Here is a 103,769-nt window from a genome sequence, read left to right as displayed (position 1 = left end):
AGAAGGGGTCGCGTTGTGGGGCTGGGGAGCGGGCGGGGGGCCGGAGCTGGGCTCGGTAATGCCGGGGGAAGGGGAAAGGGAAGGAAACACGGGGCCGAGCCGGGGCTGCCCGATTTGAAGGTGGATGGCAGGCGGCAGGAGCCACGGGGAGGGACAGAGAGCGGCTATTTCGCCGTTCGTAATCGGGTGGGGGAGATGGATGCCGCGATAGAGGAGGGGAGGAAGGAAGCTGTAAGGTATATTTCTAATCCCAGGTTTTGTTGGTAATTGGGGTAGAAGAGAGGAGGCACAGATTGAATTAAGCGGCAGGAAGACTGCGAGGCAAATGTGGGATCCAGGTGGGCGCGGGGATTGTTCGGAAACAAACGGTCCCCCCCCGCCCCCCCCCCCCCCCAAAAAAAAAACCCGCTCTTAATGCCCGAATAATTTTAAGAAGTAGTTTAAGGCTGTTTTGGGGTTTATTCTCTGTTTTATATATATATATATGGATCTCTCCAAATGAGAATAGTATATAAGAGGGGAGAGACGTGTCTGCAGTATGGTTAAAGGAATTAGATATTTACCAGTTTGAAATAAGCCTGGTTATAAAAAAGCGAGAGAGAGAGACACTGAAAAGATGAGACGGGAGAACACTTCAAACGAATTCATCATCTGGAGTGGTGAAGAGGAGATTTAGAGACAGTATTGGGAAGTTATTTAGATATTAATAACATATTTTCCTGAGGCGTCAGGAGTGCCTCCATACGCACTTTTTTCTCGCAGCTATTTGGCTGGGTGAAATATGGGAGACCCAAATGTTGGGAAGAGATAACACAATCAGCCCTAGCCCTGGTCCTGTGACTGCATCATAGCATTAAACCCGGATTAACCTCCCCTTTCTCCCCTCCCCCCCCCCCCCCCCCCCCGAGAAGCTTTCCAAATTTTTCAGGGGAATTTACATGGCAGGATTTTAAAGCATATATAACACTAGCCTTAAAGCTGTAAGGTACTTACTCGAGCATTAGGGTAAGGCGAGGGGGAAGCATCTTTCTGAAAATTACGTCTGCTACAAAAGAAATAAGCAAATAAGGGACCCTCTTAAGACCTGAGCTTTGGAGATATTATATTTATAGAGCCTATTCTCAAAAAAAAAAAAAAAGCCCATTTCAATCAGCTGCCACATAACTCCTCTCTACCAACGGCTTTTTTTTTTTTTCTTTTCCCTTTTGTTAATCTGAACTTCACTTTGGTTTGGACTCTTTTTTTTTTTTTGGGGGGGGGGGGGGGGAAGGTGAGAAGATGCTGGGGGCTGCCGGGCCGGGCAGCAGCGGGGACTGCGAGCCGGATGGGGACAGGGACAGGGAATGGGTTTGGGGACGGAGATGGGGATGGGGACACCGCTGCCCCCGGCTGCGAGCTGCCCGGCCCGACTCTGGTGGCACCGTTTCCCCCTCGAGGGGGTGTTGAAGATGCAGGTGGAGCAAGCAGCCGGCCGGGTAGGGGGTGGGGGGGGCTGCGTATGGGGAGGGGCGGGTCCCTTGTCCTTTCTATCCCGAACAAGCCCAGAAAAAGAAATGAAGGAATAAATGGGCGCAGGTGCGGGTGGGCAGCTGACAGCGGGACGGGGATGCGGCGGGGCCGGGGGCAGCCGGTCTGCTGCACCCCCCCCCTTCCAAAAAAAAAAAAAAATCTCATCTTCATCCTCCTCCCCGGCTCATCCCTCCCCGGGGACGGAGCTCGTCGCGCACCGCATTTCGCGTGAACTGGCCCCAAAAGCGATGAGATGCCAGACGAAGCCCGGTTGGGGCGGGGGGGGTTGAGGACTGGCAGCGGGGGCTTTTCGGACGGGTTCGGGCAGAGGGCTGCGGGGGGGAACGGCAGGGACAGCGGCAGGGAGAGAGAAGAAGTAGGTGAGGAAAAGTAGAGGCAGCTTGAGGAAATTGAGAAGCTTATAGTCTTTGATCCTTGGATGCTTTTCGTTATCAGAAACATTTGTGGTGACACCGGTACAAAGGAAGTTCATCATATTACAGACTGCTCGGGCCGCTTGCAGGAATCGCTGTCTATTAATTAGCAGGCGCTCTGTCTTGTGGGACACGGGAGATCTGAGGCTGCACATTACGTGCTTGGATGGCTCCGGGGCCGGCGCTGAACTGCTGCTGCAAAGGGCCCTTCCTGCGCCCAGGTCCTGCGGGGGCAGCGGCGGGGGGGACACCCTGCTCCTGCCCTGTGCCTGCAGCTACACCCGTGCCAGGGCTGTGTATGTGCCTGCAGCTATACCCGTGCCAGGGCTGTGTATGTGCCTGCAGCTACACCCGTGCCAGGGCTGTGTATGTGCCTGCAGCTACCGGGCGACATATGGCCCGGGGCTGGGGGGGTGGCAGGGCTGCGCTGTCCGTGCTGTGGGGCCGGGGAAGGGGCTCAGCGCTCGTTTCGGGGGGATCCCCGCCGCTAACAGCGACCCGAAAAACCGCTCCGCACCCCGTCGGGTCTTCCCGGAGAGAAGGGAGCTGGAAATGGGGTGGGGGGGGGTGTCCCTCCTTTCAAGCCGCAACCCAAGGGATGTTCCCAACCCGAGGGATGTTCCAGCCCTGCCCGCGCTCCCCTTGCACCTCCAGCTGTCCGGGAAGCGCTGGCAAGGGGTGAAAAAACTTTTTTTTATTCTTTTTTTTTTTTGGGGGGGGGAATAAAATGGCATTCGAGGTCGCGCTTCTTACGGCGCTGGGGACACGGGAGGGCACTCAGGGATGCTCGGCAGTGTGCGCGTTGGGGGGGGGGAGCCGCCTCCATTTACACCCGCTGCCCCCCCCCCCAGAGCCGGCCGCCCCCTGCCCCCGGGCTCCCTCTGGAAGGCAGAGGAAGCCCTTCTTGGTTTTCACTCTTCTCTGTTTTTTTGTTGCTGTTGCTAAAATTGGAAGGAAGCACTTTGCCTGACCCTGGAGAGAGTGGGGCTGGGGGCACGGCGGCTTGCGAGGCTCCCGCTCGGGGTAGGTGCGGCAGCCGTGGGGAGAACGGGGGGGGCGGGGGGGGAGACACCCGGCAGCCTTCAGCCTTCAGTGGCTTCTTTGTCCGGAGCCCCTAAAGAGCGCGGATCAAAGTGACCTGGTGGCTTCTTGAAAGGAGGGAGAGGGGAGGGGGAAACTGCGGGCTCCGAGCCGCGCGGCTGCGTCCCCGCCGAGAGGTGGCTGTCCCCAAAGCGGGGGCGGGGGGGGGAGGAGAGGGGGTCCCCACCGGCCTGCCCAGCCCCCTGGGGGGGGGGGGCCCAGGGGGCTGCCCACTCCCCGCTCCGCCGCCTGGGTCGGGATGGGGACGAGGATGGAGACGCAGCCGCCACGGGCGGGGACGCAGCATCGCCGTGTCCCCGGCCCCCGGGGGCCGTCCCCAACCCTTGCTGGTGGGGAGGGGGGTGAAAAATTTAATTTTCCTCTTTTCGTGGGGAGCGGGGGCACGGGGACACCTGCCTCTGACCCACTGCCATCGCCATTTGCACCCGCATCTTGAGCGGAGGGAAAAGTCCGAAGCGACGGCAATTCTGTAATTTATTTATTTTCCGTTCGCATTATGGGGACGAATTGATTTGCATATTTATTGGGAATTAAAGGAGAGGGAGGAAAGTTGACTCGACAGGATTTCTCAACGAGAAGCTGGTTTCGAGCAACTTCAAGTGGAGTTCAAAACGCTCGGGTGATTTTTCGCCTCTCCCGAAGTTAGCACAAACGGCCCCAAACCCCCCGCGAAACTTCCCACGGGCAAAGAGCTCAAAAAAAAATCGGGGTTCGAGCTTCACCGATCCGAGCAGAGCCCAGGCTTGCGCTTTAATAAAGATCCCCCGGTTGCATTATTTTGCATTTTTAAATGTATAAGCGTCCTTGAAAAGAGAGGGTGAGCGTACAAAGGACACTTCGATGTCGAGGGATATTCAGGGGACAGTCATGTTTAAATTCGCTACAATTGTCCCCAGCACATTTGATTGCTGGAAAAAAGAAAGAAACACTGACATGAATAGGAATGGGGGGGTTGGGGGGAGGACGACACGGCATTAATAGCCCCCAACCTTTGTATAGTATAAATTATCCAAGAGAGGGCAGATAGCCGGAGCTGCTGGTGATTTTAGAGGGCTATATCTATATCCACGTAGTTACGTGCGGATTTGGTGAAAAGCTGGCATTTTCTGGAGGGATTCGTTATTTATGTGCAGGAACTCAGTTCTTGCAAATTCTTTCCCCACTTCTCGAGGAGATGACTGTTTGATGCTAAATAGCAGCAAATTGAGCTATTTGAAGCTGATTTTTTTTTTGAATGTGAAAATGGGAATATTTGGTTTGTACCTTGTTGCTCTGTTTCTTTTTCCTGGACTTTTCTCCTTAATCTCCTTCCAGCCACAAACCCTCCCTTGTGCGTGCGGCTGAATGTGCTCGCAGCGGGTAAGCTGCAATTTCCATTCCTGAAACTCCAGCAAAAGGAGGAGAAGAGTTTGCGGTTTTAACAAATGTGGGTTTTTTTCTTTAAAAACAAACAAACAAAATAACCCCGTTCTCGCTGCCTTCAGTTCACCGGAGGGGGGATGTGTGAAGAGGGAGAGGCGGCACAGCCCCAGATTAGGGCGCATGTAGAGGACGGGGGGATCCAAGCTGTTGAAATCTAAGCGATGTTTTGGGGGAAATTATATATAAACGTAGACACTGTCAAAACCACCGTGCTTCTCAGGGGAAAATGCGCGCAGGTGAACGGTGCAGAGGTAGGCAACCCTCTGTCAAGGGGAAAACTCGTTGGGACCAACTGCTGAAGAACGAAATAACTTCAGGGCGGAACAGAGGTCTGCGTGGGGTTCGGTTGCCAAGGGTCCCCCGGGGAGGAAAAACTCATCGCAGACCCCCCCCCCCCCCCGCACACAATCGCATATCGCGACCGGTTCCTCCCTGCGAGGCAGCCGGGGCAGGGCAGAAGCGAAGCCGAGCCCCCGCGCATCGCCGCATCCCGGCCGCTGGGGCTTCGTGACTTTTCTCGCCGGTTCTCAACTTTACCCCGGCTGAATTTGATCTTTTTCACTCCTTTTTTGCCTCCCTCCCTCCCCCCCCCCCCCTCGCCTTTTATGACGGTATTTTTTCTCACTCTGTTTTCTCCCCTTAACCTCCTCTTTTTGTTGTCCGCCTTTCATTTGAAGCGAGGCTTTACAGCTTGCTACACTTTCTAAGTGCATCAATAGCCACTTTAGAAATACAAACAACTTTTAAAGATAAAATAACCAAACCAGAATGGGACTTTCAATGGGGGAATAGTTGTTGTCCTTTACCATGGAGTGTGCAGCCGCCTCTGCCTAATCCAGCTTTCATTTTCACCGACAAATGCCAAGAATCTATATCTGTCTCCCAACCCCTCGGGAGCTTGATTACACGACAAAAGGCTGCCATTATCCGCGGGAGAAAACAGGGAGGGGACACGGGGGCTCGGGCCTCTGAGGATGAGGGCATCTCCAAACTATTGACTTAGTGGATGAAGTCAAGAGCAAACACGCTGAGATCTAAAGGGGGGAAGACGCTTGAAGGGGGGTGGGGGGCGGGTGGTCAGAGAAGGAGCGGAGGAAAAGTGGCAGCAGAAAGCCCTTGGGAAGGGGAGAGCCTGGGGGGGTGGGATGGGGGAAATCAGCCCGCCGGTGGAAGGGCTTCTCCCCCTCTCCAGAGCGCCCACCCGCCCTCCGACCCCCTGTTATCCCCCCCCCCCACCCGCACATGCCCTCGTTTCCCGGCGACTTTCCTCCCGCCGAGCTCGGGTCTTCAGCCCCCGGGGAACTTGGGGGGGTCTCTCCCCCAAGAAGGAAAAAGAAGGAAAAGATGGGGGACAGCCCAAGCTCGGCGGCGCGGCGGCCGAACCCCGCTTTCCCCCCTAAACCGGGAACGAACTGGGTCAAGGTCGAGCTCCGGGAGCTGGGAGGGGGCACGGAAATGGGAAAGGGCCGGAACCCACCCGTGGAGCCCTCGCGGGTCCGGCGGGGAGGAGCGGACACCCCACGTCGGCTCTTTTCAGGTTTAAGTCGCCGCGTTTGCATGACTGCCTCATCAGCCACCGCTGTGCGGGGATTTGCGGGCCGCGCTCATCCCGGCCCGTCGCGGACAAAAGTTATTTCAGCCCTATCTGTAATTTATCTGGGTCACCCAGGGAGAAATCCTCCGGGCACGGGGAGTCCTACGAGCAGCACCAAAGGAGTCCCACAGCCCTTAATTATTCTTTAATCAACCTAACGCTGTGGTCCCTTTAAAGAGCTTCCTTTGGTGCAAGCGCTGCATTTAAGCATCTGCTTCCCGGCCGAGTTTGGGGAGCCAAAAACCTACACCAGTTTAAGAGATTTAAAGGTGTGAACGCGTGCTTCGGGCTGGGCCCCGCGAGCGTCCCTTTTTCCGTAATCCCAGAAGTGTTAAACAAAGGAAGGGGGTGGCGGTGATAACCCGGAGGATCCGATTTAAACTACAAAAGCACACAGGGAGCCTAAATTCATCTTTTAGGCGAGTTTATCCCCCCCGGATGGAGAGCAGGCTGTTTGCAGCGGGGGCAGCGTGCGGATGCTCGCAGGGAGCAAGCCGAGCATCTCGGCTCCGGGGCCAGCTGGGCTTCTTCCTCACAATACAACCCAGTCGCGTGGTTTTATTTATTTATTTTATTTTATTTTGCGTGTGTGTGTGTTTGTTTGTTTTCATTTTTCCCCTCTGTACATATGTAAAGAAAAAGGCGGTGAACCTGCTGCTCGCAGCGGTACTCTGGCCGGGGCTACATGGGACCCTAGGGTCCCTCGCTGAGTTTTCTCTCTGGGGAAGCTGCACGGGATCCCCCGGCTTTGCAGTCCTGTGGACAGTTCAGTGTCTGGCAGGGAAAGAGCAGCTGCTGTGAGAGGGAGAATAAGTATCGGAAGAAAGAAAAATCCTCGTAATCTTGGGACGTTAATAATCTACGCTGCCCTGAATCCCAAAAGGCAGCGGGACCGTCTCTCTGATTTATTTTTATGCTAGCCTAGTTTGCATCCCAAAGAAGTAAACTGCTATTTTTAACCACTGGTTTAAAGCTTAATTAAAAGCCCCTAAACTGATTGTTTTGAAAATTGATTTAGAGGAATTGCCCCAGGGCTGAGACGCTATCTAAGCCAAGTTGCAGTCCCAGAGCTCTCAGTGGTGTCTGAATCGTTAACCCCGAAGAGCCGGGAGTCGCGGGGATGGATGACACATGGGCTGGCCGGGCTCCTCACGCCCCCTGGAAAGAAAGGTCCTTTGTTAGCCCCGGCTACTGGCTTGCTCGGGTGGATCTCCGCCGGTTTCCTGGCGTTGCGAGCTTTAATTGAATTAAGAGAAGCTCTGCGATGCTGGTGACACCGGGACGGGAGAGCTCTGCCTTTCATCTGCGGCTCGGCGGCTGAGCCCCGGCGGGGGAGGGCGGCAGGAGCGCGCCGGGGGGAGAAGAGGGGGTTCGGGCACCCCCCCCAGGGTGGCTCTGCTGCCAGGGCTGGGTGCCCGGAGCCTTCCCTCCGCCCGCTGCCCCCCCGGGGGGGGGAGGCTTTACCTGCTACCAGCGGGTGAGGTGGAAGCTGGCTTGAAGGCTTTGTGGCTGGGGAAGGGAAGTGGCGCTTCAGACCCGTAATTAGATGTAAACAAGAATAGAGACGGGGCTCCGTGGTCAGACAACTTGATTGTGAAGGGATTAACACCTAAGTAAACCAATAAAGGCTCCGCGGGGATGGCGAGAGGGCTGCGGGCCAGGCAAGCCCGGCGGGGCGTATGGGGGCACCCCCTCCCACCCCACCCCACCCGGGAACGGCGCTTTCGTCCCCGCCGAGGCACGCGTGGGGCCCCCCCGAGCCCCAGCGGCTTCAGGAGCCCGTGTTGGAAGGCTCTGAGCAAAGGTTTGGGCCGGTTTTGCTGTTAGTGCTCCCTGGGAAGCGCCCTTCGCGATGCCTCAAGGCCGCTCTCCTCTCGTCGCCCGGCGCCCATCGCCCCTAATTAACGGGGGAATAAATGAAGGGGAAGGGGCCCCCCCCGCCCACGTGCGGGACAGACCCGCTCCCCCCTGTCCTCACGTAGCCAGGGCGATCTCCTTTGCCCGGAAGGTTTCCCGAGCCCCTCTGGTCGCTCTGTCCCTTTTTGGGGATGTCTGAACGGGAAACTTTCCGAGCCGTCTCGAGCAGAACGCTCCCGGGCGTAGCTCGCCAGGTTTGCCTCCAGCTGGGCTTTTGTGCTGGTTTCTTTTCCTCCCAGTTCGCCCTCGGCCGGTATTTTCCCCTCCCTTCCTGCTCCGGCCAGGCTCGTGGTAGATGAAGGAGTTTAACCTCTGGGAAATGGGGGCTGCCCCGAGCGGTGCGGTACCTGGCAGCCCGTTTCCCCGGGCTGTCTGCCGGAGCGGTTTGGGGCTTGAGAGAGGTACCTGCAAGGCTCAGAGTCAAACTGGGCTCGGTAAATTTGATGGGTTTTGTTTTCCTCCGTCGCCTCGGCCTCCAGTGGTCTCTTTGCTCCGCTGGCAGGGCTAATATCGGAGCGCTCTAGGGTGTGGGTATTTCTTCCTCCTGATTGCAAATAACCGAAAGATTAGCACCAGCAGCTGTTTGGAATTGGAACAATGGAGAGACCTAGGAAGTGGAGAAATTGAAAAAGGAGAACCCCCCTCCTAATCACCCAGCTCAAAGTTCACGAAGTCAGCCTGCATGACTTAACGTGACCTCCACCTCGGCTTCACGGGGCTGTTTACTTATATGAAGGGTTGAGGGGGGAGAGGCAGAACAGGGGTGGGAAGGAAAATAGCGGGGCGTTTAATGCAATTTCCAACAGAAACAGGCGGCCCCGTTTGGCCTCTCAGCAGCCTGTAGCCCCTTGCCCCGTGGGGTGGGTTTAGGGGCGAGCAGCTCCTCGCCGCGACCCCCGCCCCCCAGAGGGCTCGTGGTCGGAGAGAGGTGGATGTGGAGGGGTCCGCTCTGTGCCCAGGAACCGACAGCTCCGGGCCGGGGGGGTGGGATGCTGTGGGGCCGGGGGGGGGGACGGCTGTGGGGCAGGGGTTTTGGGGGCTCTGCCGGCCATGCGCTGGCTGATGGAGTGTGAGAGCGGCTGAGCTGTCAAGCGGGGTTTGAATGGGATCTCCTAATGGATTTGACTCGGAAATCTCGACTTGACCAGTTTTTTCCTCTTTAAAACAAACTCATTAAACTTGTCAACACTCATTAGGGCCTTAAAACGCTGAACTGGAGTCACCGGGGAGAGCGGTTGGTGGGGGGCTGCCCGGGGAAGGAGGTGGGGAGGGGGCAGCCGAGCATCGCCTCCACGCCGGGCTGCGGGGCCGGGGCTTTGCGGGGCGGGAGAAGGGGAAAACAACCCCCTGCCAGGCAAAGAAAGGCGTTAACAGAGAAATCAAGGGAGGAGAGAGGGAGCCGCCACGGGGAGGGGGGCGGACTTTGGGCCGCTGCTTGGAAATGGGGGCATCTCCGCATCCCCTCTCTCCCCCCCCGCCCCGCTCCGGGCTGGGCTGTAAAGGGGGCGCGGGGAAGGGGAGGGCACCGAGGACCGGGGCGGGCGGCTCGGTCTGCTCTAAAACAATCCCCATTCGATGTGATTTGGGTGATATATCTCTATATCTGCCCGGCTGGGATTTCTGCAATTGCCGGAGGAAGGTGGAGTGAGGAGGAATTCGGGGGGAGGAGGTTAGAGCCAGCTTTCAGCCCTAAATCCTCTGGAAATCAGCCCGGTCTCCGAAATTCCTCCCCAATCCCCCTACCCAAAATATTTTGAGAGCTGTAAAATCAGTCGGAGATCGTCTTAATTCTGTCGGCAGGACGAAAATCGCTTTCGGGGTGTGTGCGCGCAATTAAACGTTGCGCATTTCTCCGTCTCTTTTGAATAGCGGTTTTGTTTGGGGTTCATTCAGATTTTTTTTTAAAGGGTTTGTTCTGATGCTTTTCAAGCCTCGGTTCCCCTTTAAGGGGGAAAAAAAACACCCCCACCCCTATTAAAAAAAAAAAAAAAACCTTCGAGACCTTCTGTTATTCCCCTCTCTGAGAATGAGAACATCAGCTATTCAAGCGTATTGATGAACTCCCCCAAAAAGTTTATTAAGAGAAGCGAAAACAAAAGGACTAAAGGCCGCAGGCAACTGGACAGACAGTTTATAAACTAAGGTCCCATTGTCCCCCCGAGGCAGATGCATGAATACCTCTGAATGGGTCCCTTTGGAGTGACAAGATCAAGCCAGACAACAGCATGTTAAAAGGAAGGAGCGCTGTTTCTCTTTCTCTAGTCGAAAGATCTGCTCCCCCTACTCCTCCTGCATTAATGTACATCTGCAGGGGGAGGAATAAATAGCTCCTTAGGATCTGCGCCGCTCGGGGTTTTTATTCTTCCACCCCCAGCACCGGCTCTTTGCACCATATGCTCCAGATCAGCCTCCTTTCTCCGCAGCCTCCAGCCAGGCAGTCGCCTAAAACGATCGCCATCAATCGCAAACTTTCTGCTCTCTTTTTTTCCCCCCCTCCATTGCTTTCCCCCCCGCCGCTGTTAAAATCGCGATTTACGGCCTGCTTGCCTAGGAGATCCCCTGTGGTCAATTAGGTTTGCACAGAGCAATTTAACTAATAGGCTTTGATGGATTTATTTTATTTTATTTTTTAATTTTTTTTACCCTGGGAGATCGGCCCTACGCTGTCAGGTCGTGGTGGTGGTGAGGAACACCCCAAGCATCCTGTGGAGAGGGGCAGGGGATGGCAAACCTGTAAGAGTCCTGAAACCAATGCCTAAACCAGCACGCAATAAGAACTAATTCATTAAAAGAAGCCCTGAAATTAATGCCAAATCTTCTGCGGGCTCTGCTGCTGGCATGGGTCACCTCACTCTCACTAGCTGCTCCGGCCTCCGCTTTGCGGGTGGCAGGGATGGGGGTGAGCAGCATTTGGGTACGTTTGGGTACATTTGGGTAATACCCAGCACCTTTGGTTTCTCCTTAAAATTGCAGCGAGCTCTACGGGGGCCCAGTCCCAGGGGATATCAATGTCCATTTCCAGTCGATGGTATTTTAACTTTATGATATTGGGGCATTTCATTGCCTGGATGGTGGAAAAATAAGGAAAGAGCAAGTTTCCCATCACTTTGCCTGTCAGAACAACTTCTAGAGGCACAGACCGCAGCCCATAGCCCAGGTAGGGTGTAAACCTGAACGTGGAGATGTTTGCAGCCCCCCAAAATGCCTCAGTGTGGGGGTTTGCAGGTCCCCTCTGTCCCCATTGTCACACCAAGGTGATCTCCCTGCTCCGGAAAGCTGTCAGTGAGCCCTCCAGGTGGGAGCACCTCAGCCCTGCTGCCACATTGGCTGCGAGGGTTTTCGGGGCTGACAGCTCATGGGTTGGATTGACCCAGTGCGTCTCTGGTCACCACGGGGCCATATGCCTCTTTGCACGCTCCTAACGAGAGGCAGCTTTGAGTGCTAGGTTGGGAGGTCAAGCGACAATAATAATAATAAAATTACCCCCCTTCCCCAGCCTCACCTTCCCCTCTGCAGCGGAAGAGTTGCTATTTCATGGCTGGCTAAAGCCAAACTTCCCTCAAGGGGGTTATGCGACTTATGACCCTGCTAACCCGTACTTAGTGCTTTCCAAAGGACGCCTGCTCCTAGAGAGGTGACCTGAATGCAGACTGAGCCACAAGGGCAAAACCAATCTATTGACAAAAACCTAAAGCAGCAACAGGAGAAGAAACACTGAACAAAAGTAATAATAATAATAATAATAATAATAAAGGCAAAAGTGTTTCCCTGTTAGGGAAATACCTGCTCAATCAGCTAGGGCAATAGTTCCCAAGGAGCTGCAGGAACCGCTGTGCAGCTCTGGTGACAGCCCTGCCGTGCCCAAATCTACGCATGTGCCTAGTCCCAGCTCCTGCTTGTAGGCTCTGACTTCGGGGAAGCGTGACAATTTGGTCCCAGGCTAGAATTAACTGGGCCTCTGACCCTTCGAGCGAATGCATCCACATTTGATTTTACTCACATGAGTAATCCCTTTGCCCTCAGTGGACCTACTGATGGGCACAGGTGTGCGTAGGACGGGCGATATGTTGCTGCCCCTTAAATGCAGGAATATTTTTCGTGTTTCCTTTTGGGGTTTCCATAAGGCACCTTTGCCTGAACGCATCACAAATGGGATGGTGGAGAGAAAAAAAAAGCAACAGATGAGGACCTGACGTGATGAAAGACCAGCAGATTTTGTGTCATTCCCATCCCCACGGTGGCTCCCTGAGGCATTTCAAAGGAAAAAAGAAATAGGAAAACACAAACATAATCAAACCAAGGAGCCAGTTAACCAGGCCAATACCCGGAATCCCAAAGTCCCATTTAGCTGCTCGCAGGATTATCACTTGTTGCCGATTCAAAACCAGCAGGTGTTGTCAGCTATTTATGATCACTGTTATTTATACAGTGCCACTGGTGTGCCTGGCGCTCGGCAGACACATACAGATGAGAGCCAACCTCTCCCCTGAGAAGATACCAAACTAAATTAGACTTAACACAGAGGCAGACGTTAATACACAGCATATGGGGATGAGGGGAAAAGAGAGGTTCAAATCCACAAAGATCGTGCAATCTCCAGGCTTTAAATCCTGCACCCGTCAGCTTGTTAGTTCCCGTTTTATGTAAAAAGCCAAGAAATATATCCACTTTTACGTGTAGGGAGCCTGTGGCACAAGGGTAGGGAGCGAGGCCCAGTGTCGCACTTTGCTTTGCAGACCGATGGACGGATATTGTTTGCCTTAGGTGATGGAGTGACATTTGCAGCCGTTGCATTTTGCGGCGTGTGGATGCACAGTGAGAGGTGGCTTGCAGCGCGGGAAGGAGCCGGGGGAAAAGTGAAGTGAAGATGCTTGCTCAGGTTCACACAGCACATCAGCAGCAAAGCCAGGACTGGAGCCACATGTGAAAATTAGTAAGCAGAGCCCCATCCACAGCCTTTTCCTTCAAAACCTTGTGGTTTTAGGCAGGAAAATTCCCATGGTATCTGCAGGAGTTTTACCAAAAGATTGAATAGGGACCTGGAGATTTGGCTTTCTCTTTTTTTTTTTTCCTTTTTTTATTTTTTATTTTTCTTTAGAGGCAAATCAGCTCACAGAGCAAGCAACTAGATGTTACTTGGAAATAAAACACATTTCCAGCTTAGGATGCAAAGGCTTACGTTTGTGGGCGACTTTATCCAAATGAGTCATCCCATCCCATGTCTGTGAGAGGATTCCCCATGTAAGCAAAATTGACCAATACGACATTTATAGGGATTGGGCCAGGCACCGGTAAGAAGCATTCCCCAGCCAACGGAGGCTGCAAGGGGAAGGAAATCAGCTCTGCAACTAAGGCAGCCTCCTCCTGTCTTGGTCTTAAAAAAACAAAAGTCATGAACCCAGTAACTGGTCGCCACTTAGCTGGCAGGGGTGTAAAATGCAAAGCAACCCCCTGTAGTTATTTGAAGAAGGCTCAGCCCTGCTGTAAAGCTCTATAAACTGGGCTTCTTCCCCCATTCCCTCCTCCCCGGCATGTTTTAAATGATTTTGGATTTTAATGCAGGGCCCGGAGCTCATTCCATCGTATTCATGGCATCAAACAAGAGGCTGCTGCCCCCAGCTGGGTTCCTTGAACTTAGAAGCAAAGCTCTACCCAATATTACCTTAATTAATTAACTAAAGAGACAATGGCTTTTGAGGTCTCACCTCTGTTTCCAGGGAGGGGGGTCTTTTGACAGAGCCCTGCCATAAACTAATTCAGAGTTCCAGCAAGGAGTCATAGGGGGAAGAGTTAAATGACACTATTTACTTGTTTACCAAGACAATTTATGTCATATTTGTTTTTCCCCACCTTCTGTCTGCAGCACTGAAAACTCTGTTGGGGGTGCAGGGGGAAGGAGGAGGAGAGGGTATTATTTGCATTAGCCACTGAAATCAAAGCATATTCCCATCTGAAAAATACCACTTCATAGCTGTTGGTATCTTCTTTTTTTTTTTTTTAATTTTAATTTACAAAAAGTTTTTGAAGCTTTCCAGGTTCAATATAACAAATCTGAGCTTTGATGCTTTAAAAGTGCTATAAAGAGCTACAGGCAACATCACAGTTAACCAAAAAATATATATTTCAAGGCTCCTGTGAGCACTTGTATCTCCTCTGAATGTTGTGTTTTTTTATTTTTTATTTTTTTATTTTTTTATTTTGTATTTTTTATTATTTTCATTTGCAAGCAAGCGCCGAATAGATGGTTGTCGGTTTATTCCACCTAGAAACAGATATCTCATACTTTGTAACAGCAAGAAAAACCTTTTAAAAGGTCACAGTGAAATGTGACTGGCTGGAAAAATCTATCTAGGAACACATAGGTAACGCACTCACCAGAGCACCATTATGGGATTTTGGGTCACCACACCCCAGCTGAAGGGCAATATGATCAGTACTTTATAGGGAGGGAAATTAAAGCGCAGGCTAGATCAGGTGTGTCACTCCATGTCCCATTGGGAGCTCACAGTTAAAGAAGGAACTGAGGCTGTGTCTCGTGAGATTCCCCCTCCATCAGAGCCTTCTCCATCTCAAACCATCTCAGTGCTGCGGCTAAACCCACTCGCTGTGCCAAATTCTCATATAGCATAAAATGGCTTCACTTCATGGAGTTTTGCAAATTGAGTAGGTCACAGACTGTGGATTTGAGAAGGGTCTTTTGGTATTTTAGGGCTGTGACCCACAAGCTCTGTATCTCCTGTTTTTTATGTACTTCCAGGAGTAGCATTTTGATTATTTGACAAATGATACCACTGTCTTCCCGATTTTGTTTGCTAAAAATCATCTGTGGTGACATGTCTAAGGAATCTCATGAGGACCAATCTAGAATCATGTTCCTTATGTGCTACGAAACGAGGATATTTTGTAGGAGATTCTCCATTTGCACCAGAGAAGGAATCAGTTACTCCCCTTTCCAAACTATAAATATTTGGTCTGTTTCATTGCTTAGAACTTAGGTTGGTGCATGCAAAATATATTTGTGTGTGTATTTCAGAGCTCTGGGGCATATGAAAACGTGATCATTCATAACCACATCTCCCAATTTAAGGCATGCAGTTTTGGAGGCTTAGGCTTAGCCAATGAAAATTTGGTTCTTATTGTCTCCTGTCTCAAATCTGCAATTACTTATGTCCATACTTAACTTTACACATGTGGGTAGTCTGATGGTATGAAACACAGGCACGATAAGAAGATACTTCCACTACAACCTCCTATGAAAGTGAGTAGCTGAAAGAGGGGTCATTAATTCAGTTAGCAATAAACATTCCCCAGTGCACGCAAGATCTCTTTTTATATTTGTTTTAGCAGAGTTGTGCTCATGTGCAAGGCTTAAGGGACAGGTTCTGTTATAAACCAGTGAATCTGATGGACATACTTTAGCTTGCACCAAAATACGGAACTTCACCTGTTAGATCTAGTTATTGATTTTTACAAAAAGGAACTGAATTTTATTTAACCACTACTTTAGTTAATGTGCAAATGTGCAACCTCATCCGGCTCTCTGACTGTTTTGTCTACTGGCGATGGGGCTGAGCAGGGACTCCAAGCATCAACTTTTCATTTCTGGCTCTAGCAGTCGATTGCTTTGTTTTTGATCAAGCTGCTTCCCCTCTCCGTGGCTCTGTTTCTGTTCCCACCTCTGTCTTGTCTGACCGGGGATTGTCTCTTACTATCCGTTCATTCCAGTGCCCAGCATAACTGGGAACCAAAATGACCAACCTGTCTCATTCTTACTATAATAACACAGAACGCTGCTGCTCTGGTTTAGCTAAATGTCTCCTGAGGCTGGACGATGGCTAAGAAACCTCTAAGTGCTGCAAGAGCCACTGTTAATAATTCAGCAGGTTACCCTTTTTCATGTGAAACAGCTCTGGACTAGCACTTCTCAACACTACTAGCAAAGATGCTAAAGCTGTTGTCCTTGTCATGTCAAGGCTCTGAGGAGATTGCTCTTCGTGATTATTGGTCCCTTAACTACTTGGTAGACTCAGGGCTGCTGCCACTTTGGGTATTTAATGATCTGTCTCATGGGAAACTGCTCTGCTGCAGTCAGACTCCTGTTCTTGCTTATTCCCCCAAAACAAACGCCAGCTTTCACACAGCTACTGCATCCCACCCCAGCTCTGGTTATGCATCAGTAGGAGCCCTTGCTCCAACTCGCACTGACTTTGCAGTCATGCAGTGATGCACGAGGACCATGTTGATATTAATTGTGAAGTGGCATCATTATCATTTCTTGGTCAAGGTTAAATCTTACTGGGAGAAGTGCTGCACTTCCAGCTTCTAATGACAAACCACTATATATCAAGGGCAAACGCTGGCTGTCGGTGATTTGTATGGGGCTTGGCTGGCTTTGATTCCAGCACTGCCCCAGCTGCCTGCACGTTCTTGCCACACAAGCCTCTGATCTTTGCAGGGGGCTTGGAGGGTTGGGCAGCACTGTCTGCTTGAAACACATTAGAACAAAAAGTGACATCGGCAGTGCTGGTGTCACTTTGTCCCTCCTCTCTCCAGGAACCATAAGCCTTGATTAGGGTTGTGCAACTTTAGAATTTCCATTTCCTCCCTTCCCAGTCACAAATATGACAACAGAGCAAGTGATGGCTGTTCTTTTCTACAGAGAGAAGAAAATACCGCTGGGCCTGTTTGCCAAGCTGGTCTGAATCAACGTTCCCCTAGAAAATGCAGTGGCACCAAGAGGGCTGCTGCAGCAGTTGCCAGGCATATCCCTGAACCATTTTTTCGACACCTTCTCTTTGATTCTGATCAGTGGTTACCTGCCCAGGAAAACGGGCAACATACAGCTTATCCTTCATCAGATGCTCACATTACAGGGACTACAAAACTGTAATTGCTCAGGCCTTGGGGTTTGGGACACAAGTCTGATTTCCTTGGGGCTCACCTGAGACTCACCCGCTCAGTGCATGTCTCAGTTTGGACTCAAGCCAGAGAGCAGGCCATTTCCAGGAGAGGGGAGAAAGGATGTCTTGTTTATCGGTTAAGCACCTGGCTCCCTTTACCCATGCGGCACTGCTTATGATGTACCTTTAAGTGGGGCAAGAGGGTGAGGGGATTGGAAACACTTCAGAAATGTAAATGCCGTCCATTTGTTTATAATTTTATACCCCAACGTGTAACCTGAACCTGATGGAGTCAATAAAGAATGAAACCTCTGCATGTTTCCTACCTCAAAAATACTGGAGCAAATCCAGGGCTCTTGAAGGCAAATTATTCCAAAGGGCTGAAAGGAAAATAAGAAGGAATTAAAAAAAAAGAAGCCCGACTTTTGCATTCTTTTTTTTTTTTTTTTTTCCTTCTCCCGAAGTTTTGAATGAGTGCCCTTACTTGTTCTCTAACATCAATGGGCAACCAATGCATTTTCGGGAGCATGGCCAGCTAGCTGCGAAGCGAGCCTGCAATTTACAAATAATTACATTTGTTCAGAGTAGTTTTGAGGACAGAAACTAATTCCAAGGGAACGAAATTTCTCAGTCTGGGAAGAAATCTCAGTGAGGACTTTTCATATTGCACTCTTTTTTTCAGGGAGAGGAATTTTCTGCTCACAAAATATAAGTTAAACACCTCAGGATGAGCTTACTTGTTGCAATTATGCAGTTTGGGTTATTAAATTAATTGTGAACATATTTTGCCATTAGCATTCTTGCATAGTGAGGGTTTTTTGTTTTTGTTTTCGAAATGCAGGGTATAATCAGCTTACATGGGATAAAACTGACCTAGCTGTAAAACTAGTGTCTGGACTTTGCATGCCACAAATTGAAGAGTCACATGGAGATTGAGGTGTTGATTTCGCCGATTAAATCAAATTAAAACCACTGTGATGCCACTTTTTTTACATCTCTCCTAGTCCAATATTCTCTAGTGTTTGTTTACGTCCAACTGAAGCCAGTCATGAGCCAATTATTTCAAGGCACTGAAAATGTGTAATTTCTATTTCTTCTTCTGGAGTGCACCGGTTTAGACTGGGAAGAAAATACACCGACAAAACCATGCAGAGACCACGCTTTTGTTCAGGATTTGTACAGATCTTGGTGCACTGTGCAAATGGAGGGCAGCATCTGGGGAACTCTATAGGTGTATATTTATTTTGTAAAGTAGTAGAGGCCAGAGCTACAGCCTGTGGGTCTGTAAGCCTATGGGATATATAAGGAACTGTAAATTACTGACGTACGGGGACAGGCTGAGAGAACTGGGCCTCTTTAGCCTGGAAAAGAAAAGAATGAGGGGAGACCTCTTAATATATATAAATATCTGACAGGAGGGTGTCAAGAGGATGGAGCCGGTCTCCTTTCAGTTGCGCCCAGTGACAGGACGAGAGGCAACAGGCACAAACTGAAGCACAGGAGGTTCCGGCTCAATATGAGGGGGCACTTCTTTACTGGGAGGGTGACAGAGCACTGCAACAGGTTGTCCAGAGAGGTTGTGGCGTCTCCTTCTCCGGAGATACTCAAAACCCACCTGGGTGCCATCCTGTGCAAGGTGCTCTAGGTGATCGTGCTCTGTGGGGGGGTCGGACTAAATGATCTTCAGAGGGCCCTTCCAACCCATTCTGTAATTCTGTAATTAGAGCTGCCTCAAAGTGAGATTTTTTACACACGGGGTATACATGATCAAAGCATATGTATAATATAATTGATAGCTAAATAGATAGATCTGGGAGCAAGGAATTAGCAGCTTGGGGTTATGCTGGCAGGACTTGGGCTCTGGAGAGCTTTGTGCATAAGCAGAATCAGCTCTGTGGCCATCAGAAATGAGAGCAGCTCCACTGAGATGGGGTCAGTACGCTGCTTTGTCTTGCTCCGTGATCCATCCCGTGTGCGTCCTTCCTCGGGGCTGAATCATGCTCCCAGTTACAATGCTTGGGCTCTGTGCAGCCAAGAGGAAAATCTGGCTGTCACTCTTTCTAGGCGTTTGGATAGCAGGGATGTCCACTTCCTGCATCCTCGTGCCATTGCTCCTCTCGGCTCTTCGGTCCCCTATGGCTTTCCTGCTCAGCTCCCACACTGGGGCGGTTATGCTTTGCTCTGGGCTAGCCGAAGACACTCAGAGCAGTGCTATGGTAGCGGTGAGCAAGCCAGCTGAAAGGCTGCCAGGTTCCCAGAGATTTATCCAGTCTTGTTATCCTATGGATCTAGTAGAGGTAAGCGCTGCCGTTAACTCTGTTCTGTTGCAGAGCGTGGGTCTGGGATACCCTTTTCCGGGGGCCAGCCTGGCCTTTTCCCAGTGCCAGCCATCACCCTCCAGAAACACGCTTTAAAAACAGCCTCTCAGAATGGCAAGGGTGTCTTGGTAGTTGGTTGTTTTTTTTTTTTTTTTTGGCTAACTTTATCAGTGCCCGAGCACGCCTCGAAGTGTCAGCTTGACATAATATGTAACAGTAATTAAGAAATAAGCCTCTTGCCCGGTTTCACAGCAATCATTTAGCTAAGTAACTACCATGGTCCAGTGCCTCAAAAATCACCATTAGCCCACGCCACTTATGGCCATAAAATTTCTTGTTTTCTGCTTTTCATCGGACTCACCCTGGAATCTTCGTTTTGCTTTATTTATACATTTGCACTCAAACAATGGCAATAAACCCATTCACAGAGTGTTGCAAATCAGAAATTTGTCCACATTTTTTCCACCACCTTCCTGGGTGAAGCTGCCTTTTGCTTGGGAACGGCGGTGGCTGGAGGCAGCTGGGCGGGGGGGCAGGGTGTCGCTCGGAGATTGATCGGTGCTGTTGGAAGTCGCTGGGATGGGGCAGAGAGGGGGAGCCGGAGGAATCTGGCATGAAAAGGCAGTTTGTGGTGACAGGAGTTTCTTTTGAAAGACCTGATTGAATCAGACCTGAGGCGGGAAGAAACGGCTGTTGCCTTCATTGAGTTTTCACTAACTTTTCCCCCCCTCCTACTATCGAGGTTTTCATTTCAGGCTTTTTGCTTTGTTCTGTTTTAATGTGTCCTATGCTGTTTAAGCTGGAAGAAATAAGCACGGGGTCCTGCCTGCAGAGTGAAAAAAACATCAAGTACATCTCACTCAGTCGGTAGCTGCCTGCAAGACATATTTTTAACCATTCTAAATCAGCGGACCGGTAATTTCGACAGAGCCTGCGATTTTAAACTAGTCCACTATTAGGAATTTAGCCTCCGTAAATTACAATTAACGCTCTCCGCAGACAACTCAATGGAGCAGATCAGGCTGCTGTAACACAAACAGAGTTGTCTAGTTGGTACAATTTACAGAGGAAGCTGCTTGTCTGGCCTCGCGACCGGAGTATTGCAAACTGCCTTCCCCTGCAGACTGTGCTGCAGCCCATGCTTTACAGCTAGCAAAAACAGAAGCTACACATTTTTTAAAGATTCTATCAGATTTTTTAAGTCTGTAGGGACCTAAACCCCATTCTCCTCAATGGCAGACTCGCTCCTTTACCACTTCAGACTGACCAGGGCCACCTCCTGCAGGCCTGGTGCAGATTTTCCTGGGCGGCTGACTTAGAAAGTAATGACTGCTCACTCAAGCAAGCGCCAGCTGGCATTATGGAGATTTACCCCCAGTGACATCTGAATTGAGCGTTGAGTAAGCGCCCTCGTATTTGGTCCACTCAACTTCAGAAGTTTTGTCTGAATCAAAAGAAATAGGGACAGGGAGGGGAAGAAAAAGAAAAAAAAAAGGATTGTAGGACTTAGTGGTTAGTGAAGTCCCAGATTTCCCTCTCTTGTGGCATTTGGACAGTAGGGAAAGCACTGGGACTTAAACTGAACGATCAGCTTTTGAAGGAAAAACTCTCACTCGCAAGAACAGCCTCAGGCTGATGGACGTGTGCAAGAAATGACCTACTAAGTCTTTTTTTTTTTTCCTTGCTGTTAAGTTTCTTCCTCCCCATTTTCTTGGTTGTTCAGAGTTATGCTGCTAAATCCACCTTCTCGACAAGCCAGCACCTCTCTCTTCAGGGAGACATCGAAATTCTCCTCCTCCTGCAGGCCCTGTGTAACCCACCCTGATTGTAACTGCTTGTCCTTCTTGCTTCCTGAACACCACCCAGCCTCTTCTCTCATTTCTTTCACCCTTCTTGAATAATTTCTCAGATCTTCTCCCCCAAAACTCAAGGATTCCCAAGTCCCGCATGTGCAGCCACCCTCTGCTCCCTCACAGCAGACGCCTCAGGCACTCAAGACCTTCAAGCTAGACAGGAGGTAAGGCAACAACCTCCCTTCTTCTGGCTGAGGGGAAAATGGAGTGTCTTCTACCCCCTCGGCACCTTCCAGGCCCCAGCGAGCACAGTGTCCAGGCTGAGGTGTGGCAGTGCTGAGCAGGGCCTGGCAGGCTGTTCTTTGACCAGCCCTGCTCTAGGTAATTAATCAGTCAAGTAGCCCTAATTTGGGTAATTAGCCAGCTGTGGCTGGTCAGTCAGGACAGCTGCAGTGTTGTGGGCCTCTGGGGCAGCCTTACAAGCCATTGGCCTGCATGTTCTAGCATGGCCAGCCAGTCTGGGCGATACTGCTCCAGTATCTCCAGGGCCAGCAGAGACCCAGCGCCCTGGTGCAGCCTCGGCAAGGTGAGGGCCTTCCCAGTGGTCGGTGCTAACCCTGTCCCCTGCCTTGCTCCGCTCCCTGAAGGGTCTGATGTGTTAGCACAGCCCCATGTGTGCAGCTGTGCTCAGGCCAAATGTCTGCGCTGGGCAGGGGGGAGTGCGGTAAGAGGAACGTGCAGCAAGTCCTGTGTTAAGTTCAGCCTCTGCTGAACTCCTCTCTCTGCCAAGCACATCAATGAGGTAGGGTTTGCTTTTTAACAGCCTCTGAGGGCATTGCTTACCGAGTGCGAACGTTCCTGTGTGCTTCTGTTCTCCTCCGTCCCTTTTATTCCTGCTCTCAGTGCGGTGCTGTGAGGTGTGGCGGTGTGTGGTGTGTCTCCTGCTGTGTTTTCCAGCCCTGGTGTTGCAGCACTCCCTGCCTTTGCAGCCTGTCTCTTCCAGGAAAAACAACCACCACACAAGCTGGCTCCTGGGCCCATCTGACTATCTGGCAGGTGTACAGCAAACTTACACGATTCTTATTAGCAGCAGATCCATAGGGAGGGAGGGGCTGGGGGAAATCTCTCCAACAATAATAAAGGGAAGACCAGCTGAGTTGTTGTTGGGTTTGTTTCAGAGGATGTTAGGGTTTCTGAGGGGTTAGGAAAACAAAACAAAACAAACAAACAAAAAACCTCCTAGCCTTCTTCGTGGGCTCTGTTATTTCGTTATCCCTGGCTTAGGAGAGAGCAGTGATGGGCAGAAGGAGTCATAGAAGGCAGTTTTCACCAAATGAACAGTCTGACCAGAGAAAAAAGCTGTCATCCAGGTGGATGCAGGGATCACACTTCCCCCAGCACAGTTCCTAATCTCCACATCTCCCCTCTCACGGTCATTTGGAGCACAGCAAAATATCTTGCCTCCTTTATGTTGTCTTTACTGTCAGTGCCTATGAGGAATGCCCTGGGGATGGGGATGTGAGATGGAAACTATAGGTGCAGCCTTTTTTGCCTGTTGAACAGTCCAGATTTAGGTGTCATCCCCTTTAGGTATCATGCATAGCATATTAAAAGGCCTAAACATTATTGGTATATGGTAAATATTGGCCTTACCCCACTTGTCACACTATTTTGGTGCATGCCTTGCTAGTAAGTTGTATGTATTGCTGTATTTAAATTTACCTGGCTCTTTGGACCCAGGAAGTACCAGATGAAAACATCTGAGTTTAATTTCTATCTCAAATTAAAGCTTATGGAACAGGGCTTAGAAAGTGCTGAGAGAATGGTGTTAAATCAGTGCTTTTTGTGTGCAGACAGAATGTTAAACCAAGTGGGTGAGCGCCTCTGCACAGTAAGACAATGCAGGGTGAAGGTGGAAAAGGGGACTCCGGCCTTGTCTCATGAATATAAAATCTTTTCTAACAAATAATAGTTATTCATGGCCTTACTTAGCCGGCTTCTAATTCCTCTTAGGCTTTCAATTCTCATAGCAGAATCTTGCCATCAAGTAATGAAGTGTTTGTGGATTTTTCTTCTCTTTTTATCAATGTAAGTATCTTTCTTATGTTGATTTCTGTGTGGTTCATGAGAGACTTTTTTCAGCCCAGCGTTTTCAAGATATCTTAGATAGCAGCTGAACTTTTAGACGCTGCCCCAGGTGGATCCTACGCACTGCAACACTATTGTTAATTAAGAAACTGATCTAGATTTTTGTGCAAGTCAGCTATGAGTTCACTGGCGTTGGGCAGATCACCATTGCTTCTGCTGAGTGAACGGTGTAGGAGATAATTACAGGGTAGCCGATGCCTCGGCCAGGAAGTATCAGCCCTTGGGAACTGTCAGAGGCAGGCTTATGGACTAAATTGACCGCTTATCTCTTTTCTTTTTTTATAAAAACTTATATTTGAATGCGTCAGCAGAGGGTGACATTGTGCAGGTTTGGGAAATAATCTTGAGTGCCATCAACAAAAACTTTGAAATCTAAGGGTTTAGAATGGACTCCAATTTAAAGAATGTAACTTTGGTTTAGTGAAAACTGTTACACTTAAATAATTCCTTATAATTTGTTATCATTGCTATGGGCTACAAAAATATTTTAAATCTAAATATTATTTCTGACTCTAAAAATTCTTATTTTTATAAATGCAGGCACTTTTTATATACCAAAGTATGCACCTGATCTAATTTGTACATGTTTTTGAAGGAAACTTCAGTTTTTGTGAGGGAAACATTTCTGTCTTCTGGGTATGAAGTTGATCCAAGTGAATTTCTGCAGAAAACCAAAATAATATAAATGTTGGATTACACTTGCAGTAAAGAAAAATCCGTACTGCTCCTACTGTTTTTCTAAGGTTGGCTGAGGCCTGTTGTTACAAACTAAAAGAACTTAAGCAGAGCACAAACGTTTTTGCCCCAGCTCTCAGAGGGCATCCATGCCAGATTTGGCTGACCCTGGCTTGTGGAGCAGGTACCGCGCTTTTTCATGGCTCTGTTCGGCACCTCGTGCGACAAAGCTCCCATGGGGTCAGCACGAGGCAAAATCTTTCATAATCAACGAGGGGAAGATTGTTCTTAGGTACAAAGGGAGCGGTTGGTCTCCGCTGGGTTGAGATGGGTGCCTCCACCTAATACTTAGTAGGTATGGGGCGTGTGCGGCGCTTTGAAAGTCGTTCCCAGAAATATCAGCATCTCGCGCAGATCGCAGAGACACAGTGTGCAAAGCGTGCCTTCAAAAGGCCCTGTCATGGCCCGTGCGACGAGGTTCAAGGCTTGCTGGAACTTCTTGAGTTGTGTCTGTGTGTGTGTGTCAGCTGTCCCTGAGCCCAATACCAAACAGGGGACAATACAGACAGATAAGATAATGGATGAGAAGGGAGTGGAAAATCTATCCTGTATTCTGGTGGCATTTCTAATAGTGATAGCGCTGGCAGCATTGGACCGAAAAGCGTATCCAGCACAAAGGGCTGGTAAGTCCTCTCCAGCTCCCACTGTGACGCTAAAGCCGGTTGCAAATATCCAGCGCTGGGGCCCCTCGCAGTGGGGAGTGGAGCGGTGGCTACGTGACCTGGGGCAGCCCCGCCATTCCCAGAACAGGGCCGGCTCCTGCTGCTGCCGATCGGAGCCCAGTGATTGAATATCCCGGTGGGGTTTCTCCTCGAAACCACGTCACGTCCAGGGTTAAAATTAATATCCTGGCAGTATGGTCCAGCTCTTCAGCACGCATTTTACCAAGGTTTCATGTTTAGGTCTGTTGCTTACTCTTCTGACTGCCCTATCGTGTGGTTTATTTTGCTTGTGGAGGAAGTTGTCTTACTTTTGGCTTGTCTGTTTAGAAAACATCCACCAAAACAAATCAACACTCCTGCTCTCAAAGGGCACCTTTGAGTTCAGGCCTTTGCTGACCAGTTGGATTTGCTAGATGGCATCTGAGTGCTCGCTGGTTAGTTGCAGGGTCTGCCTTGCTGCTGCTGCTGACAGCGATGGGGCTGTCCAACAAAGTCGTGCAGCCCAAGAGCTTGGTCTGTCTGGGTTTTCTGAAGCATGAAATAGGGATCTTTAGGCATGGAGGGGAAGTGTTGAAGTAAGAAGGGCTGGCTAATCAATTACGTGAATAATGTGTTAGAGCTGTAGGTGATATTCAGCAAAGTGGTGTCTTTCAGAAAGGTGTGTTTTCACCGAAGCAGGAGTTTGAGGCTTGATACAGGAGGAGTTATGCAGTGCATCTGGCGAGGTGTGAGGAATTGGACCAAGCCGTGAATTTTTTGGTATTTTTTAGATTATAACACCCCAGCCAATGCACCTAGCAGCTGCCTGGGAGCCAGGACATCCATGTTTTATTTCTAGTCTTGACTTAGACCTGTAAAATGAATTTCCACCATCTATTTCCCTTGTCAGGTCCTTCTGCCATCATTTGTCCATATTTGCTTCAGTACAGTGCAAAATTCCCACCTAACCCTAGGAATGGGCTGTAGGAACTACAGAAATACAAGTAACAGTTAATGCTTTACACCCCAAAACACAGAGAATCTGGACAATGCAGGCAACTGCATTTTTGAAGTGTTTCAAATTTCAGGGGAGGTAATTTCTTAATTTAGCTAAGCCAGCTTGCTCTATCCCAAGAGGAAAATCTCCATGCTTGCACCCTGAATGTCCTCAGCGTGCGGAATGAAATTATTTACCAGCTGAAGAAGTATGAATATCAAAAGGTTCATTAAACATTCCAGCTAATTTTCTCTGGTCTGTAAAATTTGGTTGGGAAGAAGGGGTGGATGAAAGGGGTTAGGCTTTTGCATGGTCAGTGCTCAGCTTTCAAAATTACGTGGCGTGGAACTAACTTACATATTACCAAGCCCCTTGGAGGGTGGGTGATTCTCATGCAGGCTCCTCAGTAGCTGGAAAAATATTTTTCTTGTGACTGTTTGTGCACTTGGTGTGTCTGTTCAAGCTGAGGGTGAGAACTTCCTTCTTGTACCACTTCACTGCTTGGTTTTCAAGTAGGTTTCTGTGGGTTTCTGACTTTTTTTTTTTTTTTTTTTGGGAGAGAGAGAGTTGCCAGCACCTATTTTATTTCCAATCTTTGCTCAGAATCGGTTTGTTCATTGTGTCCATCCTACATGTAGCTCATGGGATTTTTGACATGGCCACCACCTTGCTGCCAGAAATTAGCTGGAGTCACAGAAGATTGCGTGTGTCCGTGCAGGTCCCAGAGAAGCAGGCACACAAACGCTCTCCCATTTGCACAGCTGTAGTCACCGAGGAGCCACCTGTTGGATGTTAGGCACCTTATAAACTCCCCACTTAATGTCTGCCCAACTTAAGAAACACTCAGTGATGCCGCTTGTTATCTGCCGTATCCAGCCCCTGCACTAGGTTGCAGACCGTTAATATTCCTATGTGATGCTTCTGGTTTTGGCCAAATACGAAGGACACCAAGCTTTGTGTCCAGTGTCTCTAAACAGCAGGGCAACGCTTGGCTGCATTAACTTCTGGAACTGTCAAAGGGCACGTGGTCAACATTGAACTGAAGTTTTTCATTTCAGGTCAGCTGAGCTGTTTTGACTACCTGGGTTTTAAAAAAAAAGAAAAGTAAACAAAAGATTTTAAAACAACGCACACCCCCAACAAAACAAACAAACAAAAAGTCCACTCGAACAGATGTTACTTAAGGTTATCCTGGAATACACCGACCACCTCCCTGCATTTGGGGAATTTGGCTGTTGAACTGAAAATCTCAAGATCTGCAGTGTTCTAACCAAAATAGATCCGGTGACAAATGTACCTGTTCCCATCAGTGACTGACAGGCAAAAGCGGTGTTCTGCACATGTTCGGTCTCTCCATCTGTAAGAGCAGAGCTCTGCTGAACACATCTCTCTGCTTTAATGGTGGTGGGAAATGTTTTTGACTTTGTTCCTCATCTTGAATTCCTAAGCAAGAAGCAGTTGTGAAGGGTTTCAGCTTATGCTGTGTGTCTGTCAGGGCACAGTTGCCTCATAGAATCACAATCCGAGAGGGAAAGAGATCATCACAAGCCCTTGAAAGATCCCTTGTTACATTTTTAAATAGCTGAAGAATGAAGTCATGTATCCTGAGGAATTCTTGGCAGATAAAAAACACAGAATATTATGCATATATAGTTATCTACCTCCCAGTAAAGCTCCTCTGTAGGGCTGGAGCTAGGCTTTGAAACTTACTGTTCTGTCCTGGTCATGGCCTCATGCAGCAGTTGTGTCTTGCCTTTGTCAGGACTGAAGGACGTACTTGGCACAGCTCTGTTCCTGGTGGTGGGATTGTTCCCCTCTCCCAAGGGGAGCTCCAAGTATTTAATTCAGGAAAAATGTGTTCTAACCTTCGTGTCAAAATTAAAACTTCAGAGCTGTCATCTGAGCTGAAATAGAGGCCGTGGATATTATGTAGTCTTCAGAGAGCCTCGCCTGGCTCTGAGCTTGACACACTTGAGTTCTGTGGAGTGAGCTGCCTCTGCTGTTTCGGCTGGGTGTGTTCACTCTGGAACCTAGTGGTGGAAAGTATCAGTAGAGAATGTTTTGCAGCCAGTGCTAGCAGGCACAAATGGGCACCGGTACTTCTGTCATGTTGCTGTTCCTACTCTTCTGGAAGGCTTATTGTTAGGGTGTCAGAAGTAGCAAAAAGTTGTTACCATGCTTCAGTATCCCACTGGCAAAACAGGCACTTGTCGCTCTGGGCTGGAAGCTTTGCCAGCAGCTCAGCTGGGACTTTGTCACCGGTCGATGCCGTGGAGCAGCATCGCGTGATAAAGAGCAGTGTGCCCAGAGGCGGGGTATTTGCTCCCTTGTACACACATGACTGAAGCAAATGTCCACCAAGCAAGAGGCAGGGCAGAATACTGAGCAGGTGAGCTCAGGTTCTCTTTTGGCTGCTGGACTCCTGCCCAGCTCGGTTCCCGGCAGAGAATCCCTGTCCCAGGACCTGTAGTGGAAGCCATCTTACAAGCCTCACCGGTGGTCAAGAAGAAGAGCAAAGACCCTGAATAGTTACACAGACAGCAGGTAGCAGATCTGTAATGGTGATTTTTTTGGCTGCCTTGCCCCTAGCTTTTGCTAACACTGCCCCCTCGTTCGCCAACCTCATCTTGCTCTGAGCCACCTCCTCCCCTCTCTCCACCCCGAGCATATTTCCCGGCCGCTGGAGGTTTTAATATTCAAGCCGTACCTTCCACATGAGCTGTGCTGAAGAGTTGACGTGTCGGAGTTTATTGATATCACATCGGGCTGCACAGGGCTGTCAGCTGCACATTCAGCCTTGAGCGACCCCCTAAGGTGCGGGCTCTGGCAGCTCTAAAGGAATCTGCACAAAAACGCCTTTTTGTTTTGTCCAAGGTGAGACAATGCGTGCAGGGCCCTGCACCAGATGACAGGGCTGATAAAGGACCAAGCGGCGCAGGGATATCTTTCTTTCTTTTCACTCCTTCATTCAATCCTTCTTTCTGTCACTTGCATTCTCTCCTCCCTATGCTTTTCTTTCTTCTCTTTCTTCTCCCAGCTCAGCTAGCAGAGAGCAGCACAGACAAGCAGAGGGGTTCAATTGCAGGCAAATGTCACAGTCCAGCTTCTCAACACATTTTCAGCAGCAGCCAAAGTTGCTGTTGGCCAACCTGATGAGGGGCACGCTCTGTTTGTGGGCCTTTTTCTCCTGGAGCTGTTATCATTCATGCACTTTGGAGTTTTCTCCGTGGGCTGAAATTAATGTAAAGCTGTGAGTGTTAGTGTGCGTTGGGAGAAAAGTAGGCAGGGGAGGGTTATAAATAGAGAGAGAAAGATAGAGGAGTCAGCAGGAGCACAGCAGAGAGACCAGGGAAGCAAGTGGAAGCGGTGGAGCAAGAGAGGATGTGTATGCACGCAGCGAGTATGCATAAAGCATAAGGGCAAGGGAAGGGGAAGGAAGCAGAAGAGGGGAAAAAGAATCAGATATTCTCCTGAGACACCTGCCTTAATGACTCTTACTGCTTCCCTCTGCTTCCACAGACCCGGCAGAAGACAAAGTAAAGGAAGCAAAGTGGCTGCTCGTGCCCACTCTCACACACCTCTTGGCTTCAGGCAGTCGCTCTGACATTCAGATAAATGAAGCAGGGCTTGCAAACAGCAGGAGGAATGTGTTTCTCATGTGTGGTTAAGTGGTCTCTGGTGCCTCATTCTCACAGGCTGGTTTTTCAGGGTTGGGAAAGGTTTATGAGGTTAAATTTGTTTATCTTTCCTGAAAGAGTCTTATATTGAAAGGTCTTTAACTCGATGTATCCAGCCAGGAAGGCCCAGAGCTGGAACAGCAGAGGAACTACGGGACAAGATTAAGGGCCGCTGGCAGAGCTATACGGGGGTTGAGGATGAAAATAAAAGAACTTGTCACAAACTGGGATAGAGGAGCAGTGATAGAGCTGTGCAGGGACCCCAGGGCAAGGATAGCAAGGCAGCCATCAGCTGAGATTGAGATGTGCTGGCAGAGCGCGTGGGGCCCAGGACTGTACCAGGAAGGGTGGCAGCACTTCAGGTACATGAGCAGAGGGGTACTGGGACAAAGTCAGGAGGAACAGAGGTTGTCCCAGACACGCATCTGTGAAACCTGGATTTGTGCACCTCACTAGGATGCTGGGCACCAAAGATAGCATGTCTGTGCACGAGCGATGCACTGAGCGTGCTGTGCCGAGTGGATTTCACTCCTGTGCTGGAGGAAGGTAAATTTTGCTTTAGATACCACCAGTGGCTGAGACATTAGTGTGCTGCTTCTTGCTCAGTTGGCGTCGGGGAAAATTCTAAGGAAAAGCACCGGATTAGGTTAAGGACGAGGGCTTGGGGCTGGGACAAAGGTACGCATTCCCAATATCAGAACCAAGGTGTAAGGGCAAAAACTGCCTGGAGGTGCTAGTCATTTGGCTGGGCTCCATTCAACATCTCGCTCCTGTGGATCTGAGCGTTGTTTTCCTGAAGGTGTTTGGATAACACAGGACCTTTTCTATTGTGGTACTTTTACCTCCGGGCACCCTCAGAGGGTGGTTGGAGCGCATGCAGGGAGGGGTCAGATATTGTATTGTGCACAGAAGGAGGAGTCAAACTGGTGCAATGGGCTCCTGGAGGTTCCCCCCCCCTCATTATAGTGGCTGTGATGTGTACTCTTGCTGCTGGGGGAAAAGCAGCATGGGTAGAGCACAGAGTGGGATTACAGCCAGCTGGGCACCACCAGCGTGTCCTTGCATCTCTTTGGCCCCCAGCTGGAGCTTCAGGCCTGTCAAGGCATGGCAGAAACATAGTATTAGTACTTAGCCTGGGTACCTCTGCCAGGAGCAGGGCTGAAGCAGGACACAGAGTGCCAAGTGAAATGGGTGCGTTTTCTCCCTCGGGTCAGGGTATCGGGAGCTTTCCTCAGCCCCATGTACCTCTGTGCCAGTCCTCCTTGCCTGGCTAAAGGGCCTGGCTTCCTGTGCTGCAGGCCCAGTGATCTGGCCTGGGTTTGCTTGCTTCTTTGATAGGTAAATCAAAGCAGGATCAGCTCTCCCATCCTTAATGCTAGCAGGCTTCCAGCACCCCGGGCACCCCTGTGCAACTCTCTGCAGCTCAGCCCCTCGACCGGGACGTGTTTGCGCTGCTCCATCGACTTCTGTACATCTGCGAGAAATTGTTTTAACGGAACTGGAGAGATGATGCTAAAGAGGGAAGAAAGCTAAAAAGGGAAAACTCCAGAAAAAGTGATCAGACCTTTTATTCTCCTCCTTTCCCCTGTATCCCAGCTGGTTTCCCTTTGCTTCCCATTTTCGGGAGCACTATTGATGCCTCTCTGACTACATCATTTCAATTCAAGTAGAGGAGCCAGCAAGCCCCTGCAGACTCTCTCGTGCAGCCCTCCGCTGGATCCTGCGCCTGCTACAAACACGCGGCTATGAATATTGAAGTGAAAAAGGGGCCTTTTATGGACTTCACAGATGTGCTGGGGAGTTGGGGCAGGCCTCATTACCTCGGGGTTCTTTAAAAGGCCAAACAAAAGCCAGAAGAAAGAGTGTTAGGGGTGGAGGGGGCAGGGAGGCGAGAACTAGAAAAAAAGTTGAAAGAAAAGAAAAGACGACTGGAGTTGATGGATATTCCATCTGTTTATGTTCAGACCAGTGCTGGGAATTAACAAAGGCTGTTGTAGACATAGGCTCTCTTTTTCCCTGCCTCCCTCCCTATCTTTCTCCAAATGTTCTGGATGATTTGGTTTTGTTCACTACTCGCAAGGAACAGAGTATGTTGTGTTTTTTGTGACCATGTGTCCTTGCGTGGGGGCACCACAGCTGGTACCTCGGCTGCCAGGCCCTGATTTGCAGTGGGGTTTGCTGGGGCCCTGATGTCTCTTACGACTTTCACATGCAGAGTAGATGGAGCCTCCGGGGCCGGATCCCTCCCCCGAGATAAAGGAGTACGGCTTCCTGGCTTTTACCAGAGCTGCACTGGTGTACGTCAGCAAAGGAGCGTGCTTCGTCTGTATGCGTGGCACGGATTAGGAATGAGCAAATGGTCAGGGATGCAATTCCTGCTCCTCTGTGGGGCTGGAAAAGCCCTCATCTAGCTTACCTTGGGCTCAAAGCTGGAAGTTATGTTCCCAGCCTGAGCGGGCTGCCTGGGATAGCTGCGGTCAGCACCAAGAGCAGTGCAGAGGAGAGCTTCTGTTGGCTGCATCCTTTCTCCATGCAAGTCCTCACCTTGGCAAGATGCAAGTGCTACATGACTCCCCCAAGGAAAATGAGCCCTCTATCTTTTTCTTTCCAAAGTCTTGCAGTGCCCTACTTGTAGTTATTCCTAAAAACCTGGCTGGATCTGAGCCCAGAGGTTACTTGTTCAAAGAGATGCAGACAAGTTGTAATGGCAAATGGAGGTGAATTCCGGACCCCTGTGCATCCTAAGCACCCTGACCAAGGAGAAGTTTATCTTGTTTAGAGGCACGTATATATTTCATGGTCAAGTGCCAGGTGAGATACTCTCATATAAGAGTTTTCTTAAAGGCCCCAAACCAGGCTGAGTTATGAGGCAAATTCCGGCAGAGCTGGGAGGAAAGTAACTTTGGGCTGAGTGCTTGGGGAAGTAGGACAGCCAGAACCAGGTAAAGCTTGCCAGACTGATCCAGGTCTTGTCTTCAAGCCCCACACATAAATGTGGGGCTCCTCCAGGCTGAATCCCTGGGATTGAGGCACGAAGGAAGTCAGACCGCTAGTTCCAAGCCAGAACAGGTGGTGTGGTTCTCACTGGGGCTGTCCTGCTGGCCGGCTGCATCCCCTCAGCCACTACAGGAGGTGTGCACGCCTGAGTGCCTTGTACAAGTGCTTCCTCTTCGTCTATTAAACCTCCAGGATTCCTCTCTCCGTCCTTCCTGCGGCTTCTCCTTCCACAGAAGACCATGCTTATTCAGAAGAGATCTTGACATGATGAGGGAATTATCTAGCGGCGAAACATCTCTCAATTTGACCTTCACCTTTGCATGTTCCCCCTAGGCATACACTCTGCCTCTCTCTCCCTGCACCCCTGTTTGAGAGCATCAGCTCCACTGTATTATTTCGAAGTTGTACAATCCATAATGGGCATTACCTCAGTCTGTGCTTTGGTTACAGCTGGCCAGTTCAGTGCCTGAATTAAAAAAAAAAAAAAAAAAAGAAAAGAGAAATACCCAAACCTTTATCTCCTAAGGCCCCCACACTAATGCTTTGCTGAACACTGCAGTCCCCAGCTGAGCTGTAAATGACTTTTTCATTTTCCTAGGCCTGCTACCCAGTCTGTTTGGTATTCAAGGGCACCCCACCAACAGGCACTATCATTCTGCTTGGGCCGAATTACTTGATTAAAACGCATATCAACTATTATGTGATTCGTTTTCTGCCTCTGCTCCACACCACAGCCCTCTAAACTATGTTAAACTGTAATACAGCCGCACAGGCATGAGCAAATGCTGGAGAATGGGGAGTTTACTGGTTGGAAAGGGGAGGGAGGGGGAAACCCAAGGTTTATTGTATGGGCTGTGTCAATTATTTTATTTTATTTTGTTTTGTTTTATTTATTTTATTTATTTATTTATTTTATTTTATTTTTTTATCTGGGAATGCGCTTGGACAGGGGAGGGGGGGTGAGAGATGAATTTGAAACACCTCTGTCCCCTCTTTGCAGTTCCACTTGCTATTGAATAGGCTTGGAGGTGAGTGGGGCTTATTCTGCACACAAATATGTATCTCTTTCTCGTTGTGAGCTCAAGACTTCATCATTTTCCAAGAAGAGAGAGAAAAGGCTGTTCTGGTTTTCACATTAGGAAGAAAAATCTAGGCAATGCAATTCTGTGTCTGTGATGCTACCACTGTGTCTCCCTGTTTCAGGCTTTTCATAGTCTTGTTTGCATTTTGATGGGTTTTGTTTGCTTTCTGCCAGAGGGAAAGGCAGATGCTAAGAAGTCAGGGAGAGTTTCAGCTCTTGCTTTTGAAGCTGTTGACTGCAGGTGCAGTGCAGGGAACATGCTCTGAATAAATGGCTGTGTCTTGCTGATCCTTGGTATCCCACCTGGATGCTAGCGTGCTTCTGGGGGGTGTGCAGTCCCACCCGCACTGCTCCAACAGATGTGCCATGGCTAAGAACAACAGCAGAGCCCTCTGCCATGTCCTCATCTGACTTTGCTCTACCCAGAGGCTCTGCTATAGATGCACTGGGCAGAATCACACCTTCTGGGGACTGGACTAGATGATCTTTCAAGGTCCCTTCCAATCCCTAATAGTCTGTGATTCTGTGTGATTCTGTCTGTCCTGTTGCAATAGGAGCTCTGACGTACGTAATTATTTAGTTATGGGCCGCACAAGGACTCCTCTTTCTAGCTTATGAACTTATTTTCCTGTATGACTTTTATTCTGGCTCTGCTTTGTCTCCTTAGCCAAGATAGATTTCTGTTTGTTTAGGTAGTCTGATCAGGTGCATTAATACTTTTATTTTCAATAGCATAGAAAAGCTGCTTATTGCTACAATATTTTGAGTTCTGCCAAGGGGCTGGTTTCACAAGCAGGTGGAAAAAAGAGCAAGGAGATACCAACATCACAGAACTAGATTGTGGCCTGTTACAGTCTCAACCTGCTAAATTCAGTAGGAGTGCTTGGAAATAGAGCAGGAATGAAGAGAATAATGTTGTGGCTGTATTGCATATATGCAGATCTTTGTCCCGTTTTATTATTTCAGGCACTCCTAACAAGGTACCCACAATCGAGGTATTTCCAGCTGTGAGATGGGTACCTCCTGACTGGCTAGTGGCAATGTGGCTCCAGTGATTAGGGCAGTGTAAGCATCAAAAGTATCATGTGGCAGGTGAAGTGACCTATCCAAGGTCACTGAGAGCCTCTTTAGCTGTCCTCTCGCACAAAATACCCTGCCCTGACACTCGTGTATGTACAGGACTAGAGAAACGTGTGTGCAGGGATAGCTGTTGGGACGCCAAAGCCAACAGCTTTGGTGGATGAAGAGCTTTGTGAAAAAGGGGGGGACCTGGTGTGGGGCTGTAATGTGAGGTGCTCAGATCCCGACGATGCCCTCAAAGTGAGGTTTTCCTTCCTTTCTTTTGCCATTAAATCCAAGCTCCCCTGTGGCTGCATTACCTTCCCCGCCAGCCGCCTCCCAGCCCACTTTTGTGGAGCATCACCATTGCTCCGGCAGTGCCTGGGCGAGCTTGCTGAAGCCAATTGCAGCACAAGCGGTGCAGTTAAAGCAAAGCCCTCCACAGAGCCATTCCCTTCCTCCTCTTCATCTCTCCCCTCCAACGCACATTTAATTTTTAGGATGGTGCAGCTGAAGGCAACAGAGAAAGAGAGAGGAAATGAGAGAGAGAGGGTGACAAAGAGGGAAGAAATACTGAATGTGTGATTCCCTTTTACCTGCTAACAAAATCCGAGCCCCACTTTAATGAATGCGTTTTCATGTCTGGTCCTGTCTGCCAATCGCTCCAGACGGCACCAAGGTGCTTCAAGGCAAGGCAGCAGGTCCTTACAGAGCATCAAGGGCTCAGTCTGAGCCTGGAGTGTCTTGTTGTGGCCGATTCCGCCTAATCCTGTTGATTAATTTAACTCCAGGGCTAAGAAGCGCCCAGAAGCAGTCAATGGAGGTGGAGGAGAGAGAGGGGGAGGAAGGGAAGTGGAAGAGGGAAGGGGCTGTGGAGAGGGAGGACAAATTCAGTCCATAATTACAGAGGGTTTTCCTTGCTCCTTTCCTCAAGCCGCAGTCCACTTCTGTTCCTTTCAAACCCCTACAAAGAGCTCTGCCCAGCTCAATGTTAATTGTACCCCAACCCGAAGCAGCAGCATTATTCAGGAATGCTGAGTTTGTGGGCCATAATTTACACATTTCCTCATGCTAGAGTGGGTCTCAGGACAAGCCCAGGCTTATGTTTGTCGCTGTTCCTATGTCATCCTGAGGGCACACCTGCACCGATGCTCTGGCCACACTTCATTCCATGGGGACAAAGAACCGTTTTGGTCTGTTCGGTTTTCCCCAGCTCCTCCTCCCTAAAGATGTGGGACTTGACATTGGTCCATGCAGACCTTCTGCAAGCCCCTTCATGTGGTCTTTGCTCCCCTCTGGCACAGGCCATGCTGGGTCTGGTCTGAGAAGGAGCCTCTACATTTGTGTAGCCCCCTCTGAACAGAGGGAAGAAATGAGGAATTTTCACACCTACAAATTTATTTTCATTCCCATGTTGGAGTTTATGTTTATTTCCAGAAGTATTGCAAAGCAGAGAGATTGCAGCAGTTTGGGTTTTTTCCTTCTGAGCTACCAAACAGTTATGCTAAATAATGAAGATGAGATAGCTCTTGAAAATACAGCGCTGGGATCAGTGTGTCCTGTAAAACACACACTTCTTTTTTTTTTTTTTCCCTTTTCCCTGGCTTGTCCTCCTATGAGATTTTTTTCCTCCCTTCACCTCTGTTCCGTTCTTTTCTGTCAGTCTTCAGCCAGTATGACATCCTGGGGGGGCTGCCTGTCGGACAGCTAGCTGTTTCCCATCCTTCATCACAACAAGTGATTGGTAAGCCACACAAGAAGCTGCTGCCAGATATTTCTCCACCTTTCTATTTACAGGGTGTTCACTGCTGTCCGTGCTGAGTAACTGCCAGCGCGTGCTAACTATTACTGCTGCAGTGATTGCCTGGTTGTGCTGGAGGCTGCAAACGGGGATTCTCCCTCTGCTCATGCTGGTGGTAGTGCTGTGCATCTGTTTTTCACACAGGGGTGTGTGGCAAGAAACCAAGTGTTCAGGTTTTGGATGGACCCCCCCCCCAGACTTGCCTAGCAAGGGAGTTTTCCTTGAGTTACTCTTGCAGCTCTGTGAACCTTCTCCTTGCGCAGAAACTTTGTAGAGATTATGGCAATGGTTTGTCTGGCACATTTCAGCCACTTAGGAATGGAAAAAAAAACCTGTTAGATCTTTGAATCGCATGTTAGACAGGTAAAGGAGACTGTCCCCTGATGATAGGGATGCACTAGATAATAGGCTCTTACTGCAGTCTGTCTCAGCCAAAAGGCTTTCTATATTATTTAGTGAGTCTGTCTGACAGCAGCAGCTGCATCGTACTAAGACCAGCTGGTTCCAGACATGCCCTGGGATTTTTCTTGTTCTCTTGGTTTCATCTTTGTAGTCGGGTTGTTGGAGCCTCGGACTTGGCACGAGGAGCTGCGGCTTCTTTTCCCAGCTTTGCTCCTGACTCACAGGGTGACCGTAGGTGTGTGACTTCCGCCATTCCTGCCACGGCTGTGAAATGGAGATAATGCCAGCTGGGAGGCTTGCGGATAGAAAGTGTTACATCAAATACGTTGTGAGGTTTGGCACTCTCTCTTTCTAGCCCCATAGCCAGGGTGATGGCCGGCAGAGTCACTGGTGCTGCTGTGAACAGGACAGGGTATTACTCGTGGCAATTGCTTGTCCTCTCCCAAAACTTTGTGGTCCAATCAGGGGTAGTTAATTAGGAGCATAAAGCTGTTGCAGAAAGTATGCCTGTTTCCCTTGCAGACCTTCACAGCAAAAAAGTGAGCGAAGTGAAGTGTGGGAGATGAAAGGGGTTACAGGTCGTTTTGCGGACTTTCCTCACCTGGGGAGGTGCTGGATCCCAGCCTTGCTACATAAGTTGTGAGCAGTTGCACCAACCAAGTGGTGGGCCGTAGTGGATGTTACAGCAGCTCTATCAAGTGGGCAGGAGGAGAGTTAAATCTTAAAAAGTCACTTTGATATTGCTGTCACCATAGTGCTTGCCAGGCAGGCTGGGCCTTTGTTGCACCAGGTGTGAAACATGCCACAAATGACAGCTCCTGTGATAAAGAGCATCACTGCTACCGTGAGGTATATTAACCATACAGGACTGTGTATTAGCTATAAAGAAACATGCTCTGCTGCAGAGATAGATGATGCTTAACTTAGTGTATTTTCCTTCCCTCCTCGCACTGTCCCTCTCACATTCTGGACCAAAACTCGCCTCTGTCCTTTTTTTCGTATCACCCGAGAAGGTAGTAATTAAACCAATAATAGTCAGTGACTTGGGTGATCAACTTAAAGAAATTTACTGTATGCTGTAGGTTTCCAGATGTGCTTTTGCGCAGCATGGTACTCTGGGGTCCAGATGTGCTTCTACCTGCACCAAATCATCTGGGATGCAGATGTGCAGGGCTGTTATTTTCAAGTACAGATGTTCCTTTTAACCACTTGAGATTCCAGACCTTCCCTGAGAATGGACATAACCAAAAAGCTAGGTTAGTAACAATTTTCTACTATGTACACTAAAACTGCCTTGAAAATGTTGGACAGATGCTGGTCCCCTGAAGTCAACAGTGAATTTCTCACTGCCTTCAGTGAGAAATAGAGGGGTTTTGATCTAACAACACAGGTGTGTCTGAAGACGCTGTGCATCGGTAAGCCAGAGCTAGAAGAAGGCAGAGCTTTGAAGTGATGGCTTTGCTTAACTGGAGTTGCTCAGTTCTGACATCGCGTCCTCACAGCGAAGCCTCGAGACAACAAAAGCATTTTTGTATTGTAGCGACTGAATTCAGTGGCTTTTTGTGATCTTCTCAGTATAAACAAGTGAGCTCCGGTGGGATGTTTGCCTCCTCCTCCTCAAACTTCCACCATTCTTGAGCAGCTGCTGGGGAAGTCACAGCTGTCGTTCCCAGCTCTGAAAAGAAAAAGGCAGACTTTGGGTGATGATAGCATAGGACCTGAACATAAAGAGATTGCAAAGCACTATTACTAACCTTAGGGAACTTTATTGTCAAGGTGAGCGTATGTAAGTCCCATTTCTAATCCCGAATTAGGAAAGGTTTACCTAAAAGGAAAAAAAAAATGTGAGCACGGTGTTTTAGCTCTGTCTTATGTTTGTACAGTTATTCTGAAAGATAAGCCAAGCGTGGTTAAAAAAAAATAATATTGCACATTTAATGAGCTTCTTATTTTCATGAGAATGAGTGGAAAGGTGGGTAACATTGGTAGTAAGGGGATGGTTGGACCAGATGATCTTGGAGGTCTTTTCCAACCTTAGTGATTCTATGATTCTAAGGTGACAGAGGCCAGATCTCTCACCTAGCTGAAAGGCTCCATGTATCATGTTCTTCCTTCTCTAGTGCTGTGATCCCTTGGCACATTTTTCACTGTCCCAAAGGCAGACGTAAAGTTTTGTCCTAGCTGAGATCCTCCATACATCACTGTCTGCACCGCAGGGAAGTGATAACCTGAAGCCTCGGGCACAGATTTCTGCAGATTTTTTTCACGGATTTCTGAAAACTGCAGCTTTGTCCCATGAGAGGCTTCTCGCAAACACCGGGGACGCAGCTAATGCCGTTCTCAGTGTGTCCCATCTAAAATCCATGGGCCTGGCCTTGGTGTAAATCAACATCGTGCCTTCTGCTTTACCCCTGGATAACAAAAGGAACAGAACTGGGCTTATTCCAGCTCCCCTTGGGTTTATTGTTTGATAGCACCTTCTGCACCCTGCAAACAGCACTTACTGTCAGCAAGCCCTGCTTAATTTTGCTCAGACAAGAGCTGGCATCATCTGCTGGCTATGGAGGAGAGAGAAAAGCAAAGGGCCTGAGGAGGGGACAGGTGTGGCCTGGGGCTCAAGGTAGGGAGAAGGGAAGGGCAGAGATCCAGGGCAAGGGAAGGCGGAGGAAATGGGTGAGCAAATAGAACTTGGTGGAGGACTTTTGTCCACCTTAATGCTCACAGAGTCTGACCTTCTATAAAATGCCAACTGAAATTTGCAAAGTAAGAGAAGAAGAAGAACTGTGTCCTGTGGGCAACCCAGATGTGAAGGGGAGCAAGAAATATTTTTCCCAAATGCAAAATTCCTACTATTTCTCCTTTTCTTCCCAAGGTGCTTTAAAAACTTGAAATATCAAACACTAATACTTGAAAAAAACACAAGAGAAAAATAGCTGCAGAAGCCAAAGCATCACGTGTTGAAATCTTTGTGCACTCATTTCAGTTTCTACATATGTTCAATGTAAAATATGCAACTCTTAAAAACAGTCACTCCAAACTAAAAATGGAAATTTATTGAAATAACATAAGTCAACAACTGGAAGCTCTTTCACTGTAACCACTGTGGACTTTGAGCCATTCCATTCATGCAAACAAATCTTATTTTGTTAGATCGTCTTTTACAATGTGGGGAAAAAATAGTAGAAGGAAAGTACAGTAGCAGTAGAAAGCTGATAGCTATATTGCACATGGACAGATAATTTGTTTTGATGGACACCTTCATTACCGAACTCAGATTACTGCGATGCCTAACTGTTTCAACAGCCTTTCTCCCTATTGCTTTTTACCCATGCAAACATAATTTCTTATTTCTTTCCTACCCAGGTAACAGGCTGGATGAAGGCTCTGATGTTGAATCTGAACCAGACCTGCCTTTGAAGCGCAAGCAGCGCCGCAGCCGAACCACTTTCACCGCTGAGCAGCTGGAGGAGCTGGAGAAGGCCTTCGAGAGGACCCACTACCCAGACATCTACACACGGGAGGAGCTCGCTCAGAGAACCAAGCTCACTGAGGCCCGAGTTCAGGTAAGAACGAGAACCGGCGCATGGCGAGTCAGCCTGGTGGCAGAGCTTCTTGCCTACCGTGGGGAAGGAGGTGGTAGCACTGGGGAGGAGGGTGCTGAAAGGTGGTAATTTGGCTGTACCTCTTCCCTGGAGCCCCATTCGTAAGAATCTGAGGCAAAAATCCAGTTCTGTAGATTCCCACGTTCCCATGAATTTGCAGATATGCCATTTGTATTTGGCCTGTTGCAGAGGTACCAGCTGGAGGATCTCCATCCAGGTTGGGACTAGGAGCCAAACTTTCCCTAACTTGGCAAGGCGTTCAGCTCTCTGTTTTCTGTGTGGGGAAATTCCTCCATTTGCCTAGGAGGAAGCAGCATGCGTGTATGTTTGTATTTGGTGTTTTAGGAGAAATCACACCATTTACCAACCTTGCCCAGGGGAGCAGATCATATTTTGCAAAGTTTGCAAGTTGTGTGTGTGAATTTTCATAAAACTTTTTTCCCCCCCTGATCTCCAGAGAGTACAAAACGGGCGGGGGGAGGGAAGAAGAGGGGAGGAGAAGTAAGGGAGGGTTTGGAGCCAGGGGACGCTGACATCTACACGATTAATAGCCCTTGTGGGAACTCCACACAGAGACCCTTATGTCTTCCAGATAAAGGCTGGGTCAGCAGTGTGTGCAAACATGCAGAGGGATAAGGAGTGTGAACAGATCGGGGGGTATAATAGAGTCCCTTGGGGAAAGCGAAGGAAAGGGGGAGGGATTGGGGATATTGTGCTGGGTTAAAGAAGTGAAATGGAGACCCCAGCAGTCCGTCCTCCGTGTGGCTGGTGTGATTAGGTTTCAGGCTAAGCACAGGGCTCTCTGCACACACAGCCAACAGTTGAATTGCGGGCCGAGAGAGGAGGGAAAGTACTCCAGGTTTGTGGCGAGGACACAGACAATTAACCTGCTCCTCCAGAACAAAACAGGCTTTTTTGTTGTTGTTGTTCTGTGGTTCTCACGATAATGAGCTTGATGTGATTGCTCAGAAGCCAAAAGTGCCAAAAGTTTCTGCTGAAACTTTTCCCTGAGCTGTCTGGGCATGGACGTTTCTCCCACACACCTGGGATGCTCCCTGGCTAAGGACTTTTCCCAGTGTTAAGCCAGTCACAGAACTGCAGCAGATACATCCTTACGTCCCTCCAGCTTCCTCTTGGGAGGTGCTGGGTTTACCTGAATCCATCATCCCTCGTGGTCTGCCTTATAAAGGCACCAGAAAGGAAATCTGGTGAGCTTTAAGCTGTTTCCAGTTTTGATCTTAGTCAAAAGGCCTTGTCAGAGTACTCAACAGCAATAGTGTTAATTTGCTAGACATGCAGGACCATAGTTAGATGGAGACTGGGAAAAGTGGCTAATTTAGGGAATTAAGCTAGTAAATGTTGAAATGTGTGGATTTCCCCGTTTTTGTTTTTCATATTCCACTCCTAATTGCTCTTGCTTGTGTAGATGGACATTAAGTTGTTAGTGGAGTTTCAAAAAGAAAAAAAAGGCATTTCAAGAAAGAGCAGAGTTCAGGTAACACCTCGTCATGGGGTAAGAGAAAACCTGCATTGTGTGAGCTGTGATGGGGACATGCTAGGGAGGATGGGAAGAGCCTTGAAGTGCCAGGGAGAGCAAAAACCAGAGGCAGGTTCTCTCTTTTTCCAAGGGGTTCTGGCCTCACCGTGACAAGACTGGGAGAAGGGAGGGAGGTGAAAGCAGAGAAAGGGAAAGCTAAATAAATAAATGAGAACCTTTCCCTCGTCTCAAGCTGTGATCTCTGAATCCCCCTACTTGCTCCCAGGCAGCTTGCATGGAGGTTTCTGCCAGGGCTCCACAAGCAGCTGTTCTCCGAGGCACATTCCTGATGGCTTTCTCATTCTGACATCCTGGCAGGCTCAGCTTCTTCCCACCACTTTTAAGCCTGCCGCCCCTTGTAAAATTTTCTGGATATCAGAGCAGATCTTTTACTGGCTCTCGGGACCTACAAACATTAGTCAATCAAGTTTTTGTGGAGGGGAAAAAAAGCCACACACACACAAACGCACTCACATGCACCATCCAGCAGGATACCTTCTACCACCTTATAGTCTTACTCCTGTCTCAGAAGAGTTTCTAAGGCCAAGAGGTGCACTTTTGGATTAAAGATAGCTGCAATAACAGTAGGTCTGGCTGAGATCAGGGTTTCTGGGTGTTAAGGGCCATGCTAACCTCTACCCAGAGAAAGACTTTGTCTGCAGAAGCTTATCGTGTTAGCATATAATATGGGAGGTGGACGTATGAAAAGTATTTGGTGACCCGTGGTCACAATAGGGACTTGAGAGTAGCCCTCACTGCTCCTTGGTGCTTGTTCATTCCTCATCCATCTTCCGGAACTGTGCCTCCTGTCTGCTGTGCAGCCATGTCCCTCGATCAAACCCATCTCTGAAGCAGAGCTCAGATGTTGCTACCCAGCTTTCTAATTGTATCGTGTACAATTAGAAAGCACTTCGATCCCACTGAGCTAACTACTGTTCCAGCACTCAACAAAAACAAGAAGGCCCGTGCATGCATTCTCCTTGCTGCTTTCTCCTCCTCAACTCTCTGCTTTACCACATGAAAGATGAACCTGCCTAGGTCTCATTCATTCTCTCTGATACCTGAGTGTTCACGTACTGTAATCTCCTCCACATGAAAAGCTGATAGCTCTGTTAAACTTTATTGGCAGGCCTTAGAGTCCGGCCAGTCATGCAGCTGTCTAGCTAAGTGGAAGTTTGACACGTTGACAGCTAATAAAATCCACAAGCTGAACAACAAGAAGAGGTGGAGGGGGAGCACTTCCAAGCTCCAATTTCTCATCTGCTAGGAAGATCACGGGAGGGTGAGCAATATTTTAGCAGGGTCACGGCAGTGTCTGTGTGGGTTAGATGCAGGATTCCAGTGTTCAGGCTTCAACACACCGTAAGGTGTGAGACATTAAAAGGTTAATCCCAAACACAGCGCAGACTGCCATGGATTTCAGCAAAACCAGGATTACGGTGCCAGATCTGTGCTGAGCGAGGCCACCAGTGGAAATTCCCACTGACTTGTTTTTGTGCAAGGCAATGTCTTGACTCATGTGGCCACACAAATTGTCCAGTACTGAACAAATTCCTGCCCATCTGCATGGTCCCATTTCAACCCTTCCAGAAAACAAGTTGCTGAATTCAAGTGTTCATGGATTTTAAAATTAAGTCTAACAGCTAAGCATTTCACTTAGTGAATTTAATGGAAGCTTTGATTTTGATCTGCAGTGTATTCTGGGTTTTTATACTGTTTTTTGCAACTACAAAGCTGACAATGTCAAAGTTCTTATATGGAAAAAACAACCTTAATGGGATTCTCTGATAATTTTGAACTTCTTCTCACTGGCATTTCTAGAGAATGGACATTTTTCAGAACAACCCATTTCTCACAAATGGTTTCAGCTTTGTCAGTACAGCATTTTTCAGTAGGAAAATAGTTTTGTCAGAAATTCGTATTTAAGTGTGGAAATGACTTCTCGAGGCAACACTGGTGTCAGTGTCAGAAGAGACACCAGGTACATCAGTCATAGGGCTAGAGAGTTGAACCTAATCCTTCTCTTAGATGATCCCATTTGTGGATCTGTTTGGCCAAATGTGTTGTAATTTGAAGGCTAGTTACAAACAAACATCGGTGCTTATTTCAGTTCGATGTTTGAACGCTATCAACAAAAAGAATATAAGGTAAAACAAAGGAGAACGTGTGCCCAAATTGTCCCCAGGCCAGCCCCACAACCCCAAGTCGTTTGGAAAAGTGTATGCTGGAAATGTTTTTCACAAATAGACCTCAGTGCATAGGTTCCCACCCAAACAGCCTCTCTCCCTTCACCCTAGTGCTGTAATGACTCAGACACGACAGGCTCCAAAATGTTACCTCAAAATGCTTTCCTAGAAACCCACCAAAATTGTTCCCAAAAAAATAGATGGCGGCTTCTCAGCGTGATTCAGATGGTCCTACCACAGGCAGCTGGGTACAAGCGTGCATACTGCAAGCAAGTATGTTAATTCTAGTTCCTATGGTCTGGGCAGTGGGGGCTTTCTGGAATTAAATCAAAGGTGAGAAGGGGTGGCTGCCTTGTGATGCTGATGTCTGTTATTAATTCCCAGGAAATTCCATGCACTGAGAAACCGTTATTACAATAACAAAATTAAACTGGAGAGCAGGAGTCGCAACCCAATGCTTTATTGATCATTTTTATGATGGATACCATTGTGATTTCTGCCTGGGAGAAAATGGATGTTTCATTTAATAAAAAGGCTCAGAGCAATTCTGTCTCTGAAATCTCGGTGCATTTCTAGGCTACTCACATAATATGTATTTTATGACACAGTTTCAAACTGTAGTAAACAGCCATATTCTAGATCGTGCTGCAGCGGCTCAGACATGCCAAATGGAGCCCCAGAAAAGAAATTCCATTCCATTTTGCTTGAAATTTTTTCACAAAGCAATTCTGTTCTCAGTGTGAAGAAGCTCAAGCCACCATTCCCCCATTTCCCGGCAGCTCTCTGCGGTCTATGCAGAAAATACGTGGATTTCGTGGGAACTTCTCGACTCTCTCTGCCCTGTGCTTTCACCAGCTGTCCCTGCGGTCAGAGGCCTGCCCTCGAGATGGTGCTTTACGAAGGCGTCGTGTGGAAGGGTGGTGTGGTGACAGCCAGGCTCCCCCTAGCTCTGAGCATAAGCTGGAGTCATGAAAAGCTGCCGGGGCCTAATGCTGTTTGCCTGGTGTTTGGATTCCCAGACTCTTTGAGAAGTGTCCAAACTGGCTCTTCCGAGGCAGTCCCCCTCCCTTAAAGGTCGGCTGGGAATGTTTTCTTTCTTCCTGAGGGTCCGGCTCGTTTACATTTCTTGTGAAGAGAGCTGCGATGAGGTTATGACACAACAGCTGCCCCGTGTTTTTTTGGCAGCAGCTGGGGCACTGAGAGGCCGTGCGGAGGAGCTGGGAGCTGGAGCTCTCGTTGGCAGGGCCTAGCTTGGCACTCTCCTTTTCCACGGCGTGGGGCCAACCGCACTCTCGCGCCCCAGAGCGCCCGGATAGATGGCCTGCCGCGGGAACAGCCCCTGGCGCTGCGGCGGCTGGCCCGCGAGAACCGCAGCAGTGCCGCCGGTGCGTGTGGCCAGGCACGGTGAGAGCCCCGCGGCGCGGTGCCAAGCGGCATCCAGCTCCCGAGGGAGGTCAGGGTGAGGGCAGCGTGCTGTTCCAGGCAGCTGAAAGGAAGCGGCTCCACAAGGTGAAGCCAGCAAGGGCCGGACGCTGCTGAGATGGCGGGGGGGGTCTGGATGCTTCCCTCTTGCGTCTAAGGGAGATCCTGCTCCAGAAGGATGCTGATGACGAGAGGGAGAGGTTGGTACCCAGCCCCGTACAACCCATCTTGTAAGTTTTCATTCGCTTAGCGAATCGGTGCTGGATGTCTCACAGTGTTGCTGCTGTTCTTTCACTTCCCTCCAGCCTGAATTATAAACAGAAATGCAATTGGATTGCTGAGTAACCAACGGCACACTTGCCCCAGCTAATATCCTCCAAATAAGCCCTCAATCCATCTACTTGCTACAGAAAAAAATAATTTAAAACAAACTGTAAAATAAATTTTCAGATATCCAAACTGCAGTGGCAAGTCCTTTTTGACCTAAATTTTGTTAAAGCCAGAGGTGATCTCTTGAAATTGTGATCACATCCTTTGCCCGTATCTGTGGGCTTCCTTAGAAAAGAAACAGCACTTTTGATATTTGTAGGAGAATTACAGTAACCAGCACCCTTGGAAATAGAAATGTCCCATTCATGGGGGACAAAGTCCCAGCTCTGTCAGCCTTAAGGGCATCTTGCTGGAGAGAGTCAGCATTATTTCATTAAGCATGAAATTTACTGAAGATGAAGATGATAAACTTAATCCTGTAGTCCTTCTAGCAAAACATTGCCTGAAATCAACAGGAATGACTACAAACTTCAGGACTTGCTGCACAATTTGACCAGACCATCTTGGTTTGTATATGTGGGGCAGGGAATCTGTAGGAAACAACTGGAGTACTTTATGTCAGAAAGTGCTCCTCTGAGCTTGCTGGCTTCTGCAGATGGAGGAATCCATTCGATACAGTAAAAAGTGGGTTTTAGGAAAAATCACGAATTCTGGTGTTGAGATTCAGACAAGTCAGTTCTGGGTTTTGCTTGTTTGTCCTATTCTGCTTTTCTTGGTCCGCTTTGGACCAAGGAGCAGAACTGCCACCCTCACGGTCACAGGCTGAAAAGGGGATCGCCTAAACAATGTGGTAACGATTTACTTTTCTTACAAAGGCAAGAGGGCCCAGAGGCCAAAGCAATGAACTAGGTCCCAGTGCCTTGGATGAAACCGTTGTGTGTAACGCTGCGCACTCAGCTGGTCTAAATGGAAGTCAGTGAAGTTGCACTGATTTATAGCAGCAGAGTGTCTGTCCCATTGTATTAAAAACAAACAGGGCCTCTGAGAGGTTTTATGAGGAGAACCTTTATCCCAAAATTTCCAGTTCAACAAAGGTGGACCAAAGTGGTTCTCACACGCTTTGTTCATCTGCCCTGCGCTGAAGCTCTGATGCCAGCAGAGCTGCTGCCTAGTGTGTGCCAGGTGAAGCGAGCACGTGAGCAGCACGCACGGCGCTCAGGCTGTTCTCAACCTCCCCAGCAAAGGAGGCTTTCTGTTTACTGGGGCACCACTGCAATAGATTCAGCTTGGTCAATAATGGAGAATGTTTATAATAATCAGGGGTAGGCATTGCAAGGGTTTGTTAAGCTCTGAGCCCCTTCTCATAGTGTTTAAGCTATTTTCAAGGCTCATAGCTTTTTCTTTTGCGAAGAAAATCTTGATAGTGTAACTCAGTGTGCTGCTGCTTTGCTGCTAAAGCCCAGTCTATATCCAGACAAACAACAGCAGCAGGAAATCTACTCCCCAACATCTCATTCACCTCAGTGAGGTGTGAACATCAAAGCCCATTCTGAAATGTTTAAATGCAACTCTAACACCATTAAAACTGGGCCATCTAAGAAGCAAGTGAGCAAGTGCAGAGAGAGCACTTCATAAAATGTGCAGTCTTGCAGCTGCTTTATGGCAGCACTGAAGTCATCCAGATGTCTTCAGGCTTCCACAAGTCCCATTCACCCTCAGACACAGAGTTTATAAAGATAAGCAGATAAATAAAACAGAGGTTTTATTTCTCATTGTATTCATTTAACAGACTTTTCTCTTACAACTTGAAGTAATCACTGAGAAGCACAGTATGTAAAAAATAGATCTGGAAAATGCAATAGCATCAGCAAACAGTCATTCAGAATCCAATAGTTATTTCATTCAATTATACATATATATATATATTTATAAGTATGAACTCCCTCATAACAGTAAACGGTAAAGCTGTATCGCTGGGCAGCGCTGGGTTTGGAGATGTGAAGCCATGAGTTCAAACGTGGGCTTAGACAGGATGTCTCAGCACAGAAGTGGACAGACGGACCTGCTGCATTTTTTCTGCCTCCGGTTTCCATGTCTGGAGGATGTAATCTATTAGCAGTTACAAGGGGTTCGTGCTGTGATGATCATTTAAAGGTTGAGATGGCTGTTTGGTTGAGGAAGTGTTTATGTCACAACTAATTCATTGATAACTACTCAAAGGCTATAAATAATATCTCAAGAGTAAAGTAACTTGTGCCGTAATGAAATATTTCACTGCCAGCAATGGTTTGTTTAATAAAAAGCAGTTTGCAAAAAAAATGCACTTACCAGAAACTGTTCAAACTCTTCAAAAGAACGTTATAAATAGCTAACACCTTCAGGAACAGGGGTATGCCAGGAGAAATATAGGCTAAATTCATTGGATAATCTCATTTGTGAAGAATCATTTGTTCTGCTCCACTAACCTTGTTTAATATTTATCTTAACCGTATCACCCACAAGTGACAGAGGCTCAGTGTTTTGGGCACTGAGCCAAAGTGTCACCAGATACTGCTGTATCCTTACACGCACAGATAAAAATCTGCGTGCCTAAAATCTGTGCACTGCTAGGGGCTTTTTTCTTGTTTTGTAAGGAATTATCTCAATAGCCTTGATGATGCTCGTATGTCCCTGATGTCTGTTTTTTGCACCCCTTAGCACCTGGCATCACTAAACTGCTGTAGGGCCTTGCAGGACCCCATCTCACTGTAATGTCTTGGCCCTCCCAGCCTGGGAAGACATTAGGATGGAGCTGTAACTACCTCGGGTCTCTCATCAGTGCTGCTGCTAGAGCTCCTCTCTCTGAAAGCCTACTGCATCAGCCGCCTGGAAAGCCCAGGGTCTGCAGCATTTATGATAGTGTGGACAAGGTGAGGAGGCATTGCAGGGACCTGCCCTGCTGCAGGGGAGAACCTGATCTGGCACAGCCTCCCCCATGCAACCTGGGGAGGGACCTCATCAGATTCTGGTGGAGTTTGTGTGCTTGCTTGGGATGGATGATTCTTTTCCACCTGGTTTCTGCAGCCTCTTGGGCCTGTGAAAGCAAACACATGTTGCATCCCTTCCATTCTGCTGGAGAGCAAGGGCACGGCTTGGCTTTTCCATCCCTGTTTCCATTTATGAGCTCATTTATCCCATCCATCTTTCTCCAACATCAAGTCCTGATTAGGCTGAGCAGGAACACAACAGGCTTTCTTTCCCACAGGAGGCTCTTTTTGACCTTCCTTTCCTCTCCTTGTCTGACAAATTGTGGGAGCTGACCCATATCTCAGCGGCTGCAGGGATAATTCAGTCCAGCCCCATCCTGGCAGGCAGCTGTCTCTGCAGCCCTTCTCCACTGTTCTGCTGGTTGAGAACAAGTGGCTGGAACATCTCGGGCCAGCCCTTGGCAGGGTTGGGTGCAAGTGTTCATGTTAAATAAGAACCAGTGCTAACCTTTGCCCCAAACCCACTCTGACTGGGAGGATGTGCTCTTCAGCTGGTTCTGCAAGGCAGATGATGAATTGAAGAGGTTTCGTAGTCTTTCCGTGCCTCCCTCTCCCGTCTGGGAAGGGGATGGTGCAGGTATGACTGAGTGATGTTCTGCAGCGCGTAGCTGGCAATCACGGCCCTTGTAGCAGCCTGCTGGCTTGCTGTGCCAGCGTAGCACATGGCACGGTGAGCAACCCAGGTCTTGTCTGGGCCCTGGGCATGGCTGGAACGTGAAGAACCTGCTAGGACGTAATCCCAGCTTGTTTTCCATGCAGGCGCTTCTGTGTCTATGCACTTGCCTTCAGTAGAGCTGAGCAGTGGATGTAACACATCTCCTGTCTATATAATGCATTCTTTGGAAGCCAGTTCACAGGGACAAAAGCCCCAAATATCTCTAGCAGGTATGAAGTGTTGCCTTCAGTGACCTGTATTATACTGCCATACCTTTGGCAAGCAGCATATTTAAACAGCACGAGATCTCTTTGCTATGCACAGAGAAATGATTGCGAAGAACTTGTCTTGTTAAGAAGCAGCAGGTTTCTGCGGTGCCAGTTTTTCTGCTGTTGGGTTCTTCGCACAGCCCTTTTTGCAAGTGCCGGCTGCTTTGGTCCCACCATCCAACCGTAATTGTGCAATTCTGCCCCAGCAGCCTCTCGAACAACATCTCCACAGGCAGACCAGCAGCTTCAAAACTTCTTCCCCTTCCCATCTTCTTCCCACCAGTCTGGTTTTAGCAGACGTAGCCTTCACCCTGGGCTTAACATGGTGTAACAGTATCCTCTGGCAGGGGGAATCTTTAGTGGCTGATAAAACCTTAACTGTTGTGAAATGAAAGCAGGTTCCCTTTGAAGTGCGCCTCGCATTACAGTTAGATGCTTTAGCCTCTATATTTTAACTACCAATAAAATGATTTATAAGCATAAAGGCCTGAGCCACCTTTAAGGCGGGGGAAGGGAAAGAATTGCTAACGTCATTAGCTGGAATGTATCTGCTTTTTTTTTCTGTGGGTTATAAGTAAGGGGCAGAATCAACCTGTTTGGGCCATGAAATGTCCCTTCCCCTGCACGGGAAGATAAATCCTATCAACTTCTTTGTGGAAGGTTTCAGTGTATTTGGGGCTGCGTTCTCCAGCCAGGCTCTGTTTGGAAGCAGTGCACTGCAGCATGTAGTTGTGAATCACATTTGGTTGCAAATGTATTTACTATCGTTATTGTTTATTATTCCTTTTGCTGTGATGCTCCATCTGAGACACAGATCTCACTGTGCTGGGTGTGGTGCATACCGGCAGTTAATGAGAGCCTCCGACTCAGGTGGTTGATTCTTGGAATAAATTAAAATGTGAGAAAACGTGGGTTTTATCCTCACTGTAGAATTTGTAACCTGATGCATGGGCTGTGTAAGGACCAAAATTAATTGAATGCAGTAATATTTCCACTGACTTCAAATTGGAAAAGCAAAGCTTTCCTGAAGTCATATAAGGAGCCCATAGTTTAATTAGGAACTGACTTTTTCTCTGGTTGTAGTCCAATGCCATCCCAAATAGCATTCCCTCCTTTCTTCCCATGCCCTTGTGTGTTGCAGACTGAAGTTTGGAGGGCACCCCAAGAATGGCCCCTGCAGCGGCCTTTCTGGTCAACACGACCTGGTTGTAAAAGGATCCAGTGCATCCTTTTATCTCCCTTAAAAATAAATAAAATAAAATAAAAATAAATAAAATAAAAATAAAAAAATAACAAAACAAAACAAATAAAATAAAATAAAATAAATAAAGCAGCTCTGCACCCTCAAGTGAATGTGAAGAAGCAAGATGGGAAGAGTCATACACACAGGTGTGAATTTTAACTCTATGCAAATACGTGTGTTGGTGCATGGGCAGCGCTAACCTCATGTGGTGTAATGTAATACAGTGCAAATCTCTCCGAAGTTGTGTTTTGATCATATGTTAGCCAAGCCGACTGACAAACCACCACAGGGAAACCAGAGTACGCGTGGAGATGTTGTTGGAGAACCCCGTCCTATACTAGACCTTCTCACTCCACATGTTTCTTCTGAACTTCTAATCCCCAGTGGATTTGCCAACATCTGGCTCTTGGTTATAAAAAGGAACTTTCCCACCCTTTCTGATGTCGGGAAAGAGTCAGAAATCACCAGAATGGCTTTTACTTTCTCGGACTTCATCTTCTCTTTCCTCCCAGTTCCTGGATTCATAGCTGTTTGGTTATGTATTCTCCTTGGTTATTTGAATTTTTGATGCTGTCCTCAGCACTGAGATCTTTGTTGGAGTGGGAGCTCTTCCAGACACAGGCCAGGGCCTTTTCTGTGAAGAGAGAAGGTACATATATCTCCTGGTGTTCTAGTTAACAGAAATATTTGGCAAGTTTTTATGTCCTTAACTGTGCAAGTGAAAGCACATGATATGAGAGGAGGAGCCACGTAGTGTATCCTTAATGTGCATGAATTAACAAATACCTGCACGTGTGAGAAAAGGACAGGACCATTCGCTTTTTATGAGCAGGGCAAACGAAAGGTTATTTATTTGTGCTGCTCACTGCTCCTAGCAATTGTGTCATGGGTTGGGCTGTGTAAAAATGTTATAAAGTGCTACAGACCTTGATGTTCATTCATTTTTCTCTCCCTAACTCTGTCCTAGATTTTGCTAGCGACTTATGGTGCCAAAAATGAACACAGAGATTCTGACCTGCATGGACTCTGTTGATCAATGCAGATCGGATGTAAGCTGACCTATTTCTGTCACGCTTTTGGAAGGTGCTAAGAGGTTATGCTGCTTCAGTAGCACAGTGCAGTAGGAACAGGTCTGTAAAGAGACACATCGGGTGCCAAGGACCTGACATCAGCACTGTATACATTTCAGGGGGGTTAATTTAGATGAGCTCCTCCAAAGAAAACTGGGCTTTTTTCTTTGTTTGTTTTCATTGTGCATGGATGTAAATAACAGCAAGAACTGAAGGACTGACCGGGACAAGGCCATCGCCAGCAGGTCACACACAGCTGTCATTAGCGGGGCTGAATCAAACTGTTTCTAAAGCACACTAGTTAGATGAGTAACATGTCCAAAGAGCAATAATAGACTGTGATCCAGAGAACCTCAAAGAAATTTGTGCATAAAGCTCACCATATGCTTGTTTTTGCAGCAGCACTGCAGTGCGTGTGGACTTGGAGCCAACACTCCATTAAATGAGAATCTCTAAATGAAAACACGTTGCCTTGTTGAGTGAATATACATACCCACAGGTGCCAATAAGGAAAAGGCAAGCTAAGAAGTGAGCATTTACAGAGAGACTCAATTTAAAGGCCAGAGAAAGACTCCCACTTTGAGATTTGGATTTTGTAGGAGCATTGGACTCAGATTCCATTATGTTTAGGGAAGAGAGTTTTGTTTTGGTTCACAAGATGTGGGGACAGTTTGGATTGCAGTGCCTCAAACCCTTGTAACCCCAGCTTCTGATCTGACGTTGAGCAGCTTGGAAGCCTGATGGAGGGTTTTTTTTCCCCTGAATGTCTTACACTCTTGATTTTTGCTCCATTTTTTCTTGTTGCTGTGAAATTTAATCATGTTTCCTAGCCCTTTAGGCCTCACAAAGTCCAGCAGCTGCATTCTCATCTGGCTTGAAAGCTTATCCACATACTTCTGAACCCCAAACAGAGATCGGTCCTGAGAGCCTCTCTGATTAAATAAAGTAAACCAAGCCCAAGAGACAGCTTGAGAAGCCCTTTCCACTATCCAGAAGGGAGATTGCCCATGATAAAACACATCAGGGCAGACAAATGCATTTAGAAAAATCTCTCCTAGCGTCTTACAAGTAAAGTAGCACTGTAGGAAACATGAGCTTGGCTTTGCACATGCATTAATACTGAGTTTATTTTAATGCATGGAGATTTAAATTGGCTGCAGTACAATGCTAGTGCACACTGCAGTGCCTCTTGCAAGGAGAGCATGTCTTAGCATACAGACAACAGTGATTTGCTGCAGTACAGAGAAGCTAAGAAAACCTTGTATTCCCTCCGGTCTGGTTCTATCTATTTAGCTTGTCTAACATAGAAACCATGATGCTAATCTGTCTATTTATCCCTCCTAACAGTGCAGCCGTGTTGCTATTATGGTACATAATCCTTCAGCATAATTCACATAGTTGTCAGATAACAAGGCAGAATGGCCAGGTGGTAGCAATGCATCTATTTCATATGGACTGTCTCAGAATACACAAGCTAAATTTTTCCTCTTCGTCTCACCCTACTGCTGGTAGCACCCTCCCATGCTCTTAACAGTATCTTTCACGATATTAAATGCATGTGTCTTCAACCAGGAGACAGAGCAGTAGTAGTATTGTCATTTGAAAGAAAGGAGACTAAGGAACAGAGACCAACATCCTCAAAGTCAATATCAGGCAGCAACTTGAACCCGTTTTTGGCCAGTGCTGTAACTCAGGATGCTTTTCCATCTGATGCATTACCAATCTAGGCGTGGTAGGACAGCTGCTCCAAGTGAGTCACGCGTACTTTTTCCTGTCCCTGTCTCAGGTGTGGTTCAGCAACCGAAGAGCGAGATGGCGCAAACAGGCGGGAGCGAACCAACTCGCGGCTTTCAACCACCTGCTGCCAGGGGGCTTCCCACCCACAGGAATGCCAACTCTGCCCCCGTACCAACTGCCGGACTCCACCTACCCAACAACCACCATTTCCCAAGGTGAGCACCCCTTCACCTGCACTGCTCCTCTCCTCTTGCCCTACCTCGTCCCATTGGCACTTCCTTTTCTGATTCGTGACATTCCTCTTAGATTCTTGTAATAGGTAGGTGGTTTTCCTTTAGCTGGGGAGGCCAGCTTTTGCCTCAAGTCATTGGAAACTCCGCTTTCTCCTCTGGAGAGCAGGCAGATCTGGCCTGCCCACTGTCTCATGGTCCTTTCTGCCACACCAGTGTGTCTCATGATTGTTGCTCTGCTCAGCTTTGAAATGAAGAGCATATCAGTCTGAAGTGAGCATGGTATAGGCTTCCCTTTCTAGTTGGATGAAACTAGGAGTATTGCTAATTCTAGCCGGCTTTAGCCTTGGCCTTTACAAAGGAATTTGCACCCTTGGTCTGGAGGAAAAATAAGAGAAAATTCAGATGTTTCATCCCAGGTTTGCACATTTTGTGCTGTCACATGTCATGTTTGTGTTCACCCGGAGCACCCTGATGGTAGGACACAGAAGCTGAGATCAGGACAGCCCAACTACCAGTCCATGCTTTGCGCAGCGCCAGCTGTACCACCCCACGACTGTTGACCTTTGAACAATCTCTCCGCAGATGGGGGAAGCACTGTGCACAGACCCCAGCCCCTGCCGCCATCCACCATGCACCAGGGAGGGCTTGCCGCAGCCGCCGCTGCCGACACCGGCTCTGCCTATGGGGCCCGACACAGCTTCTCCAGCTACTCAGACAGTTTCATGAATGCTGCAGCTCCTGCCAACCACATGAATCCTGTTAGCAATGGCCTCTCTCCACAGGTATGTGACCTGCTTCCATTCTCTTTCTTTGGCTGACAGTATTTGGCTGGTCCAGATCCTCTGAGAGCAAGGCAGACTTCAGGCAATCACAATGAATTATGGTTAACAAGGGAGTTATTATTATTGTCAGGAATTCTTGGAGGCAGCCTAGTTAAAACAATTAGTTAATTTGTTTATCGGCAGTATCTATCCTGAGCTCAGCACTATAGTGCCAGAGCATTTGTATCCTGTTAGTTCCTGTATTCAGGATAGCACACTGTAATTGCAAACAGCAGGACGTAGAGCATTGGTTTTTGTCTTCTCAGCACTCCAGAAAAATTCCAGTGTAGGTGTGGGCCCTTCATTTGTAGATTTTAGCCTAATGGCAGCAAGCCTGATTTTGTCAGTTACTTTTTGCAGACTCTTTAGAAGTAGGCCATGGTTTGTGGACCACTGATCTAGAGATTAGTTGGAGCCAGCTTGTCCAAGTCTGGCTGAAACTTGGAAAGCCACTAGTTGTGAAAATGCCATGGATCTGAGCTTCCTCAAAACATAAGGATTTGTAGATCAGGGATTTAGTTTTGAGAAATGTTTTGTCATGTAATCAGTTCTGCTAAATGCTTTCCACAAGATCAGAATAAGAGGTATAGGTAAGCTTTAAAGGAGGAAAGATACGTTTCACGTGCATCTGCTGGTGTAAAAAATGGAGTGTGTGTGTGTGTTTTAAGGATATCAGGCAACATCCACGGCCTCCCCATGTATCACACCCTTGATTTTGAAATCCCTGCCTGAGCTCAGAATAGAGTGCCAAGGCTTGGCCCAGCTGCCTTCCGAGGGGCCCTGTCCCCAGGTTTTATCAGATTGCTGCCAGTTGCGTGCACGGCTTCTCAGTGCTGCACATGACAGAGAAACAAGCCTCAGCAGTGTAGAGAGGTTAAGTCTTCCATCATCAGCAGGTCTGGAGAGTACAGAGAGCAGAGCTCGTGCTATGTGTATGTAATGGGAGCAGACTTATGTTCTCAGCTGGTGAGCTCTGCTGAAGTCAACGGAGATGTCGGGGTTTGCACCAGCTGAGAATACAGCCCACACTAGATCTGCTCTCTATCACCCTCCTGGAATAAGAATTCTAATATTTTGTCACCTCATTAGATAGAGCCTTTAATCTTCTCTTTGGTTTACTTGATGTAATCTATTTTCTAAATACACATTTCCTTTTAAGTGCAACAAAGCACACTAAAAAATAACAGCAAGGACTTGTATTCGTGTGGTGTCTGCTGTCCTGGAAGGGTACCAAATGTGTTTTGCTTTTGTTCTCGGTCACTTGTGAAATATGGAGACATATGAAGTGCCCTGTAGCAGTTGTTTCAGAGTGGCCAGTAACACTATTTAAGACAGGAAGTACAAAATAATTTGAAACTACAGGAGAAATGAGGTAGGTATCTGAAATGAAAAGGCTACAACTGTTTAGAGAGGAGTCCAATAAATGGGGACATCACAGAGGTATATAGATTTTAAGGTCCAATATCTTGTGATCTCTCAAGTGTGAAAACAAACATTGAGTGTCAATGGAAAGAGGGAAATTTTGCAGCTTCTCTGAAACGGTATAAAAATCCCACTTCTAGCTTTGAATGGTCATAAGATAGAAAATGTAAAGTGTGACTGGCACGGGACTGAATATTGCTTCAAACAGTGTAATTTGTGGGGGAAATAGGGAGACATCTTTATGACAAGGGATTTCTAATAACGCTAGGCTTGGGAGATGAGCATATGGTATGGAATTCAAAGGCAGGCTGCAGGTTAGGTAGTCAACGGCACATGACTAACTCAGATTTTCACAAGTGCAATTTAGCACCGAAGAATAAGTTAAGGATGAGATCCGTGTGATAAGCTGCACAAACACTAGTCCATCATGCAATTTCCATTTCTGTAGGTTCATCATCTACTTACTAGTCCTGCTTGCTAAGTCAGAGACTCATTAAAATGACCAGACCAACGCTTTTTCTGTGCTTATCCCTATCCCAAATTACCCTGCCCCCAGGCTCAGAGTAGGGGAAGATAGAGTCCTGAGCCAATAAGCCCTTTGTATGGGAAAGAGAGGATACATTATCTTGCGGTCCTGAAGAAAAGAGAGCTTTGCACCCCCAAGAAGGGGAGATTCCCATTTCCCTAATGCTTCTAATCATGCGAGGTCCGAGATATCAGCATATAAATTCTTCTATTTCTTTTGTGCATGGAAACGCTAACCCAGGTTATTTTATGAGTGCTTTATATTTACTGATCTTGCCAACTTCCTGCCTTTCTAAGCTCTCTGCTGTTCCTAGTGGAGGGATGCGAGAAATACAGAAGTATCCTCATCTATATAGTGGGGTGTGTATAAGTATTGCGAGGTCTAAATATGATTCAGCTGTTTCACAGCATTACAGGTAAAGTCCATAGCACCTCAACCCTCCCATTCTCCTGAGCAAGTATCCGTGGTATCTGTTTGCTCTCTGCAGGGGTAAATATCAACCGCAGGGAAGGAGAGTGTTCAGGAGGTAGAAAAAAATGGGAACTTCAAATGATGGCAATTTGTCTGAGAGCTGCAAACAGACAGTTCTCTGGTTTCATCCTTCAGCAGCAGCAGGAGGGAGATTTCTTTGCAGTTTGACAAGGGGGTGGGGGCCTGCCAGGTCAAGAGCTCCCAGCATTTGCTGCCGCTCAGCACACTATCCAGTTACCCTGGGATTGGGTGTCCCGGCCAGAATCCACCAGACAGGCTCGATGCTGGCAGCTGAAATTCAAGAGGAGAAGCATGGCATTTCCATTCCCACAACAGAGAAAAGGGGATTACGTTCGGCCTCTGCAGTCTTGGTGCGCTCCCCCCACATGCACTTCAGTCCTCCCCCTCCTGACAGAAAGGGCAGACGTTGCTGAAAGTCCTACCCAAGCTTCACATGGGAAATGGCCACGTTTCTTGCTTGTTTTCCAGCCTGCAGCATGCACAGCTTTGTGCCTTGTCCCGCTCTGCTCCTGGATCTCTAAAGCCCTTCTCAGAAGTGACATCTAGTTGCCCCAGTTTAGAGGCTATTGTGCCTTTATTCCAGAGCTGAGTCTGCCGAGGAGCAAGAAGTCAGCTGGGAAGTTCAGCTACTTCATCCCATGATGATGTTTTACTTCACCTAAGAACACTGTCCCGGTTGTGCAAAGGAGAGTCCCACACAATGAAACTGCTACCTAGCATGATCCCTCGTGCCCTACTCCTTCCCAGATCTTGGTGAGAGACCTCGGGGTAACCTGAGCAGTTATTTCAGATTGCTTCGTGCTGGGACAGCCTTTGTAGGAAAGAGATCTTGCTCTGAGTGTAGCCTGTTCGAGAATGTGCATGTCACGGGCTGGCCAGCTGCAGCCAGATGAGTCACATCACAGCTGCCAGGGCGCGCTCGGTGGCTGCAGCAGTCACAGATGAGCAGAAAGTAGCTCAGTACCAGGGAGCCAGGGCATGCAGCAGTGAGGTCCCCACCTCTCCCCAGAGCTCGTGTGGGTTAGCAGCAGCTGTCAGAGATTCAGCTGGCCTGGCTGTGGCTGGTAGCTGCCTCCTGGCTGGCTGATGCCTGTGCCAAAACTTAGCAAAGGGATACAGGCCTGAAGCAAGGCTAAATACAAAGGGTGAGAACCAGAGGTAGCGGTCATCCAGTGGGTGGTTTCTGGCCCTGGAGCTTCTGTCTCACCATTTCTCACAGCACTGGAACAGAGTAGCTTGTAAAAAAAAAAGTGTGTGCAGAGATGGGTGGGATTTCATGAATACCTTTTAAACATTTCCAACTCATTTTCGTCCCACAGAGGAGTTGTTTCCCTTTTATCTGAGAATACCTGTCAAATCCAACTAGAGCAAGGCCAGGCACCAAGAGACACTTAGCCAGGTCCTGCTTCACACTGACAGCAAAACAAACTTTGCATCCAACTGTTCTGAAGTTCAGACCTTTGCTAGCTGGGACTCGCCTCTCACTGTGGCTGCTGTAAGGTTTATGACAAGTAGCTCATCGTAGTGGTAAAATCAGTACAATTTCAGATCAGCATTTGCCTGATGGTCCTTCAGGAAAGGGGTATGCTGCAGTGTGGGCTGAGGTGGAAGGAAATTAAGTAAATTGATTAGTACCTTACAAGTCAACATAAAGAGAAAAGTGGGGGCCACGTTTGACTGAGCCTCTGCTGTTTGTGATGATGGGCAATTCCCTGGGTCCTTTTCAAACAGCAAAGAAGTAGGGTCATATTGTATTCTGGGCTACTTTCCTCTCTAGTACATCTCTTCTGCCTCTTAAAATGTCTTCGAGTTTTTAGAAGGATCTTGTCCACTGCTTCCCCTCCTAAAATTTCTGCTTCCTTTTTAGCTCCTGGCCTATTACCTCAAATGTGTCTGATTGTTCACTGTAGCACGCTGGGGTCTTGCAAGGGGTTGATGACAAGCAAAAGATCATTAGTTTATTGCAAATGGCCACTGTCTAGCTGAAGAATATATTGAGGCATAGTTAAGAGTCAGGCGCTTCCTGTGCTTTCATAGCATGTTATTTCTGAGAGCACTGACTGTTTCAGCAAACCCACAGGATCGCCAGAAGATTAAGACACCTCCAGAAACACTAAGAGCCAAGAGAAACTTGTTCGTCATCTCGTATTTGTTGCTTTAATTTTCTTAGGGCTTTCAGTGGATTTTTTGCTCTATGAGCAAGTTCACTCCTAGTGTAAGGGCAGTATAGTCAGCACAGAGAGTTAATGTGGCTGTGGCTGGAGACGGAAGGTTGGAATCAGGTTTTACAATTTCAGGTTTATCACCATTCCTGGAGGGAGCCTTAAAGGCACAGGTCAGGCTCTGCCTGCAAATTTACACCCTAAACTCAGGGACATTCTTAGTCTACACAAGCGTAGCACAGTTTCACATTTCCTGACATCATCCCAGGGCTCCAGTTCTTTCCACTGTCCAGGGTAATGTTCTCCTCAGCCCCAGTGGACTGGGATTAGGGATCATCTGAATCCTTGTCAGGAGCACGCTGGTCCTGGCAGAAGCGTGAGAAGAGCCAGCTGCAGCCTTTTTTGGGAAAACTGGCAATTGGGAAGGACACGATGTTAGCTGGCGAGATGGGAGCAGGCATCGTGGTGTCTGGCTCCAGAGAGACAGCACTGCTTCCTTCAGTGACATGGATCCTTTCTGTCTGGTTCCCTTTTTTTTTTTTTTTTTTGTTGTTGGAGACACTGTGCCTATAATAAGCATTCAAAATGAGTCTTGCTGGGCCAGAAGAAGGGGAGGGGAAGAAAGAGGGGGAGGAGAGGGTGAGATTTGGGGGGGAGGGGGAAAGGGAGAAGGGGATTTAAATAGCAGAGAATTAGAAAAAAAAAATCTGATGCAAATCACTAGTAGAGAGAAAATTATGTGCAATTACCCAAGCGATACTGGGCAGCCGTGCCCACCCCAACCAACAAGATCTCATTAACAAGCAGAAAATAAGATTGAAATGGTGTGTAAAAGAGCTGAAAAATGAATTTGAATGCTGCATTTGTCCACAATTACCCCCTCGTTCACACATATTTTATTGCAATTTTTTTATTATTCTTAATCTTTCCATCCCTCAAAGCAGATTGGGAACATCCTGGCATTACAGTTGCTGAGGGAGGAAGCATTAAGGATTCCCCGTTTCCCTGAAAGGAGACCCTTCTCTCACTCGAATTTTAAAGGGTTGGTTTTGGACGGATAAGGATTCATTTCTCTGGCTTATCTTAGTGTAGGAACATGTTCTTCTAATATTCTTTAGCCTCTGTTGCTCTTGGGTGCCACCCCACAGGAGTTCTTTTTTTTAACCTTTCCTCACGGTTTTCTCTACCTCCCTTTTCTACCTCTCCTTTCCCTTTCTCCTACCACTCCTTTTCCCCTCCAGTTTTTTTCCATGTAGTCTCTGCCCTGTTCCCCCGTATGCTGCCTCCTCTGAGCTCCCCCTCCAGCCCCATCTCTCTAGAGGATTGTGATTCCCTCAAATAAAGTTTTTCTCCTTCAGAAGGTGGTTTCTGTCCCTATTTTGAGTCACGATTATTCTTTGCACCCTACTTCTTCCTCACCAAAGAAGCCTCCCCACAACCTTGTGGCAGATTGCACGCAGGATTTTAGGAGGATGAGGCAAACACGTGCTAAAATCCGTGTCCTTTTTTGCCAGGGGCACGGGGGTTCCAGATTTCTCTCCAGGAGAAACTGGCTCTGCTGAGACTGCGTTGGCGTTTTCCCTTGCTCGGTGTCAAATGCAGCTCCGTCTCTCTAAACTTTTAACCTATGTGTCCCAGGAAAGCTGGTGGTTTTTCCACTAAAGTTTTTTTTTTTTTTTTATTTAACCAAACAAAGCCCATCTGCTCTTGTCAGTTAGACGCCTCTGCTCCAAGCGGTGGCAAAAGGGGAGAGTGGAACATTTTTCTCGTGTGAAAATAGATACGTATTTATTTGCCTGATTCCTAATGACTTTGTTTCTGCAAACAGAGGAATAGGGTGGGAGGGGGGAAATTGATATCTGAGGCACCAAAATGCTTTCTGTTCATTTTTCCTCTGCAGTAAAACTGTCTTCACCCACACCGTTTACACCTGACTGTCACATAACTCTGCTTGCAAGGAAGTTTGCAGAAACTACTTTTAGCCCTCACTGGGGATGTGTAGCAAATGAGGTTTCATGAGTTTCCTTGATTTATTTGGATGCTCAGGTCCCATTAAGAACTGATTAGAAACAATTAAAACAGTATCTTGTTACCTTAACCCTACCTCTAATGCTCTGGGTGGCACTGGTGGTGTTTGTTCCTGTGTGGTTTCCACACCAGACATTGTCGTCTGCGTGTATTACTGAGGTGCTGAAATACGAGAAACACCGAAGGATTTCAGAGCAAACGGCTCCTGAGCCTTGCGATTGATAGGAGCTTCACTGCTAACTTCAGATGGCCCAGGATCAGCCCCTGTGGGACTGCACTATTGGTAAACTCAGGCATCAGAGAGAGATGAAGTGGGGAGAAAGGGGAATAAGGAGGAAACAGGAGAAGAAATACAGGGCGGAAAAAAGTGAGGAGAACAATGAGACCAGTGACAACAGGAAGAATAAATGCAGGGAGGTGTGAAAATGTCTGATAAGCCCCCAGACTTAGGAGCAGGGAGCATGTATTTAAGACACCCAGGGCTAAGACGTGGAAATCTGTACCCTAAAATCTTTAAATATCCCTTCCTACCTAAGCCCTGCGCTGTAGCTTCCCATTTTACAGTGGGGTGGGAGCAAAGCGAAAGCCGGGTGGGTGCTGCAGGGTCTGTAATTCCTGCTGACAGCTGAACAGGGCTGCTGGGGCTTTCAGCTCTGTTGCACCGACTCAGCCGAAACGTTTCTCCTCTGGGTCCTGTCTCTCCTCCACACCGGGGAGGGTGAGAGGGACTTGGCTGGCAGACACAGACTTGGAGGAATCAAATGCAGGATTTGCCCTGCTTTATGATTAATAAGGGAACTCGAGACAAGGCAGGCAGGGCACATAGAGAAAATGAGAGATTAGCAATTAATACAGCATCCAGCCTGGTGACAGGCATTTCTGAGCGACCTCTGGCATTCAGAGGCGAGCGTTTCGCCACGTGGCTCGAAGAGCTGCAATAACCCAGGGACCGGGGAGCTGGTGCTGAGCTGCGAGAGGAATCAGGGGACTGCAGCAGGGAAAGGCAGCGCTGGAATGAGGGACATGAAATAGAGGGGAAGCTTAAAAGGGAGGAATGCAATAAAAGGAATAATAAGGACTCGGAGGCAGGGGCATACGTGCATGTGCTCGCACGCCTGTGTGCACAAGGGCATCAATGTCCCACGTGTACACGCTGTGTGTGCACACCAGCGTACGTGCCCATGCACTCTGTGTGCCTGTTAAAGTCTGGCAGTGGTGTAACAGCTGTGCTCCAGCTGTGCCATGGCTGTGAAAAGCCATCTATGATAGGAGAAATCTACAGCAACGAGCTCTGCAGTGGGTCAAGGCACTAAGCCCAACCTGCCCCCTCTTTTTTCCCCAAAGAGGGGTCGTGGAAAGTATGTTGGGTTCGGTGGGTGTGAGAGAACAGCAGAGATGCAAGGAGGCAGGACAGCCTACCACCACAGGTGCGCACTGTTAGGGGGATATGCCACGACCTCCAGCTTTCCCAGGCCTGAGGGATGCCTTTTGAAAGGGGTTGTTTTGCGGTGCAGTTTGTTTTCTGTTCGCTTCACCATCTACATGTGCTAACGATAAAGGAAACCCAGGCTTTCCCCCATCCTAGAGCCCTCCAGCTGCTGGGATTGCTGACAGCCAGGTTGCAGCATTTTGGGTGAAGGTTGCAAGCAGGACATTCAGGGGCTGGGAGGGCAGGGAGGACGCTGGGGCTTCGTCCACATCCACAGCATTCTGCGGGGCTGCTCAGAAGAACTGTGCAGTGTCAGGCCCCATACAATCAGGAGGGGTCCATGGGGGAGACATACCCTAAAGGGATGCTGCACCAGTCTTTTGTGTGAGAGCTGGGGTATTGCACCAGCTTGCAGAGCGCTCGTCTCGCCAGCTCCTGATGCACCGTGCGTGGAGCAGAGAGCAGTGCCTGGCTGTGCAATGTCTGCTTGAGCAGGACGGGGTTATAGGGTTGCGTGGGAGCTTCTGTAGCGCGTGAGAAGAGCAGAGGCGAAGAGATGTAGCCGTGTGTGCAGCAGAGAGATAATGGGGGGGCTGCTGAGTTGTGGGGCACGTGCCACCCGGGGGTCTTCTCCTCGCAGAGCGGTGGAGGTGAGGTGAGATGCAAGATGCTGCTCCCTGCCTCCATCAGACAGGCGTGCACCAGATCAATTTACAGTGAGGGCTGAAGAGCAGAAATCCTAGCAGGGTCTGGGGTGTGCAAGGGCTGAGTTGATCAAAGGTGTGGAGGGTCTTAGCTCGCCGCAGTAAGCTGGAGTCAGCCCTTAAGCCTATCCAGTTTGGAGATGAGGGGGATCTTATTTCAGGGAATAAGTACCTGAAAGGGAATCGTGAGCAGCACGGGGGAAAGGGTGGGGAACTGCTTGTTGGCAGAAACAGAAAAACTGCTGGGACCAGCTTTAGAGATTGAAGGGAAGGAGGCAAGGCTGACACCCAGGGGGTAGTTTTGGTGTAGGAATTCACCCCCCAAACCAGTGCAGGAGCTGAAACTGAGATGTCCGAGCGTGCGACGCAGGAGGGAGCTCTCACAGTGATTCTTGCTTCAGTGCAAAGCTTGGTCTGGGAACCACCAATGTCTGGGGCCAGCTGGGTTGAGGCTCCTTTGGGGAGCTCACCTGTTAGTTTGGGGCAAATATCTGTGTTACTGTTAGTTTTCTGGGGGGACACTGGCAAGGGGACGCTCTGGATAAGAAATGGGAAAGAGGGAAAGCAAAGGCTGGTGTTGTCTGTCTGTCCCCTGAGATCTGGAGCGGCAGAGAGCGCCTCGCAGCCTCCTCTCTCTCTGTCTCTCTCCCAGCTTTACTTCTCCCTCTCCCTTCCCTTCTTCCTCCCTCTCCTCTCTCCTTCCATTTGATGTGGAGGAGAGCTGTCTGCCACTCGTGCGTCTGTACCGAGAAGGGATCAGAAGTTTCAGCGAGCGCTCAGCGCCTCTCCTTTGATCCATGTCCTGAGGCCTGCTTGACAGCGAAAAAAAGCATGGAGACAAAACGACTCAGTCAAAGTGATTCCTGACAACTGTCTCCATGAGATAAGGAAGCTCTCTGTGTCTTGTTTTTTTTTTTTTCTTTTTTTTTTTTTAATACCGCCTCTCCGTTTCCATAAGAAGTGGAGTCACTTTAAACCAGAAGAGCCAGCCAACAGCCAAGCTGTATAGAGAACAGTGCAAACAGAGAGCGCCTAGCTGAGCTTTATCAAGTTTCCTGTCTCCCTCTCCATTCCTTTCCCCCTCTTTTTTTTTTTTTAAAAAAAAAAACAACAACTCTTTTTCCCATTTTTCTTTCCTTCCTTTCTCCATGCTGCATTACCCTCCTGCCTCTAATTATGCAGTTGCAGAGAAAGCCCAGCACGTTTGCAGGTGGCCAGGACATTATTCAGCTCAATCCCAACCACAGGGAAATGCCTGCTTTCCCCGTGAGGGGCTGGGGGGCAAAGAGAAAGCCCTGTACATTATCTGACAATAACCAATCCTTTTAGGAATCGGCAGCAGGCCTCATTAATAGTGAGGCATTATGCACCGCTGGCCACTTAAGTGGTCCTTAGAGCTGTTCCCCTGCTGCTGAGCCCCAGATTTTCTTATTATTGTTTTATTTTTCTTGCATAGTTCATGTCAGGCAGCAAAGTGCCACCCCCTCCCTCCCTCCCCCTTTCCCTTTCTTGCCTCCAGGTTCCTTTCAGGAATGAGTTTGCAAGGGCTCAGCAACACTAATCCACGCTGGGGGATGCGGGGCTTGGCGTGTGTGTTGGCACACGGGGAGCAGGATGTGTGCCTTGGAAGGGGACCGCGCTCGCAGACGGAATGCTCGGGGGGTCCCCAAACACGTGGGCTTCCTCTGGGACAAACGTGATGTGAAAGAGAGAGGGAGCTCGTCCAATAGACCAGGATGCCCAGGGCAACCTGGAGACACGAGACAAGACCACTTAATCCAGGTGAGGAGCAGGGGGAAAGCGGATGTGGCAAGTCTTGCCACGCTCCTGCACTCCCCCATCCTCGACTTCATAAAGCTGGAGGGGACCTCAGGTCCGCCCAAGGTGACAAAGCCTAGCAAGCAGTGGGCAAAGAGAGGGACAGATGGCTCGGTGATCACAGATGGGACAAGGGACCAGCCCCATGCTCTGGCAGGCTCAGGTGATGGGGACAAGGATCAGGGTTTGTCCCAGGGACGCAGAGCCTCTTTGCCGGGAAGTTCCTTGTCCCCTCCACTCGCCATAATTAGGCTTTTGTTGTAGCGTCTGCTCCGAAGTCAAACTCCATTAGCATGCAGGATGGGGGGTGGAGGGGATGAGGGGAGACACGGAGGGGGAGATTCCCTTCCCCCCAGAACTGCGCTGTGCTGCACTGATAAACAGTAAATATCGGGGAACAGGATTTCCACATTATCTGAGCGCGGCAGAAAATCAAAATTTCAGTCTAAATCCGAGGAGACGAGGCTCATAAGCTCCTCCAGCTGATACAGAAGCCGAGCCCAGCCGACAAGGCTCAGGAGGCACAAAATAACATTTTTTCGTTCAAAAAAAAAAAAAGGAAAGGAAAAGAAAAGAAAAGAAAAAAGAAAAAAGAATGAACAAGGGGAGAAGGCAAGAAATATTTGTGGGCTGACTGCAAGAAGGGGAGAATAGGTGGTGCAAAGCAGAGCATTGTCTGATGTTGCAACCCTTTTCTACAAGGAAATAAATACCCAGGTGTATTGAGGATGGGGAAGGGGTTGGACACTGCCCATACAATGAACTTTCCAATCGGCAGCTCTGGCTCAGCAGAGTGTTGCTTGGGGATCGACCTGTAGGACGCTGACAGCTGCTGGAGGATGATGGCAAACCTTTAATTAGCGATTAGAGTGTGCAGCTGAGCACAAATCCAGCCCCGAATTAGGAGCCACATGGGGTCTCCCCAGACCTAAAAGCCAGCACAGGATTCAGCAACTCTGTTGGGAATGTGGGTCCAACGGCTCTACTGAAGCTCTGGGCTGCTTGTGCTGCTAGCACCTCCGTGCCCTGCAGGAGGCACCTTGGTGGGCACCACCTCCTGCCATGGGACATGCAGGCTGCAGCAAGGAGAAGGAGGTGAGGCTGTGGTGGCCCGGGGATCACTTCCCAAGGGGACATAGGGCTCCCTAAAAATGGGCAGCAGTGGTGAGAGCCAGGTCACTGATGCAGGAGAGCTGGGCTGGAGGGGAAGGTTGGTATTGCAGCAAAATGTGACGCTGTCTTGCCTGCTTCTAAAGGAATTTGCTCCATCAGTGCATGGCGTGATTTTACAGCACCTTCTTCTCTCCCAGGAAGCAGGGTGGTTTCAACACCGGATAGGGCTGGCACTCCTAGGGCATTCTGTTTAGCCACGTACCATCCCCCAGATGTTTTTGCATCATTGGCTGGAGCTACGTTCTGTTTCCTCATCTTTTCTATGCATGAGTCTCTACAAAAGCACTGCTCACTGCGGCATCCATACCTCTGGGCTTTTAGCCCAAGGGAATGCAGTTCAGCCACATTTCTGTACAGCACCCAGTGCAGTGAGGCTTTGAACTCTCCCTGGGGCCCCTCAGTCGTTGCTGCTTGGAGCAATGGAGAAGAAAAAGCAGGACCAATTGTGGAAAATGCTTCCTTGGTTCCCATAGCAGCCACTTCTGTCCTCTTACTCCCACCACGAGACCACAGGCTCACTAGAACTCAGAAAGCAAATAAACTCCTTGCTCTGAGCTGCTGCCCTAGCTCTCGGTCTCTGCTCAGCTCCCATGAATGTCCTTTCCCTTTCCCTACTTCATTTTTGTGCCCATCTGTAAAGTGTTTTCATGTAGAGAATTTTAGGGTCTATGCTACAGCTCCAGGAGGCTTCTACTATAAACTCCGTCCAGAGGACATCTTATAAGATGCTGTCACCAGTATAAGCTGTCCCAACACGTCGTGCATTGGCTCAGATCTTGTTCCGTACTCTTCTCTCTTCAGTATTGGAACAGCTGGAGAAGGCTAGTTTCCCTGAAGCATTTGTCCTTTCCCTTCTCACAGGTATTTACACAGATGCCCCTGAAGTCCTAAGTCCTAATCCTATACCTTAGGACTGGTATTTGAAGATCCCTTGGCAGGCATTCAGGGCTCTCTTCTGCTGTTTAGCAGCTAGCACTGCCTTGGGTTGCACTATTTGACCGCTAGTCAGCACAGTTTTGGCCTCTGTTAAGTACAAGAAGGGCTGATTTAACACTGAAACACGTGCTGTACTGCTGAACAGCCCACACCAATGTTATTAGATATATCTCATTCAAAACAAAGCCCATCCAGGGGACATATAGAGAGGCATGGGAGTATTTGACTTTAATTATCTCCAGCATCTCTTACTATGCAGCCTGTTACCTACAGCACTGAGCCTCAGGCAGCTCTTGCTCTTGGCTTGTTGGCCAACCCCTTGTGTGCTGTTTTTATCCCATCACATCCAAGTCATTCACCAGCTCTCTGCCTGAATTCTGCCACCAGTGCCAAAAGATTGCTGGTCCCTGCATCAGCCCCACCAGCTGTGACCTCTTTCTGCCTCCTCCACCTCTTATAACCCAGCTCCCACACCTCTCCTTGCCTGCTCCCCTTGCTTTATTTCACCTGGGGTCTCAGAGCTGTGGCCCCGACAAGAGGGTTTCTCCAGCCACTCAAGAGCCGCAGGCTTCTCTGGAGGGCGAGAGGTCAAGCACTAGCAAGTGTTTCCATTTAGTTCCAGATACCAGCCTGACAGGTGGGTGCCTCTTGATTAATTCCCAGCTCCCCTAAATGATCCCCTCATCATGTGCTGTGGTCCTGTTCAAGCCTAGGCAAAGCTGGTGGAGGAAAAGAAGGTATTGGGATGCTTTAGGCACTCTCCATTCTGGCTCTTGCAGTGGCACCATGGCCTGGAGCAGTTGCTGATCTGCACCTCCAGCGCTCATGGTGCTGGTGGTGCTTTGCAGTAAAGGTGCATGTTCAGAAAGTACAGCCAGAAGCCTTCAAAGCCCCCAGCGCTCTCAGTTCAGCTGCAGTGGTTCAGTCCTGAACTAACCTCATCTTCCTGCTCATCTGCAGTGTCCAGCAAATGTCTAGCTGAGACTGATACCACCTCAGGAAAATAAGGATTTGGGATCAAGGAAGCATCCTCAGCACCTGAGATGACATTGGTGGGCTCTGAAGCGGTTTGTGTGCAACATGTGGTGCAAGGTCTGGGACTGCTCTGTGCATCAGCTTATTGGCTCCTCCTGGCCAGGAGGAACGCTCTTTATCTAGGTTCCAGTGCTAAGGAGTTCTCGTTCCCAGTTTCTCTCTTTCTCTCGTTCCCTCTTTCACACACACTGGTTTATAACTGTGCCCAGAAATGTTGGAAATCTCACAAGAACATCTCTGCATACATCCATAATGGAGAATTTCCCAAGGTTTATGTAGCTGGGTGAATTTCAGAGAGCAGGTAACTTCTGTTTACCCAGTTGATGCTCTGTGAGACCCCTGTGAAGTTTTCAGTGAAAGACTTCAAGAGTGGGACGGTAATTTAATGGTTGTAGCAGAGGACTGGAAGTTCTGAGAAGCATGTCCCCTGTGAACAACTTGGTTACCCAACCTTTCCTCATCCACATAACAGGGAGAGTTCACATGGCTCTATCATGCAGGAGAAAGGAGAGGCTAAAATCCCAAAGGGCTGCAGTCCACACTGAAGAGCAAGGAAGGACAAATCCAGTGTCCTATAGGTGTTACAACCTCACGAGCAGGAAAACATCCACCACAGCCAAGGTCCTAGGGAAGCAGCCAATGCCTGAGCGCTATTTTTTTTAAATGAAATAATAACAATAAGATAAAATTTTGCTTGTCTGCATCTCTTGCTTATTCAAATACCTCCAATTTCACCGTGGATCTGATATCAGCTCCCAGCATCTCCCAGCTTCAGTGCTTGGGTTATATGGAAAGAGAGAGGGGGGGGAAAAAAACTGCAAGCAAAATAAAAGCCACTATCTGACAGAATCTCTCCTGGGGATCTCAGTTATTAAAAAAAAAAAAAAGAAAAAAGAAAAAAGAAAAAGAAAAAAAAAAGAAAATCATTTTTCTCTTAGCTGGTGTTTGTTAAATGTGCAGGAGCCATAGGCAAATTTTTGCTAATTTTGTGCATGCTTTTATCATACTGGTGATTCACTGGCAGCTTTATCCTCCGATAAGTGGATTAGTTGTTGAGCTAAACAAAAAGGTGTTTGACAACCAGGAAGCTCTAAAGAACATATTTGTTTTCCAAATAATGGAGCTGTGTTTGTTGCTCAGTGCAGTGTGGGGTGTTGTTGTGAATTTCATTAGCCGAAAGGAAAACCCTCAAAGCTTTTCTCCCTTACACAAGGCAGTAGTTCACTAAGAATATCTCCCTATTATCAGTGGCAGGTTATTTTTATTCATTTGCTTTGGTCTAGCAGCTTGGCCCCGGAGTGACGCTGGTTTGGTGGGAGAGCACGTCACCATTTGACGGCGGGGCCAGGCGTGAACCAGCTTCCTTCGGGGCAGCTCCCGACCCGCCAGGCAAGAGGAGCGGCGACCCCTGGGTGCTGGGGTGTCCGGTTGCGTGGCTGGGTGAAGCCATTCCTGCCCCCTTCGGGTGCGCTAGCCCTGCGGGCTTGTTTGCTGCTGGCTCAAACCACAAGTTACTGCAGTTCCTCCAGCAAAGAGGAGTAAGCAGCATGGGCCTGCTGGGTGGTTTAGCGGGGCTCTGTGGCTTTATAATTAGGCCCTGATTTGTAGGGCTGGGAGCTAAACTGAGGGTACAGAGATATAAATAGACCGAGTAGAAGAAAACGGGACTACAATAATGAGGTTAGCTTTATCTAAGACTTTCATCGTAATATCTTAGCATCTCATCATCGTGGGATGTGTTTCTTCTCACGGTTCCGTGGGGAAGGTTGTTATCTCCAAGACCGAGAACGGAGGCACAGGGTTTTTTTTATCTTGCTTAAATTTAGACTTGTAAGGTAGGAACCTTATCACCTGAGACTTTGGGTGTAGTCAAAGCCCTCTACTCTAGCCCAGAAGGCCTTCTCTGTACAAATGCTTCCATTTTTAGTAATTGCATTACTGTATGCAATTGCATGTTTATTTTCTGCAGTCCTCCCCTCCACCCTCCCTGCTGAGACACCCGCAGCTCTTTGGCCGTATTAGTGAAGGGCCTGGGAGGTGGTGGGAAGGTTTACATCGGGACCGTTGAGAGTTCGGTGGTAGTCGCACTGCTTGGGGACAAGTTCTGCCCGGCCTAGTAGGTCCTCTCCGGCAGTGACCGTGGGCAGACACCTTGTGAGGATCAAAACCAGGGCTCTTTCCTGGTCTCTCACTATTTTCACTTAGGGGGTTTCCTTAGAAAAAAGGCGGTTTGTCCGTCTAGTAGTGCTCAATGGACCTTCCTTCCACGTACTTTTCCAGCCTCCTCTTCAATCCACGCAGCTTAGCATCTGCTGCTTCTTGTGGCAAGGAGTCCCACAGGCCGATGCTCCACTGAGTGAAGCAATGCTTCGTGCACTTTGGTTTTCACCCCTACTCCCTTTATTCAATGGAAGCGATGGTGAATAGTCTGGTGATACTCACTCTTTCCCCATCATTTGTGATTTCTTAGGCTGCCATCAAATCTCTGGAGCCTGGGGAACCGAGAGATGGATTCCAGCCCACCTTCACCAGTGCTGCTGATGGTGCGGTGCCTTTTTTTTCCCCTTGCTCAGGTCACAGCAGTCTTGCGTGATGCCCTGTGCTGAGCCGTACCCTAGGAAGGAGCGACGGGGATTTGTAGAAGTGCAGAATGATGTGGGCTTATAGAAGTGTGTTTTTCATATGGGCAAAGGTTGGAGGAGCCGGCTCAGGCTCACAAATCTCTGTGGATGCTACTGATAGCAATGGGAGATGTGTCTCCTGTGGAAATGAAGCATCTTTTTTGCATTCTGATGCTGAACCACATGTTTTCCTGTGTTCTTTTGAAATATAGACAACCTTGGTGATATGAAGAACGTAATCCCAGTGCTTGAAAGAGATAGCTCCATCCCATCTGACATTTTTTAGGAGCCCACAGAGACGGAAGGGTAGCCAGCCACGCTGTTTTCATCCCTTCAGCTTTACTCACATGACGGCCAGACGTGAATCCAGGAAAGCTTGTTTTCCCCTTGCAAGGGGCTAAAAGCAGCGTGTTTTTTTTCCCTGACAGCCGACTGCAGCCCCTGGCTGGGAGGGCGACACGAAGCGGGAGGGAGCGTGGTGCTGTAGCAGGGGGGAGGGCTGCGAGCAGACCTGCAGTTGCCAGCAATTGCGCTCGCAGCTCTGGCATAGATGAAATGAAGGGAGGGAGGGGAGAAAGGGGGGAAAATGGCAGTCGAAGAGTGAAAGGTCCCCAGCTGGCTGTTAGTGGCATCTGCACTCGGAGTACAGACTCCAGCTGAGAGCTATTTCACTATTTATTTACATGTAATTATTGCTATGAGGTGCAGATATTAACACTGTCAAGAGCAATTTGCCCTGACATTTTTCACTTGCTCTGTTCCCTGACGTTTTGGGTTTGGTGGGATTTTTTTCTCTCTCTCTCTCTCTCTCTTCATCGCACAGCTTCAGTTTTGGTAGCACAGGGACCAGCCTTTTTAATCCAGTGCCCTTCGCAACTCATTAAACTTTGAAATTTAATTTTGTCCGGAGAGGAGCTGGGGCGCGTGGAGTGCCTCCCGCCCCCTTCTCCCCATGCTCTCGCACCCGCCACCCATCTACAGCAGTTCAAGCATTTCCACTCTAAACAAACCAAATTTACCGGTTGCCGCGTTTTCAATTGGAATGCAATCTCCAGCATTAACCTTTGCTTTCGACGCTGCATTTAAAGCACAGAGAAAGGTGCCCAACCGTTTATTAGGGGGAGAGTTTGAAAGTGCATGTAAAGGGGAGTGAGAGAGAGAAACCAAATGCAGAACAAATATTTTTTGAACCGGAGCCCAGACCAGCATCAAAATCACAACCCATTTCAGAAGGTGGGTTAGGACCAGTTACTGCTTCCTACTTCTCTAAACCCAATTTTTTCCCTTCCCTTCTTTCTCCTCCTGTCTAAGGCATCTGAATTCAATAGCTTGTGACACTTTAAATTAAGACTTCCGGCCTACACTCAAGCCCTGATTTAATGAGACAGTTGTTGTATGTCATCTAATAAATACCAATTGGGCATTAGAACTTATTTGCCAAGCAGGAGCAGTGATGTGACAGGCACAACTCACCGCAGCCTGCTTTTTTCTCTGCCAATATGGTGCTTGTAATCATTTAGCATTTGTTTAATACACAATAGACCACATTCCTCCCTCTCAGAGCTCCTCTGCCCAGTGATTTGCTCTCATGTCATATAAACCAGAAGGAAAAAGCTAGGTGTATACAGGAGTCTGCAGGACAGTGCCAGGCTGTGGCGGGGAGAAAGTATGTCGTGTGTAGGGAAGAAGGAAATGCTGAGTATTTCCTCAATATCTGTGCAAGTCAAATTTTCAGAAGGGATTAGTAATTCCCATTCCTCCATTTTACCTGCAGCATCTTAGGCCTTTTTTTGCTGCTTAGAGTTGGGCCAGGGTTGGCTCCTACTCTCTTTTGACTTGCAGGGGAATAGATTCAGGGGTATGATACCTCGCCTTCTTTCTTTTTCTTCTGAGTTTGCTTTCTTGGGGTGCGAGTAGTAAGAAAGCCAGACTCGATGGGAGACGGCGAGTCCCCAGATCTGATACATCTGCCATTTTGAGGATTTGGGATCTTGTTTCTTGTGTTATGCAGGGTCTTGCACAGTGGTACCTGCCCCTTGACTGCAGCAATTCCATGTCACCGCAGCAGAAATAGATAGCAATAGGAATGGCTTCAGATTACGAGATGCTGTCATGTATCAGTACCAGGCTCACCCTGCAGCTGAGTGGGTAACAGATCACCAGGGATGAGGGGACAGGTTGCTGGGACGTTTGGCAAAGAGCAGAATGGTTCCATTTCATTCAACACTCTCTGGAGAGTTTCTTTTTCTTCTGTAAGCAAATGAACAAAACTGTTTCAATTGGATATTTTATTTTAAATATACTTTTGTTACAAATTGCAGCCTTTAATTTATTTTGATCTTTCAAAATCAAAAGTTTGTATTTTCACTTGCATCCATCACCCATTCCCTTTCCATTTCCATTTATGCTATTTGAAAGTCTTTCTTTCATCTAAAAGAAACGGTTGTTTATCTTTTTCAAAACATTTTTTCATCACCTAGCGACCCTTCGTAAACCACTTACAAAGGGACCTGTAGTGTAATGCAGAAGCTTAGTAGTATGTTTATTACCACAGGCTGCATGTTTAAATGTGATCAGAGCCCAGTATGGAAACTCAACATTTTCTATTCTTAGCTCTTTCTCCCCATGTCTCTCTGCCTATCACCTTTCTTGGTGTCAGTGAGAGCCGATGAAACTTCCCACCTTTGTAAAGCTTTCTTACATTGCCAGGGGGAGTCCTGTAGAGACGCCAAGCAATTAGCATCTGATGGCACTAACGTTTTGATATTCTTCTCGTTTCTCTGCTTAATTTAGTCCAAAGCAAGGCTGTCAGGAATGAGGACATCAGCCTTGGCTTTGGGATGATCAAATTCCTGCTCCCCCATAAACTTTGGTGCAGTCTCAAGTTATCAGCCTTTATTGGGCTCGTTTTTCCACTTGTAAGGTGAGAGGTGGCAGCCCTGCTCTGCCTACTGCTTGGGATAAATACACGGGAGTTGCCTAGACCATAGGGTACAGAGAAATGAGACACATTTCTGCTTTTCTCCTGGCTGTCACTTTGGATAGCCTGTGCTGTGTCCTGCTGCCTTCTGGGGGGGCTGAAGGGTCGCGATGCCTGGTTCTCGCTGGAGCTGGGGGGGGCTCACAGCCTCTGCTCCCTCATTCATCAAGATTCAGACTCATGGGCCTTCTTGCATGGAGAAGGAGGTTTTGCTCCCCACATAATGACCAGGGGATAGTTAGTTGGCTGTAGTGTTTACGACAAGTGACCGAAATGCACCCACAAAGCTCAGGAACTGGATGGAACATACATTAATTCCAGTTTTGCTTAATCTTGCACTTTTTAAAGCAATCTCACAGTGGGGCAGACATGGGAGGAGACAGAACGTGGGTTTTCTGAGGATGTAACACTGAGACAGTGATCTGAACCCAGAGCAAAGCTTAGGGCAAATAAGACCTGCGCAATGCTCTGGGTTTGATGTCCTTCCCGGCTCCTTTCTGCTTTACCCATGGCCTCAGCCCCTCTTCCTCCCACCCCATCCCCAGGGTCCCGAACTTTCTGCCAATGCCTCGATTCCTCAATTCCAAAGTGAGGCTGGAGGGTGTGATCTGGCCCTCTCCGAAGGGTGCGCGTTGAACGGGGGGAGCCGTGCCCGGGGCTGCCGAGCCACTCGCCAAGCTCTCCCCAAGCCGTCACAGCCAGGGACCGCTGGTGTTGTCAGCGCTGCCCGGACTTAACGCGTTGTGAGATATGGCAGCTTGTTTGCACGGGTGTTAACCAGCCTCTCCTGTCCCCTTCTTGTCACTGCCCAGTCCCTGCCACAGCCAATCTGTGTCCTAATCTCCATCGATTAACAAGAAACACTTTCGCCCCCTCGCCGCGCCCCCCCACCGATACAGGCACCCACCCTGAAGCCTTGATAAAGAGGAAAGAACCCCCCCAGCCTCGACCCTCTCCCCCTTTACTTTCCACTAACTCAGCGCAACCAATTAGGCATCTGACACCCGTACTGGCTGACAAATTGTTTCTGTCATCTGCTTTCTGTCTTTCATTAAACGAGAGGCGGAGGGGGGAATCGAGAAGGGAGGGGGGGGCTGGGAGATGTGATCTCCCATGCTTAGCGAGGCCAGATACATTAATTACAAAACGGCCATTTGCAGCATGAAAATGCATTAATTAAATTTATGCAATCATTATCTTTAAATAGTCATATCTTTAAAATAATCAGCCCTTCCTGAGTCTTCCCTCTCCTCCGCTAAGTATCTCTAATCCCTTTTCCACCATTTATCTCTGGATCAGCAGTGGCTCGTGTGATTTAAACTTCTGCATGCAGGAGATGCCTTAAAAACTCTGCTCAAGTAGTGCAAGGGTGTGATACCTTTACTCTTCCTCTTGGCTCCACAGGGAGGAGGACGGGCGAAGGGCACAACCTGACTCAGCATGTTGGAAGATTTGCCATTTTCAAGTCTTTCAGTCAAGATATTTTCCTAAAAGAGAGCTTGTAGCTCAGTCAGGAGTTGTGGGGTTAATGTACAAAGTTCCTTGCATTTGTACCGGAGAGCAAGGAATGTTTTGGTTTATGTACCCATTTCTTAAATGTGTTACTGTTTTCTTTTGGATGAGGTTTAGTTTTAATGAGGTACTGACCCTTCCCTTTGGCGCAGGTATAGTTTTGCCAGCAGACAGCTACCTTTCATCAACAGATATTTTTCTTCTTAAAAGTCACTTATGTCAAGGCAGTAAACAATAAGAAAAGCAAGGTTTTAAAGATAGGCATTTTACTACTCTGATGTTTGAGAGTGCTTCTCAGTGGTTTTGTATTATAATTGTAAAAAATACTTTGTTTTGGAGTGCTGCCAGACATAGCCACAATTGAATTGAACGGTGCTAGATAAATAAGAAAGAGATGCAGTTAATGATGCGTTAGCCCAGGAGTTTCTTTTATTTTTGTACTTTATTGTTCCAAGGCTTCACCTGTTTGTGATGGCTAATCAAATAACCATCAAATAACCGTTGCAAACTGATCAAGTTTTGTGCTGCTCTTCAGCAGACCCCAGGTGCAGAAATGCTGAAACACCCGGGGAAGAGGTAATCTCATCTCCTGCTTAGGTAAGCACCTATAACACCACAGGAAAACTCCAGTCCAAATAGCTTTTAGAGAGCTGGAGGACTCAAAGAGGGATACTTATCTAAACTCAAATCCTTTAGGGCTTTCTTATCACTTCTGGTTAAAGATTTTGTTCTGCTCTTTGTGCGCCTGCATCGTTTTTAATAAATCTTACATGTTTTTTTTTCCCTATCTGTAATGCCTAGTGGGCCAATGTCCAATTAGACGGGAGCTGATGTAGTGCTGTTTGGCTCCAAACCTCATGTTGTGTTCAGCTAGTCACTCGCTCAGGATTAAGACCAGGTAGAATTTGGGGGAGGATTTGGTGGTCACCAAATCCTGCCAGATTTCTCATGTGTGAGGGGCAGAAATGAGCTCTGGCATTTCAGAAACAGAAGCAGGCAGTAGCTTATCCTGCACGGCAAAGTCCCCTTGGCAGCCCAAGCATCCCCAGCCTCTTCAAGAAGTGCATTATGAAAATATAAGCTACTTGGATCCAGCACAGCATGAACTTAGTGTAAAGGTGATTAACTTAGTGTAAAGGTGATTATAAATAATGAATACAAAGGGCTCAATTTTTCCTGGGCCATCCCTGAAAATGGGCATTGATGGAGAGGAAGGAAAAGATTTACTATGGAAAAAAAAAAAAAAAGAAAAAAGAAAAAAAGGAAAAGGTTGTTGAGCTAGAACATCACAACTGTAAGGGTAATCCTTCATTTAAGTTACTGTTCTCAGCAAAGATACCAACTTTCTTCTGTCTTCTTACCTTTTTATTTGCACTAATGCCTCCACACCAGTGGACTCCAGACCGTGATGGACACAGCTCCATTGTCCCACCGTTCAGATCCTACAAAGGTTTGGGGTTCACATTTGGCAAAAGCAGGTAGTTCCCCGTCTTTAAAAATCCCACACTGCTCCCTAGCAGCAGAGAGAAGTCCAAGGGGAAAGCACACAACACTGCGTAGGGCTGCAGAAGGCATTTCCCTGGATTCAGGAGCTGTCATTTTCCTGCGGGTGAGGGAAGGCGAGGTCCTGACTTTACAAATTCACCCCTGTGCTCTTGGACAGTACCGAGGGATTGTTCATTCATTGGGGGGAGGTGAAAAGAGAAACCCTCACCTTAAAAAAGGTACCAACCCTCCTCCAGAAGGCTGGGAACTGGGAGAAGAAGTGAACAAGCAGCAGAGGAGCTGGGAGTAGGAAGCACTTCTGATTTTCCTTCTTCCATTCTTCTGCCAGCTCAAGTTATTAAGTGTTTGGTGCGAGCCTAGCTAGCACTGCACTTGCTGAACTTATCAGGGTTATTTAATCTCCCCATGACCTCTCCATATTTACGGTGGGAACCCTGGAGGCATTGGCTTTGCTTAACTGGTGTATCTTACACTGCAGCTAAGCTGGACCTTAACTGATTACAGCCCTCGATTGATCAGAGAAAGAGGGAGGGAAAGAGAAAGAGGAGTCCTCGAGCAGATACGAAGGACTATCAGTGCACCAAGCAGTTTCGCCTGGGGCTGGGATATGCCACTCGGGGGTTTCTTTGTAGTGCAGCTCCTTTCACATTTATAGAGGCTCCCCTCCACTCTCCAAAAAGAGACAGAGAGAGAAAAGCAGACGGGGGAGGGGGGCATGGAGCAGGCTCAAAGGATCTCAGGAAATCTTGTTTCGAAGCAGTAAGTCAGCACCCGCACTCCATTACCAGTGTCCGCAGGGGGTTGTGATAGTGAGCGAGCACAGATCAGCTTAGCTGGGAGATGGGAAAATAAATAAATAAAGCGAGGGAGAGAAATGGGAAGGGAGGAGGGAAAAAGGAGACCTTTCTGTGATTTTTGGTTTGTCTTTGTTAGTCTCTGCTGGTGTGGGGCTGCTGACAGGAGAGCCGGCTCAGTGGGGAATGGCAGAAGTTTATAAAACAGTTTTAATTTGCTGGGACTTAGCTATGCTGCGTGATCTCCCCATCCTGCCATTGTTCACATCAGGCAGATGCACAGCAATAGGTTTAGGGCTGATGTGGTAGGAAACCTTTGTGTGTGTTTGTTTATTTCTTGGTATTTTGAATCTCTCACCCAGACCTGAAAAATTTTCATTCCCCACCTGTCATCAGCATGTCTGAGCTTACCCAGAACTGGATTGATAGGCGCAAAATAAGATGCAAGGATCCCCAACCCAACCCATTTCCAAAGCCAAACCTAAGCTGAGTCCTTCTCAAGGCTTGGAAATGTTTAGGAATTCCATTTTTCCATGGTTGTGCCTTTCTGCTTTCTCATTTGAGATGATTTTGTGAGTTCCAAAATGCCACAAGCAAGATTCATCTTCCTGCAATTAGTACCCTCTGTAAAAGTGCCCAGAGATGCTCCATATCTCAACAAAGCAATTTTCCCATGGAGGCTTTCCTTTCCAGTGTATTCACTTGGCCTTCACTGGGAAACATTGTCTGGAGTAAAACAGAATTAGGGTAGAGTTTGCTTGTGGTGGCTTTTTCTAATGCGGTTAACTGCCTGGAAATAAGGAAGATGGGGTGGCTTAGATCACCACCCAGCACATTTGGGAAGCACCGACTTTCTTTTGGTTATTTGTCTCTATAAAGTGTCTTAGCAATTACAATTTAATCAGGAAAAAAACACTTCAAGATTAGGTAGCACAAAGCAAATAAAGATGTTGATGTAAAGCACAAACAGCTCGTTTTCAGACAAGAAATATTCAGCAGTGCCTGAAAATCAAACCCCGACAGTTTCAACATGGCACAGCACTAGTTAGCCTGCTGGCTTGAGTCTCTCCTGTTTCTGAAAGGGGTGAGTCCTGTCTTTTGATTTTGCTCATTAATGAGTTTGAAAGCCGTAGAACTGGGACCTCCCTTTAACTCAAACAGCTCATGCTAGCAGAGCATGCCTTTTTGTTTCCTCTCTGGTTATCCAGACTATTAGGAACTTTAGCATCTGTTTTTACAGAAGTGATAGTAGAATTTGGTGCCCTGTCACCAGGGATAGCAGCTCCTGTTTCTAGATCAAGTGGTTCCTATTCACAGTGATGCCTCCCCTCTTCCCTCCAAATTACACTTCTGCTGCAAAGTTCCTTATAGCCCTTACTGGATGTATAACCCCATGGTGCTTCTGGTTTCCTTATGGTATTTCCACTGCAAGAAGAGCCCATTTCTCTTTCTAGCCCATCCCGAATTAAGCAATTTCTCTTACCATCATAGCTAAGACCTTCCCATTCTTTTGTATAGCTTAGAAACTTTTCTTTAGACCTTCTCCATAATTTGTACATCTCTACAGAAGCAGGGTGCCCAAAACAAGATGCAGTGCTCCAGGTGGAACCTCACCATAGCCTTGAACAATCAGGTAATAACTTCCCATCGCCTTTTTTTTCTAATCCTCCCCTTGTGCAGCCTGCATTGGCCTGCTTTGCTGCAGCTCACCATTGCATCCCCAGCTCCATCTCATCACCAGCATCTCCCCGAGCCCTCTCCATCTTGAGTGTGTGGCAGATTGTCATCCATCAAGTGACCAGGGTCGTCTTAGGACACAAATGCTCATCTCCGTTTCACCCGCTGTGTCCTAGACCACTCCCCTATGGTGCTGAAACATCCTTCAGATGTTTTAAGTCACTGAAAGGCATTGACGATATTTCTGGTTTTACTGTTCACTGGCAAACCGTATCACTGTTCAAGCACAGACCTGTAGTAACCGTTTCTGATCACTTTGAAGAGCACCGGTATGGTCTGTCCCCTACTTACCAGAAAGGATTCAGAACCATTGCATTCTGTTCCTGGCTCTGGTTCTGATTCACTTTGTGTGGCCTTGGAAAAGTCATTTCACTTGTCTCCACACGTTTTCCACTGGAGTGGAAAAGGTTACGTAAATGAAACATCACTGCTATACAACAGCAGCCCTGGAGTCCTTCCATAGCAATCCTTTGCCATTTGTGATGAACATTTTGGGGGTATGGCCATTTTATCTGCATCTATTCAATGTAAATACACCAACTGCAATAACATTGATTAGCATAGGAAGCAAATATTTCTACTTCTCCTCGCCGTCTAAGAAACTCCAGTCAGAGAAGACCATAAGCATTCCTTTAATCAATAGCCTATCTGCCTCTCAAAAACAAACAAACAAACAAAACAAACAAACAAAAAAAAACCACAACAGAATTTGGGTTGATGGGGAATTATCTGAAGCTTGTAAGATTCTGTTAGCTCCTATTTATAACACCATTCTCAGCACTAGAAATCCTCATCTGATGCTCAGGTAACATGCTGATGGATGGATTGTAAGTACTGGGCTAGATGAAGCCCTTGACATCAAATGCCTTTTATAATACAACCAAATCCTACAGCAAAATAAATGCCCCATTTAAATTAATGGCTGAACTCCCACATACCTCACTGGAGCTTGGATTTCACTCCTGACGTTTCAAATTCTATTTAAAAGGCATTATTAAATTTTATATTGAGTTGAAATAAAACCAAGTCTTCTAGGATGTGATATTTGTTTCCATTCCTTCTGCTGTTCAGACCGGTGGGCATTGGATGGAGTCTGTTCAGAGGCTGCTCATGCTAAGCTAGTGAGGTAAAGCTGGGGCAGTGGAGCACCAGCTTTCTTTAACCCACACCAAGGTGGAAGTACAGAGTCAGTCATTGCTCATTTCTGCCAGTGTGAATCAGGATTGTGCTTGAAGTCAGTGAAGGTAAGGAAGTTTAATGTGAAGTTCACTCCTCAAGCCCTGAAATTTATTTGGAAATGCTATTAGACTGAACAAATCAGATATTTTCTAAGCACAAAAAGTGTGAAGCACTGTCCTGCTTCTTGGCCTGACTGCAAAATCAAATTTAATGGGCACACATACTGGATTGGCATATTGGGATACAACTCAGCTGGGTCTAGTGATTTAGAAAATATTCAAAATTAATTGCTTGGCTTTGTGAGTGCACTGTTAGTGATTGCTACATAAGTCATTTTAGTCCTACCTAGGGGCATATTTGCATATATTTATCCTCCTTTCAAGTGAAGATCTTTGGGGAAACTATTTATCTCCTCCCAACTCTTTCTTCGTCTTTCAGTAGTCTTACAGTCACCTCTTCATTTTGTTTCTATTTAACATATGTATAGAATAATCAGCTCTTCCTACTCCCACCAAGTGAAAATGAATCCACAGAGATCAAAAAGCATTAATATGAGGAAAGGTGCCTTCTGCAAGAGAGAAGGAAAAGATTAGCTGAAAAGACTGCAAAGAAAAGATGCAAAAGATTAAGCTGGGTCTCCACCAAGTAGCCAAGAACAGACGTTGAGGACAGCACATGACCTCCCCAAAGCAGAAGCTGAATCAACCATGAATGACAGAGACCAACCTCTCACACAGGAGCTCACAGTGCACTGGCAGCTTGCTCCACGCAGTATAAAACCAAAAGACCTAACACCTTTCCCAACACGACTATCAGGCAGATAGTCGTGCCGGGAAAGCACGAGTATGAATATCAGTCAGATATGCACTCCCTGCTAACTGGAGTAAAAGTTGACACCACAGGATCTGCAACAAAGAGAGGTTTCAGCCTACAAACAGATTCTTCACAGCAGAATCTCCTAGATGTTTCTGATTAGGACTAAATATTCAAACCAATCGTGTTTCCCTTTCCCAAAGACAGGATTTCTACCTTTTCCTAGGGAAACAGTACCACAGCCTCAGAAATACTGCCCACTGCCAGGAGACTCTTCCTCTGCTTTTTCCTTTTCAGTTGCCGCCTGGTATCCAGTTTGCATTCCTTTGGGACTACCCGGCAGCTTCTTTGGAGTTAACACCCTTCAGCTAGTTGCAGATGATTACGTCTTCCCTTTATTCAGAACTTAGCCAGGCTCAGCAGTTTCTAAATGCAGCGTTTTTCTAAGGCAGCCTCTGATTTTGGATGCTTTACGCTGTGTCAAATCAGGTGCACAAAACCAGAGACACGCAGCATTGGGAGTCACTCCAGAAAATGCTGTCCACAGGCTCCTGCCTCCCGATCATTCTGGTTTTTGGATCTGATCTCCTTACAACGTCTCTGTGTCCTCCTGGTCATGAGATAGTGCAGCACCACTGGAGGGTAGATGGCAGGTCTGCAGTGTCTCAGGGCCTGATGCCTGTTGGCTGGGCATCTCCGCAAGCCCAGGGCAAACCAGTGATGCAGGACAGGAGATGTGGGGACTCTGAGGATGTGAAGCCTGTCCAACATGGCCCGGACCATCCCTGTACATCCCACGGAGATCTTGGCCGGAGAGGCCGTCCAGCAGCCAGGTCTGCAGGGGCAAGGTTTTGTTATCAGACCAACCTGTTGTCCCCCCTTTCCCCTCCCTGACACGCACACACCCTTCTCTATCTGAGCAGTATCTCTCCCTATCACTTGTCCGTCCCTCGAGCCCCTCCTGCCCCCCCAACCTCCAAACCTAAAATCTGAAGGCCTGATTGCACAGATTGAAGGCCCTAATTGCACTTGCCTTTCCAAAGCCACATTCGTTTATCATAAAGGGTGCACATTTCCCCTGCTACAGTTTCCACGGCCAGAGGCCCTGAGGGCCAGCTCAGAAATGGAGGGAATTAATTACATTTTTTTTTAACTCTTTTAAAGTATGGGAGAGAGTGATGAAACGTCCTGGGGGGGGGGGATGGGGGGGGACAGGGGGGAGCTGCAGAGATGAGGGTGGGGAGGGCAGCAGCAGCAGGAGGCAAGGCGGGGGGGGGGGGGGGGCTCGCTCTTTCATCCATGAGGGTCTTTGTTCATTAACCTTGGTCTCCCCAACACATCGAGACCCGTACCCTCTCTCCCCCATGACAAATGACCTCCGGAAAGGGTAGGAACAAGGCCGAAGGCTCCTAGCACTGTGGCTGTTATTGACTTAGCCTAAAGTGCAAGCCCACGCCAAGCCTGTGACTGATTTGGGACAGCAGCAAAGGGAAAGGAGATGGGGAAAGGGAGAGAGACAACCGATGAGAGGGAGGGGAAAGGGAAGGCTGTCAGTCACTGTGATGGACAGGTAGCAGATTTCCCTCCAGATAAAACCTTACAGATGTGAAGTGGGTATTGATTTTTAGTTAGTGATGATAATGCACCAAGAAGTAATAAATTATAAGGAAGCAAGGTCAAAAAGAAAAGGTAAAAGGACTTTGCATTCTTGAGGAGGGTATTTCTCCAGATGCCCCAGACTTTCCTGAGTTCAAAAGTTGCCTGGAAAATGAGTTTATCCAGCTGAAACAAGAAGTCAGATAATGCTGGCCTGCCGAGGCTGAAGGGCTCATGTAGGGTTATCCACGCTGGGCGGCTGCAGAGCAAAGGGGGAGTAGAAATCTATGGTTTGCTCTTGTTATTTCTGACACCTTCATGTCCTGGGGTGGGGAAGATCAGATGCTGTCCTTGTGCAAACAGAGTCGGGGGGAGGGGGGGTGGCTGGCAGTCCCAAATTGCTCACAGTATGCCTGGAAAAGGCAGATGTTTCCCACGGTCAGCGTTGCTGAGGAGGGAACGGGCTCTTTGGGGCTCCTGGCTCTGCTGAGCCCTGCAGCCTGTATCAGAGCTGGTCTGCAGTACACAGCCACCCTACCCCTGCGGGAGCATCCAGCAGGGACGTGCTTCTCACAGTCACCTTCCAGCATCTTGCCTCTCTGACCTCTGCTCGCTTACATGTCCTTTCACCACCCTGGCATCGTCATGGTGAAATATCAGCATCCTTCTGTCTCACTATGCATTTCCAGAGGGTAATAAAGACCATCTTTTTATGAAAGAGGTCTTAGAATGGGGTGAATTGTCCTTTAGAAGTGTCAGTCTCTCTGTAGAGGGATTCTGGAGGATTAGAAGAGACTAGAAACTTAACTTCACGTGGCTAAGGGCAGTTGAGTTGAGTCCTAGCTTAAGTGACTTGCACAAGCCCTTGCGAGTCAGTAGCAGAGCCAGGATTAGAAATCAGTCCTGATTCTGACTGATTAAAGCCAATTACTGCCTTTAGTAGGATTTGTGCAAGTGTCTTCTCCAGTCTCAGCTCCTCTCACTTTGAAGAGTGTGAATCTGGGTTTCATTTACCAACATTGCTTTACAACCCCCTTTCTTTTTAAACGGGCCTTAGCGGAAGTGTTAATATGACTTCTGCTTGCTTTAAGACCTTTATATTTTTCCTGAGTAATATAAAGCAGCTGACTCTTTTGGGGAGATGGCCAAGACGGAGAGCACTAGAAAACCCTCCAGTCTCTGAGTGGTTCCAGTTGCCCGTTGTTTTCTAGTGCATGATTTCTTCCTGCACCTGCAGAGGTTTGCAGTGCATGCATCAAATCCGCAGTCCAGCAGCGCTGCCGGACCTGGACAGCTCATGGAGGGAGCATCAAAATGGCCCTGCTTAGTGCTGCCCAAGCTGGAGCTTACCCAAAATAACTCTTAATTCCTGCGTCTGTGTATTAGCACATGCAAGAAGGATGTTTATTGTTTTAAACATCTGATTCTGCTTGCAAATGAAATCCGATGATGTTTTGTGGCTGCCACATTCATGAATGTCCTGGATATCCATCGGGGCAAGGCGGTGCAGGGTGTGACACCAACAGCCCAGGCGAGGCTGATGCTAGGAGGTATGTCTGCAGCCAGCAGCACTGAGGGGCAGAGAGGGAGGATTCGTAGCTGAGACAGATCAAAGTTCACGACCCAGCTTTAGTGGAAGGTTACAAACAACTTAGCAGCTGGAAAACTACATTCAGGCTACACTCGCATGATTTCCCTGCTGCAAAAGCCTTGAGGCAGAGAGGTTTATGTTACATCCATCCTGACAGCCCTATTCTCATATTAATCCACTCGGTATTGCATATTTAAATACAATTTCCTTTCTTCATCCCCCTGTATGTCTGTCTTTGTGCTGTCATGGGGCAGGGAGTTCCACGGGCACAATTTGTGAACAGTTGTGACTAAACAAGTTCATCTAGATACCGCGAGGCTTCACTGGTGTGATTAAGAAGCTGTGCCTGGAGGGTCTGGAGGGCTGGAGGTAATTTAGGCCCTGCTGGAGCACAGTCTGCCCTGGTTCTTGAAACAGCTAAGCTGGTTTTAACTTTTGGGGACCAGCAGGAAACTCTAAGCTCAGCGCAGGCTAAAAAACCCGAAGGAGGAAAGGGTATGTGAACCTTTTCCGAGCTCCACGCTGCCAACACCGTGCTTTTTGTTCAAAGCTCATTCCTGCATCTCTGCACCTAACTGCAGGCAAACCCAGTGGTCAGAGTTCGACTGATTTTCCAGGCTTTTTAACTACCCCCTCCCCAGTACCTCCCTACCACCTCCTGCTCTGCAGGGGTCCAGCCACCCCTGCTTCCAAATCCCCCTCCCAGACAAATGCCTGGGAAGGGTCTCAGGCCAGCTGAGTCGGGAGGTGGCATCACATCAAGGCAAAGCATCATGGCAGGACTCCGGAGTCTTTCCGGGGGGGAGGAGAAGCTTTAGAAAGCAAAGGCCAGCGCCAAGCCTAAGCCTCTGCTCCAGAAGGAAGGTGAGGGAGGAGGGGATGGGGAAGGTGTCGGGGTGAGGAGGAAGGGGAGACGCCGCTCTATACAACCCCTCTTGTGTCCTTCCAGAGAATGTATCCTCCGCACAATAGCTCACCAGGCCGCTGGTGGGGGATAAAGGGCTCATTTTACCACTTGCCAGGCTCCAAATATTTCCAATTTGCCACTTTAATTGATGTCAATAAGGTTATGCTAAATTCGGAGATTTTCAGCCGCTCGGCATCTGAGCGCCGGCCTGGCCCCCCGAGGTGACAGGCTGTCCCCTCTCCCCCCACCTCTCCACAGCACAAATGTAGCAAGGCACGCCTGCGGCGGCCGGCAGAGATCAACGAGAGGCATCAGGAGTTCCCTTCCTTCCCTCCCCGCAGCCCTGCTCCTGCAAACTCTTTACACTCTTAACTTGGCAGCCTGAGGGTCATTTTGCTGATTGCAGAAGGCAATTGCATTAAAGCGCTGGCGGGATCAGGGCACTGGTGTGAAGGCCTGTAGGCAGCAGCTTACCCCAAACTCACCCGCAGGAACAAATCTGGCATTTTTGTGGGGAAAAAAAAGAAAAAAGAAAAAAGAAAAAAAAAAAAAGTTCATCTGTTTCAGGTCTCAAAGCAGGAAGATAGCTTGTGTGCAAATTTAATTACATTTTAAAACCAAGCACTATACTGAAATGAGCTGAACTGGGACTTGTTATCCTTTAATGCACAGACTTTTGAGGGTAAAGAGAGCTTTGACATTTCAGTCCCTACTGCAGAATCTGCGTCCAAACCAGGAAGGGTTTGTGTCTGGTTCGGTTAGGGACCTTCACAAACCATCCCCATTCAGACTTCCAAAGACAGTGGCTGTCTTCAGAGTCCCTTTCTCAAAATGCAGATCATGGCTTGATGTCTCGTGGGTCCCCTCTTCTGCGAGGGCTGTGCGCAGGAAGGGAGGATTTGCTAGCTCACGGCAGCGTGTGTCGAGCAGGTTTCTCCCTGTTTTATTCCTTTCTCTAGTGTTCATTTGGAACAGCACAGCTAACGTTGTTCAGAGGGCAGCAAAAAACAGACCAAAGACTGAGTGTGCCATGAAGGAACCTCTCCATTACCCGTTAGGAAGGTCTTTCATATAAAGCGTTAAGAACAGGGGAGCCAAATGTGGAGTCTGTCTTAGGTGAAGGCAGGCCTTCATTTTACATCTGAGTTAAACCTATGTTGATACAGCGTATTATACTGATAGAGCGGCAGTATACATAGACAGCCTCTCCCTGGTATGCATGAAGGCAGCTGCACATGTACCCTTTCTCCTCTGGATGATGGCGTGTTGTCTCCTGTGTTTCTCCAGGTGATGAGCATCCTGAGCAACCCCAGTGGGGTTCCTCCACAGCCCCAGGCTGACTTCTCCATCTCTCCCCTTCACGGTGGCTTGGACACTACCAACTCCATCTCTGCCAGCTGCAGCCAGCGGAGTGACTCCATCAAGTCCGTGGACAGCCTCCCAACTTCGCAGTCCTACTGTCCTCCCACCTACAGCACTACCAGTTACAGTGTGGACCCAGTGGCTGGCTACCAATATGGACAGTACGGACAAAGTAAGTGTGCTGAATGTATTCCTAATTCCTCTGTGCAGGGAATAGGAGAGGAGAGGGAGGGGATCTATGAAGGTACGGATATTGTTTTGGAAGGGATTACATGGAAATCTGTCCATCTAGAGAGAAAAAGGGAATCTAGTCACCAGATAGATGGAGCTTGCTCCACATAGAGAGATTGCTCCCAGAACTCTTACAGTCCAGTTCAAAAGTCCTAGTTAAAATATTTTAGGTAAAACATTTCTACTAGTAAAGAAGAACAGGAATTCCCAGATCTCTTCCCTTCCCCATCTCCAGTTCTTGCTTCTCCAAAAGCCCTACAATGTTCACCCTGCTCAGCCAAAGGAAAGCTGGGATTTTAATGCCATCCCTTAGTGATGCAGAGCAATGTATGTTGCTTCCTCCTCTGCCCTCCATAATGTAAGGGCTGGGTCCACACTCAGAGTTTTTGCTACAAAAAGCCATTAAGCCAGTGCCTATCAACTGGGCTGTGGTTCTACTAAGAATGAAGTGAGGCTGGAACTGTAATCCAGAACCCAAAGCTCAGACCTAGAAGGCAGTGAGACCCTTGGAGGGTCTGTTTCTCCTCCAGAAAGCCTGGCAAAGGGCTCACCTGCCAGTGTTAAACTAATAATAAGTGTGGTGTTGTGAGAGAGTGATCCGCGGAGGGTTAAAGGTGCATCCTCTTCCTCCTGGAGCACTCCTGCTTGCCCATAGCTTGTCCTCAGTGACCTTTCTTTCCATTTGGCTGTGGCTTTTTATTCCCCTCTCCGTCACAGCCCTTTAATGTCTTTAACTTCTACAGCTAAATGAGAACCGGCTGTGGCGGCAGACGGGATCAATAGTAGCTTCCCCCCACCCCTCCTTTTTTTGTTTTTCGGGAGTTTGATCTGTGACCCCTTGACCTTCCCCTCGCTTCTGAATGTGAGGCTGGACACACGTGCTATTGATAAAAATCTTAAACAAATTCCAATACCATGTATTTCCAATAAAGATTCCCTTAGGCAAGACGTTAGTCACACCCATGTGTGTAAAAAATAAAATAAGGAGGACGATCTACATTTTCTGAGAAAGAACAGCCAGCAAAGGAGAGGGAAAGAGAAAGAAGGGTTTGTCTTGGTTGCTGCAGGAATTTTACTTGGGCCTCTCCTTGTGCTCATGAAGAGCTACTCACCCAGCCCTATTTATGTTGTTTTATTTGCCTCCCTTTCCTGATTTCTGTCACACAGCTCCCTCTTTTCAATTTAGAAGTCCAGTATAGAGCCCACTGGGCTTGGTTTGGAGCAGGAGTATTTTTCTGTTAATAATCACAGGAGTCCAGGCTGCTAACAGCAAATCTTGCACGGTCAACAGCATTAGTCCAGATGTGTCCCATGCCCACAGACATCCAGGTAGCTAATCACGAAGGCTGCATGCTCGGGCGAGGAAGGTAGGTGAGAAACCACCACGCACTATCCAGAATGCTGCTGCTCTGCAGTGCGGGGAACTGGAGTCGCACCCAGCACGACAGCAAGTTTTACACGTAAAGCTGCTAACAATTTGCATGGCAGCTGCAGCACAAACCAGCTGTAGCTGTTCTAATGTGGGATCTACGTTAAGCAGCAAATTCTCCATGTGTGCATGTATATGTATAGATATTTATATGTACCAGGTAAATTCAGGCAGTATACGTCTACTTCACTACAAACATTTCTTATAATGAGCTCCATTTATAATAATCTCTGTTTGAGGAAACAGTTTTCATTGCTAATTAGTCCTGCTAGAGCAGGCACTTACATGAAGTTGACCTTGATATAACAAATTTTTTTCTTGTCTTTCTTGGTGCATCTTGAATTTAGCAGATACTTCTAACTTCTTCCAGGTTTAATTCTTCACTGCTTCTCTTTGAATGCTGATCAGTGTGAGATGACCTCCATAAAGGCATTATTTATTGATGCTCAGTTCAAACTATGTATTTCTTCATTCTGTGACGTGGCAAAAGGATATCAAAACCCTTTTTGGCTTCCCCTGTATTAAACCAACAAAACATAACTTTGACTTCTGGTGTGGGATGCCCTGGTGCCTTTTAACTCTTCCCACAGGAATACAGGAACAAAAAGCAGTATTGAGAGTTGAAAGTGGGTGGTGGTTTGGTTTTTTTTTCTTTTTTTTCTTTTTTTTCTTTTTTTTCTTTTTTTTCTTTTTTTTCTTTTTTTTCTTTTTTTCTTTTTTTTCTTTTTTTTCTTTTTTTTCTTTTTTTTCTTTTTTTTCTTTTTTTTCTTTTTTTTTCTTTTTTTTTTCAGGAGGATAGGTTTGCCATCGAATTTCCATTTTGCTGGGTACAGCCAAGAGCAGTATGAACAGCTCCAACCATTCACCTTGCTCTCCCTCCATTTCAAATTATGCATTCGAATTCACCCAGAGCACAGGCACCAGCAAGAAAAGAGGCACAACCACACACACGTGCCTGAGGAGTGAATTCCCTCTTTACATACAGCTTCTCAAAGTCATTATTTAATGTCGTGACCTGAAATATCAGGGGACCAAACTGATAAGGTCTGGACAAGAGCCATAACTTGGGGTCTTTCCCAGACTCTAATCCTAGGTATCCCCTTGAAGCTGGAGGCACCATAACACAACTTTGTAGAGACCAGTGCTTGAGACAAGCTACTCCAGGATCCCAGTCCATGGGGAGCACCAGCCAGCATGCCATCCCCAAGTGCCCAACTCAGATCTGAAAGGACCCTGCTACCAGTAGAAGCTGTGCTTCCATATAATCTACCCTGAGATGAGCCTGCTTGCTTCCAGCATGCCAGCCTGTGTTATCCCAGCCGGTGAGGAGCAGAGATGCCAGATTAATGTGGTCCTTGTGGTTCCCAAAGGCCGGAGCTGTGTTAATGATGCCGGTGCTGGAACGCAGAAGCGTGAAAGGAATTCTAATAGATATGACAACTCTAATAAGAATTTGTGTCTAGAAGGGACCTCCTCTGGGGCAGGCATCTGACAAGACGTTGATGGCTGAAATTTGTTTACTCATTGGCACTGATTGTACATCTCCTGCCAGCTCCTTATTAATCTAATTTGAGACATTAAAGCTAGTGAAAGGGAGAGACTTTGACTGAAGCTCAGCTAATGAGCAATGTCACCATCCTGCCCTGCTCCCCGTCCCCCTCAGACCACGGGGCAGTCAGGCGAGCTGGGATGCAGGCTCACACGCTGCCTCAGGAGCTGTGGCCGCATTTCTCACCAAGACAAAGCAGTTTCCTGTAGGAAGGAGGGGTGAAGGCAGGCGACAGAGCTCACAGAGGTGAGTCAGCATGCAGTGGGTGAGTCAGATTCAAGCCCCATCCAGACTGGGGAGGTCCCACTGAAATCTTTGCAGCCATTTACACTGGCATCACTGCGTGCAGGGCTCGGATTTGCAGGTAGCATGGCGAGGTGAAGTTGGAGGTCTGATCCCGCTGGCTTTCTGCTCAGGCTCATCTTCAGGCAGCTCCTCTGGAAACACCATTTTCCATAGTAGTAGACTTTTAGCTCTTTTTGGTAGGTCCATGGAGAGATTTGAGGGACCACAGCATCACACATGAAGTGGACTCTGCACTCCACAGCAGTGCTTAACGTTGTCAGTTTTTTCTAGCAGGACTGTTTCCACTCTTTCCTAGGAGTATAACAGGGCCTTTGTGCCTGGGACAACCGCTGAATTAGGCCTCTCTTCTAAGAGTCAGTCTGCAAGGTCTATTGGTTACACATCCTTTGATGTCAAATGCTTCGTTTCCACAAAAAGCTAATCCTCATGTTGTGCTGTTTTCTCGCCCTCCTTCCCCTCCCTCCCCCACTTCAGCTGCTGTTGATTATTTGGCCAAGAACGTGAGCCTGTCTACACAGCGTAGGATGAAGCTGGGAGAACATTCAGCTGTTCTGGGTCTCCTACCAGTAGAGACAGGCCAAGCTTACTGAAGAGTCCAACTGTGCCAACAACCCACTCCAGCAACTTGGTACCACTGGAGAAAACACCACCAGCCTTCCAGAGATCTGCCTGTACCCGGACCCTACTCCTTCCCAATTCCCTTCCACCTCGCACCAAATTGAGCTGTGAAGGAGACAGAAACGATGGGGAGGGGTCTCCAAGTATCCAGCTCCTCCCAGAGCACTCAGAGGCAAGCCTGGCCTCAATGACCTGACTTCTGTGGCCAGAGACAATGGGTTGGGTACATTTATTAACCCTGAGTTCATGCCCTCCCTCTAACCTACCTGGCCATGGCATTTTGCCCACACTTAAGGACTTTCCATTGATCTAGGTAGCTGGCATAGTCAAAGCCAAATTGATCTTTCTTTTTTTCTTTGTAAAAAAAAAAAAAGAAATGTTTCATTTTGTTTCCTTTTCTTTCCATTGGTGTAAATTTGGTGAATGTTGTATACGAAGGAATAACCAAGCTGATCGTTAAGGATGATATAATTAGGGACCACAGAAGACCTATGGACCAAATATAAGAACTTGTTTAAAAACAAACAAATAAAAAAAACCCATAAACATAAATTAAAGAGACAGCGGATTTCCCCACCCCACTCTACCCTTCTGTTCTCACTGATGGCTTCCCAAAGCAGGGCCAAGGCAGGCCAGATTGCTGCTAAGCAGGGGCAGGATGTAAGTCTGTCCAGCCTGGGACCTTTGGAAAATGTAAATGTAAATTGCTGCATGAGGACTGGAGACTATGGGCACAGGCACAAGCAACGTTTACATTTCCTCTTAGGGACCAAGTTAGACCTGATTATCACTGAAAAGACACGGGCTTCAGATAGCAGCAGCAGATGTGACCGCGAACTCTGGCCTCGCATGCACAGAGGAAGGACACTGGATACAGCTGAGTATGTTGGAGCTTTTGCCCATCCAGTTGAGAAGGATGAGGACTGTTATGGCCCTTCTTTCACTCAGTGGGAGAGAAGTTTGCCATGAGAGCAAAGACAGGAGAGGGAAGAGTCAAAGATGGTTGTTAGCTGCCTGCTTGGAGGGGTCAGTGTGCAAAACTGTGTTCTTCTACAAGGAAAGGGCCACCTGAAAGAAAATGGTGCTTCTTCTGAAGGTGCTGTCCTGCAGCTGCCTGTCCCTGGGGGATGGATGTGGATGTGGAGTCAGAGGGGAGATGGCCTGAAGAGTCTTTAACAGCATCTAGGAAGGAAACGCGCTCTCTGCCCACAGCATTGCACCTGTTTGTACTGCAGAAGAAAGTACTGTTTACCTTACCAATGGCATTTTGTATCCTCCAGCTACCAGGAGAAATGCTTGCCCTTGTCCATCCTCCCTGCTCTTCCCTCATCCCTCTCATTTTGTGTCCTGTTGTGTGCAATGTGATCTCTCAGCTCCTTCCCTCTGCTTTTCATTTTGGTGCTGGAGACTCTCCCTCTCTAAGCTAGATCTTGTTTTCTGGATTTATCACCCCATTTTTCTGTAGAAGCCAGTGCTCTTGCTTTTGTATCAGCTCACAATTCTGCTCATCACACTGCTCAGCTAAAGGAAGCCAACAATAAGAAGTTATTGCTAAGTCATGAACCACATGGAGTTTTAAATAGTTTCCCTTCTGCATGTGGTAATGATCCTTGACAACTCTTAAGCAGGTCTCTAATACATATATAGGCTTTTTTCACTCATCTCCCTGTATTGAGAGGGCTTGCTTCAAGAACACCCTGAAATTTGACCTGGAGACAATGAGGAAAGCTGCCCCTGAGACAACCACCCCTGAGACAACCATCTTGATGCACAGAATCTGTGCCAGCCAGTGGCCGATTTGTAAAGTCCCATGGCAACAGGCAGTACACAGAGTCATCTACAGTCTGCTGGGGTTTATATTACGCTATTTTATATGTCTACTTAGGAAACATCCTAAAGGATAACAAATATCTGCTTCTGCCCACTGGAGATAAGGGGGGACCACATGGTCGGTTGAGTTCTGGTCTAGCATATGTTCCTAGGGCCAGGTTGTTAAAGGAGACACTTCTGCCATGCCCTATTCTGTTACTGCTGTTTCTTCCATTCTTTCCAAATAATCTGATCTTGTTTTTGCAGCTGAAACAACATTTTTCTGGGGAACTGTCCCCTGCCTTGCCCCAACGTCATTTATCATGAACGACCAAGGCGCTTTCTTTTGAGCCGTGTGGGCAAGTACCTGTTGGGACCAAAGCAGAGTTTTGTTTCTTATGTTGCTCAGCATCCTATCAGATCCACATGTGGCTTTGATCAGCTTTGCTGTACGGGTGTGACAGAGCCTGCTCTACATTCCTGGAGGTCTGTTAATACACCAGCTTGGCCATTCTGCCTCACACTCACCTGCACATGGCTGTGCAGGAGCCGAGAGGGTGACAACTGCAGGCTGCATTACTGTCATTTATACTGCAGAGACCCTGGTTCAGCCTCTGCTTGTCTGGCTGTATCACACATAAATCTTCCCTCTAGTTGCAAGAGACTTCCCCTGGGTCACAAAGCTTTGGAGCACTTGAAGCTTGCATTCTTCGCTTCCTTTCTCAGGCTAATATATTGCAGCTACAGCTGGATGAACAGATAAGGCCAGAGGCACTGATTTCCTTGAGGTGACTGAAGAGCCAAAATGCACGGACCAGTCACATTACCTCAAGCATCTCCCTGCTTTGTGCCAGTTTGGAATCTTGGAAAGCAACAAAAGATGCCGTTCTATGTTCTTAATGCTTTAGAGATGATCTAAGGGAGAAATCCCTTTTGAAATCCAATCCTGGCTTAAATGTCATTCCCAACAACAATCACCTTCTGTGACTGTCACAGCTGAACTGGGGCATTGAGGGTGAGAGCAAGGGTGTCTGTGGTGGACACCAGCCTAGGGATTAATGCCTGAAACACCTGTTTGAATTTGCTTCTGCGTGTCAGCATCATTCTGAGCTGACTGCTAAAACAACAGAGCACACGATTTTCTTGTGTACCACAAATAATATTTAAGAGGCCAAATGCAGATCATCTCTGGTCTCGGAGCACCTTCAAGTCTACAGCCCCATGCATCTCCTTGCCACCAGGAAGCGGAGTCTGCAGACAGTGACTGCTGGCCCTGTACCTGCCCTGGATGTTTGTAATCCCTTCTCGTATCCCTGGTACTTTACACCGAAATTTCTGACCAAATGCATTCCTAGCTGCCTGCTAAACTGGAAGGAAAGCTTCAGTTTGTTACGAGAATTGCTTGTCCGCAACTGCCACTAGCAAAAACCTGTCAGCCCTCCTCTCCCCTCCATTGTCCTGTTTTGCAGTTGTGCATACCCGTGCACGTAGCCCACCTCCCAAGCATCCTCGAAGAGCGGACAGTCAGTCCTAGCAGCAAGTGTGTTCTTGAGCAGGACTTCAGAGCTCAGAGCCGAGTACAGGACCCTGCAAGTAAAATGTCTTAAAAAGAGGGAGCGCTGCAGAAACCTGCTTGCCACTTAGCTTCACCAGAAAGTCCATGAACACCCGGGCACTGCTGTAAATAGAGTTCTTAGAGGAATATGAAAAACGCCCCATGCTAGTGCAAATAGCTATTCTCTGACCTTTCCCTTGTGGTCGCACTTTGTACATTAGTTGGAAATTTGGTCATGTGCTGTATGTTTATAGAAAGTTGACATTTTTTTTTATACTAAAACCACAGTGAGTACCGTGCTAGTTAAAAAAAAATAAAAAAAAAAAAAGGGGTTGGGGAGGGCAAAACGTAGAAATTTGCCTATCGTGTGTTTTCAAAATACATTCCAGAATCTTTGGGGCGGGATGGGTTTGATTTGGGGATTTTTTTTTGGTTTCTTTGTTTTGTTTTAAGGTACATTCATGTATGAAAGTCAAAGTATTTTTTGTTTTGTTTTGTTTTGTTTTGTGGATTGCCAACCTCAGTTCTGCTGAAAGAGACAAACTCAGGGGGTAGGGTGGGACAGAACAGAGGGAGGTGCCGTGAAGGCGAAACAAAACCGAGCGTGGAAGAGCAGCAATCGACAACGGGCAAGCAAGCGATGGACAGCGGGACCCTGAAGAATGTGCGGCCGTGGTCGCTCGAAGCAGACCAAACAGGGACTGAGCAGATACTCTCCCACTGGTGACTCTGAGGGTGCCTAGGGATCCAAAACCAGTCATGCACCTCACACAAAGAAGCCACCAAGCGATGGGACGCACTCCAGCGCCGTTCTCTCAGGTCGACATTTCTTCTGTGCATGCAGATGAGAACTGACAGCCTTGGGGGAAATGCAGAACCGCCAAGTGGGTTTCTTGGACCTCCCCGCACCCCTCCTTCACCTCTCAACACCATCCTGAGACCGCAGAATGGACATTTCCTCACTGTGTCCAGTAACTCAGCAGATTGGCTCCTGTTGCTCAGAGACTTTGTGTATTTAATGCTTCTAACCCGTCATCCCTAACACCTCCATATACCCACCTGGGGAATATCTACATAGCACTATAGGACATTCCTTATTCCTAGTAACTGCGAATATGTTGCTTCTGTGTTTGACTCATAGCCATTTTGCTCCATGTGTAAGCCTGCGTGTGAGTGTGTGTGCGTGTGTGCCTGCGTGCGTGCGTGTGTATATATATAATCGCACCATAATTTATTCAGCTATATGGAGTAGTATAGTAGAAAGAGAAACTGGTATTTGCTTTAACTACCTGCTGCCTGTAGGTGTCTCTCTGTAACTCAGGCATAACTGTTATACATTAAAAAAAAAAAAAAAATTAAAAGTGTCTTTAGGTGGCTTGTTTGCTTAACTCACTCTGCAGCATGCCAGGAGCAAGGAGAAAAGGTGGTAAATCAAAAATAACTACCCACACACGAACTACAGATGTTTTTGCTAAAAAAGCAAAATTATGGGCTTCGTTCCTTGATGAAAATGCAGAAAAACTACACAAATAAATGAAACATTTAATTTCACTGTGACTTTTCACAAGGGAAGGACAATTACCTGGCCTGTTCTAAATACAACCATCTCTTTATGCATTCATTTTCAGCAAGTGATTGCAGGGGCAGAGGCAGGCAGGCAGTGTGGGCTGGGTTGGGACCAGGCTGCCGCGTTAACTCCAGCTCTGCAGGCACCTGGCTTTCGTTAGAGGGCAAAACACAGCATCAACAAGCGGAAAAATATTTTGAAACTCTATGGAGCAATACATGGCTTGGGGCTTCAGCAATTGGTAATAAAGCATTTCGCCTTTAAACAAAGCACTGAATTCAAAAGCAATTTCCATCTGAAGATGTTTTGGCTCTCTGTAAAATAAGTTGATCCTCATCCAAGTGGTGCTGGACCAATATCTGCACACAGAAACCAGGGTAATTAGGTGCTGACTTTTTTTTCTTTTTTCTTCTTCTTTTTTTTTCTTCTTTTTTTTTTTTTCTGGTTGCTTTTCAGCAGAGGGATCAATCCACAAAGGGGCAGTGGGAGCTGCCTTCCCCAGCCCAGCTGAGATCAGCGTTAGATAACCTACTAAATGCGTGATGGGATGCTGCTCATGCATTTGTCTCTTGTGAGCAAAAGAGGCAGCACTCTGCCGTGCTGGAGTCTTGCACCAGCACAAGAAGAATCAGTGGAGGCACAGGGGCCCTTGTGTTTGCAAACGCTGCCAGCAGCACCATCCTTCACCTTGTGCACACCGCCAGATGCAGCTAGCTTCAGAGTCAGTCCCTTAGCATGCACTTGCTGAGATCCTGTCTTAAAACTATCCTGCTCTCCTTGGTGCTGTCTTTGAGGAAACACAGAGCCTGGAGCCCTGGGTTTGGGCAGAGACCTTCACTGAAGCTGTGCGGTGTCCTCTGCCTTCCCAGGGGACTCTGAAGCTGTTCTTAGCGCACAGCAAAGCTCCCTCCAGGTTGGGTGGGCTTCAAACCCTGGCCACTGCCTTCCTTCCCATCAAATATGCAACGGGGTTCATGTCGGGGACACATCAGCCTGGGGCCAGCCACCCCAGGAGGCGGCTTTGTGGTGGGCTTGGTTTGCAGCAGGGCAGTGGGCTGGGGGCTGCGGTGGGCTCTGCCAAGCTCTGGGGGCATGAATAGGGAAAAAGCTCACGCATGATGCCAAAGGTGCTGGGCTGTCAGAAAAGCTCTTTTTTTGTGACGACACGAGAAATGAAAAGGCCACCTTTGTGAAAGAACCATACTAAATTTCAACAGCCAGAGCAGGGATGCTAGCACCAGCTTCTTAGCTGCATCCCAGGGGAACTATATCCCAGGTCTGCGAATTTTATCCACACTGAAACACCCTTTCCACCCTAGATGCACTCTCACTGCTGCAGTTCACCCAGCAGCCAGCGCATTTTAGCAGTGGCATAGTGGGCCACACTGTGTTCACCCAGGGAGGGGTTTGTATGGGCAGTGCGAAGAGCAGGTGACCGTCATTTCCTAGGAGCCCTAAAACAGGACATTATATCTAGCCACATCCCTTTTTTAAAATCTGCACTGAGCTGCTGCTGGAAGGTAACAGCTTTGTGTCTCCCCACCAGCCCTCCCAGGAGCAGCTTTGCTCCAGCACTGGTCACGTCCAGGCGCTGTTGCTGCCGGCCCTGCAGTTGCAAGCGTTTCAACACTGCCCTCAACTGTTCCCTGAGCTCCTTGTCCTCTCTCCTAACGACTCAAACCTTATCTGAGCAACACAGGATATTTCCCAGGCCTTGCCAGAGTCTATCTATTGCCCTCTGAAAGACATCAAGGGTGCAAGCTGGCCCACGAGGGAGCTGCTCTAGGCCGATAGAGCTCCAGCTACAAGTATCACCAGTCAATTATGGCTCTAAGCTGTCATCAACTTTAATCTGCTGATAAGCCGGTGATAAATCAAATTCAAGTCAATTTGACACCAGCTGTTAACTTTTGCAAGTGCACCGCATCCTGCAGGCTGGGGACGGGCAAGCGCGAGGCACCCGGGGGTCACCGTGTCACGTCTGCGTGGAGTCAGACCTGGGGATGTCCGGGCACGTATGTGCTGCACATAAATTCCCTTGGACTGCTGCAGTCGCCCTTCTGCAGCTGGGGAAGGCGCAGGAGGACGTGGCTCCAGCTGAGCCCAGACAGAGAGCACCTCTACCTGTCAGTGCTACCTGATTTTGGAGGGTGGGAGGGCTTGGTAATTAGAACTTTTCTTCTGAATTACTCAAAAAAAAAAAAAAGAGAAGTTCAAAGTATTTACATCATCTTCACATTTTCACAAATATTTTTCCAAGAAGAAATAGGAGGAAAAGACAAAAATACTTTTAATGTTGAGATTGTTTCCACTTTTCCATTTTGCCTTCATTTAAAAAAATATGCAAGAAAAGAAAAGAACAACATGGAAGGGAAACAAAACATTTTTGCCTTTCTAACCTGGAATTTAAAACTTTTTTTAAGCTAAAACTAAATAAACTGGTGTTTTTTTCTTAATTTCTCTGTATTAAAAACTGAATAATTAAAAATAATTTGTAAGACATCCTTTTTAGACAAACAAAATGTTTCAGAAAAGGTTGTTTTAACCAGCTTTAATTTCTCCTCTTTTCCATCATGTTACCTTTCCCAGCATTGCTGTAACGTAACTGTTTCAAATGCCGTTTTACAAACACAGTTGAAGGTTAAGTGACTTACACAAGATCATTGTTTTAAGTGTCTGAAACTCGTTCATGTCTCAGCTGACCACTCACCAAATCTCAGCTGCAGTGTTGTAAAGATTAGAGATAAGCGAGGCAGAAAGCCCAGCTGTGCAGGGTGTGAGTGCTGTGAGAGTTTGGGGTATTTTTGTAGTATTCTGCCTGTTGTTTTGCATTTCAGGTGAAAATGCACACAGAAGTATGACCCAGGGACCATAAAAGTGTGCAGGTGCAGCCCAACTTAGGACCGTCCCTGCGCACACGTAGGGAAGGTGTGCCCGCACACCTCGCTGCCTGTCTCCCTCGCCTAACACCAGTCCCTGCTCTTTAAAGCACCTCGCCGAGACTTTTAAAACTTGCTCATGATTTTAGCTCAGTTCCTACAGTTTGCGTCAGTGGCCTGATTTTTTTGGGGAAGTGCAGAGCAGCCGTCCTGTGCAAATGCCCACTCAGTTGTTTATGGCAGCATCTCCAACCATGAGAAAACACCAGCATTTCCCTTCTGATTCAAACGCCACCACAAGACTCCAGTGGAACTCATTCAGAGGTCTTGTGTAGAGCAGCTGCAACCTGTTGGAGAGCAGGACAGAGGGATGGTGAGTGCATCAACACCTCTTTTTTGGGAGAACAATTCCTCCGTGTGATCTCTCTTACACCTGCTTCCTGCCAGCTCCCTCGCTTTTCGCAAGTGAGCCTCCTGCCCTGCAACATCCCGAGTTCAGCCCGTATTTCACCTGCAGCTCTCTCTGCAATTTCCCCTCTCTAAATCTCTCTGATGAACTGGGGAGATTGCAAATGAAGCTGCAAAAGGCGTAATTACAGAAACCCCGAGTCGCCCATGCAACGCGTGCCTAACAGTGCGTCCTGCTGGGAATCGCTGTGCACTTCGGTCACCCCCGGTCCCGCAGGGCTGTTTGCCCGGCTCGGGGGTCAGTCCCCATGCACAACCCATGTTTAAAGCTGTTGTTGCTTGTCCCGGTGCTTAGAGCTACTGCCAGACAGTGACTGTGCCAGCAAATCTGGCTCAGCAGCCTTTAGGTCTGCAGCATTTTATGAGCAATTTCTTTTCGGAATAGGTGTAGAGAAGTTTATTATAATGGGCTGTGGACCTGCATAAAATCAGGGTATTCTGAGCAGGGAGAGGTGTATGAAAGGGAATTAAATGACTGAATAAGGATTTCCTTGTGAGGCCCATTTCTTTCTTTTTTAAGGATTAATATAATTAATATCCTGTCCCGGGCGGGCCTCCGTCTCACCAGGCACAAACCAGCCCAGAATTTTAACTGGTTTTGCTGATTTGCACTAGCCCGCAAGCTCATCCTGCATTCCTGCAGCGAGCAGCACTAAGTCCCCCTAATGCTATGCATTCTTGGGCCTGTATTCCCATCGTTTCCTATCCAAGCTGACTTTCCTGTCATTTTCCCAGGAGTGCCGGGTGCTGAGGTGGGCTGCCCCCAGGCTCAGCCCCACTGTTCCCCGGGGAGCACGAGCTGGTTTATCACATCCTTTTTCGTCTCTTGCCCCCTGTTCCCCAGCAACACACAACCTTGAGGTGCTCTCTCAGAAATAAATAAAGAAGGGGGAATCTTTCTGCACGTTCCTCACCCTATTCTACACAGAATTGTCTTTTGTGTATACCCAGGCTAATTATTATTAATAGCAGATATGGGCTTGTTTCAACTGGGGAGAAAAAAAAAAAAAAGAGGGGGGGAAGGGGAGGGAGGATGAGAATGGGAGGGAAGAGGTGGAAAAAAGAGAAAAAGAGAGAGAAGAAACCCACAAGAAACTGTTCACATTTCCTGAGACGTCGACAAAGCTTTTATGAATATAACTGGATTTGTAACAAGCATTGCAGCTGCATATAAGGCATTCAGACATGGAGACAATTTTACTAGATAATAGACTATCATGCAGGATACAATTTAAATTAAAAAATGCAATTTTCACCTTGAAATGAACAAATGATTACAATTTCTATACAAATTAAGGCATTCAGGCTCTCTTTCAGTAGTGGCATCAGTCCATGAAATATGACATAATTACCATGAAATACATTTTCAAATATTTTGATTTTTGTCCACCGCCTTTAAAAAACATAGCCCCAGCTTCTGTGTGCATGTGCGTGCGTGTGTGTGTATATGCGTGGGGGGAGAGCAGCTCACATTATCCCACCTTCTGGGGAAAAACACATTAAAAAGAAAAGACAAACTACCCAAAGATTAAGCTTCCCCCCCCTCCTCCTCACTCCCCCTCCTCTTGACTTATGAGATAAAATTGAAAAAAAAAATCAGACAGAAAGAAAAGGAACGCAAGCGAAAGGCTCTAAAGCCTCCAGATTTATCTAAATTACTACGCTTATCTGCAAAAATCACATCTGCTGGTTATCTACTGGCTCCGCAGATCTCCTGCCTCCCCCGCCTCCCCCCCCCCCCCCCCCCGCTTTCTCCCTTAAAATGATGTTTTTTTATTCCTCTCTTTTATTTTTTAATTATTTTTCCATTATGTTCTCTTTTGATAGCTGGAGATACAAGGTGAATTGGAGAAATTATTCTCCATGCACATGCCCATGCAGGTCCTACTGACGGCAGGGAAGTTTGGCAAGGGAGAGGAGGGTGGGTGAGAGGGGTCCTGACACCGCCCAGCTCACACTCTGCAAAGAAGCAGTGCCTGTTACTTGGGGTAAAATGCCACGCTTGAAGACCTAAAGATGAGGTGCTTTAGTGGAGATTTAAGCAACCTACCCCCAGGGGATGCAGTTTGCTGGGGGCTTCTTGCAACCTGTCACACCTGGACCAAGCTCTGCTGATGGGTTCCAGGGAACGTGGGGCTGGGGCCATGACTTCTGCAAATGCTGCCGTCCCTTCGTCCTCCAGCACGCCCAGTTTGCTGCCTAGCCTGCAGTCTTATTTAGAATATATTTAAATTAAAGGTCATTAGTGGGTTGGGAGAATGAACTGTGCCTCTTCTTACACTGAAAATTCGTGAAGTTCTTTGGTGCTTTGGTAGACCCACACTGGAGTGGTCCTTTTTAAACCCCTCCATAAAATGGGTCATGGGAATATTTTACCGAGTGGGTGTGTGCTGGGATTAAATTGTTATCTGGAACACAATTCAATATTTTCAGATGGTGAACATAGAATACAAACTTTTTGTTCTGGAGCAGAGAAAGGGAGCAGAGTCCTTCAGAAATGACTCTGCATCCTGTGGCATACAGGCACCTCTCATTGCCGTGAGCCCAATGGTTCTGCGCATTGGCCAGGGAGGAGCGAAAAGCCAATCCTGTGCTCAAAAATCCACCCCATCAGTTTTGCACAGATCATTGGTGCCTTGAAATTAGCTAGTGCAGCCTTTGCCGCAGCACACAGCTGGTGGAGACACATTTTTGTCTGCCCTATTGTGGATATCGGTAGCAAACTGCCCAGGCAGGATGAGGCTGGGAGTTCTCCTCTTCCCTTCTTTGTTGTGCAGCCTGAATTTAAAATTTGGCTGAATTTAAGACCATTTGCATGGAGACTTGGTGCGGGGGAAATAATGTTTGGCTTCATGGAGGGCGCGACCAGCTCTTTAAATTAAAATGTTTGCGGCTTTTTGTGTGTGGTTGTGCAGCGGAAAATATTCTTGAGAAACCTTGAGGACAGAGGTGGTCCTGCCTCCTTAGTAGGACCGATTTCTATTCCTCTGTCACTCCAAAACTGTGTCCTTGCCTATAGCATCAATACAGGGAACGGGAAGCTGGCTGTGATATTTCCAGTCCTTGTTGCTTAAAGGTGAGTTGAGCTCTGTTCACGTTTCCAAGACTTTACCCGCAAAAACATGACAGAGGAAGGTTTCTTAACAAAAAAAATCACACTCTGTGATCTGCGTTCAGCACAACTACAAGTCAGGAAGGGCAAGAAAAAAGCCACATCCATTGGTAAATTCAGACGAGCTCATGATAAAAAAAAATGTTGGAGACTTCAGAGGTGTTAATGCTTTTGGAGGGAAGCATCCCTGTGGCTGCTCACTTCGCAGAACGGGCATCGGTGCTCTCTGAGACCACACAGCCCCTTAATCCTCTGAGCAGGGTATTTCACCAAATTTAGGAAGACTTTAAAGCTGTTCTCAAGGTAATTATGGCATCCAGTGCTCCGAGTGTGCATAAATAAGGAAGATCTGGGAATTGTTTATTGAGAAGTCTCAAAGTCCAGTTACCTGCAGCACAAGCAGCCTGGCAGAGGATAAAGGGATTGCCAGGAAATGGTTTCTTATCCCATTAAAAACAATTTCATTTTTTGTTAACATATTCTTTGAAATTTCCCCTCTTCCCTGAGAAAATCTAGCAACACTTTATATTTACTAAAAAAAATATATTTCAGTTTAGAAAAGATAGATAAGCAGAAGAAAAAAAGTGTTGAGCATCGCTTTTTTTAAGCAATCAACAACTTCATCTGAGAAATCGTTGTTAATTTGGTAAGGAAAAGTGCTCGTACAGCAGCTGAAGCCGCTTGTTGTACTGCCCAGCAGTGAAACACGGTGCTCCCGCTGCACCGGGGCATCGCCTGCGAGGGCTCCGTTGGGCAAAGCCCAGGGTTCAGGCAGCCCCGAGGCCTGGTGCCACTGAGGTCCCAGCAGCCCTGAGGCCTGGCAGCATTCAGGCTCAGCTTGAGGTCCCAAACAGGCCAAATTTGCACAGATTTGCACCCTCCCTGCCCCCGCCCAAACCAGAGGCAATCCCCGATTTGAGTGAAGATGCTCTGGGTTTAGAGGCATTCAAGGGAACCGTCCCTAAAAACCACATTTCCCTCTTTGCCAAGCCTGCAAAGGGAGTGTACCCACCTTCACGTAGCAGGGGAACAAAAAGTGGTCAGGAAGGCAAACCTCCCCAGCCTGTGCTAAGAAGCATGAGACTAGTTTACACGACTATTGTCACTTGTCTTTTAATCCAAAAGGAGCCAAGATGCATCTCTGCTGACAGAGGTGCAGCTGCTCCCTGTGACCAGGATTAGGAAAAGCAGGCTTGCATTCAGCTCCAGGTGTTGTCCATCACCCAAGGCTGCCGTTGCCCACCCGGATTTTGCACACCCAACCTACATCTCAGCCTGACCTCTTCACAGAGAGGTCACAGGTCTCGATTTTAAATCCTCCCAAGG

General features: G+C 47.9%; 1 protein-coding gene across 1 annotated transcript; it reads left to right on the top strand.

Annotated features, from left to right (window-relative positions):
- Nucleotides 1–31,406: 31,406 nt before the first annotated feature.
- On the top strand, nt 31,407–96,088 carry PAX7 (paired box 7; the record flags this gene model as incomplete). Its single annotated transcript, XM_083802434.1, has 8 exons — nt 31,407–31,512; nt 35,987–36,067; nt 39,890–40,089; nt 53,593–53,758; nt 54,359–54,558; nt 79,303–79,368; nt 86,846–87,092; nt 90,910–96,088. 8 exons carry the CDS (start codon nt 31,407–31,409, stop codon nt 91,023–91,025), a joined length of 1,182 nt encoding a protein of 393 aa, XP_083658560.1. The 3' UTR covers nt 91,026–96,088.
- Nucleotides 96,089–103,769: the final 7,681 nt, after the last annotated feature.

The sequence above is a fragment of the Anser anser genome (genome assembly GCF_964211835.1).
Source record: "Anser anser genome assembly, chromosome: 17".
Classification (NCBI taxonomy): domain Eukaryota; kingdom Metazoa; phylum Chordata; class Aves; order Anseriformes; family Anatidae; genus Anser; species Anser anser.
The sequence above is the reverse complement of the archived record's forward strand: the minus strand, read 5'-3'. Positions and strand labels throughout refer to the sequence as shown.